Genomic DNA, 144,179 nt, shown 5'->3' with positions numbered 1-144,179 from the left:
TGCCGGGTCCCCATCATGGAGCTGCACCAAGGGGCCCGCAAGGAGCGATCCCTGCAGCTCCGCTGCTGTCAGGAGAAGAATAGCAGCGGAGTTGCAGGAATCATCCTCTGCTTCCTCCCTGACCCAGGCTCGCGCAGCTTGATGACGTCATCATCCAGCGCGCGCCTGGGTCAGGAAGAAAGCTGCCGGCACCCAGGAGAATGCTGCAGGGGAGCGAGCTGAGCTGCTGAGGTAAGTTTTTTTTTTTTTTTTTTTTTACTGAAACGCTGGGGAGGGGAGGTGCTGGGACAGAGCAACATGTAGGCGCTGGGACAGAGCAACATGTAGGCGCTGGGACAGAGCAACACGGAGGCGCTGGGACAGAGAAACACGGAGGCGCTGGGACAGAGCAACACGGAGGCGCTGGGACAGAGCAACATGGAGGCGCTGGGACAGAGCAACATGGAGGCGCTGGGACAGAGCAATATGGAGGCGCTGGGACAGAGCAATATGGAGGCGCTGGGACAGAGCAATATGGAGGCGCTGGGACAGAGCAATATGGAGGCGCTGGGATAGAGCAAAGACGGGGGTGCTGGGACAGAGCAATGACGGGGGCGCTGGGACAGAGCAATGACGGGGGCGCTGGGACAAAGCAATGACGGGGGTGCTGGGACAGAGCAATGACGGGGGTGCTGCGACAGAGCAATGACGGGGGTGCTGAGAGAGAGCAATGATGGGGGTGCTGGGAGAGAGCAATGATGGGGGGGGCTGGGAAAGAGCAATGACGAGGGTGCTGAGAGAGAGCAATGATGGGGTGCTGGGACAGAGCAATGAGGGAGGTGCTGGGACAGAGCAATGACGTGGGTGCTGAGAGAGAGCAATGATGGCGGTGCTGAGAGAGAGCAATGATGGGGGTCTCTTTGCTTGTATTGTAAAGCCTTGCATATTTTCTGTGTGCACATAGCCTTACAGTTAATTGGGGAGAGTCACAGAGACTGAATAATTTATATTATTGGCTGGTGGAGATTATAGTTAATGGGGGGCACAGTGCTGCTTATCACTTTATACTTTGATTGCTAAGTGGCTAATAGTATATTAATGGGGGGTACATATCTGTATTCAGGGGCACAGTGTGGGGGAGACATGTATATATACAATATATGTGACCTTGTTATTTTCTAGGCTGGAGATCATCGTGACAAGACGAGTCGTGGCTGGGAGATGTCGACATGATGGTCTGACCAGATGGAGAAGAAGCAGCAGAAACAGACTCTGATCAGATGAGACATCAGCGGTAAGTGCCTGGATGTAAATATTATTCTGTATCTGCACTGTGTGACTTGGAGTGATAATGTTATCTGTAAAATCCCTTAAGGCCCCGTCACACTTAGCGACGCTGCAACGATCCCGACAACGATACGACCTGTCAGGGATCGTTGCTGCGTCGCTATGTGGTCGCTGGTGAGCTGTCAAACAGGCAGGCTCACCAACGATCAGGGGAGCAGCGACATCGTGGAAAGAATCTTTCCACGATGTCCTGCTCCTGGTTACGAGCCTGCTGAAGCAGGAGCAGGCTGGTAACCATGGTAAACATCGGGTTACTAGGGGCACACGCGCACCTAGTAACCCGTTGTTTATCATGGTTACCACTCTGCTACAGTGAGCGGGAGGTTACCACTCACTTTAGCAGGCTCGTAACCATGATAAACAACAGGTTACTAGGTGCGCGTGTGCCCCTAGTAACCCAATGTTTATCATGGTTACGAGCCTGCTAAAGTGAGCGGTAACCTCCCGCTCACTGTAGCAGAGTGGTAACCATGATAAACAACGGGTTACTAGGTGTGCGTGTGCCCCTAGTAACCCGATGTTTACCATGGTTACCAGCCTGATCGCTGCTCCCGCTGGTCACACACAGCGATGTGTGCAGACCAGCAGGAGGGCAACGACCAAAAAATGGTCCAGGACACTTTGCAGCGATCAGCGACCTCACAGCAGGGGCCTGATCGTTGCAAAGTGTCACACATAGCGACATCGCTGGTGAGGTCGCTGTTGCGTCACCAAAACCGTGACACAGCAGCGATCTCGCTATGTGAGACGGGGGCTTTAGGCTGCATTCTCACATTTGTGTGTAATGTCCGTGTGCTGCCAGATTTTTTTATTGGATGGTCCACGGACTCGTACAGTTTTATAGATCCATTCACACATCCATGAAAATCACGGATCTGAGAATGAGATCTGTGAGGGTCAGAGAATGTCCTGTTCTGATCCGATATTGAGGATTAGAATAGGACATGCTCAATGCATCGGTAAAACAGGGCAGCACACCGACACTGCACACAGATGCAGGAATGTAGCCTTATTATGTATAGCACAGTCCCTTAGTATATAGTGTACTCACTTATTATGTATAGCGCCATCCTTAGTTATATAGTTTCCTCTTTTATTATGTTTAACACCCTCCCTTATTATGTACCATCATCTCTAGCTCTAGGGGCTCACAGTTGGGGGATCATACAGTGTTAGGGTCAGCATACTTTTCCCTGGGAGTTGAGGTGGGGTACAGTAGGGTCATTATGCTGCGCATGTGGATGAATTCACCATGGGGGTATCATACTGTGTTTGGGGGGCCCTTTTATTGGCATCACACTTTATGGGGCAATGAAAGAGATCTAGGACTCGAGCAGGAGGAAAATTACTATGTAAAGGATGGAAAGTTGTGAGATCTGATCTTTGGTGACCCCGACAATTATTTTAATTTTTTTTTTTTTGGGGGGGGGGCCCAATCAGAGCTCCTGCTATGGGGCCCCATGATTCCTATGTACGCCCCTGCTCTGTCCCTAGGTTGGACACCCCTATGGCAGGTACCCCTGACTTGGGTTCATCGGGTACAGCGCCTGTAATAAATTTTACCGGGGGAGAGTGCATTTTGTTTTTCCACAGAGTCAAGAACAGGGGCAAGTTTTATGTCTCCACATGGCGTGGACAAAACTACCTCTGCGGTTGGGTACTCTCGGAGGTTCCCATAGATACACACAACCCCGACTGTCCGTCCACTGGGGTTGTCTCCTGCCACCAGCGACCCATGTACCAAAGTCACTAGGCTCCCCGAGTCTAGGAGGGTCTCCGTGGGGTACCCATTAACCAGTACCTGGGCGTACATTGAGATCCGGCGGATATATCCGCAGTCCATGGGTTCCGTAGTCAGGGGGCAGTTAGCAACCACATGTCCCGGCCCCTGACACCACCTGCGCCTAATGGTGGAGGTACTGTTAGGTCTTACGACCGTTTGGGAGGGAACCGGTCTCCTGCCACTCTCACTCCAGGGTACCCCTTCAGCACGGGAACGGTGCTGACTGTCCTCAGCAGAGGGATGCGACCCCTTTCCCGATTCCTGGGTTGGCAGGGATCGGCGTGACAGCCGCATGGGGGCAGCGTCTCGGATAAAGTCATGAGTGGCCGAGTAGCGCTCAATCAGGCTGACTACCTGGTCGAGGGTGCTGGGGTCCCCTTGCCCCACCCAACGTTGGATAGCGGCCGACAGAGTCCTCACCAGCCGGTTGACCACGACCCTATCCACCATCTGGGCTGGAGTCAAAGACTCAGGCTGGAGCCACCTCTTTACCAGCTGCAAAAGGTCATAAGCCTGAGACCGGGCGGGTCGGGTTTCCACATGGGCCCTTGAAAATACGCGCTGAGCCCTCAAGTATGTATTGACCCCCAGTCGGGCAAGGATCTCACCTTTGAGCCTCTGGTAGTCCTGGGCGTCCTCCCGACTGAGGTCGAAGTAGGCCTTTTGGGCATCGCCGACCAGAAACGGAGCCACCACTTCTGCCCACTGGCCGGCTGGTAGGTTTTCCCGCTCTGCTGTGCGTTCATAAATGGTCAGGAAGGCTTCCACGTCGTCCTCCAGTCCCATCTTCCTCAACGCTGAGCAAACCTTGTCCCGGGCCTCACGATGTTCCCGGGCTGGTGCCGTCGGCATCTCCCGCAGGGCAGCAATCTGTTGCAGTAACAGTTCATTTGTTTTTTGCTGTTGCTGGTACAGTAGCTGCTGCTGCTGATTATGCTATTGCTCCCGCTCCTGCTGTTGCCGCTGAGACTGCAGCTGCTGCTGCTGGGTGAGTACCAGCTGCTTTAACAGCTCCTCCATTTTGTCCACGGGGTGGGGCTGAAAGGTGGCAGGCCGGAATTATGGTCATGCAGCTGCCAGTGGGGTATACCTCAGTCACTATGCCCGCATTCTCCACCAACCTGTAAGGCGATGGTGTTCACATCGTGCAGTAACTAAGGCAGTGACCCAAGCAAGTCCAACATAAACAGCTTTAGTCAGCTACTCACGGGTAAACAGAAAAGTCCTCCGGTTCGCAACCGGGTTAACATGAGACCTTAAACTACGGTTGCCATGGGCAACAGACGCGCCGGGCTGGTCAGAGCCTGACGGGTGCAGAGCCTTCCCAGGCGTGGGTTCAGCTACACACAGCCCGCCAAGTTTTCCTGCTATGTTTCTAACAGGTCCCAACACTGAACAACACTAATCCTTAGTGCAGGGCTTTTAAAGGACCTGTGGCAAGGCATCAAAACTATGAATTAACACATGTGGAATTATATACTTAACAAAAAAGTGTGAAACAACTGAAAATATGTCTTATATTCTAGGTTCTTCAAAGTAGCCACCTTTTGCTTTGATGACTGCTTTGCACACTCTTGGCATTCTCTTGATGAGCTTCAAGAGGTAGTCACCGGAAATGGTTTTCACTTCACAGGTATGCCCTGTCAGGTTTAATAAGTGGGATTTCTTGCCTTATAAATGGGGTTGGGACCATCAGTTGTGTTATGCAGAAGTCTGGTGGATACACAGCTGATAGTCCTACTGAATAGACTGTTAGAATTTGTATTATGGCAAGAAAAAAGCAGCTAAGTAAAGAAAAACGAGTGGCCATCATTACTTCAAGAAATGAAGGTCAGTCAGTGCGAAAAATTGGGAAACCTTTGAAAGTGTCCCCAAGTGCAGTTGCAAAAACCATCAAGTGCTACAAAGAAACTTCTTTTTTTTTGCAGCCTGCTTGATACTCAGCTAAGTCAGACATATGAGCTCACTGCTGGCAGCCCTCACCAATTACCCCCAACACTTTTGTGTAATAATCTCATGCACAAGATGCACTTTTATTATGTCAGGCCGTGTGTTTTTTTAAGTGTCAATGAATAAAAAATGAGATATTAGTTTTGGCTAATAAAAAATGATTACAAAATTATTGGCAAACAAGACAAAAGAAATATCGTGCCACCTGGAAGTAAAGAATAAGTGTAAGATACTAGAGAAGCTTCAGTTTTGCGGACTATATATTAAACTAAGAAGCAGTTTAATGTTTGGATACCACTCCGAGCAGATTGATTTTAAGGTATGACCTCATTGTCTCACTATTCAGTAACTGGAGCCGTTATATATTTATTTTTTTCCTATACTGTTTTGGGATATCTTTTAGACACTGTAGTGAATTATTACAGAACGAGTTTCTTGAATCCAGTCTTCTCAGTGTAAAAATTCTTGGAAACAATTTTTGTAATAAAGAAAATGCTCAAAATCTGTAGCTCATCATATAAAAAAGAGAAAAAAGTGTTTGGCAAAGCAAGTGTGTGAGACAGTACTGTAAAAATACTTTCGGGGAACGTGTTTTCCACTGCATTTATTTATGTCACTTTTTGATGCTTTTAAAAATGTTAAAAGTGCATTGTTTCTGCACATTAAAGGGATTGTCCAGACTGGTTTGTGACTGCAGACTTATAAGTTCTCACGACGCGCATAGCGCGCACTGTCGGGATTCTCCAGTACTGGTGGTAACAACAGGCGATCATGTGACCCCAAGTATGCAATATGTGTACTTCCAGCCATATTCCAATTAGACGTGCACAGACTTGCTCAATTCAGTTGTACTGTGCGAGGCCGCACACGTCTAGTCGGAATGTGTCCAGGAGTATGCATATCGCATACTGGTATCAATATGACCTGCCCGCTCCTGGCACTATCACCAGAGAATCCCGACAGCACTCGATATACACGATGTGAGAATACACAAGTCTGTAGTCACATAGAGTGAATGCTGACTTTGGTGCAAAAACCTGGACAACCCTTTTAAGTTTCATACCAGAAAATGGAGCAGAAGTGGCGCAAATCTATGGCTGCTTCATTTTTTGGCTTAAAGACAGAACATAATGAGAGATGTGTTCCTCCTTCAAATTTCACATTTAAATTATTTTGCAACAGATTCCTTCAGTAAAAATATAGATAACATTATCTTTCAGAGAGCAACAAGACCATACGGACAGTTTGGGGGTGTGAATCGATCTGACAGGTTCCTTTTTAAAATTAGGTAATTACAACCTCAGTTGATCAACAACACATGACAAATTACTGCAAAAGCAGTATATGAAAAATTAAGTACACCCCATACAACCCATATAAGTCCATATCCAGACCTAAAAGGTCCAACTAGACCCTCTTTAATAATACCAGCCATTAGAAGTCCACCACTAAGTCTAAGTGGAGGTCTCTGTCAATTACTGATCCAACTACAGGCCCATTCATTTGGTCCATCAAAAGTCACTCTCATCTCACCAGTCCATAAAGCCTTAGAAAAATCTGCCTTCACATATTTCTTGGCCCAGTCTTGAAGTTTCAACTTCTGTGTCTTGTGCAGTGGTGGTCGGGTTTCAGCCTTCTTTACCTCGGCCATGTCTCTGAGCAATGAACACCTTGTACTTCTGGGCTCTGCAGGGAGGTTGCAGATCTGGAATATAACAGCATTGGGGGATAATAGGTTCCTGGTCGCTTCACATTTGATTCTTCTCAAATCTTTGGCAGTTAATCTCTTTTTTTCTCAACACATTTTTTTCAGCCCTGTTGACTATTTGCAACAAAACTTTTGATGGCTCTGTTATCATGCCCCAATATCTTAGCAATTTTAAGAGTGCTACATCCCTCTGTAAGACTTGTAACAATTTTTGACTTTTCAGAGTCAGTTAAATCTCTTTTTGGTCCCTGTTGCCTGAGGAAAACAAGCTGCCTAATAATTCTGCACACATTGATAAAGAGTGTTGTTGTCCTTAGACTGCACCATCCCTCATTACACAAATACTCATCACCTGATCTGCTTCATCCAATAAGCATTCAAGTTTATTAAGCTTGGAGTTGGAAAATCGACATAAAAATGACGATATGCTCAAAATACTCACTCGCCTGGTGATTGACAGACAAAACTCAGTTCAGGCAAGCCAGCAATGTCAATCATCTCTTGGCTACACCAAGGGTACACAGAGCATATTTGATTAAACTTCAGTGTCTGCAGAACAGATGCAGCAATGAGAACAATGGTGTGATTTTTAAAAGGGCTATTTGCCCTTCAAGGCTATGTGCTAGGTTTATGTTGTTAGTTTGGGGTCACAGATTCCCACTATTGACTTACTACGTTTTCACATATTGCTTGTGTAATGTCCGGGGTTACCTTGGCTGAGGGTCGCTTCTGTAACCCTACATAAAAAGGGGTCTGGCTGGGTGTGTGTTGTTACCTCTGGTAGACTTGGCTGCAGTCTGCATACTGCTGCTAGATAAGGCACGCCAGGACTCGATGAATAATAGATAAATTAGAGAGACCAAAAAAAAAAAGCTTTTCTTTACCGAACAAACTGGAACAACATATCTATATAAAGTAGCAGGCATGGCACTTCAAGAATACATGTTCTGCACAGATCAGTGGTATAGAATTGAGGGTTATGGCATATTTCTGACATTGCTTGTTACACAAAGGCTACGTTCACACATTGCGTATTTCCCTGCGTTTTTTTACGGTGCGTATTTTCCTGCTTTTTTTACCTGCGTTTTTTTAAGCAGGTAAAAAAATCACCTCCATTCACACACTGCGTAAAAAAGCGCAGCAAAAAACGCAGTGTGAAAATGAAGGGTGACATGTGTAATGTCACTCTTCATTTCAGTGTGACATGTGTACTGTCTGTGTGTCGTGTGTGTCTATGTGTCGTGTGTGTACTGTCTGTGTCTATGTGTCTGTGTGTCCTGTGTGTCTATGTGTCGTGTGTGTGTCACTAGCAGTGTATGTACAGACTATGGATACTCACCTACCCGATGGATGAGAGACGCGTCTGCTCCGTCCCGCGCTTGCAGCATCTGCCGTGAAGCGATCAGCTGACTGTCAGCTGACCGGCTTGTAATCAGCTGACTGGAAGCCGGTTACAAGCCGGTTAGCTAACAGCTGATCGGCTCACCGGCAGATGCTGGAAGCGCAGGATTGGAGCGGACCGGAACGGACGCCTCTCCCCTGACATCGGGTAGGTGAGTATCCATCCTGCGCCTCCGTAAAAAAGCGATGGAATTACGCAGTGTGTGAACACCGCTGCGTAATTCCATCGCTTATAATGGGCACAATAGGAGAATGCGCAGGACGCAGCTGCGTAAAGAATTGACATGCCAATTCTTTACGCAGCTGCGCTTTCCCGCTGCGTAAAATCACACAGTGTCTGAACGGCAAAGTGAATTTCCCATTCACTTTGCTGGCAGACACAAAGCACATTGCGTATTTTCAAAAAGCGTGCGCAAAAAAGCGCGCGAAAATACGCAATGTGTGAACGCAGCCTAAAAGAGCAGGTTACTAGGAAGACCTTCATCTTCCCTTGTTGTGAGGGCCACACGGGTCAAGGTGGGTCGCTACGGTTCCTCACCACTATACTCTACTCGTACTTCTGACTAATGTAGGCCAACCTTAGGAAATAAAGTGTCCCAGCCTGGAAAATCTTTGTTTTGACCCTCCAGTCTGGCTACACTTGGGCTTTCCTTATCTAGTATAGATAACGTTTGCTGTAGGTGCCTCACTTGCCTGATGTGGAGGATTACTTCTGATACTTGATACTCAGTTACTTCACAACTGGCTACCCAGATATAGTCTCCTCTCCTCCACACACACAACACACTCAACTAATGCTGGTCTGGAAAACCCTCCTCCTTTCAGTACTCTTAAACAACTAGCTCACAAACAATAATTGAGCTCCTGTCCTCACTTAACTACAGTACTTCTAATATGTGCAGACCTAACAATTGTTATGCTCACGCCCAGACTGACTGGCGTGAGCGTGGTTAGTGGTCCCACTGGGCCACGAACCGAGGAGTGCCTGGAGGGGCGTGACTAGGGGCCTCGCCAGATCCGACCACGAACACACGGCGGCTTAATCGACTCCGTGGTCCGAGAAGGGACGTGGGAGGTGACCCAGGTGCAACTCCAGGTCAGACCCCGGTCACAGCCGTTGACCCACACCGGGGAATGCAGGAACGGGCAGGTTTGGCTGGTATGCAGACAGGTGGGTACTGGCAGGCACGGCTGGTATGCAGACAGGTGGGTACTGTAAGGCATGCTGGTATGCAGACAGGCGGGTACAGGCAGGTACGGCTGGTATACAGATGGGCGGGGACTAGCAGGCTCGGCTGGTATACAGACTGGCCGATACTGGCAGGTAGGAAAGCAGGCTGGATAGGGACCAGTACAGACTGGGATACAGGAACAGAGCCGCAGGTGCGGAGGACAAGTGGAGCAGAGCAGAACTGCAGGTGCGGAGGACAAGCGGAGCAGAGCAGAGCAGAACCGCAGGTGCGGAGGATAAGCGGAGCAGAGCAGAACTGCAGGTGCGGAGGATAAGCGGAGCAGAGCAGAACTGCAGGTGCGGAGGATAAGCGGAGCAGAGCAGAACTGCAGGTGCGGAGGACAAGCGGAGCAGAGTAGAACCGCAGGTGCGGAGGACAAGCGGAGCAGAGCAGAACCGCAGGTGCGGAGGACAAGCGGAGCAGAGCAGAGCAGAACCGCAGGTGCGGAGGACAAGCGGAGCAGAGCAGAGCTGCAGGTGCGGAGGACAAGCGGAGCAGAGCAGAACCGCAGGTGCGGAGGACAAGCGGAGCAGAGCAGAACCGCAGGTGCAGAGGACAAGCGGAGCAGAGCAGAACCGCAGGTGTGGAGGACAAGCGGAGCAGAGCAGAACGGCAGGTGCGGAGGACAAGCGGAGCAGAGCAGAACCGCAGGTGCGGAGGACAAGCGGAGCAGAGCAGAACCGCAGGTGCGGAGGACAAGCGGAGCAGAGCAGAACCGCAGGTGTGGAGGACAAGCGGAGCAGGGCAAAGCTGCAAATGCGGAGGGCAAGCGGAGTGGAGCAGAGCCGCAGGTGCAGGCAGACAGGACAGGGCTCTGTTCACATGGAACAGACTGGGAAACACAGGAAGATAGCTAGAACACAGGAGGTACATACGGAGGCAGGGAAACGGGACAAGCAGAACCAGATACACACAAGGTACTTGCAATAAAGTAGCGAGTGGACACAAAACTCACAAACTGAAGTACAGAGACAACAAGTTGCAGACACTGCAGGAAAAGGGAAGGATCGGACATAGAGACAAACAGGTAACGGGCTAGGACACAGGTCAGACACTGGAACGAGATACTGGAACGAGCCTGGGTACTCAGCCCCCAGGGTGACAGAAATAGACTAGAAGTCACAGATACAGGTAATGGGCCTGGGTACTAAGCCCTCAGGGTGGCGGAAACAGACAAGATACAGGACAGGACCTGGCAACTCAGTTGCACAGAACACACTGAAAGAAAGTGTTGCTCAGGCACCTCCCACTGGGTGGGAGAGGTTTAAGTATCCAGTGACTCACAGCAATAGGCTGGGGACGCATTAGGACTGCGCACACTGTAACTTTAAGAATCAGGAAGTACCAGCGCCGCCGCCCTAAGCCAGCAGACAAGAGACATGCACAAAGCAAGAAAAGGAGTATAGGGCACAGCCTGGACTGATAGGTACGTTGGCGGTCTTGCATGGTGGGAGATGGTAAGCCATGCCAGCACGCCGCCAGGGATGTTACAACAGTTAACCCCTTCAACAGGCTAAGTGCTGCGGACCACAGAACAGATAAAACAACAATAAAACACAGGTCAATGCATTATATTACAGTAAGATCTTCAAGGGAGGTGTGGACAGCTCCTCCACGCCTTTACACTTGATCTATATGGTTTGCTTATTGGTGGACCTTTAATAGCCTGTTTACACAGGCAGATCCTGTTTCAGATGCGCACTGAATGATTTGTAATAGATCATTCTGTGCGTGTAGGCTGCCATTGTTCTTAATAGTCCTGTTTACAAAGGACAATGAGTTGTCAAGAACAGTGATGCTTTGTAGTTTTGTACAAATTAAAAGATCATTTCAAAATGCTCATTCTGCACAATTATCAGGAAACGAACGTTCCTAGAAATGTGCATGGACGATAACTTGCCATGTAAATGGACATTTAGGCAGTGCCGTTCTGGCTCTGACACACTCATATTTAGTATAAAGGTACTCTTATTTTTTTCTTCATTTTTTCATTACTGGAAGCTGGCCTAATAGTTTTGAAATTGAAATGCAACTGGACCGGGGTTGGTGACATCTGATACTAACCTGGCTGACCACACACAATAGGAAGGATTGACAATTTAGTATTAAGTGGAATTTCCATGGCTAATTTATTGTGAAAATTATATTTCCACATAGAATTTTATGGTATGAATATTGTGGGTTACATAAAATTGCCGACTTGTAAACTGAATTGTTAAAATATGTAGAGCTGCAAATCTTTCATCATGGTTTGAGCCATTAAAGGGGTTTCTACGTTAAAAAAAATCCTGAAATGTGTTTAACCTTTTCCCTGCCAAAGTCAGTCCAAAAATATTAAGTGGATGCATAAAAACAACTGCCAATATAAAGTTGACATACGGGAAATGTTAATTGCCAACTAATTTGTGTGGTATGCCTACTATCTATTTTAAGGGCAGACATTAATAGTTGAAAGGAGCATATTTTCCAATTTCTTGTTAATTTTTAGATTTGTTCATTCTTTAATACATTCAAAACATATCAATCTACATTTACTATTAATGGAATGTACAATGTGTCATGAAAAAAAAGTCTTAGAAACACTGGGATACATCAAGAAATTCTAAAGCTATTGTTCTGTAAAGTGACAAATGCCAGATTTTAATTTTCCAATGTAAAACCAGATTTTTGGTCTTTCAAGTTCTGATGATAGGTCTAAGTGGTATGTACGGACTCTGCACATGTTAAAGAGAGCGTGACAGCTGATACATGCTGTCTAATCCAATCACATTTGTTATGCACCGGTCAAGTGATACAGACCCTGTCATTATTTAACCTGTGAATATTAAAAATAATGGTTTGTCTATCACGGTACTTAATTTTAGCAGTACTCGGGGGCCTGGGATTGGTCTACAGGTGACATTTAGTGGAGAATTTCTAGTATCCTTGACCATGTCATCTGTCATAGGATTTTCTTGTATAAATACTGAAGACAATAAGGCTTTTAGCAGATTGGCCTTTCCTCTTCCACCATTTCACACAGACTATTTTTGAGGGCACCCACACTATGATTACTGAGTTTTTTACTGTTTATATAGTTGAAGAATATTTTGGGATTCTTTTTACTGTCTTTAGCAATGAGTCTCTTTCAATCTTTGCTGCCTTGACTTGCTTTTTACACAATTTATTTTTTTCTCTATGTTAATGCCTCATCACTCCTTTCTTGCTGTAGTTCTCTAAATGCTTTCTTTTTTTCATTTATTGCTCCCCTTACAACTCTATTTAGCCATACTGGTTTCCTCCTATTTCTCACTTGTTTTTTCCAATAAGATATCTATTGTGCACGAGTCCTATTCGGGATGCTTAAAAAAATGTCCCATTTGCTTTGTGTGCTTTCATTTCTCAGGATAACGTCCCAGTTTATTGCACTAAGATCATCTCTCAACTGTTGGAAATTCACCTTCCTGAAGTTTAGTGTCCTTGTAACCCCTCTACTACACATTGTATTAAAGGATACATGAAAATGTAATATTTTGTGATTACTATTACTCAAATGACCCCCAACTCGTATATTTAATATGCGGTACGGCCATCTTGTGATGAATAATATTGCTAATTTATGTCATCCCAGATACTGACAATTGGTTCTATAGTATCAGAAAAATAAAAGCAATTGGACATAATTAGAAATAAAGCTTTTCACTGTAAAAAAAACCCAAAACAAATATAGATAACCTTGCATGATTATGGATACATTTGGAAAAATGTGATGACTTTGAATAAATATAGAAAAAGTGAATATTGATGTGTAAATATGAGAAAACGCCAGGTAGCATATTTCACAGATAAAATATACAGTGCCTTGAAAAAGTATTCATACCCGGTGAACTTTTCCACATTACACCCGCAGACTTAAATGTATTTTATTGGGATTGTATGTGACATATCAACACAAAGTAGCAAGTAATTGTGGAGTGTTAAGGAGATAATACATGGTTTTCTGATTATTTAGAGTCATGCTTTGCATATTCATGTTTTAACCCTTTTTGTATGTTAGATTCCAGGAAGAATGGTCATGAGGAAGCAGAAGAAAAAACTGATCGCCCAGTATGAAAAGGAGTCGTAAGTAGATGAGGTTACATCACTGCAGTCATCATAGTCCATAAACTTACACCAGCAAGTCCATAGAGAACATTACAAGTCACCACTGCAATCAGATCCCCATATGAGGAATACATCCATCATGGTGAAAGAGCCGGACAGTAACACTCACTATTCTGCTGTATATTTCGGATAGAACAGCTCACTATGTAGTTGGAGAAGTAGGAGCCACTATTTGTGTAGAGCGACTGATCCCATAGAATTTGAAAAATTGTTGGGCTGCACAACTAGCACAGCAGGTATCATGTTGGCAGCTGCTACATTTGTAAAGGCCCAATCTTGACTGATCACTCAACACAAATTGCTATCAATGTGCATCAGTAATCAAAAGACCACCTGTAATAAAGCACATGTGTGAATGAGCCCAAAATACATGGAAATAAAAGAGAATTTCCCAGTCAAAGATACAAAGAGGCTGAAGTACAGGATTGGCCCATAGATTTTTATTATGATCCTTAGAGCTCAGGACTTACGTGTAGCCATAGTACGGCCATGTGCATGAGGCCTAATACCATAATATCTATCTCTTCTGTCCCAGTTCACCGTCTGCCAACCAGGAAGAGGCCAAGAGGAGGAAGACAGAGGATGACATCCCACAGCCAGAAGAGCGGGCAGCTTTCTTCACTTTCTTCGCACTCCTTGGTAAGAATCATTGCACCTTCCAAAGAATTCAGACAGACACAAACTATCAAATTATATGACACGTATTTCTATATTAATCTGTTTTATGTGTGAAATGTTACGGAAACATGTTGGGGATACTGTTCTCTCTCAGCCTTTTATATTACACCTAGCCTGTAATAGACATACAGTAGACAGGACCTGCCACTATGTGATAAGCAGTGTCATGGCTTTGCTTCCACCTAAATAGTGATGGCACATCTTTAGGACACTTCTTCAATATCTAATTAGTGAGTGTCAGGTGTCAAATATCCAATGGTCTGAGGTTGATGACCTATCCTGAGAATATGCCATCATTAATTAAGTGCTCTACAACCCTTTTGATTTAGAAAAGGTTTTTCACTATTAATTTAACCTCCTTTCATTTGTCCTAACTTTTCCTAGCAATTCATTTTCTAATATACTTCTATTACCTGTCCGGCTTCTGTAAACTCAACTCTGTGTGGGTCACATAGTCTTCTGTTGTGATGCAGCCTCTGCTACTTCCGATCCGGTGACCGGAATCAGACAAACTGAGTAGCGCGCGTCACTGGTGGTGGTAAGCCTACCTCTCATTGAGTGACAGCAGACTGAGCATGCATGCTCAGATCAGATTTAACTTTCCTCCTCTGCCTGGATCATGCCGATGCTTTGGAGCACCGTCCCATCAGCTGACAATCGCTGCAATGTGCCGTTGATCATTATAAAGCAAATCACAGGGCTTGCAAGCTGAATGGATGGCACTTCAAAGCTTCAGCAGGATTCAGGCAGAGACGAGAGTGAAGCCTGATCTAAGCTTGGTCATGCGTGGTGCAGACTGACTCTGCCAAAGCTTTGAAGTGCTGTCCCTTCAGCTGAGAAGCCCTGTGATTTTCTTTCTAATGATCAGGAGAACATCTTAGCAATTGTCAGCTGCAGGGGCGGTGCTCCAAAGCATCCGCAGGATCCAGGCAAAGGAGGAAAGTGAAGTCTGAACTGAGCATGTGTGCTTAGACTGCTGTCACTCACTGGGAGGTAACCCTGCCCCCACCAATGCCATACACTACTCAGTTCATCAGATTCTAGTCCCCAGATCAAAAGTAGCTGTGTATGTGTCAAAACAGAGGACTATATGGCCCACACAGAGCTGAGGTTACAGAAGCAGGGCAGATAATAGAAGTTTATTAGAAAACTGATTGTTTGGAAGGTGAAAGGTGATTAAATACATAGTGAAAAACCTCTGTACGATCCGTAGCATTAAAAGGGTTTTAATTAAATAGCTAATGGTGAAATTATCCTATTTTTCTCATTTTTGTAGAAGAAGAATACATCAAGGGTTTTCTAGCCAGAGGCAGCTGCCTTAAGATTTCGGATAAGGTATTATTGTAGTGAGGGATAGAAAATTATACAGATTTGAGAATATTCATCATAGTGAAAAAAAGGCCTTATTAGTATGTAACAGCGAACAGATATTACAAAACATAGGACTATACTGAGCACCTGTATATGTGATGTAGTATATATTCCCTCTACTTCTCATCCCACTAGTATCTCCTCGCCATGGTCGTCACTTACTTTAGGAGAGCAGCACTGCAAACTGTGGAATATGGAACTTACTTCTTTCCATCTCTGTGAGTCTATTTTATTAATACAGATTTTTGTATACAAATATTTTTTTTAATTTTATTGTAAAAACAAAATAGCTCTTCTATCCAATCAGCTAAATACATGAGAATTGATTTTTATTTTTCTGTATTTTCTTCTGACGTGTACTATAATTTATTTGGTTTCATCTTTTTCTATCCAGGTTTTTAGCCCACCAGTTTGAAGAGGATGCGCCGTATCAACAGGAGATCTACTGTACAGCTGGGCCATTGGATGGACGTGGACCATAAAGAAGGAACGGCTACTACACTTACGCGATGTGCTGCTCACCAGGATGGGATTTAAGGCTTGGGTGGATCGGGCCACTTGTGATCTGGTTAGTAATATTAAGACTGTCGAAAGGTTGAAATGCATCAACTGTGCCACTACTGTGTTTTGTGATTTTTATACATGAAGATCCAATAAAGTAATTTTTTTATTCTGCCACTGTTTGCCTTTTTCCTTTCTATTATTTTTTTCACTGGAGCTAGTGATTAGACTTTGGTTATCCTAATATATGACACAATGGCTTTACATTCCACTAAGATTTCTATCCTATTTTGTTTTTGCCTTCAAGAATACTTTTAGGCCGGAGTCACACGAGCATAGATTCTCTCATGCGAGAGAATTGGATCGATTATGTAAACGACACTCGGATCAAATTCTGATTTTGATCAGAGTGTCAGCTTAATGTGATACCATTCTCTCTGATGAGATAACTGTATCACAGGGTCAGAGAATATGGAGAACTTAATTTGCCCATCTTCTCAGTGTATGAGTCCGGGGAAATCGGACTGCGCTCAGATGTCATCCGAGTGCAATCCGATGTTTTCCATGCACCTATAGACTTGAATACATAAAATAGATCCCTTAGACTTGATGGCGCTTTTATACTTACTTTGAAAACTCAGAATGGTTGTATAATCCTGATATTAGGTTGAACATTTTGCATGCAGCCATAGTTGGGCGACTTATCAAATGCTTGTTTTAATATCAAGCAAGAAACCTTTAATAAGTGATTATACAGCCATTCTGTCATGGATTTTCTATGTAATTACACTAGCCTCATCGGGACTAAAATATATGCAAACTGAATTATGAAATATTGTGACATATTCTTTTTAAACTTTGATTGTAATTATTTATTTCATTATAGATCATGGTAGAAGACCCTGACCATTGGGCTTGGAAGACAGACAGGAACGTTCATCACAGCTGGGCAGTACGTTTGTTCAGGAGGAATAATGCCCTATCCTGCTCTCTCTGTAACACCGTTCCAGGCAAGTAGGAAGGCTAAGAACATCTAATGTTGGACAGACACAAAGGAGTAACCCGAAATAATAGACGCTTAAACATCTTTGATAAGTGTAATATTCGTCTGGCAAAAAGGTTTCAATATAAAATGTTAAGTTTAAATCTAAAACAAATTTCTCCCTTAGTGATCGATTATTCTGGATGAATGTAGCTAATATGAATATTCCACTTAAATTGTGAAAATGGTGAAAAATCTATCAATATGTTTTGTAAAGTAAAATGCGCTTAGATGTTCATATAGAAGGACTTGATAATATTGCCATGTTATAATATTTTCATGTAATAATTCTCTTCAACATTTAGATGTACTGCTGCCAGGATGGGGAACATAACTGTCGGACGGGGAACATAACTGCTGGAGCTTCGAGGAGGAGAAGAACATCTACAAGACATGACGGATGAAGAACTGGATAAAGAAGAGAAGTATCCTTAATAACCACACCACATTACACATTCAATGCACGCACACACTATATACTGTACACACACAGTATATACTGTACACACACACAGTATATACTGTACACACACACTGTATACACACTATATACTGTACACACACAGTATATACGGTACACACACTATATACTGTACACACACTATATACTGTACACACATACTATATACTGTACGCATACACTATATACTATACACACACTATATACTGTACACACACTATATACTATACACACACACTATATACTGTACACACAGTATATACTGTACACACACTATATACTGTACACACACACATTATATACTGTACAAACACAGTTGCTATTTTTTCACACTTGTTATTTTTTATATAGGTAACCTCCCGTAGTACGCCTGGAGGAAGGGCAGTACAGCAGCCATGGTTTCCCTACAGGTTTCCTCCACTGCGGTTTTTTCCTGTCCTGAGTGTTGCTGTACGCTCTTTGTGAGTGATGGGAGGTAACCACAACATATAAAACATATAATAAACCTAACATTTTTTAAACTCTCCATGAAGTGTCTAATTCTTTATTTTATAATTTTATGTGTGGAATAAAAGTCAAGTCTCAGATGTGAGACTTGATTAAAATGGTGCACCTTCAACCTTCCGAAAAACGATCCTCTCTCTGACAGACTAACTGCCTGCCCCAAGTGTAATCTCCCAGGTACCGACCTATTCCATGGACTTTGGTCATGCCCCAATGCCTCCTCCTTTTGGAAGCAGTATCAGACAATGTTGATACCCTTTGGAATTTAAATCTTATTCTACCCCCCAAAATGAAATGCTTTATTCTATTATGTTGTTTATTTTGTTTATAAAATTTTGCACCTTGCTTTTTTCCTGAGTCATCCAGAGAATTTTTTTTTCATACACAACAACAAGATATGTAGGAATTCAATAAAGTGCTATAACCTACCATTGCTAATACAAATGACGCGCCCCCTGGGCCGTGGGGTACCCGGAGCCGGGCCTTGTGGATGCTGCGGGTTGTAGTCACCGTGGCGGTGACCTGGTCCGTGACCCTGGGCGGTCAAACCAGGGTAGGCTATATGTCTCTGTTATATATAGTCCGACTACGCCACCTGTGGGATGCGGTTATTGAGAACCGCCGCTGCGGAGCAGTCCACTGAAGCTGATGGTGTGTGCAGCAAGGTGATGTGACTCCCCACAGGAAGAGTGGAGCTTCAGGGCAGCGTGTATGGATGATGGTGGTGATAGTGCTTGGATCAGTAATGACAACACGGAGTCGTTGCAGTGCAGTCCTAGGTTTTCTTTATTGGTGGCAACTATATAGGCCCCAACAGGAGTACTTGCTAGGGATGAGGGCCTGGTCAGTCTGGGAGCAATCCTAGAATCCTCCTGGCCAGGTGGAGTTGTAGGCCTGCCGTTCTGACTGTACTCTTTGGCTATCCCGCTTATAGTCGTGTTGTAGCCCATGTCCCTGAGTGTGACGTGCTGTGCTCACCCGTATGGCTGGCGACTCGGATCCCGTGTATTCCTCGCTCCTCTGTGGCGGCACTGATCTTCTCGTGTGGCTGAGCCTCCGGGCTTCTGATGGGGCCAGGAGACCTACAATCTCCTGCCCTGCGGTTTCTGCTGCTGGGTATGCAATCCCCACAGCCTCGGACTCCGGTGTCCGGTTCTCTGTATGTACTCTGGCCAGGACGAGCTCTGCTAGCTCCAGTCCTCAGCTCCTTGCTCCTTCGTGTCCTACTTGAATCCTCACTAGACTCTGACTAACCTAACCCAGCCTCCAGACCCAGTTATAAAGGGCAGGGTCCTCCCCTTTCTCGTCTGGGGCAGGAGGTATTGCAGTAATGAGTTCCTGACCAGGAAACCCCTGTTTTGCTCCCAGACATGGTATTACTACCACTGTGGCAACCAGATCCTCTGGGGTGCCACACAAACATACTGTGACACTAGTCACTACTCACGGACAAGCTATGAGGCAGGGTTGTCAAACGTTCCGGAGTCAGATACCAAGAAAGCACGTAGTAAACTAAAGGGGAAAGATGAAGTCAAAGTCAGGTCACGGTCTGAGGTCAGAATACCAGGAAGATAGTGGATCAGAGCAAAGGGGCTAGGCAATCGGAGAGTCAGAAAGAGGTCCACAGTAAGGCAGTAATAGATCAATAAACAGAGCACAGAAATACAAGGCAACACACTGAGCAGATGCTAAGTCTGGCAGAGATCTGAGACTGACAGCTCAGTTAAGTAGTTGGGTAATCATCTGGAACCTCAGCACCTCCCAGACTCAGATTGGACATCTGAGTCGTCCATCAAAACACCGACAGCTCAGCACGCCCCTGTACCGGATTGGATGACTGAGCTGTTTGTCACTGTGTCCAAGACACACTGAGCGGAGGCATCTAGACACATACAGAATTCAGGCAGAACTCCATGCTGTCTAATGACCATTTCAAATGTATCAGTGTCATAATATGGGTACTTGTCATGCCTGGAAATAAAGCAATCATGTGTTCTGATTTTTAAGCAACCATCGTAAGATGACCGTTGTCGCTGGATGTAGAATACATTAAATGCTCAAAACTAATGAACGGGGAACCACCTGCTAAGAATTACAAACATTATGGTGGAAAGAGGTCAGCTAAAGAAATGTATGAAAACGGATGTGTATAAATTCAATATTCATTAACCATTCCATTGTAGAATACTGTCTCCTATTTATATAAATAGCATTATAGTTAAGCAAAAAGGTTTGCAGGACCAAAGTGCAGCAACTGTCAGTAGTCTGTGCACCTGTTCTGATTAGTAGGCCTCCTCTATGTTATGCATGTAATGTAATGATGTTGTGGGCCTACTAATCAGAGGCATCAGGAATGCTGCAGGTAGTAGGAGATTTACTGCGCTCTGGTCCGGCTGCCACGGACTAATGATGCGGCCACTGAACCAGGATCCTGCAAATCTTTTTGTTCAACTCTAAATACCATCCTGACTTAATTCCCTTTTGGCAAAAAAGCCCAAAAAACATAAAAAAGACCCAAGGATATCCTATACATCTCACATTCAATATATTGGATGGTTTTAAAATCAGCCTTAGTAGATCAAGCACATTCTAGGCAGGTTGTACCTAACTTTAGCCAGTCATCATATGAACCACTTTTAAAGGGATTGTCCGCTACTAGGACAACCCCTTCTCAATGTAAATGTTTGCCCCCATTAAAAAAAAAAACACCCATACTCATCTCCCATGCCGACGCCGTTCGAGCGGTATTGACACGCGCATTCCTGGGGCTCATGTGACGTTGTTATTTCATGTGAGCTTGAGCCCAATCAGCGCTGGCGTCACTGACCCCGCCTTCGGACATAAAGTATTCAAGATTTCAGAGGAAGACAAGGCGGCTGGCCACTCACTTGCTCTAGATATTCAATTTGTCCGAAAGCAGGGACTGTGACACCCAGGGCCAGCTCCAGGTTTTTGTGGCCCCTTTAACACATACCATGATTCATGAAGCACGGATACCACAGAGAAATACCTATATAGTACAAGGCCAAAGATTTCACTTCTTACATTACATGAGTGATATCTATTGTAAATTCTACAAAAGCTCAGAAACCGGCAAATCCTCGCAGCGCACAGTGCAAACCGGACATTATAGTCCTCCATACAGTATTATGGGCACCACTAAGTCTCCATACAGTATTATGGGCCCCATATATTGCTCCATACAGAATAATGACCCAACCTAGTCCTCCGTACAGTATTATGGGCAACATATATTGCTCCATACAGAATAATGGACCCCATATAACGCTCCATGCAGAATACTGGTCCCCATATAACGATCCATACAGAATACTGGCCCCCACCTAACGCTCCATACAGGATACTGGTCTCCATATAACGCTCCATACAGGATACTGGTCCCCATATAAAGTTCCATACAGGATACTGGACCCCATATAACGTTCCATACAAAATACTGGCCCCCACATAATGCCCCATGCAGGCTGTGCCCCCACATAATGCCCCATGCAGGATGTCACTTCCCCCCCATATAAAGACCCATGCAGGATGTCACCCCCCCATATAATGCCCCATGCAGGATGTCACCTCCCACCCCCCATATAATGCCCCATGCAGGATGTCACACCCCATATAATGCCCCATGCAGGATGTCACTTGCCCCCCCCCATATAATGCCCCATGCAGGATGTCACTTGTCCCCTCCCATATAATGCCCCATGCAGGATGTCACTTGTCACTTCCCCATATAATGCCCCATGCAGGATGTCACTTGTACCCCCCAAATAATGCCCCATGCAGGATGTCACTTGTTCCCCCCATATAATGCCCCATGCAGGATGTCACTTCCCCCCATATAATGCCCCATGCAGGATGTCACTCCCCCCCCATATAATGCCCCATGCAGGATGTCATCTCCCCCCATATAATGCCCCATGCAGGATGTCGCCTCTCCCCCATATAATGCCCTATGCAGGATGTCACCTCTCCCCCTCATATAATGCCCCATGCAGGATGTCACCCCCCATATAATGCCCCATGCAGGATGTCACTTGTTCCCCCCCATATAATGCCCCATGCAGGATGTCACTTCCCCCCATATAATGCCCCATGCAGGATGTCACTCCCCCCCCATATAATGCCCCACGCAGGATGTCATCTCTCCCCCCATATAATGCCCCATGCAGGATGTCACCTCTCCCCCATATAATGCCCCATGCAGGATGTCACTTCTCTCCCCCATATAATGCCCCATGCAGGATGTCACCCCCCTATATAATGCCCCATGCAGGATGTCACTTGTTCCCCCCATATAATGCCCCATGCAGGATGTCACTCGTCCCCCCCATATGATGCCCCATGCAGGATGTCACTTGTTCCCCCCATATAATGCCCCATGCAGGATGTCACTTGTTCCCCCCCATATAATGCCCCATGCAGGATGTCACTTGTTCCCCCTCCTCATATAATGCCCCATGAAGGATGTCACTTGTCCCCCCCCCATATAATGCCCCATGCAGGATGTCACTTGTTCCCCCCCATATAATGCCCCATGCCTCCATACATATAAAGGAAAAAAAATCAAATACTAACCTCACTTCTCACCTGCTGCCGCTGCTTAGCTCTGGACTACAGCGTTTCAAGCGTCTTCCCACTCTGCGCTGTGACGGCTCAGGAGAGAGCGCAGTGTAAAGAAGTCACCGTGCCTTCTGACCTGAGACGTCACAGTGCAGCAGCTGTGGAATAGACTGGACCTGCTGCGGAGGCACGGGGAGAGGTAAGTATTGTGTCGGCTGCCGGGGCCCTGAGTAAGCGGGAAGGGGGGGTGGCGGGCGCTGGCGCCGGCACCGCTCACAGGTCCCATAGCGCGCAGGGGTGCCCGACGGTGAGTGGGCCCCCCCGCCTGCTCAGGGCCCCGGCACTTGCCCGGGTGCGCCGGGTGCTGGCGCCGGGCCTGGTGACACCCACGCTGATTGGGCACAAGGCTCATGTGACATAGCAACCTCACGTGAGCCCCAGGAACAAGAGTGCTGACACCGCTGGAACGGCAAAGACATCGGAGGTGAGTTTAAGTGGTTTTATTTTAACGGGGGCAAACATTCAGATTGAGAAGCAGTTTTGCTAGTAGTGGACAACCCCTTTAAGAGCTATGTTCAGAAAGCAGTAAGGGAGGTGAATTCCATTAAGGAATTACACCGTTAAAGGGTGTCTGCTAGTGGCAAATTACATTCTACACTTGGTCCACCGCTGTCTCAGTCAAAATTGTGTGAACAGCCCTTCTTCTTACCCTGGCCGTAGGCCTTCTCTGCACATCTGTTCCCCCAATACAGAGGGGGCAGGCAGATGCTGCCCTGCATGGTGATGTTGTTACTGCAGGATGTATTTTTGCCCTGACAGACTAGCTTTGTGCATAGGCGTTATCTCTTTCTTACCATTTGCTAGAGACAAAACCAGTGTGCCCACTCCAACCAGGGGCAGTTTTTCTTTTAGTTTTTATCTTTTCTATGAATCATAGTTAATGTACAATAAATGTCTCAGAAATGATAGAATCAAAGAGAATTTCCCTGGACCCCAGTCAGGAGTGAAAAAGAGGCAGCTTCAGCGAATATTTCCCTACAATGCAATTTGAGGTGAATAAATTGGCTGCTACCCTGAAAAGACATGTATAACACTCTAAGGTCTATTGGGACCTTCAATCTTTTTAACACAAACACAGCCGTAGTAATTTCAAAGTGACCTCCACATACAGTATATGGCTATGGGTGAACATATGGTATCCATTCTTCACGGCTGTTTTGTCACATACACACACCCAAACTATGGCCCTGATTCATTAAGACTGTCAGTTTGAACAACTGTCTTAATGAGGGGCACGCAAGAATAAGATGTGCCAAATTCATTAGCAGGCACATCATATCAATAACGTGCGCATCGGTGCACCTCGACAGGAAAAGTACTCCAGTCAAAGAATGAAGTTACATTTTTGGCACTGCCAATTTTCAATTAGCAATTGAAAGGTATCAACCACTGAGGACTCTCAAATTGTAATATCTTTCTATGTACTGGCTAATATGGTACAAAGATATATTTTTCCTATATCTATCTTATTGATGAGACTTCTGGCATTAGTGTACATGCACTTTATGTATTTCTCTGTACCTCTATACCTGCTTAGTGTGTTGACTGACCTAATCCCTCCTTCCATACCACCCCCAATTTCATTACTTATGCCCAGGTCACTATGTACACTATCTTCCCCAGCTGTACAGAAATTGCCCACCTCCACCAATCTTCTCGCCATTTTTCCCCCCAGCACAGCTGCACCCTCCCCATTGAGATGCAGCCCATCCCTACTATAGAGCCTGTAGCCAAGTGAAGAGAACAGAGACATCGGCACAGTTCTCCAGAAATCCCAAACCCTCCTTCCTACACCAATTCCTGAGCCATTTATTCACCTCCCTAATCTCTCACTGCCTCTCTGGCATGGCACAGGCAGTTGTTAAAAAAATACTACCTTTGAGGTCTTTGTTTTAAGTGTCCAGCCTAATACCCAGAAATCACTTTTAAGGACCTTCCACCTACCTCTAACTATAGGACCACAATTTAATTCCTTGACCTGATCATGTGGTAAATAATGGTCATGTACAGTACAAATACCAGTAGAACCCCAAATTAAAATAATTCTTACAATACCCCTAGATAAATACCCTATGGGGTGTTGTTTCTATATTGAGTTCACTTTTCAGGGATCTCTACTTTGCTGGTAGCTCAAAAGTTCTGCTAAAGAGACAAGGCATTGAAATATCAATGTAATACAATCCCTAAGCCAAATGGCTCTCCCGCCCTTCTGAGCACTGCAGTGTGGCCAAACAGTAGTTCACATGCACATGTATTGTATTGCTGTAGCATGGAGACCCCAACTAACAATTTACAGAGTATATGTCTCTATGGGCACAATCTGCGCACAATGTATTGGGTACTATAATAGCATAATTGCAATTTTCAGCCTACAACATGCACTGAACACTAATTTTTTGGGGCAATTTTTAGGATCAAAATGGACAGTACACATATAGATGAATACTTTGAGTAGTGTACAGTGGTGTAACTAGAGTCTCATGGGCCCCGATGCAATATTTGGACCGGGCCTTCCCCATCCTGGTATATATATATATGCGCCCCCAGTCATGTGCCCGCCAACATCAGCTGCTGCCCTCTGATTGGCCAACAGCGTGTATTGCAATACACTGCCACTGCAGCCGGTAAGATTATTTCGCTTTCTAAGATGTACCTCTATTTTCCCCCCAAATCTGGAGGGAAAAAAAGTGAAAAATACGGTATTTTGGAGGGTTTTCAGCTGTTATGGCATCTCAGAGCTCTGCAACTGCAACATGGCGCATATAAACTATTCCAGTAACATCTGAGCTCCAAAAGTCAAACCATGATGCGCTCCTTCTGGGTCCTGCTGTGTGACCAAATAATAGTTTTCGACCACATAAGATATATTGCTGCACTGGGAAGGAATTTCATAACAAATTGGGGGTACCATTTTCTCATATTATCCCTTGTGTGAATGAAAAATAGAGTTAACCCCTTAAAGACCAGTAGATTTTTTTTGTGCTTTTGTTTTTTCCTCACCTTCTTCCAAGAGCCAAAACTTGAATGAAATCTTTCATTTTACCATAGAATGTACTGGAGAACAGGGAAAAAAATCCAAGTGAGATAAAATTGAGAAGAAAAACACAATTCTGCATTAGCTTTTTGAATTTTCTTTTCATGGCGTTCATTGTGTAGTAAAAAATGACCTGCAAATGTGATTCTTCAGGTCAGTATGATTTCAGCGATACTAAACTTGATAGTTTTTATATCTTTTATTTAAAAGGGTTATTCAGAACTATTTTCTTTTTTTCTCTTGGTGCTAAGAACTAGAATAGAATCATAGAATGGTAGAGTTGGAAGGGACCTCCAGGGTCATCTGGTCCAACCCCCTGCTCAAAGCAGGATTCACTAAATCATCTCAGACAGATGTCTGTCCAGCCTCTGTTTGAAGACGTCCATTGAAGGGGAACTCACCACCTCTCGTGGCAGCCTGTTCCACTCATTAATCACCCTAACTGTCAAAAAGTTTTTTCTAATATCTAATCTGTGTCTCCTCCCATTTAGTTTCATCCCATTGCTTCTAGTCTTTCCTTGTGCAAATGAGAATAAAGATGATCCTTCTACAATGTGACAGCCCTTGACATATTTGTAGACAGCTATTAAGTCTCCTCTCAGTCTTCTTTTTTGCAAGCTAAACATTCCCAAATCCTGCAACCGTTCCTCATAGGACATAGTTTGCAGACCAGTCACCATTCTGGTCGCTCTTCTCTGAACTTGCTCCAGTTTGTCTATGTCTTTTTTAAAATGTGGTTCCCAAAACTGTACACAGTATTCCAGATGAGGTCTGACCAAAGAGGAGTAAAGACCGATAATGACTTCACGTGATCTAGACTGTATGCTTCTGTTAATACATCCCAGAATTGTATTTGCCTTTTTTGCTGCTGCATCACACTGTTGACTCATGTTCAGTCTATGATCTATTAGTATACCTAAGTCTTTTTCACATGTACTGTTGCTTAGCTCTATTCCTCCCATTCTGTATATGCTTTTTTCATTTTTATTGCCCAGATGTAGTACTTTGCATTTTTCCCTGTTAAAAACCATTCTGTTGTTTGCTGCCCACTGCTCCAGTTTATTTAGGTCTTTTTGAATCCTCTCTCTCTCTTCTCTAGTATTAGCTATCCCTCCTAGCTTTGTGTCATCAGCAAATTTAATCAGTTTACCCTCAATTCCTTCATCTAAATCATTGATAAAGATGTTGAACAATACAGGTCCCAGGACGGAGCCCTGTGGTACCCCACTTGAGACATTCATCCAGCTGGATGTGAAGCCATTTACAACCACCCTTTGAGTCCGATCACTAAGCCAGTTATGAATCCACCAACAGTTGCCTGGTCCATTGCATACTTGGTCATTTTTTCAATAAGGATGGTGTGAAATACTTTGTCAAATGCTTTGCTGAAGTCAAGATATACTATATCTACAGCATTTCCCTGATCCACCCAGTCAGTGATTCTGTCATAGAAGGAAATTAAGTTAGTCTGACATGACTTGTTAGTTACAAACCCATGCTGACTCTGGTTAATCACTTCATTCTTATCCATGTACTTACATACATGTTGTTTAATAATTTGTTCAAAGATCTTTCCTGGTATAGAAGTCAGACTCACCGGCCTATAGTTCCCTGGGTCCACCTTCTTCCCCTTTTTGAAGATAGGAACAACATTTGCTCTTCTCCAGTCTTCTGGGACTTCTCCTGTTCTCCAAGAATTTTCAAAGATTATGGAGAGTGGTTCTAAAATTTCTTCTACGATCTCCTTCAGTACTCTGGGGTGTAATTCATCTGGACCTGGAGACTTGAACTCATTTATGTTAGCTAAATATTCCCTCACAATCTTTCTGTTTACAGATAACTTGGATTCTTCTATTCCTTTGAAAGGACAGTGAAGATCAGTTGATGTTACATTTTCTTTCTGAGAGAAAACAGATGCAAAATAGGAATTAAAAAGTTCGGCCTTCTCAACATCCTCTCTTACCATTTCTCCATTTTCATCCTGTAAAAATCCTATAGCATCTTTGACTTTTCTTTTAATTTTGACATACCCCCAAAATTCTTTTTTATTGCTTTTGACATATCTTGCAAGCCTTAATTCATTGTCAGCTTTAGCTAACCTGATACGTGCCCTACAGGATCTGCAGACTGCATTATAATCTTCTTTAGATATGCCTCCCTCTTTCCATTTAATAAACATTTCTTTCTTTCTTTTTAGCATGTGTTTAAGTTCTGTGTTCATCCATCCTGGTTTCCTTAAATGCTTCCCATTCTTCCTACTTTTCGGGATTGTTAACGATTGTGCTTTGAGAATCTCATTTTTAAAAATTTCCCATCCTTCCTGGACATTTTTGTCCTTAAGGACATCCAGCCATTGGATCCCTCCTATTCTCTTTCTGAGTCTCTTAAAATCTGCCTTTCTAAAATCTAACCTTGAAGTTTGAGTCTTCACATGTCTTCCTCCTCTAGTTATCCAAAATTCTATAATAGCATGATCGCTGCCTCCTAGGGTCCCAGCCACCTTTACCTCCTCAACCATTTCCTCCCTGTTTATAAGGATTAGATCCAAAGTAGCAGATCCCCTTGTTTTCTCCCATACCTTTTGGAAGATAAAGTTGTCAGCAAGAGAGGATAAGAATTTGCTTGACCTGTTAGTTTTACTTGAGAGAGATTCCCAACAAATGTCTGGATAGTTGAAATCTCCCATGACCACTACGTCATATTTTTTGGAGAACTTGGTCATTTGATACATAAAGAGTTCATCCATATCTTCAGCTTGCCCAGGTGGCCTGTAGTAAATGCCTACAATGGTGTCCTTTCCGTTGTTCTCTCCTTTTATTCTTACCCAAACAGTTTCCACAGAACTCTCAGTCTCTGAAGCTTCAATCTCTGTGCAGATATACGCTTTTCTAACATACAATGCAACACCTCCTCCTCGTTTATCAAGTCTGTTTCTTGCAAATAAGTTGTATCCTTTTAGCCTTTTATTCCAATCATGTGTATCGTCCCACCAAGTTTCAGTGATTCCAATGACATCATATTTCTTTTCCTGCATTAGTAGTTCCAATTCTCCTTGTTTGTTGCCCATGCTTTGTGCATTTGTATAAAAACATTTTAGTTTGTGATTGGTTTCTCTTCCTCCCATATTTTTATTATTTAAATTGTTTTGTCTTTGTTCTTCCTTTCCACTTCCAGTAGCAGAGATCTCAATAGTATTTGTCAGCTGTATGGCTTTTTCTGGCCTTTTGCTTCCCTTCCCACATTGTTCTAGTTTAAAGCTCTCCTGATGAGTGTAGCAAGGCGACTTCCAAATACATGTTTTCCAGTCTTCGTAAGGTGCACCCCATCTCTAGCAAGTAGTCCATCGTATAGGTAATTCATTCCGTGATCCAGAAATCCAAATCCTTGTTGACGGCACCATCGACGTAGCCAGTTGTTCACCTGTAGAATCTTATTCCACCTCATTGTTCCATGGCCATCCACTGGGAGGATGGATGAGAAGACCACCTGCGCTCCCAATTCTTTCACTTTCTTGCCTAAGTCTTCAAAGTCACTGCAGATGGTTTCCAGGTCCTTTCTTGCGGTGTCATTTGTCCCCACATGTATTAGCAGGAATGGGTAGTGATCTGTAGGTCTGAAGAGTCTTGATATCCTGTCAGACACATCTTTAATTTTTGCTCCTGGAAGACAGCACATTTCTCTTGAGGTTATGTCTGGTCTGCAGATAGCGGCCTCTGTTCCTCTTAACAGGGAATCCCCCATGACCACCACTCTCCGTTTTTTCTTCACAACATTCTTCTTTTTCCATCCAGGAGGATTCTGAGGGCTTACAAGGTTATTCATTGCTGGCAAAGTCTTATTTTGCTGTATTTCTTCATGGTTCTCCTGCGTGAGAGCCTGGTACTGGTTCCTGAGCAGTATGGGTGCTGACTGCCTCTCGAACCTCCTGCTTCTGTGGGTCACATGCTTCCATTCCTCTGTTTCCTCAGGTGCAGTTCGAATTTCTTCTCTTTCTGAATCATGAAGAGATAATTCTGCTCTGTCTAAGAGCTCTTCCCCTTCCTTAATGATTTTCAAGGTAGTTAACCTCTCTTCTAGATTTCGCAACTTTTCCTCCAACAGGGACACAAGCTTGCATTTCTGGCATGTGAAGTTTGGCTTTTCCACTGGCAAGTCTGTGAACATGTAGCAGGATATGCAGCTCACCAAATGGCTCCTGGACTCTTCCATGTTCTTACTGTTAATGTTCTGAAAACAGTGAAAAAAGCTTCAAAATGGTTTACCGATGTCCTCTTTTCAGCTCCAACAGCCAAAATCCAGTGTTCTTTGAGCTCGCGGAGACTCTTCACTTACCCCAAAATGCAGTGGGAATATGCAAATGATCTCCTCAGGACTCCTCCCCTGGTTTACCGATGTCCTCTTTTCAGCTCCAACAGCCAAAATCCAGTGTTCTTTGAGCTCGCGGAGACTCTTCACTTACCCCAAAATGCAGTGGGAATATGCAAATTATCTCCTCAGGACTCCTCCCCTGGTTTACCGATGTCCTCTTTTCAGCTCCAACAGCCAAAATCCAGTGTTCTTTGAGCTCGCGGAGACTCTTCACTTACCCCAAAATGCAGTGGGAATATGCAAATTATCTCCTCAGGACTCCTCCCCTGGTTTACCGATGTCCTCTTTTCAGCTCCAACAGCCAAAATCCAGTGTTCTTTGAGCTCGCGGAGACTCTTCACTTACCCCAAAATGCAGTGGAAATATGCAAATTATCTCCTCAGGACTCCTCCCCTGGTTTACTGATGTCCTCTTTTCAGCTCCAACAGCCAAAATCCAGTGTTCTTTGAGCTCGCGGAGACTCTTCACTTACCCCAAAATGCAGTGGAAATATGCAAATTATCTCCTCAGGACTCCTCCCCTGGTTTACTGATGTCCTCTTTTCAGCTCCAACAGCTAAAATCCAGTGCTCTTTGAGCACGCGGAGACTCTTCACTTACCCCAAAATGCAGTGGGAATATGCAAATTATCTCCTCAGGACTCCTCCCCTGGTTTACTGATGTCCTCTTTTCAGCTCCAACAGCCAAAATCCAGTGTTCTTTGAGCTCGCGGAGACTCTTCACTTACCCCAAAATGCAGTGGGAATATGCAAATTATCTCCTCAGGACTTCTCCCCTGGTTTACCGATGTCCTCTTTTCAGCTCCAACAGCCAAAATCCAGTGTTCTTTGAGCTCGCGGAGACTCTTCACTTACCCCAAAATGCAGTGGGAATATGCAAATTATCTCCTCAGGACTTCTCCCCTGGTTTACCGATGTCCTCTTTTCAGCTCCAACAGCCAAAATCCAGTGTTCTTTGAGCTCGCGGAGACTCTTCACTTACCCCAAAATGCAGTGGGAATATGCAAATTATCTCCTCAGGACTCCACCCCTGGTTTACCGATGTCCTCTTTTCAGCTCCAACAGCCAAAATCCAGTGTTCTTTGAGCTCGCGGAGACTCTTCACTTACCCCAAAATGCAGTGGGAATATGCAAATTATCTCCTCAGGACTCCTCCCCTGGTTTACCGATGTCCTCTTTTCAGCTCCAACAGCCAAAATCCAGTGTTCTTTGAGCGCGCGGAGACTCTTCACTTGCCCCAAAATGCAGTGGGAATATGCAAATTATCTCCTCAGGACTCCTCCCCTGGTTTACCGATGTCCTCTTTTCAGCTCCAACAGCCAAAATCCAGTGTTCTTTGAGCTCGCGGAGACTCTTCACTTACCCCAAAATGCAGTGGGAATATGCAAATTATCTCCTCAGGACTCCTCCCCTGGTTTACCGATGTCCTCTTTTCAGCTCCAAGAGCCAAAATCCAGTGTTCTTTGAGCTCGCGGAGACTCTTCACTTACCCCAAAATGCAGTGGGAATATGCAAATTATCTCCTCAGGACTCCTCCCCTGGTTTACCGATGTCCTCTTTTCAGCTCCAACAGCCAAAATCCAGTGTTCTTTGAGCTCGCGGAGACTCTTCACTTACCCCAAAATGCAGTGGGAATATGCAAATTATCTCCTCAGGACTTCTCCCCTGGTTTACCGATGTCCTCTTTTCAGCTCCAACAGCCAAAATCCAGTGTTCTTTGAGCTCGCGGAGACTCTTCACTTACCCCAAAATGCAGTGGGAATATGCAAATTATCTCCTCAGGACTCCACCCCTGGTTTACCGATGTCCTCTTTTCAGCTCCAACAGCCAAAATCCAGTGTTCTTTGAGCTCGCGGAGACTCTTCACTTACCCCAAAATGCAGTGGGAATATGCAAATTATCTCCTCAGGACTCCTCCCCTGGTTTACCGATGTCCTCTTTTCAGCTCCAACAGCCAAAATCCAGTGTTCTTTGAGCGCGCGGAGACTCTTCACTTGCCCCAAAATGCAGTGGGAATATGCAAATTATTTCCTCAGGACTCCTCCCCTGGTTTTTGGACTCCTCCCCTGGTTTTAATTAACAGGCAGGTATTTGCTTATTACCTGTCTGTTCTGTCCGACGAAGGCTCAGAGCCATCACAGACTACTTCATGCTGGCAATTCTGCTGCTTCACCTCCACAGAGCAGTTCTTCCTTTCCCAGGGTGCTATGTCGATAAGGTGTGACTGCCACTGTCACGCTGATTGACAGCCAGCTCCCCGCAGTTATGCATGACCTCAGCAGTCACGCCCTGTCAACAGAGCAGAAGAGAAGCCGCTGCGCTTTCAATATGACTTCACCATAAGGCCGGAGTCACACTACCGTACAACACGACCGAGTTCTATGCGATAAATCAATTATTCTATGGGGCTGCTCAGGTCAGCAATTATTTTCTACTGTAATGCCGATTCAGCATGAAAGAACAATCACAGCATGCTGCGATTTGCAGCGAGACTCGATTCACTCGCAGCCATACAAGTCATTAGCATATGCTCTCTCATCGGATGCCATACGCTGGTGTAACGCCGGCCTAAGCTGCAGAATCGTGATCATTCTGAGTCGGCAGAGATCGGCCCTGAGCATAACAGGCAGGTAATTAGCAACTACCTGCCTGTAAATTTTTAGGTCAATAAGAGAAAAATAAATAATCCCGGATAACTGCTTTAAAGAGGTTGTCCACTACTAGGCATCATGTGACCCCGGCTGCAGCCTCGGCTGACATCCGCTAATGCCACATCAAGTTCCGGCTGCAGCCGGGCGTGACGCGCTCCCCCCTGATTGATGAGCTGTGGACGGGGTTTCACCACGCGTCACAGTCCAGCATCCACCGCGCACTTTCCTCTCCTCTGCATTCATTGGGAAAGCGCGCGGTGGAAGCTGGGTGTGACGTGCGGAGAAACCCCACCCACAGCCCATCAATCAGGGGGGAGCGCGTCACTGGGTCACGCCCGGCTGCAGCCGGAACTTGACGTGACATCAGCGGATGTCAGCCGAGGCTGCAGCCGGGGTCACATGATGCCTGCGAGCGATCAGCAATAGGCAAGAATGACAACACAAGGTAATTACAATAACACTTCTTTCCACTCTTTAAATCGATAAGGGCATTATGTATAGTAGTGGACAACCTCTTTATGTGGTGAAAAATTATGTGGAAATTTGTAAAAAAAAAAAAAATATATAGCTTTTGTTGGTATTTGTTTGCTTATTAATGATTAGGGTAGCTATATGATGTTTTGCTTGCTTCTTATTGCATTTTTTATGGAGTTGTGGAGACCCAAAAACTACAACTCTGGTGTCGATTTTTATTTTTTCTCTTTATAGTTTTTATCAATCGTGTTAATTCGTTTTACATTTTGATAGATCAAACTTATATGGATGCAGTAATGTTACATATGTATTTTTTATCTTTATTTTAACTGTGGGAAAAGGGGTGTGATTCGAATTTTTATATTTTTTAAAACTTTTTTTTTTTTACTTTAGTCACTTTAGGGGACTTGAACCAGCTATAATATTTCTATTAGGGCTCTCTCAAACGAGCACGTAACACAGGCGAGTGCTCTCTGATGTTTTATCGGATAGCACTCGGACCAATGTTATACTATGGGGCAGTGAAGATCTTGCTACAATCCGATAATCAGATCACGTGCACCCTTTGAAGTCTATGGGTGCATGTGAAACATCGGACTCATATCATATGAGTGCGGGACGATTCTTGCGCACAATGGACAATGGAAAAAATTAAGAAATTAAGTTCTCCATCTTCACTGCACCTGTGCTGGGATTCCCTCATGCGAGAGAATCAGATCACACTCAGATGACACTCGGATCAATCTCTGACAGAATATGAGCCGAGTGCCATTAGAATAATCATCTTGATTCTCTCACATGAGATAACATACACTCGTGTAACCCCAGCCTAAATATATCACAAATCACGATCTGCCATGAACAGGAATTCCATCATGACATTCATAGGGGTCTTCAGCAGGCCTCCAGCTGTCATGGCGACCCATCAATGCTCTGAGATTGCATTGCAGGGAGGTCGATGGACGGTTACAACAGCGGGCCCCTGGGTTGAGCAAAGTAAATGCTTTGTTAGAGCATTTAACAGGTTAATAGCCATGACGAAAACTCAGCAGTTCCTAGAGGCAGATGGTGGCTGAATAACATCAGCTGCAGGGAATGGGGCAGGCTCAGCTCCTGAGTCCGCTCTATTCTCTGCTCAAAGGGAACCTGTGAGATAATACATGCTGCCCAAACCATGGGCAGCATGTATCAGCCACTGCTTGCACAATCACAGCCATGTATGTGACTCGCCCCCTGGGCCGTGGGGTACTCAAGACCGGGTCTCTAGGTTGCGCGGTGCTGATGGGGGATAGTAGTGGCAACTCGGTCCCGTGCTCAGGGCGTCAAGCTAAAATGGTGGCAGTCTCTTTATATATATATACATGCGAAAGTCCAACTACGCCACCCGTGGGTTGCGGTCAGGGATAACCGCCGCTGCAGGACAGACCGCTGGGGCTGGTGTTGGTGAGCAGCACAGGAATGGTATAATTCCCCACGGGAGGATTGTAGCCCCAGGGCAGTGTAGGTGGATGTTGGGGGTGATAGTTCCGGCCGCGATAGTCAGAATGCAGAGTCCGCTTAACCAGTTCAGGGTCTTTATTGTAACAGATGGTAATGACCCAACAACAGTACCGGCTAGAAGGGGGCCTGGATGTCTGAGAACACTCGGGAGGCCCCTCTGGTCAGGGTGCGGGTGTAGGCCTACCGTGCTCTCTATGCTCTTTCTGGCTATTCCCCTCTTAGTGGTAAAATAGCCCACGTCCCTGAGCGTGTCGTGTATTCTCACCCGTATGGCTTGCAACTTGGGCTCCTTTTACCTCTGGCCTCTCTTGGCTTTGCTGGTCCCTTCTGTTGTGGCGGAGCCTCCGGGCTTTTTAGGCCAAAGGACATGAAATCCCTCGCGGATTGGTTCTCTGCTGCTGGACTTAGAGTCTTTACAGCCTCGGACCCCAATGTCTGGTAGGTAGTTCTCCCCTTCTTCCAGGACAGGCTCTCAGCGCCGTACGTCCCTGGCTAGCAGTTCCTCCACTGCCTCACGACCTCCTCAGCCTGCTGCTGACCCTTACTCTCTGGGCCTAGACTCCGTCACGGTCTCAGGTCTCCCAGGTCTCTCTAACCCTGCCCCCAGTTCCAGCTTTTATAGGGCAGCCTGCTCCCCCTATTGGCCTGGGACAGGAGGTGCTGCATGCTAATTGTCCCTAACCAGGGAACCTCCCTCCTGCTCTCAGACACAGCCTTTATTATTTGTGGCATCCAGGCCTGGGGTGACACATTTGTTTCCCAACATGCTTTTAATAGCCACCGGGGACCAAGCTGAGCAGGTGACTAGAGATGAGCGAATCTTTCAAGGTTCGGCGAATGTCCTAATGTTCGCCGAACAGTTCGTCGAACATATCCGGAGCCTATTGAATTCAATGGGAGGCAAAACCAACTGCATAGACAACACCTTCAGGGGGGCACAAAAGCTGCCAAAAACAGCTCAAATTAGGGGCAGACACCAGGAAAAGTGGCATCAATTGACTCACAGTACAAATAGTATAATTCCAGCTTTTATAGGGCAGCCTGCTCCCCCTACTGGCCTGGGACAGGAGGTGCTGCATGCTAATTGTCCCTAACCAGGGAACCTCCCTCCTGCTCTCAGACACAGCCTTTATTATTTGTGGCATCCAGGCCTGGGGTGACACATTCCCCCCTAGTAAAAGTTTAGTACTCCGGGACTAAGCTTTTTTGGCCAAAAACAAACAGGGTAAATACACACAAACTTAAAACATCAGCAAATACCAGCACAATTTGAGTTCTTAAGGTCACAGAGTGGTCTGTGACCGGGTGTCCATATCACCAACAAAAGGGAGCTTAAACCGGTTGGGGGTCTGTCCTAGCCCCGAGTCCTTGACAGTCTTTGGTGGACAGTCTTTATTCATTCCTCGGTTAAGCTCCAAAGAAACCTTACAAAGAGTCCCGTTTATCTAATGTCCATAACCTGTTAGTCCGTTTGGTTAACTGAAAGAAACTGAAAAACATAATCACTGGTCATGCAATTAACTTTTCAAACATTTGACAACTATTTATAAGGGTTATTTACAGTTCTTTACACACCCTATATTTTCCAGCGAGCGGGTATCTGCCCCCTAGTGCTCCGGGTTGACCTGCGTAACCCACTGTCTGGTGGTGGTCTAACCTGGCTTTCCCCACTAGCATTTAGGGTACAGCTACTAGCTGGGTTTACAGGCAGTGCAGGCAGCTGTCTGCAGGTCCTTTGGCTTACCGCAGGCATGGCAGGCTCACTGTCAGCAGAGGGTTGACCCTCCTGGGCTGCTGGCATGGGTTCCTCTGCCTCAGGGGCTGCTTGTTCCTCTGATTCTTCCTGCTCTCCTGTAGGTTCCTGCTGGGTTGGTTGAAGGAAGTGTAGGACGGGTACCACTATTGCATCGTTTATCCGAGTCCAGGACCGGGGAAACTCTCCGAGGACGGTGCTGACCGTTTCTTCCTTGTCCACTGCGGGCTCAAGGTCATCTTGATCTTCACTTGCACTCTGTAGCTGCTCGGGGCACCGTTTTAGGTGGTCTCTGGAGACAGTGTTCGTGGTCGCTCCTCCATCCTTGCTTATTACACAGACCTTCGAGTTGTCGTGGTTGGACTGCAGTACTGTGTACGGGTCGCTCTCCCACTGGTCATCTAGCTTGTGAAGCCTTCTCTTCCACTTCAGGACCTGCTCGCCAGGTTCCAGGGGACCAGCAGGGGCGTGTTGGTTGAAGAGCCTCCCTTGCTTTTCTCTTGCTTGAGCCAGGCTCCTCTCCACGCTCTCCTGTACCTTTTTGTACTGTAGCCGCCGTTCTGTATCCCAGTCCGCATCTGGGGAGGTGTCCTCGGGTGTCAGGACTCCCATCTCCACGTCCATAGGCAGCTTACCTGGTCTTGCTCGCATCAGGTAAGCCGGAGTGCAGTTGGTAGCATTCACCGGGATATGATTGTATAAGTCAATCAGGTCCGGCAGTTTTTCCGGCCACAGGCTGCGTTCTTCCAGGGGCAACGTCTTGAGGAGATCAATGACTATCTGATTCATTTTCTCACACATCCCGTTGGTTTGTGGGTGGTAAGGCGTCGTCCGAATCTTCTTACAGCTGTAGAGGTTGCAGAACTCCTGGAAGACTTCAGCCTCGAACACTGGACCTTGGTCTGTTAGTACCTGTTCCGGATACCCGTGTGGGTGGCAGAAGTGCTGCTGGAAGGCTCTGGCCGCCGTTTAGGCTGTCAAGTCTTTAACCGGGACCACCACCAGGAACCGGGAATAGTGATCCACTATTGTCAGGGCATAGATGTAGCTCGACCGGCTTGGAGCTAATTTCACATGATCCAGAGCTACCAGCTCAAGAGGCTGCCTGGTGACGATGGGCCTCAAGGGTGTCTTCTGGCTGGTACGGTCCTTCCTTCTTAGGTTACATGGGCCACAGTCCCTGCACCACTTCTCTATGGCCCCTCTCATACCTATCCAGAAGAACCGTTCTCTCAGTAGGAACTCTAGTTTCTTCCAACCGAAGTGTCCCGCTCTGTCATGGTAGGCCTCCAGAACCATAGCCGCATCTCGTCTTGGGACCACTACTTGCCAGGTCAGCTCGTGCGTCCGGTGGTTGACAAGTCTTCTGCACAGCTTACCTTCGTAGAGGAATAGTCTGCTCTTCTCCTTCCACAGCTGCTTAGCTTCCTCTGGAGCATCCGGATCAGGGCGAGCGTCTGCCTGGGTCAGCATCTCTTTCACCAGGCTGACTGCAGGGTCACTATCCTGCGTTTCAGCCCAGCCGTGATGAGGTAAGGGGTTGAACATGATGGTGGTTACGTTCTTGTCTCTTACGCTGTGGGCATATTGGGTGGCCCCATACCGGTGAAACGCAGGGAGCTCCACCTCCTCCAGCTCTTCTGGATTTTCTCCCCCATCGGGTAAGTGAGGTATTCTGGATAGGGCGTCTGCGTTGGCATTGGTTCGGCCCGCTCGGTATTTGATCGTGAAGTCATAATTTGACAGCCGGGCCATCCACCACTGCTCTAGGGCACCAAGTCTAGCATTGTCCAGATGTGTCAACGGGTTGTTGTCCATATACACCGTGAATTTTGCAGAGGCCAGGTAATGTTTAAACCGTTCTGTTATGGCCCACACCACTGCCAAGAACTCTAGCTTGAAGGAGCTGTAGTTCTCCGGGTTTCTTTCGGTGGGCCTCAGCTTCCGGCTGGCAAACGCTATCACTCGTTACCTGCCCTGTTGATTTTGGGACAGTACGGCTCCTAGCCCCACATTACTCGCGTCGGTGTGGAGGATAAAAGGCCGGCCATAATCAGGGTAGGCCAGAATTTCATCCCCCGTGAGGGCCATCTTCAGTTGGCGGAAGGAATCCTCTTCCAACTTATCCCACTTGAAGGGTGGTGTGTTACTTCTAGTTTTGGACTGACCTATCAGGAGGTCCTGCATTGGGGCTGCCATCTTAGTGAATCCGGGGATGAACCTTCGATAGTAGGCTACCAACCCGAGGAATTGCCTCACTTCTTCGATGTTAGAGGGGCTTGGCCAGCTCTTGATTACTGAAACCTTGTCGGGGTCGGGGGCCACTCCCTCTGCACTCACCACATGTCCTAGGTACTGTACCTTCGGTTTCAACAGGTGACACTTTGAGGGCTTCACCTTCAGGCCAAAGCCTGCCAGGGCTTCGAACACCTCTGCCAGGTGTTTCAGATGGTCCTCGTAGGTCATTGAATATACAATCACGTCGTCCAGGTAAAGTAGGACCGTCTCAAAGTTTCGGTGCCCTAGACAGCATTCCATCAGCCTCTGGAAGGTCCCGGGTGCGTTGCAGAGCCCGAATGGCATACAGTTGAATTCGCTTAATCCCATCGGGGTGGTGAAGGCAGTCTTCTCCTTATCAGCCTCTGCCACCGGAACCTGCCAGTACCCGCTAGTAAGGTCCAAAGTAGAGAAGAAATTAGCTGATTTTAGTGCGGCCAAAGACTCCTCTATTCTAGGCAACAGGTATGCGTCTTTATGGGTGATAAGATTGACTTTTCTAGAGTCCACGCACATTCTCATAGTACCGTCTTTCATTTTTACCAGAACCAAGGGGGCTGCCCAGGGGCTACTGCTGTCTCTAATGACCCCGGCTTCTTTCATTTATCTCAGCATGCCCTTTGCGTTCTGATAGTGTGCGGGGGGTACAGGTCTGTATCTTTCTTTTATTGGTGGGTGGCTCCCCGTGGGGATGTGGTGTTCTACCCCTTTCACTCTGCCGAAGTCCAGCGGGTGCTTACTAAAGATTCTCTCGTACTCCTGAACCACCCGGTAGACTCCTTGTTTTTGGTGCAAGGGAGTGGAGTCCGCACCCACATGGAGTTCCTGGCACCAGTCCTCCTTGTGTTTCTGGGAGCCATTATCCTCCACCGGGGAAGATGGAGGCAAGGGCTCCACGACCCTGAGAGAATTGTGTTCGACAGCAAACAATTTGGCTAGTGTAGCGTACCAGGGCAAGTGTACTTCCCTTTCCCCAATGTTTAAGATCCGGACGGGCACCCTTCCATGGCGGACATCAACCACCCCCCGGACTGTCAAAATGGTGGGCCTGCTGTCTGAGTACACGGGTTCTACCATGGCTTGGTAGTCTCTCCCTCTTAACCTGATTGCAGTCCGACACCAGATCATCATTTCACTTTTGGGAGGCATGGCAATGGGGAACGGGTCGCTCATCCTCACGCTACCGATCTCACCACCAGACAGTTCTATTTGTTGCCGTCTCATCAGGGCTCTTATCTCTTTCTGGAGGACCCTCTGTTGGCTGGAGCTAGCATTCATCGCCACCTGCTGCAAAATTACAATTATTTCTGAAAGACAATTTTCAATCACGTTAGTACCCAAGGTTATTTTAGGGTGACTTTCTCGACAGTCAATGTCCACAATAATCACTCCCTGTGCCGGCAGTTCAACTTTACCAATCTTAATGGTCATCTCTCTGAACCCCACCTGCGGCACGGGTTGGCCATTGCTGGTGATGATGCTCAAGTCAACGTCTGGATAACGGGTTATATCCGTGTCACTCCAGTACTGCTTGAAAAGTACATAGGAGATGGTAGTCACTTGGGACCCGGTGTCCAGCAGTGCACTCAGGGTGATACCGTACAGCACTACGGGTAAAACCGGGCGCCTTCCCACGTACTTATCGCGCCAATTAGACGGGCCTGGTGACCTTATGCCTGAGGGTTGGCCCTCTGCCCCAGGTCGGACCCGTTTAAAGTACAGTACCTGGCTATGTGTCCCGGCTGGCTGCAACGGCGGCAAATCAGCTGTCCATCCTCAGCGTAGCGGTCTGTAGGCCTCCCTCTGCATTACGGGATCCTCCTCTGTCGACGCCACGGGACATCCTCCGGACTGGACGCCAGCTTGATTGGTCCTGACGGGTCCATCTGTAACGACTGTACGGTCCTGGTCAATGCAGCAACACTCTTGGTTAGTTCTTGGACCTGATGGTGCAGGTTTGCAGGCGGGGATGGGTTTAGGGCCTGCGCATCAGCCCCCACAAGGTCTGCAGGGTAGGGTGCAGCCTCCTGGTGGTACGTAATGGCAGGACGCCGGGAAGCTACAGCGCCACCTGGTGTGGGTTCTCGGAGCACCCGGATGGCCCTCTCTTTAAACTGTGCAAAAGTCAAATCAGGGTTCTGTAGGGCCATGAGGCGCAGCTGGGTTCTGTGGGCGCTGGACAGCAGACCTTCTATGAACTGGTCAGTCAACAGTTTATCTGCATCCTGCACGCTGCCAGGGTCAGCTTGTTTGATTGCTCCCAAGGCTTCCTGTAAATTTAGGACATAATCTCTGATGCTGTCCTGTGTCCGCTGCTTACATCCGTAGAACCGCATTTTAATTTCAGCTGAGGTGCGGGTGTCAAAGGTACCCCCGCAGCCGGGTCAAAATGTCCTTTACAGTCCTTTTCTCCTCAGCTGACCATGATTTTACCTTCTGCTGGGCCGCACCAGTTAACTGCCCGGTCAGTATGCTGATTTTCTGCTCTTCTGTTAGGGGATAGACTTTAAATAAACTGTGCAGTCTTTCCTTAAAGTCACTTAATGTATGGGATTCCCCTGAGTACTGGGCCAGCCAGGCCGCTCCGGGGATATAGGGCATGGAAAACGGCATCACCGCTGCTGCAGCCACGCTGGTGGTAGAGGGCCCCTCCGCTTCCGACATCTTCCTCCCCCCTAGTTAACCGTGGCCTACCTTCCGTTGATCCTCTTCCGTAGGCCGCGGTTCCGCTAGCGCTGCTCTGGGTGAGGATCTTGCGTCGCGTCCTGGTGACGTCAGCGTTGCTCTCTCTCCTTCCAGGACCTTGCGCAGCGTCCGGACGTAGGACGGGGCTTCAGGTCTCGCACGGTTTTGGTGTCCACGCCCCTCTTCTTCCCGCACGGCGTCCCGAAGATGGCGCCTTTTGGCGGGAAACGGGCCCGAATGGCGGGAAACTTCACTCCGGTAAAGATAAAGTCTTTTCAGGCACGCAATACCCGTTTGTGGCGGGTTGGTCACAATCCTGCCGACTACGCCAAAAAGCTGACTCGCGCCCTGGGCCATGGGGTACTCAAGACCGGGTCTCTAGGTTGCGCGGTGCTGATGGGGGTAGTAGTGGCAACCCGTGCTCAGGGCGTCAAGCTAAAATGGTGGCAGTCTCTTTATATATATATATATACATGTGAAAGTCCGACTACGCCACCCGTGGGTTGTGGTCAGGGATAACCGCTGCTGCAGGACAGACCACTGGGGCTGGTGTTGGTGAGCAGCACAGGAATGGTATAACTCCCCACGGGAGGAGTGTAGCCCCAGGGCAGTGTAGGTGGATGTTGGGGGTAATAGTTCCGGCCGCGATAGTCAGAATGCAGAGTCCGCTTAACCAGTTCAGGGTCTTTATTGTAACAGATGGTAATGACCCAACAACAGTACCGGCTAGAAGTGGGCCTGGATGTCTGAGAACACTCGGGAAGCCCCTCTGGTCAGGCTTGCAACTTGGGCTCCTTTTACCTCTGGCCTCTCTTGGCTTTGCTGGTCCCTTCTGTTGTGGCGGAGCCTCTGGGCTTTTTAGGCCAAAGGACATGAAATCCCTCGCGGATTGGTTCTCTGCTGCTGGACTTAGAGTCTTTACAGCCTCGGACCCCAATGTCCGGTAGGTAGTTCTCCCTTTCTGCCAGGACAGGCTCTCAGCGCCGTACGTCCCTGGCTAGCAGTTCCTCCACTGCCTCACGACCTCCTCAGCCTGCTGCTGACCCTTACGCTCTGGGCCTAGACTCCGTCACGGTCTCAGGTCTCCCAGGTCTCTCTAACCCTGCCCCCAGTTCCAGCTTTTATAGGGCAGCCTGCTCCCCCTATTGGCCTGGGACAGGAGGTGCTGCATGCTAATTGTCCCTAACCAGGGAACCTCCCTCCTGCTCTCAGACACAGCCTTTATTATTTGTGGCATCCAGGCCTGGGGTGACACATTTGTTTCCCAACATGCTTTTAATAGCCACCGGGGACCAAGCTGAGCAGGTGACTAGAGATGAGCGAATCTTTCAAGGTTCGGCGAATGTCCTAATGTTCGCCGAACAGTTCGTCGAACATATCCGGAGCCTATTGAATTCAATGGGAGGCAAAACCAACTGCATAGACAACACCTTCAGGGGGGCACAAAAGCTGCCAAAAACAGCTCAAATTAGGGGCAGACACCAGGAAAAGTGGCATCAATTGACTCACAGTACAAATAGTATAATTATTATTATTAATTATTATAGTGCCATTTATTCCATGGCGCTTTACATGTGAAAAGGAGTATACATAGCAAACAACAAGTACAAAAATCTTGAACAAAAACGAGTCACCGACTGGTACAAGAGGAAAGAGGACCCTGCCCGCGAGGGCTCATAATCTACAAGAGATGAGTGAGGATACAGTAGGTGAGAGTAGAGCTGGTTGTGCAGCAGTATGGTGGAGCGAGGGTTTCTGCAGGTTGTACACTTGTCGTAAGAAGTAGGTCTTCAGGTTCCCTTTGAAGGTTTCCACAGTAGACGAGAGTCTGACATGTTGGGGTAGAGAGTTCCAGAGTAGGGGAGATGCACAGGAGATATCTTGTATGCGATTGTGGGAAGAGGAGATAAGAGGAGAGTAGAGAAGGAGATCCTGCGAGGATCGGAGGTTGCGTGCCGGTAAGTACCGGGAAACTAGGTCACAGATGGTTTTAGATGGCTTTGTATGCCAAAGTTAGGGTTTTGAACTGGAGTCTCTTGGGCAGTGGGGAGCCAGTGCAGGGACTGACAGAGGGGTGAAGCCAGGGAATAGCGGGGTGACAGATGGATTAGTCAGCCAGCAGAGTTTAGAATAGATTGGAGGGGTGAGAGAGTGTTAGAAGGGAGGCGACAGAGCAGGAGGCTGCAGTAGTCGAGGCAGGGGATGATGACGGCACTGGTGTTTTTGCAGATTCAGGGTTGAAGAATGTGCGGATCCGGGAGATATTTTTTAGTTGGAGTCGGCAGGAAGTGGAAAGGGCTTGGATCTCATGTTTGAAGGAGAGATCAAGTCAAGCTTGCAGGACTAGGGAGAGTGGGCAGCCATTGACTTTGATGGATAGGTCAGTTAGGGGGGGTGAATGAGATGGTGGAAAGATGATGAATTCGTTTTTATCCATGTTAAGTTTTAGAAACCAAGCAGAGAATAAAGATGGAATAGCGGACAGACATTGTGGGATTCTGGTTAGTAAGGAGGTGATCTCAGGTCCAGAGAGGTAGATCTGTGTGTTATGAGCATAGAGGTGATACTGAAAGCCGTGAGACTCTATGAGCCGTCCCGGGCCGAAGGTGTAGATGGAGAAGAGCAGGGATCCTAAAACTGAACCTTGAGGGACACCGACAAATAGGGGATGAGATGAGGAGGTGGTGTGTGAGTGGGAGACACTGAATGTCCGGTCTGTTAGGTATGAGGAGATCCAAGATAGGACCAAGTCTTTGATGCCAAGAGATGAGAGAATCTGTAGTAAAAGGGAATGGTCCATTGTGTTGAAGGCAGATGACAGGTTCTCCAGGAGGAGGACAAAGTAGTGTTGCTTGGATTTGGCGGTTAGTAGGTCATTGGTGACTTTAGTCAGGGCAGTTTCAGTGGAATGTTGTGGTCAGAAGCCAGATTGTAAGCGGTCAAAGAAGGAGCAGGAGGAGAGGTGGGAGGACAGTTCAAAATAGATGTGTTGTTACAGTAGTTTTGAGGCATAGGGCAGAAGTTATATGGGGAGATAGCTAGACACAGAAGATGGGTCAAGGGAGGGCTTTTTGAGGATGGGCGTGATCGAGGTATGTTTGATGTATGAAGGGAAGACACCAGTTATTAGTGACAGGTTGAAGAGGTGGGTTAGGGTTGAGATGAAGACTGTGGTAAGGTTTGGAATGAGATGTGACTGGATTGGGTCAAGTTCACAGGTGGTAAGAAGTGATTTGGAGACTAAAGAGGAAAGTTGATCTTCCGTGATGGTGAAGAAACTGGTTTTCGAGGAGGAGAGTTGAGTAGTTATGAGGAGGGTCTGTGGGGACTTTAGGGAAAATTTTTGCCTTATGTTGTCAATCTTCTGCTTGAAGAATGAGGCGAAGTCTTCAGCTGACTATCAACGTAAGAAAGCACTCCGGCACAATACCTAACATCCAATGCAAATAATCCCACACATTGTCTCAGTTTGCATACTCCTAGATTCTTTTATGGTGGTGCAACAGCCAAAGGATCAATAATACAAATGTATAGAAAGCAAGGAAAGGCAGCACTCACCGAATCCTAAAATCAGAATCGTCCTTTATTGTATCAGATAATAGTGCTGGACGACGGCCATCATAAGAGTGTGAGAGCACGAAATGACTGTAATCCAGCACTTTTCTCCCCCACACCGGTTCTCCCTGATCTTGCATGCCACTGAGATGTCCTGTCTGATACAGTAAAGGACGATTCTGATTTTAGGATTCGGTGAGTGCTGCCTTTCCTTGCTTTCTATACAATGTCTTCAGTTGAGATGAGTGGAGAGAGAGGAGGAGCTGGGGGACGGAAGAGAAAATTGAAAGTACTGAATAGCTCTTTAGGGTTGTGAGACAGGGATGATATGAGAGATGAGAAGCAGGTTTGTTTTGCTGCAATGAGTAATTGCATTTGAGCAGCATTTTGACAACTTCTGTTACTGGATGGGCTACTCGACTCCCTCTCTTTGACAGCCGCACAGTGGTACGGCTTGTAGATAAGGGCCAGAAAGAGCATGTGCTCCAGTGGATGGCAAGTGCTGCATCAAGTGGCTTCTCCTCCTCTTCCTCCACCTTAACATCACACACAGTACTGTCCTCAGAGGGGGCACCCCAATTACCCTTGTTTCCCCCGCGTCACAACTCTCCAACCTCCCAATTGACTGTGGGGAACCACAGATGGGTAAGTCTGCAGACCTGTTCGCACATTATATTCCATGGGCATCAGTGTTCTGCTCCAAAGATTGACAGACTCAAGAGGAGGAAAGCATCTGCACCGAGGCCCCAAATTTTTTTCAGATGGATCCGGGGCCGGACAAAGTAGGGTCCATGCAGAATCCAGACCCTCGTCACCAAACGTTAACCCCCCGTTGGAGGTGATCCTGATGAGACTCAGATACCTGAGGCGCATGCGGACTGTACTGTGCTGTCAGGGCAGGAAGAGGAGGAGGGTGACTCTCAGGGAAAGGAATGGGCTAACAGAGAGGATGACGATGAGATTGTAGATCCCACTTGTGTGAACCCAGAGGCACGCAGCTGAGTAGCTCAGCAGATGAGGTGGAGGAGGAGGAAGACGAGGAAGTTACGTTGCGGCCTCCCGCATTCACATGGAGTGATGCAACCATGACAAGCACTGCATCCTAAGCCACAACTCTGGCTGTGGCCTGCAGCAGTCGCGGGTCTACAGTTCGCAGGGGCAGCAAGGTTTGCCTAGCTTGGGCCTTTTTTTGCAGCTGCAAAGGATGACGCAACTCACGTTATCTGCCAACTTTGCAAAAAAAGACTCCACAGAGGCAAAAAATCCAATATTTTGACTAGTACATGCATGAACTGGCACGTGATCAACATGCATTAGTCTGGGAGTCTCACTGCGCTAAAATGCGGACTAGCAGGCCTCGCCAACCACCGGCCACCCCATCAACCGTATCTGCTGCTTCTTCCTCCTCCATCACCGTGGCAAATGTTCTCACACAGGTCTACGGCCGCAGAACCTCCACTTGTTTACCCGCTACAGTCGGGGTGAGTGAGAGCCCATCAGCTGTTACGGAAGTGGACATGCCTGCTATTTTTAACCGATCTCAGACACCGAGTACACCACATCTTCCTCAATCCACCATAACATCTCCACCTGCACCTCTCTCACAGTCCAGCAGTTTGTCGTCTTCATACTACTCCAACCTCTCTCATCACAGCAGCCAGCCCTCGGTCCCGCAGTTGTAGTCACGTAAAAGATTGTTTCCTCCTACACATGCCTATGCTAAGAGCTTGAACTTCACTATCTCCAATCTGTTGGCCACGGAAATTCTGCCTTTCCACCTTGTGGATACAGACGGTTTCCGAAAGCTGATGGCCGTCGCAGTCCCCCCAGTACCAGTCGCCCAGTCGCCATTACTTCTCTAAGAAAGATGTGCCTGTGCTACACCAGCATGTCGCAGACAAAATCACCCGTTCCTTGAAAAAAAATCTATGTCTAACAGGGTGCATTTCACCACTGACACCTGGATGAGCAAGCATGGCCAGAGTCGTTACATCTCGCTGACTGGGCACTGGGTGACTGGTGGCTGTGGGGGCAGGCGTGGAAGGGGCTTCTCCACAAGTCTTGGAATCCCCAAGGCTTGCAGGACGCTTGGGGATGGAGAACTAAACCACTGCACACCAGAAGATGGAGAACTAAACTACTATACAACAGGGGTTGTAGAACTAAACTACTAAACACCTAGGTTTGAAGAACTAAACCACTACACACCAGAAGATGGAGAACTAAACTACTAGACAACAGGGGTTGGGAACTAAAACTAAACACCTGCGGTTGGAGAACTAAAGCACTACACACCAGAAGATGGAGAAATAAACTACTAGACAACAGGGGTTAGAGAACTAAACTACTAAACACCTAGAGTTGGAGAACTAAAAAACTACACACCAGAAGATGGAGAAATAAACTACTAGACAACAGGGGTTGGAGAACTGAACCACTACACACTGGGGGATGGAGAACTAATCCACTACAGTTCCACTTGCAGTACGTTGTCGGTGTACTTTCTCGCTTCTCCAGCACTACCGGTACTGGGACTCTCGTCACCATCACCCCCACCATCCACTGCACTGCCCTGGGGTTACACTCTTCCCGTGGGGAGTTACACTACCTCAGCTGCATATACCATCAGCCCCAGCGGTCTGCCTTGCAGCGGCGGTTCATAATAGCCACGATCCACGGGTGGCGTAGTCGGACATTATCAACAGCACATAGCAGACTACCACTGGTCTGACCACCCTGAGCCACGGAACCGGGTTGCCACTACTACCCCCATCGTTTCCCGATTGCCCGGCTCCGAGTGCCCCACGGCCCAGGGGGTGAGTCAGCTTTGGCGTAGTCGGCAGGATCGTGACCAACCCACCACAAGCGGGTATTGCGCGCCTGAAAAGAGACTGTTTCACTGTACTAAAGATGGCGCCCGCCCCAGAAAAAAGAGCGCCATAATGTGCGCACCAAAAGACCACAGGAAGCCACCTCCCATCGTGGGCCAGGTCCCAGAATGGCGCCAAGGAAGGAGCCCACCCCCAACAGCCATGAGTGTGGCTGTGGGAATGTCCATCAACGTGGGGGGGCTGCCCCTGAAAGTAATTGTCAGAAGATGGCCCCGGGACCACCCCCAATGGGGGCGGAAAGAGAAGAAAACTGGGGGGCAGGGTGTGGTTTGGATCAGTATCGCAAGATCACAACCGGAGATGGAGAGGAGTGTCAACTCCAGCACCCTGGCAAGCGGCCTGCTGCAGGCCGAGGCGGCCCCGTACAGCCTCACAGAGCTGATGGCTCAGCTCCCCGCAGAAGACCCGGAGTTCTTGCGGACTGCGCTGGAGGAGCTGGACCGGAGAATGGTCCGCGCGCAGAGGGACGTCGTGGCCGGGTGGAGAGAGGAAATGGCCCGGCCACGACGTATACCGCTTAACTAGATCTTTCGGTATACCGCTTAACTAGTTGATATGCGATGTGTCGACACGGTGGAATTCCACTCCGCACATGTTGCAGAGGCAACGAGCCCTGGTGAAGAATGTCATTTTGCATAGCTTGGGCCAATGCAGTACGGACTTGGTGCAAATCAGTCTTGCGGAGTGGGCACTGATGAAGGACCTATGCACCCTGCTGCACAGTTTCAAATTGGCTACTAAGATGGTTAGCGCTGATGATGCCATCATCAGCATCACTATTCCGGTCATCTACAGGCTGGAGCACACTTTGAACAGTGTGGGGGAGGAGGTGGTGGTCCCAGAGGAAGAGGAGGAAGCAGAGGAGGATGCAGAAGGGATAACAATATCTCTAAGTTCTGGACTGTCGTCACACAGGTGGGTGTCAAGGGAGGTTGGATTACAGCGATTGAGGGGGGCTCATGGTACCAGACAAACTGTTAGTGAAGGCGCAGGAGCCAAGGAACAAATGGAGGACGACGAGGAGGAAGAAGTGATGGGTGGGCCAAAAGTCAGGAGATGAAGAGGATAATGATCCACTCTCTGTTGTCCATGGTTGGCGGGAGGCGATGGAGGAAGTAAGCTTGAGTGTTACCCGCCAACAACACACCATAGACTTGGACTTCATAGAAGTACCCGACAAATGCGCACCTTCTTGCTGCACTATCTGCAACATGATTGTTGCCTGTATTGTTAAGATTAGAAAGAGTGCTGACTACTGGGTTGCCACTCTGTTAGATCCACGGTACAAGAGTACATTTTTCCAGATCCTTCCTCCCCGGAAAGGGACGCGTGCATGATGGAGTATCAAAAGCACGCTTGTAGGCAATCTTAAGAGTGGTTTTCCCCAAGACAGCAGTGAGGCACACAGCTTACATCGCAGTTCTAGACTTCCAACCTTGGGAACGTTGAGTCAAAAACATTAGCAGCAGCAGTGTAAGTGACAGAGGCAGCACGGTGACTCAGTGGTTAGCACTGCAGCCTTGCAGTGCTGGGGTCCTGGATTCTAACCCCACCAAGGACAACATCTGCAAGGAGTTTGTATGTTCTCCCCATGTTTGCGTGGGTTTCCTACGGGTACTCCGGTTTCCACCCACACTCCAGAGACATACTGATAGGAAATTTAGATTGTGAGCCTTAATGGAGATGTCTGTAAAGTGCTGTGAAATTAATGGCGCTATATAAGTGAGTAAAATAAATGAAGAAAAAATAAGCAATTTCTGTGAGTTGTTACACACATTTTTTTATACCAGCCCATACACCAGCAGAACAGAGTACAAGCCTAAACGACTGGAGAAGATGGTGCAGGAGTATCTCAAGCTCAATATCAATGCCTTCATGACCCTTTTGCATTTTGGTCTTCAAAAATGGAAGAGTGGTCTGAGCTCGCCTGTCACGCCTTGGAGGTTTTAACATGCCTGGCAGCCAGCATTCTCTCAGAACGTGTCTTCAGCGCTGCTGATGGTGTCCTGATAGATAAGCGCATCTAGCTGTACCCTGAAAGTCTAGACCGTCTAACTTTCATCAAGATGAACAAGTCATGGATCTCCAATGACTTTTGCACCCCAGTCGCAGACTGGGCAGACTTGGTGATGGTGTACTTTTTAGTGTGCTGCAATGATCTCGCCTTATTGAAGTCTGTGACACCTTTGACGTGGCTTCTGTGCCTGCTGTTGCTACTGCTGCTGATGTTACTAACAATTTTTTAAAATGTGGAGACTCTAAGTTGGGGCTCCATCTGGTGGGTTGCCTGTAGTGGAAGGGGTGTCAGAACCCCGTTATACTATTTCTACTCTTGGGAAATTGATGCCACTTTACTGGTGTCTGCCCTGAATTTTTGAAAATGTTTGGATTCTAAGTTGGGTATCCTTCATGTGTGTTGCCTGAATTTTGCAGGGCTCTCAGAGGGCTCACTAGGCTTAAACCTGTCACTCATCCACCTGTTACTGATCAATGTTTAAGCTAGAAATGCTAGTCCAAGCCCTGTCCCAGGCTTTGTGCCATGCTGAAATGTGGACTGGTGTCTGGACCACACAATTAACACAAAGGATTTAGATGCTGAAATGTGGACTGCTGGCTGGACCACACAATTAGTGCAAAGGATTTAGATGCTGAAATGTGGACTGGTGTCTGGACCACACAATTAGCACTAAATATTTATATACTGAAATATGTCCTGCTTTCTGAAACACGCTATCAGCACAAAAAAATTAAATTCTGAAATGTGGATTCCTGGATGGAGCACAATATTAGCACAAAGAATTAAAAGCTGAAATGTGTCCTGCTTTCTGGAGCACACTATTAGCACAAACAATTTAGTTTCAGAAATGTGGACTCCTGGCTCGAGCACAATATTACCACAAAATATTTATATGCAGAAATGTGGCCTGGTTTCAGGACCACACTATTAGCACAAAGAATTTCGATTTTCACATGTGGACTCCTGGCTGGAAAAAAATATTACCAGCAGTAAATATTAATTTATAGAAATGTGGCCTTGTTTCAGGATCACACTATTAGCACAAATAATTTAGATTTTCATGTGGACTCCTGGCTGGTCAAAAATATTACCAGCACAAAATATTTATATGAGAAATTCAATCCTAGGTCTACCTGTTGACCCAGGCAAAATGAAGAGATGTATGCTGATGATAAAAAATGTGTCTTCATTAAACTGAATTATAATGAAAACAAAACATGCAGTAAAAATGTAAACAAGATACTGCTTAAAATCAAGCCTCAGGGCCAGCAAATCATGTATGATTGAGGGAAAGCAGAAATACCCATAATATGGAAGTACATATCTGAAGAAAGAACACACACAGAAGCCAAGGGCAGTCACCATTAGACCAACTATGGGAAAGGGAATATCAGGATTATTTAAGACAAACAAATAGGCTGCTAGGCAATAATACCAAAATTAAACCTAATATTGCACCTGATCCAATTCACAGTAAATGGGTCAACATATGACTGGTGATTCAGTGCACAAAGAAATGGGAATTATGATATTGCACATGGCCCTGTTTGCTTCAGAGTTTAGTCAAACTCCACATGGTCCCATACATTTAAGGAGGGAAATGGGACATGAAATACTGGACTCCCCATGTAAACAATGTATATAAAGTGTACTTACATATAGACACTGGTCTGTGCGGCCAAGGATCTACCCAAACGACGCCGTTTTGGAAAAGTGCTTTTTCCCAGAGGGCCGTTAACAAGAAAGGGGAGCAGTTTCTTGTTTAAATTTTTACTGTATGTTTTGTTTTCATTATAATTCAGTTTAATACATTTTTTATCATCAGCATACATCTCTTCATTTTGCCTGGGTCAACAGGTAGGTCTAGGATTGTGTTTCTCGTATTTAGAAGTCTACTAATAATTTTGGGACTAATGACAAGATATTTATATGCAGAAATGTGGCCTTGTTTCAGGACCACACTATTAGCACAGAGAATTTAGATTTTCAAATGTGGACTCCTGGCTGGACAAAAATATTACCAGCACAAAATATCTATATGCAGAACTGTGGCCTGGTTTCAGGACCACACTATTAGCACTAAAAAATTAGATTTTCAAATGTGGACTCCTGGCTGGACAAAAATATTACCAGCACAAAATATTTATTTGCAGAAGTGTGGCCTTGTTTCAGGACCACACTATTAGCACAAAGAATTTAGATTCTGAAATGTCGACTCCTGCCTGGAGCACAATATTAGCAGCACAAAAGAGTTATATGCTGAAATGTGGCCTGGTGTCTCTGGACCACACAATTAGCAAAAAGGATTGATCTGCTGGAAGTTCGATTTCACAGTCACACAGGATCCTATCTATCTGAACTAGGTGACTGACACTCAACCACCTAGATAAGTCTCTCACTATCCAGTAGCAGCAGCAGGAGCAGCCTCTCTGAGCTGTTACACTGACAAAACCGCGCCAAAACAACATGTCCTCTCTTTATATGGAGAGTGACATGTGACTTCGGCAGCCAATGACAAAATCCCTTGTGTCTGGACATTGTGGATGGCTTGTCAGTCACTGTCAGTGGACAGCGAGAAGCACAGTACGGCTCGTTCCCCGGCAGCTAATAAAAGTATGTTTATCTCTGAAATGGCGCAGTGTTTCAGAGACAGACATGCATGGCTGTGATCATACAGCCAGTGGCTGATTCATGCTGCCCACAGTTGGGAAATTAGACCCCTCAAGAAACTCATTTAAGGGTACAGTGAGCATTTTTACTCACAGTTGATTAATAAAATGTTATAAGATTAGACTGTTAAAGCTGAAAATTATGGGGGTTTTTCACTAAAATTTTTAGCTTGGCCTCACATTTTTCATTCTCACAAGGATAGAATGGACAAGCCAATTTGATATGCAATTTCTAACAAACATTGCAATACCCTGTATGTGGCTGTACTTTACTAATGTTTGGGCCCTCAGCAGGGCTCAGAAGGTAAGGAGCACTATTTGACTTTTGGCAGATTTTATTTTAATAGATTGTTGGCACCATTTGAAGGGCCCCCGAGGTGCCAGATCATCAAAACAAACCACAAGTGACACTATTTTGGAAAAATACACTGCTCAATACATTAATAATAGGGGTAGTGAGTATATGGGGGTAGTGCCTCAAAGAATTTTAGAACATTGGGCCGTGAAAATAAAAAAATATATTTTTACCACTAAAATGTTATATTAGCTGCAAATTTTTCATTTTCAAAAGGGGTAATAGGAGAAAATGACCGATACAGTTTGTTATACAATTTATTCCAAATGCGGTGATACTCCATATTTTGTCAGAAAACTACTGTTTGAACACACGGCAGGAGCGCCATTTGTCGCAACGTAGATTTGCAGAAATAGATTGCAGGCACCATAGCATGCAGGGATGCTGTAGAGTGAAAATTGCCATATGCCAGCTTAGTGCCGATGCATTGGGCCCAGCTTGTGGTTCTGGAGACATTTACCCTTATATTGTTAAGTGGGCTCTTCTCATAGCAGTAATACCAGATGTATTTATTTTTTGATGTTTTGTTACTTTTGACTACTAAAAACAATTTTATTTTCTGAAATATTTTTTTTTGTCACCGTATCCCGTAGCTGGGCTTCATAGGAGACTGAGATTTTTGCTATATACAGCCATACAGTAGTATGGCTGTATATAGTACAAGCAAAGCGATCAGTCGATCGTGGGTTCAAGTCCCCTAAAGGAAAAAACAATACAGTAAAAAATGGTTTTAAAAAATATGAAAAAAAAAAATTTAACTCCCCCCCCCTCTTTTGCCCTATTAAAAATAAAGAACAAAAAATATATGACCACTTTAAAAAAAAAACAATGTGTGGTATCATTGTAATCATACTGACTTGGAGAATCATTTTGACAGATCATTGTTACTACATAATTAAAGCGGTAGAAACAAAAGCATTTTCTTTCACAATTTCGCTGCACTTGGAGCTTTTCGGCCATTTTCCAGTACATTGCATGGTGAATGGTAAGTAAAACTATGTGTATCTTTGTAGTATTAGTTTTCTGAATATTTACCCTTCTAGTTGACCCAGTTTTAATAAAGAAAATCTGTCTGCTATACAAGGTTTATTTATTTCTAGCATGAATCATAACAGAGTACAAAAGACTGACTTGGAATAACCCAGGAAGTAAATGAATAAGACATATTTCATTCTAAATCAGTAGCACAAATATTTATTGTTAGCAAACGATCCTGCCAATATCTATTAAACAACTGCTGGACAAAATGTGTTCAAGCCTCATTAATCACCCCCAATACCTTCATCAACTTTTGGTTTCATCCGATGTTCCTTTTAGGGTAGGTGCAGACGGCCATAGATTCTCTCATCCGAGAAAAACGGTTCACATGCTAATCACACTCTGATCAAGCTCTGATCAGTGTGATCACAGTGTGACCCGGATTCTCTCGGATGAGGAGAAGATGGAGAAAAAAATTTGTAGATCTTCTCCATTCTATCAGTCCGTAGAAATCAGATGTCATCCGAGTGCAGTCCGATGGTTTCCACAGGCTCACTGACTTGCATGGCTGAGTGCGATCCAAATATCAGATCAAACTCAGCTATGCAGCGATTATTTCCTCGGAAGGCTCTGTCTAAGGAAAAAACGGACATGTGCACGGCCTCATAGATTAACATTGGTCCAAGTGCGATCCGATGATATGTCGGTTTCCACATGGATTGAAAATACGCTCATCTGCACGAGCCCTTACAAGTAGTCATTATTGTTTCATTTTATAGTTCGTTATTTTGAAAACCAATATTTATGCACAAAGGAACAAAAAAAGGAACAAACAGTTTACAGAGAAAGAATCACAAAGAAATGATCAAGCCTATGCTACCCGCACGAGTCAAAACTTATACGGGAACAGTCTGTCCCAATCCAAAGAACATAGTTCTGGTAAAGCAGCAAGGGTCAGACGTGTCTTGGTTTGTTGTAAATGATGAATGAGGACGAGTGCTGATAACAATATCGGTAGGTGTAAATGTGATGAAATGTAGATTAGATTTTGTTGAATGGGTCTCTGAAGCATCAGGAGCTGAGCAGCGTTGATGACGTGGTGTCTAATGACAGGATACCTGCTGATCATACACACATACTCGCATGTGTTTGCCAATGCAAAGTAATCTGTTTTGCTAACATCCTGGTGCGAAATTTAGTGGCACCAGACAACTCTTTTAAGGTGGTGTTCATATTGGTATTACGGCACATAATCATAATGAACATATTGGTATTTCTGTTTTTAAAATACTGTAGAATCCAATGTATCCTCGTTGACTCATAGTGTGGTCCATCAGGCTTCCATCAAGATGGAGATATTTTGATCAGGAAGAATAGCCCTGCAAACAATTAATAACACTGAGACAACAGATGGTAACCTAAACATGGTAATGTGAACAGGGTCTCAAAGACTTGTCCCAAGAAGACAGCCCTAGGTAGGTATTCACATAGAATAATGATATCCATGGTGATACCAGACTGTGACTGATGGTTACTATAATAGGATTCAAATAAATTATCAACTTACCCATTTTTGTCGCAAGCAAAAAAATCTTGAAAATAATGGTATTTGCATCTTTAAGCCACGTTCACACATTCAGTATTTGGTCAGTATTTTACATCAGTATTTATAAGCCCAAACCAGGAGTGGAACAATCAGAGGGAAAGTATAATATACAACACGTCTCCACTTCTGTATTCATCACCCACTCCTGATTGTGGCTTACAGATACTGGTGTAAAATACTGACCAAATACTGAACGTGTGAACGTGGCCTGAGAAAAAAGCATTCAGAGTAAAGGATTCATCTTTTCGTGATGAACACATGCACACAGTTCATTTGCATTAATACAGACTTCTGGAGGGCAGAAAACACTGGAAACCTTCCTATAGGTCACATTTCAATTCTTTCTGTTTCTAAACCTGCCACAGCCAATTTGATGAGATTTACATGCAGGACAGACATAGGAATCTGTTGCTTTGACCCATCTCTTGTGCTCTTGTTTTGCTTGAACTCTAGAATATAACAGCTGCTTTCTTCGGTGCCCTACAGAGATCCATTCCACATCGCCTGCCTAGCAACAGGGCGCCACAGTCACCTTCCTCTTGCATCAGACACAATAGGAGAAGTGGCTCTGCATCCAATACTTTTAATAGTGAACAACAGGAAATATTTAACATACATTTTCTAACTTCATTTTTTTTTTTTTTTTTAAATACCCAGTTTGTAGTTCAGAGGAATAGCAGACAATGAGCTGTTTGCTCCAATCCTTATAACATTATATATATTATATATATATTAGGAAGTGTACATTTATTACATAGGGCACACTCTTATCCTGCATACAAATTAAGCCTTCCCGTAGCAACAGTATTATAGAACAATTATATATTACCAACGTCAGCATGCTTGAAATACTGGGGCAGATTTAATATTGCGTGTGCATTGACTTTGGCAGAAAATGTGGATGCTTTTTGGCACAGTCTTGTCTCATTTTAGACCTACTTATTATGTGCATAAAACACTGCTTAGCTTCACATGAATGTGACGTGTCTTCATGGGAGGTGTATGCCTTGACTGGAAAGGCGAGTATGGCTTAAAATATGACGTTGTGCCAAAATGCACCAAAATTTAGACGTAAAGTAGGCCAAACAAGAGGTGGTGTAACCCTTACAGTCTCTATGCACAAAACGTATAGTTGTGCCATGGTATAGAAAGGAATCTAAAAAGTTATTGTGTATGGTTGGATCAACAAACTTGTTACATTGAGAACAATTCAGTAAAAACTTCTGAAGGCCTTCATACACATTAGACTAAAGTTAGCTGAACCCTTTGAAAACATTTGGGCACCCGGGTTAGTCAGTCTAAATTTCGCTCCCTTGACTTAACATGGTCAAGGATATTTCTTGGCATGACTTGATATTACTAATGGGTGCAGATGCGTAGTTCGTGGCTCTCTGCATACTTTATATCAAAATATGCCTGGTTAGATCTTGGTTTATTTAGAAAAGGACATTTGGGATACTTAATCTGTTCTATTACATGACTTGTACTCTACTAAGATATGGTGCCAAAAATCATCCGCAAAAGAAACAGATACTTGTTGATGGACTAAATATTGTTTATTCCTTTCCTTATTGAAGCAGAGTCTGGACTACAGGGTGGGGAGGATGTATGGGGGGACTTTGTTTTTGGTTTAATGCTTGTATTATTATCTTAAAAAATGCATCATTAAAAAGTTATTTGATTTAAAATAAAAAGTTGGCTGAACCCACCGATATTGGAAGATCATTCAACAATCTAATGTCTATGAAGCCTCCCGCCTCTTACCCCAACAGATGATGCTGTGGGGGAGAAGGATCGGAAAGTTGGAATTACAGCGGCCAATCCTTCAGTTCATCCGAGGGTGTGGGGGAGTTGGGGGAGATAGCTGTCGGCTGAACGATTTATTATCTTTGGAGCTTTGTAGATATCTGTTCCCTTTTTTATAATTAATGCAAACTTAGTCCGATCCAATAATTTTGATATTGTGAAAGTAATTGTTAATGTTCCTTATTGGTTTAGTTGGGGCAAAAATGTACTATGGTTATAAGTGTTAAAAAAATTCAAACCCCTTACAGGCTTAAAGCCTTTGACAATATCAGATCATAGCCTTACCCCCGCTGTGACGTCCTGAGTTATCTGGTATTTGTGGGAAAACCTGATAGTCGATGTCTGCACCATTGGACAGTCCCATTCATATCCAGGGCAGGTCCCAGTGCCAGAGCCACTGTAACTGCTCTCCCCTCAGGCTAAGAAATGGAGGTCCTGAATAGAGGACCCCAGTACTAATTCTGAATTTCCTAATCATTTATATTATAGATGATCCAAATTGGACCACCCCTTTAACAAGATCTGATTGGCATTGTCATTATATTGATCAATGCAGCAAACCTACTTTACCAATTGTATCAGTGATTTTACAGCAGCATTAGTGAGATATATTACTAATAAATGTACGGGTTATGTTGATTTGGTACTATAGTTACAAATGCTCGGAGAGGTCACCAGTGCCATCAGGGCTTTGCTTGGTGACTTTTGCACAGTTACATTTATAGCCCTTGGGTATAGGTGTAAGTTAATTAAATCACTATGTAAATTGGAGACCCCATGCACATACAGCTTGAGTTTACTAGAGAGCTATTCTGAAAAGCCAGATGTTATTTGCAGGATGCGTAAATGAGCCTGGCAGACTGCGCATTTGTGTCTGAATGCTGTTACCACTGTGAATCCCACACTAGGTGGAGCTGCAATATTTTTCTTACAGCGGGGGAGCATTGTTACTGCATTGTAATAATGGCTAATTTTCACTTTGCAATGTAAAAGTAAAAAATATAACGAAAAAAAGTTTCAGCACAGAAAAATAATGAAAAATGTTATTTGGACTTATACCAAACCTATATTCTACTACATATAGCAGGAAAAAGAATACAAAAGCCCTATTTTGCAGTGTACATCAAAATTTGTCATTTACGTTTTTGAGAATTAAATTGCTATTCCTTATGTTGTTGTTTTTTTGTTTTTTTTTTATAAAGAATGGTGTAGACTATACAGAGTCGAAGCGAGAAAAATTATTGTATGTTCTATTGCTTACAAAATTATGGAGGAATTCTCTCGTACAGCCCGTTCCCATGTGCACGGACCTCAAGGCCATGTGCATACGCAGTGGACATTTTCTGCTGCCTAAAATCTGCTGAAAAATCCAAATGTAACATCTGCGAAAAAAATATTTTGGCAGATATGTTACATGACATCTAATAATAATCCGTGGAAAATAATTTTCAAACAGGCGAAAATATCCACAGAATGTTGGTCCTTATTGGTCTGCCGTTGAGCCAAATTGTTGGCATGACAATTTTCCAAAGCCATATTACATCCTCAAATCCGTGCATTCTTTTTCTGCAGCAGGTGTGTGTATCGTTTTTTGAACCCCATTCACATGCATAAGTGGCATTGTGTAGAAAAATCATTAAAGGGAATATATCTTGTTGAATATACAATCGGAAAATGCTTGTTAGTCGGACGAAATGAGCTGCACAAAAGATCATCTTTCTCGGCAGCACATTGTCTTGTGTAAAAATAACTTGCACGAATGAGAGCAATGGCAGCCTATACACATTGATCGATCTATAACCGGTCGCTCAGTGCACATTGAAAGTCAACCAGTGTAACAGGCTAGAAAACGACCACAGATCAGCAGTCGTTTAGTGTCCCAGGTCAGACCCTCAGTTTCTAGGGAAATATTTTATATAACTTGTAAAATATTGATTACAATTCCCTCTCTTTTTATACTTGGGGGTCCAGTGGGTGGTCCTATTTATTGATTGGCAGCTTTCTCTATATGCGCATTCACACTGAGATATCTTGCAATCATAGATTGAGTCCACCCACTGGACTCCTAAAGATAAAAAGAACTTATACAGTTTTGTGGGAAAAAGATTCTTGTATTTCAGTCCTTTAGATCCTCCTCCTCTATGACCTGGTGCCGGTAGATTAGACAACATTTTGGTGGTGACCGACTCCCTTTAAAGTGATAATTCATTGATCAGAATTTTTAGATCATGGATCCATGATGACTAGACTCTCATGATAATCGCCTGGAAATACTTGCTGCAAAATTGAATTTCATTTATTCCTTTGTGTTCGATGCCATGTGTCGTGATCATGAAACTCGCACATTGTCATAATTGCACAAATTGAATATCCTCCCGTTCTCACACCAGGTCCACTCATCTGTTTCTATAATAGCAATCAACATTTTTTAATATATGCAACAAAAAATGTTACATTATGGAAGTGAAAATTGTAAAGAGGAATAAATACGTTTGCAATGGACTTTTTGAAGAGGGAATTTCTTCCTTTAACTCTTACGTTCAAATACTGATCCAGAGCTAAACAGGTCACTGGCATGAAATGGGTTAACCCCCCCTCCCTCCTCTGTGCAGGGTAATGCATGTCCCAGCTCTCTACAAACCATTAGATGGGGGAGGATGTACTGGGAGTGGAATCAGATTACACATCCTGCCTGGGAAGGGAGAGCCTGAGTCACAGGGAAGGGGGGAGTTTACTATCTGGCCACTTTGTCATCGCATTGCTTAGTGATCACAGCAGCACATCCAACAGGATTGGGACAATCAACAAGTCGCTTAGACTTTGCATTCACTTCAGGTAGACTTCCCTACTGGACAATGTGAGGGGAGACTTAAAAAAAAAAATGGCTGACAGGTAAGTACAGCAGCAGACTGTTGTGTGATCTCAGTGTGTGTGTGTCACAAAGCACAACATGGAGTTGTGTGACTGGGGCTGATCGTCGCCGAGGCCTCACTTGTATCTTTAGGTATCTTACGTTTTAAGTAAACCCAAATCTCAAAAGACTTTTAGAAACCACTCAACTATGTTGTGATGAGTCTTCGCAAAGTGCTGCGTTTTATTCATTGTTGTCACTTATTATAGATTGCTGTGCGTGTGAAAATTAGTATATACCTGTTAACAAAAGTTTTCTCAAAGTGGCTATCGATTCAGATAATTTGGCAAGCGTTCAGAGTAATAAGTGTGTAATGACCAAAGCATGGGCTCGGAGTCTGACCGAAGATCTGTTTCATTGATTGCAAATAAAGCGTAGGAATTCCGCACCGAGGACAATGCTGCATGTCAATGTGGAATTATTTGCTGCATTATAAATTTGTCCCATTGTTCTGATAAAAAGGGAAGTATCTTTTGTGCGGGCAAACATTGGTTCTGGTACATTCACCTGATCACGGCTGAATCTATTTTATATAAGATAGGTGGCATCCTTTGGCATTATCACAGTAAAATGAGTGAAGTAGAAGTTCTGTTGAAGAGAGTCCAACATCTAAATGAAGTTGCAAGTGACTTTCCACTCCCAAACTTGAGTTGTATTGGTGTTTTTGGACATGTCCTCTGGTCTTGATGGGCCGTGACAGACTTGGGGAGGGGGTGCTTTGAGCTTGGCAGCTTTGGGGGCTGAATCCTACATGTGGGATTTGAATTTGATCTGTATTAAAACAGCAGCTGCAAAACTCTTTAGATGAGAGGAGCGTTAACTGAGCAACAGGCCGGATTTCAGGACTCTATAGTATCTTGTTAAACAGGCTCGGTAATCGCTTTTGCTACAAAATGTAATTGCCACGCTTTCCATTTCGGCTATGAATTTTTATTCTTTTTTTTCCGTGATTTTTTTATTTTTTTTCTTACACTCTACTTTTTCTTTTTTGATACCTGAGATCGTTTTTTTTGTTTTCTCTTTAGCATTGTCACAAGTAGAATCCATTTGTTTCCATGATGTCTCTTCACTAGAGATGAGCTGACCCGTAGATGTTCGGGTTCGAGAGAACTTTAGTCCAAAGTTCGGTTCGGGTACCAAAACTCTAACCGAACTTGAACCCGAACCCCATAGAAGTTATTGGTGAACCGAACTTTGGTGCTGTAAAAGGGTTGTAAAATGGTCGTAGTAAGATCGTAGTTTTCTCTCTCTCTCTCGCATTCGAACTCTGAACACTAAAACTGGCTTCTGAGGAAAAGTCCGTGGTCGGGTTCAGCACCGCGGTACAAACCCCGAACTTTACAGTTCGGATTCGTTCATCTCTACTCTTCACCTTACCATACATGATAAAATGAGCACTATTTGCTCATAGTGGACTTTGTCTAATATCACACTGTAATTCAAATATGATTGTGGTGTCATCTGTCTAGGATTTAAGGGGTTTGTGTCATCTTCGTTCTTCAGGAGAGCACTGCTTCCCTGCCTTCCGTCTTCGTCTTTGCCAGGGGGTGGTGCCCTCCTGAGGATTGACCATCCTGTCCCAGCTCCGACCTGAGCATTTTCCTATTCTGTTAGCAGAGACAGAAGCACAGGCTGAAGTTGGTTGGTTCCAGAGATCTAGCCACCTCAAAAGCCCCCATACACATTAGACTAATGTGACCAGAATCCACCAGCATTAGCTGGATTGGACGACAGGTTAATGTGTATGAGGACCTCCTGACTCTTCCCCAATCTATGACATCTAAGGATTTCAGCTGATTTCGGACTGACAATCCTTTTGTTTTTGGAGAGATAAGCCTCCACTACAAGAGTGTGGCAGCGGCTCTCTAATGGAGAACACAGGAGCCTTCAGCAAAGCAAGCGCTTCTGTGTATGGAGGAGTCTGAGAAGTTAGCTGCTGGCCAAACAATTAGCCGAACCATCACTTGGCCAACCTCTATCTTTTTTATGGGGCCCCTAAGACTCTAGGGTAGCCGGTACCCTAGGCTAAGAGCTGTACACAATAGAATTAAAAATCTCTCTATTAGTGAAAGCTGAGAGGATTTTTAATAAGAGGTAAATTGCTAAGTTGCTTGTTTTTTTAAGTACTGTATAATTTTACTCAATGAAAATGAGATAGCCCCTTTAATTCATGTTCACACATCGATTTTTAAGCCTTGGACCCTTGAATTTCTGCCTCAGATTTGCTGAGGATGTGATGCTGTGCATGCAATTTAGATGTACAAGGATTAGCCCACTTATCATTTAATGGGGCTAAATTATGTCAAAAAGCTATCTAAAGCGCTTGCTCATGTGCAGCTCTATCTGTATGACCCATCCACCCCCTAAAATATACATCCATGCTAGAAAAACTCCTCTAGCGACGTACAGAAGGATTCAACTTCTTGGTCCTTATGTCTTCCGATAACTGGCATTGGTAGACAGTTGGGTGGCCTCCATACCCATTACATGAGGGGCTTGTCAAAATCACTGGATTCAGTTAATATACTGTGCATTTAATGTGTATGACTACCTTAATCCTCAGTGTTTCATACTAAAATAATTATCGAGAAGTCATTTTCTGTTGCATGTTAATAAAGTTGAAGAAACCCCAGTCACATGCATAGTAAGGGGATTGCCGTGAGTTTTGATATGGAATCCTTGCCAAAACAAGGTAAATCCCCCTCCATTCTGGTGGTCCTGCTTTTCCTTGTTAAAGGGAACTAGTCAAGTTGTATCTACTATCTACATTGCGTTGCGTTGTTAGTGATGCAATGTGCATCACTAACAAGCTTTTTTCATTAAAATTGGTGTATAATGAATCTGTAATATTTTACGTGCTTCTATCCTACCTGCTCGTTTTCAGTCATAGGGGTGTGATCCTCGTATTCTGTCACTGCCGGCGCCGCCCATGAATTTGCATTTTTCTCCTGGCTAGCCCTGATATTAGTGGGGCGCATGCGCAGTTTTACATGGCCAGCCTCGGGTCCCTGCAAGCTTCACTACGCATGCGCTATGACCCGCTGCTCCCCGCGTGTGCGCAGTGAGGCTGTATAGTTCGCAGCTTCACTGCAAATGCTTTGATGAGCGGCTCCCAGCACGTGCACAGTGAAGTTACACAGCCTCACTGTGCACACGCGGGGACCCGAGGCTGGCCATGTAAAATTGCGCATGCACCCCACTAATATCAACGCTAGCCAGGAGAAAAATTCAAATACATGGGCGGAGCCGGCACCAGCAGTGACTGAATTCGGCGCCGCCCATGACTGAATACGAGGATCACACCCCTGAAAACCGCCGCCCATGACTGAAAATGAGCAGGTAGGATATAAGTACATAAAATGTTATAGATTCATTATACACCAATTTTAATGAAAAAAGCTTGTTAGTGATGCACATTGCATCACTAACAACGCTATGGGAGCAGTGTAGATACGACGTGACAGGTTCCCTTTAACTATCCTACACTAATGACATGCCATCTATGTGCACCTGACCACTGCAGCAAATACATGTCCTCAGTGGTGATACCTGCAGGCTGCTAATGACATTAGCTGCATTGATCAGATGTGTATAATCTGTATATGTCAGCATAGTCATTACAGGACAATTAACAAAGTCCAAAAGTTAATTTATCAGTGTATCACATTCCCTGCTTTAAAAGGGGTTTCCTGGGCTCAAGAGAAATTTCTGCAGTTAGTCTATGTGACTACAGATTGCCAAATTGTGCATAGTGTCAAGATTCCCCTCTACTTCCAGCGAGAGTGAGTGGTCTCGTAACCGCATTATTGTATTTAAAGAAGCAGATGAGAATCTAGTCGGCATGTGATCACAATCACATATTTGTGGTCACATGGCTGCCCACTTGTGTTGAAGCATTGGGACAGTGTGCACTGTCACAATTTGGCAATCTGCAGTGACCCAGAGTAACTGTAGAGATTTCTCTTAGGCCTGAAAAACCCTTTTAATTAGTCTTTTTTTTTTTTTTCATTTATGAACGGCTCTTTTAAATTGATCAAAATAAATGCTTTGCAAAATCAGCACTAAATATAGTCCCCTTATTCAAATTTCAGGTCCCACGTTTTTTGTGAATGTTTTAGGTTTGGTTTTTTTTTTGCATATGTCTCATCCAAATGATAGGATACTAAGGCCCCCACATATACATACACATTAAAGTCAGCATTTCCCATTGATATTGGCAGGATTAGTTGACCCTAACAGATGATGCCAAAGGAAAAAAGGATTGGCAGGTTGACCTCAAATGCAGGATCCTTTTGTTTCCGCAGGAGATAAGTCGCTGCCAGAAAGCTGTGCAGCATTTGTCCCACTGCTATCAACGGTTAATCTGCGTCTTATATGCTCAATGTAACCATGTCAATCTTCAAATATATATATATATATATATATTTAGTCCATGGGAGTCGTTTATGGACATTTATAGGACATATGTATGGACACAGCTAAATGTATAGGCTAACAGATGGATATGTTCAGCTAACTGGTTCAAATTGTTCTACTCAGTGGCAGACACAGACGGAAGAGGGCCCCTGTGGAAGAACAATATATGGACCCTCTTAGTGTCTGTAACAGGACTTGTGGCTGATTTGAAGGTGGAAGTGGCCCAGTTAATTTGCACTCCTGTGCGGCTGCACATATTGCACCAATGATATGTCTGCTCCTGGTCCCATTAATTGTATTTAGGATACAAATTTAAACCTAGTCCTAATAAAGAATTTTAGATATGTGTTTACCACATAATCTCCATTGACAAATTATGTGGAGTACTTGTTTAATATCCGTAGAGCCAGCGCCACAGACCAGCTACTTGGCGGATTTTGATGTCTCTCTGATAGAATTGGCATTTTGATAGAAGATGATGCAACTTGTGACTTTCGCTTTATGAATGCCCCCTTAGGCAATGTGTCTGTATGTATCAGGGTTCATGTGACAGGAAACCATTGGTAACAGTATCTGTGTGCCCCCAGCCTAGCACTACGTGGGCAACATTGTCTAACTTGCCTGCCACCTGCCAGTGGATTTTGCGGTGTCTAACCATGCTGATGTGCAGCCAGATGCGACATTCGCTGTTTCTTGAGATTTGGCCTTGACTATTCCAGTACTCCCAAGTTTTTAAGTCACTTCATTGCAAAATATATTACGGGATTTTTTTTGGGGTCAACCCATTTTACAGCAGTTGGTGTACTGCTCCGGTATTTGTGGTTCTTTTATGTGCTGCCAGGCAATATTTAATAAAACCTCTCCGAAAGCCCATGCCCGTAGCATCACCAAATTTCCTGTGGCGGATTTCAAGTTCCACCATATATGATGCATAATAACCATCTTCTTTGAGAAGACCGCCGCCCTAGAAGACCACCTTTTAATGCAGCTTTACCTGGTTGTCTCACAGAAGTTTTGCTGTATGTATTTTCTATAGTGCACAGGAAGAAGGAGAGGGGCCGGTGATGGAGGTAGAGAAACCTTTTAGGCAAAATCAAATATGGTAGTATATTGCATAAACGTACATCTGCAGTCTCTTTTCATCATGGGTGCATTTTACATTGAAAGATTTTATATATTTTTTATTTGAATAGTTCTACAAATAATAATTAAATTGTGGTCTTATTAATATGTGCTCTTTACAGAGGAGACCACATGATGAGGAACAGCATCGTGTTTCTTGTTAGAATTGCTTCCGGTCTGTAGATATATCTCCCTGTATCGGAGGTGAACAACTCAAAAATGAATTATCTTGACATTGGTCTGATTAGCACAACATCGTTGTGTTAGTGAATGAGAAATGACTGATTTGATCCTGATAAAAAGTACTAGGTGCTGTCTGTCTCTTGTGTAGCATTCCTGGGGCCGTATTATTCATATTCCAGCATGCCGAGCCTTGTCTGCAAAGTACACCTCTCCTGTCCTGTGTGCTTTTATCTGCAACGTTGCTTATGAACTATGAGAGCTCGACTAACCCTAAATGTGTTCATGAATAGAAGGACTTGGGTCTTTGTCGCTCCACCTGTGTAGGTATTCACCTTTTTTATTCTATGTTCAAAGAACTATGGACAAGAAACGGAAATGACCTAGCCTCTAACATAAATGCATTAACCCTCTTACTTTGGTATACAATATATTTGGAGTTTGTCATACTAAGCAATGTGAAAACTCATATCAGCATAGCAAACTGTCTGAGTGGTTGAATAGGTTTTGTCGGAGGACAGGATGGTCTGATTGCCCCTTACAGCTAGTAGAAGTGATAATTTATGGATGAAGTTTTTCGTTTGTTTTTTTTGCCTAGTATGGACAGTTACTATGCAAGCAGTCATATTTGTATTATAGCCTCCTGTTACTGAAGCATTTTAGTTCTGCATTTAGAATAGCCAAGTCTCATCAGACGGACCTGACAAGATACTGACACTATCAATCATTGGATGGACACATCTTTGGTGCAACCTGTGCGGCCGCACAGGGGCCCAAGAGGTAAGAGCTCAGTTGCCAGCTCGTTACTGCTGATCTGACCCATTGAGAGAACGCACTGTCATTGTGCACATCGCACAGTGTACATCTCACAGGGACTAGCCCAGCCCCTGAAACGAAGGTCACTGATAACGCTTTGTTCCAGCGGGTGGGCAGGGGCTGCAGCAGTGACCGCAGCCTCTGCCCCTTGATGATGCTTCGTTTGAGCATGCACTGGGAAGTAAGAAAAAAAAAAAGGAAAAGCAGTTGGATAGTGTAGTTAGGGAAGGATAGGGAATTTTTAATAAAGTATATTAGAAAATGGTTTAGATTATGGCATTAAATAGACAGGGATTTAGGATGAAAATTAGTTTGTATTTCAAACCATCACTTTAACTTTTAACCTTGCTGACAACAGAAAGCTTTTTATTTCATGCTCATATGTGGTCAGCACCATTGTAGATTCCAACAAGAAGGATCGGATAGTTGGAATTCCAAGAACCGATTTGTTTTCAGGGCAGATAAGTCGCTGCTAGAAGCATCTGGCAGCAGCTTCTTCCTCCCTTGCCGTTCAGAACCCATGAACGCTCTTCCAAGCTGAGCACTTATGTGTATCGGAGAGTTGGGAGAAAAGAACATGTGTATGGCCGGCATTATAGTCCCTTTAGGTCATTAAATGCCTGTTTTACTGTCATGTTTAGACAGGTCAATGAACATTCTTTGTGCACAGAAAGATCGTTGATACAATCGTTCTGTGCCTATTGAATATCATTTTATTTGCATCACATATCTTGTTTTTTATTGGATTATGTGCTGCTGATAATTTTTAAGCCTGCTTAAAAATCGTCGCACCCAACTAACCAGCATTTTGCTCAGACATAATGTTAGTATCAATATCCACGATTATTGGCTCATGTAATGGGTGATTGGTCCATGAGTCAGGCATGACATTGTAGAAAAAGGATTGAGCATCGCAAAAGCATATACTTATAGTTAATGCATAGTAGCCAGTTAAATAATGCTATTTGATATTCTGGATCGGGGAGTGGTCCTAAGCGGGGAGATTCTCAGTTGATTTGTTTTTTTTATGAAAGGAAAGAGGACCATATACATTAGATATCTGCCTGACATACTGATTACAGCTAAGCCGTCCACCTACATTGTATGGGGACTTCCCAACTGTTCCCTGAAGGCAGATGTTGAGGAATCTTTTTGACCTATTCTTTAGTTTCTGTAGTTTGGGGAGGTGTGTTGGATGGTGACTGTCAGTGGTTTACCTCCCCCTCCCCAATTCAGAACACTTAGGGTGAATTCACATGCTGCAGATATTGTTGCAGAATTTTTTTTCACTGAAAAACAGATCCGCAAGTTCTATGTGCATAGAATATCTTGTCATAGGCAGCACAGTCCCTGTTTACACAGGACAATGTGCTCCCGATAACAATGTGCTCATACATCGGATGTTTGCCGGCCTGTTTAGAAAAGATGAAAATCAGGAACAAACGTTCCTATGAAAGCTCCTGTTTCCCAATTATCAGCCTGACAAAATGAGTCCCTAATATAGGACTGTTTCAGATGAATGGGACAGTTGAAGGACTTTCTCCAACAAAAACATGGACCATATGAACATAACCTTGTTTGGATTAGACAGCATGATTGCAGCTGTTAAATTACCACTAGTCCAGGGCATTTTATGGCCTGTTTAAACAAGCCAACCAAAATTCCATGTGCACAGAATGATCTTTAATACAATCGTTCTGCGCTCTTTTTCTTCTCTCTGATTTTTCAACTAAAGCTTATAAATATATAAAGTGTAGCGGGAAAGTGCAGACTGTGATGAGATGTTTGTAAAATGCACATTCCTGGCACAGGATGCAACCTTCTAATATCTTGGAAATGTTCCCAGGGTCTCACTGATTTGTCTTCTGGCTGGAGAGTAGCCTGAAGTTTAGAATAAAAGAAAAGGAAATTGGGCTATTTGTGGCTTTTTAATTTATTTTATTTTTAATCCCTACTTGACGTTTATAACGAGGTGCACTAGGCACAATCATGTACAGATGCACGCCACATTTTTTAGCAGGGGAATATCCAAGAGAGTTTAGTGCAATAATTATTTTGTATTTCTTAATGTGTTTTAATGGATGATTAGGTTAGAGAGGTTGCTATAGATAACAAACTCTCTAAAAGGAGCAGGTCCAGGTACTTTACAGTGGTCCCTTTCACAGGCCACGTTATACTGCCCAGGCCCAGCTGTTGCGGAGCTTCACCGTTACTCACAAAGTGAACATTTTCCCATATAGAGACTTCAGCACTGACAAAGAGAAACAAAGATCGATTTGCTGTAAATGTGATTTATTTTGATCCGGCACCAATGAAAAAATCAGAAATTGCCCAATGTTTCGACCAGTTTATGGTCTTTACCAAGGACATCTGGGTGCATGGGATGTATATGGAGCCCGATGTGTCCTATAAACATCCCATGCCCACGGCCACCACAGATGTTCTTGAAAAACACCACAAACTGGTCGAAACATTGGACAATTTCTGTTTTTTCATTGGTGCCGAATCAAAATAAATTAAATTTGTAGCAAATTCATCTTCGTCTCTCTTTGTCAGTGCTGAGGTTATCGCTATGTGCCTATAGGATCATTGTCCTTTCCTCAGGCATGACTACTGTTATAGGCAGTGTTGCCGGCTTGACCTTACGTGAATATTTTCCCAAACCTCCCTAGTATAATGGATACCAATTCTCAAAGGGCCCAGTTCTTCAGTTTGCTCCAGTAAATAAATAATATAAGAAAACTGTCGTAAGAGTGTCGCAAATTACATTTTTATTGAAGCAATGTCAAATGTTTTAAAAATGGGCAGGGATTAACATAGGAGGCATGGCCTAGAACGGCCCCACACAAATCTTGTTATTATTCATTACTATTATTACATATTATTATATCACACTAATATTCATTGTTAATTATATTAAAAGCTCTGCGGAATATGTTGGCGCCATATAAATAGGCATACATAAATAGCAGAAATGAATTCCAGTCTGTGAATGGAGTACATTTCTATTTCTCTAGTGCACAGCAGCTTAAGGGGTTATCTGAGGCTTTTATTATTTTTGCATATGGGGCTAAGAACTAACCTGTTCTGCCCTGCACCGATCTCTGCTGGCTCAGAACCGTCATGGACTGATCCTGCAGCGATTCTGTGGTTTTCGCTGACGTCACCAGAGAAACTCCTTTTCCGCTCTGCTCTGTTGACGAGACGTGACTGCCAGTGTAATGCTGATTGACAGTCAGCTCCCCACTACTTAACTCCAGGGAGCTGTCTGTCACTGAGCATGACGTCTGCAGTGACGCCTCGACCACAGAGCAGAGGAAGAGCTCCTCTGCTGACGAGAGGTGAAATGAAGCAGCAGAATCACCAGGTGAGCTGGTAGAGATCGACCCTGCCAGTTAGTTCTTAGCCCCATACAAAAAAATAATAAAAGTCCTGAGTAACCCCTTTAATGAATTTGACGCATCTTCATCCACCGGACTATGATTGGTGTACAAAGCGCCAGTCTTGATGAATCTGCCTCATAGTTTTTAATGCACTTTTTTTTTAGTATGAGATCGCTATAAAATGGCTGTTTGGCAGACATTCATCTTTCCTGACTCTACAATGACATCCTTGTTAGTGGAATGGTATGTTGTTTCAGTAGTGGGTTGGGATAAGCATTTGCCTGACATATCTGGTGCTGCTCATCTTTTGACAAAAAAATAGAACGGGTCAAAATCCAATCTGCCCAATAGTTTGTTGTAGGCTATGTATGGTCATTAGATTGCTGCCCAATATTGCCAGGATTGCCTGGATCTGTAAATAGATATTCTAGGGAATTAAACAGAACATATTGGGGGCAGAACCCACGGATTTTTTTCAGAATTGACGCGCCCAGGGGATGGGGACGACTCGGTACCCGGGCCTTTGCCTGGTTTTGGGGATGTCGCGGTGGTCGGCTCCCGGGCCCGTACCCTGGGGTCACTCTTGAAAAAGGCGATTGGAACTTGGATAGAAATAAAAATAAAGTAAATAGTTCGTGACGCCACCTGTGGTACCTGGTAAGGATTACCAGCGCTGCTGCAGACCTCCGGGGGGTGATGGGATGGCAGCTGGGATGTTTCTGCTCCCCACAGGCTTAGCGGGCCCCCGAGGCAGTGTGGAGTTTGGTGGGTGGTGATGCTGGGACTTATAGTGCAGGCGGGATGGTGCAGCAGGAGTAATTGACAGAGACAGGGGATTCGCTTCAATACCTTTACTGGTGCGGATGTCAGGTACGGTCCAGGGTACTCAGTAGGATGGGTGCACTTCAGGACTTCTCCCCAGTGAGCGGGTATAAGGCCTCCTGGTCCGTGTCTGCCTCTCTGTATGCTCCTGGCCAGCCTGCAACTGGGCCTAGCTTATGTGTCGTGCTGTTCCTTCACCTGTCGCTTGGTAGTGGGACCTTCTGCTGGCAACCACTGTCCCTGGTCGCCGGGGCCTTCGTGGTTCCTGATCCTGTTAAGGGTTTAGCTTCAGGTCGGCCAGGGACTTGTAGCCCTCCTGGTATGCTGGTGGTCCCTACTGGGTATAAAGGACCCTGTAGGCGCGGACCCGGTGTCCGGTTTGTATCTTTGGGGTGAGCCTATGATGCTCCTCTGCCCCTTTCAACTCCTCTCTCCTCTCCTCCTTGCTGTCGGCCACACTCGGGGCCCTCAGAACACAGCAGCAGGCGTGCTGCTCTCAGCTTCAGCACGCTCTCAGACTCTCTGACTGACTAACTCTGACTGAACTGCCTGGCTCCACCCTCCATATATATATCCCTAACGGGCTCCCTCTGGTGGTATGAGGTGGAAGGGTGGAGGTGTTTGTATGTAATGAGGGCCTCTTGTGGAGAAGTCCGTCCATGCACCCTGGGTACTGTGGTACCTGTGAACAGCAGGGTGCCAAAGAATCATAGTACAAGTTACTTGGAGTCTTTTTTAGATCCCTTTCTGCTGTTTGTCTGGTAATTAGGATTGTGCATGTTGGATTTTAACACCCAATCCACTGCTCCCCCCCAAAAAAGAAGACCGCACCAGAGGTGTCTGGCAGACTCTTAGGTACCCATGCACTTTAGATAGCTGTCGCCCGAACGATGGTTCTGCTGGATGCTCCTCGCCATACTTTCCCATACTCGTGAGCTCTCACTCCGCTGAGAGCTCCTCTGTTGAGATGGCCATCCCTGGCGATGGCTTATCTCTTAGAGAACAAATGGATCGACAGTCTGAAATCGAACAATGCAGGATCCTTATTTCCCCTGATAATCATCTGTTGGGGGCCCACATGCACATTAGCTTATTGGATGAACCCATCTATAGCGGCTGTTTCGGCCAACGTTAGTCGCAAGTGTATGGAGGCCTTTATGCCCCTCTACGGATAAGAGTTTACTTATTGGGGAATGAGGGAAATAGTTTCTAATAAAGTGTCCGAAATGTGTGGTCAAGTTAAAAGTTGTTTGTATAGCTTTTCAATTGTTTATGGGCATTTATTTGTTAGTGATTAGCAACACTAATTGGCTGCTAATCTAATCTGCAGTTATCTATTATCTATGGACACCTAAAGGAAGTCATAGTCAAGATTTCCTTAGAGATACGAGATTGCTGAGACATCTGAGCGCATTCACACCATGAAAGAAACTGAGCATTTACATGATTAATGTACTGTTACAGCTGTGAAAATGTATATTTGTATAGTGTTTTCACTCTATTGTTCAGCTGCAGTTCCTTGGTTGACTATTGTGAATACAGTCTATCAAGAATAGGACTTGTTCATTACGTTTGTCAGAGAGAATATTAGTTCCACCATTTTCCATTCATTCTATATATAGTTTGGCGTATGTGTAAAATGTTGCCTGCAGCAACTGTGGTATGTGCTATTCAGCGGAGCAAGGGCAACAGAGATATCCTTGTTTCAGAGTGTGTAATGGCTGGTTGGTGAGGTTTTTGGTTAACAGAATAGTATTTGTCTGAGTATCCTCTTCTTTTTCTGCATAGTAAATCACAGACAGTATGAATGTGGCCCTTGAAGTCAACTAAACCTTAATCATTCAGCTTATTCATCTAGCTGGTAATGTGACTTAATAATGTTTCTGGAGAACCTGAGGTTTTCAGAATTATTTCTGGAGGTTCTCAGAGGTTTCTCTGGAGGTTTTCAGACCTGGAAACACAGTATGTTAGGTAACTAGTGATGTTGAATGCCCGCAGGTATCGGTAATATCAGAACTGTGGTCTGCTTCTTCAAAACCTGAAAAAGTTTACAGAAAACAAAAGATTGAAAGCAACTATCCATCAGAGATCAATGAAACTTAACGCGGATGGCCAGATGTTTCACCAACACTGGACATGGCGGCTGACACATTGGCGCTTACCCTTGAATACTTGTGGGACCAGAAGCTCCTTTTGCAAACCCCATTATTGACCTGACCTTTGTCAGGCCTAGAATTAGGCCATGTATGCCCAACTTTATTAGGCCACAGCCCCACTATCAGTATTTAGTCAGTATTTTTCCTCAGTATTGATAAGCCAAAACCAGGTGAGGAACAATCAGAGAAAAGAGATAATAGAAACAAGTCACCAATTCTGCATTTATCTCCCACTCCTGGTTTTGGCTCCCACTCCTGAGAAAAAATACTAACCGAATACTGACCAAACACTGATAGTGGGGCCGTAGCCTTAGTTAGACATCAGGATTCCGATTTCTTACATTTTTGATTCCGATCAGATGACTGGTGAGCCTCTGTGTTGGTACTAATGGCCAGGGAAAGGTTAAAACAAATGAAAACAGGAAAAACTATGCAATGTGTAGAATTAGGGCAATATGGCAAAGAAAATGGCAAGGGCAAATAAATGTAAGCCTTTTTAGCAGCAGTAGTCTTGTGTTCAGCAACATGGGGATAAACCGTTAACCTTTTAAATACATCCCATTTCATGTGGGATTTTGCTTTGCCAGTAGATTTTTTTTTTGTACATTGAATTTGATGGAAATTTTGATTTCTTAGGCATCTGTTCCGCCTTAGACAACGACTGGCGGCTGCCTGCACACTAGGACTCCAGCCGAGTTCTTGTTTCTAGATAGATTTTTGGCTGTGACTTCCATTATGTTGGAGTATTTGTGCATGGTTGGATTGTCCACTGTGCCAGGATATGAATAGAACTTGCATACTTGGGTCTTACTAGCGAATGCCTTTGGTTAGGAAGCTTTTCTGAAGCAGAGGGTCTGCTTGCCAGAGCTATCCATTCGATATGTCTACTCCTAATTTTTGTCATTGCTTTGTGTGTTTTTGGGTAACTAGTGGCATCTAGCTTAAATTATGTAGCCGCTTATAAGCATGTTCTCTGTGGACAATCTCAGATGGCATGTGAATGCTATACTAAGACTGGCAGACAACTAATGCAATTTGATTCTTTCCATTTGCTTTGAAAACATGGCTCACCATTTGCCTATGATACGTGATGAGCCAATGCAGACTGTAATGTAATGAGCTTCCCTTTGTTGAACCTCAAGGACATATGCCCGAACTTCTTTGAGCCTGGGTCATATTGCTGGTAAATCACTTATATTTTAGTATTCTTACATTTTCAGATCTAATAAATTAAAAAGTGCATTGCTCCAATTTTGAAGATACATTTTTATTAACAGTGAACGTATTGCATGAGTTTCAGGGTGGTTTGTGGCTTTTTTGCAGATTTGAAAAAGCTTTTACTTATTCAGACTGATGTATTATATAGCTGTGGCCAAAAGTTTTGAAACTCACAAAAATTTTGCAGTGTTTTTAGGCAAAAAAGTAAGTGAGACCACTTCCTTGGTTGAAAAGCAACTTCACACATGAATGGTGTCGGGATGCGTTACTGTTAGCATGACACAGGAATCAAGATAGCACTCAACTTTCTTCTCCAGATAATTGTTTTTCCAGATGTTCCAAACAGTCTAAAGGGGGCTTCATCAGAGAATGACTTTGCAGGAAGAACAGGGATTGGACTGCATAGGACTGGGGAAAAGTTATTTTCTCTGATGAAGCCCCCTTCAGACTACTTGAGACATTTAGAAGAATGATTGTTCAGAAAAGAAAAGTTATAAGTCCTGTGTCATGCCAGCGGTAAAGCATCCTTAGACCACTCATGTGTGGGGTTGCTTTTCATCCACGGAGTGGGCTCACTCACAATTTTGCCTAAGAACACTGCCAGGAATAAAGAATGGGATCTAAACATCCTCCAAAAGGCAACTTTTGCCAACAATCCAGGAGAAATGTAGTACTAAACAATGCTTTTTTCAGGATGAAGACCATATCACAAGGCAAAAGTGATAACTAAGTGGCTCGGTGAACAGAACATTGAAATTTTGGGTCCATGGCCAGGAAACTTTCCAGATCTCAATTTTATTGAGAACCTGTGGTCAATCCTCAAAAAGCAGGTGGACAAACAAAAACACCGAAATTGAGATAAACTCCAAACCCTGATTACGCAAGATTGAGCTGCCATCAGTCATGGTTTGGCACATAAGCTGATATATTCAGCATGCCAGGGGGAATTGCAGAAGTCTTAAAAAATAAGGGTCAACCCTGTAAATATTGAGCCTGAATATACTTGATGTATTTATCTAGAAAAGTTTAAAAACTCATGAAATGCTTATAACTGTATGTCAGTATCCATACAAACATCTGACTAAGAGATCTAAAAATGTTGAAGCAGAATTCTTTGTAAAAAAAAAAAAAAAACCCTGATTTTGTTTACTCCAGAATTAAATCAGACACGCCATAGTTCTATCAAATCGGACTTCTAACACCGAAGGTACCGTGCATATGGTGCTGTAAGTTAGGGTCAGTAGACAAGTACACTGCTAAAGTCTGACCCTTTTAGAGGAAATGTATCTTCTAAAAATGTCCTATTGTTTAAATCATTTTTTTATATTTAAAGAGGTTGTCCACTACTTTTTAAAATACTCCCAATGTATTCAACCTGTGGAGAGAAGTTTTTTTGTAAATACCTTGGTTGTACTTTATTGGCTGTGAGCTGCGCTACCGCTGACCGCTCACAGGCATCATGAGACCCTGGCTGCAGCCGGCTTCGGAATCCCTTGATGTCACGTCAAGTGAGGCGTGACTCAGTGACGCGCTCCCCGCGGTGGATGCTGGGATGTGGGCGGGGTTTCCCCAAACGTCACAGCCCAGCATCCACCGCATGCTTTCCTGCATTCATTGGGTCTGGTGGGACGACACTTAGAGTCCCCCATTACCAGTATAACAATAAAGCTTCCCCCACAGAAGACACGCTTTACCCTCTTTCAGTATTCTCACATCGGGGACTCCCACCACGCTATAACATCCAGCTTCAAGCTCAGATAGGATGCCACGCCATATATTCAATACAAAAGATAACCCGGCACTCGCAAATGCGCAAAGAAGAAAATTTAGTTTTATTTGGACAGCAATCCAGATATTGTAATGTTTTGGTTTAATAGTAAGACCTTCACCAGTCAGATTGCTATTTCGATAGTTATATAGACAGTGGAATGGAATAAAGCGCAATATAGAAAATAGGTAACTGCTCAAATGATGTGCGCAGGATCATCCTATCTTCAGCTTCCCTTCATGGCCAGCATGTGCCCATGTACTCTCCTGTGCACGCTACTTACAAAAGCCACCATCTGGAGACCTTCTGTTCATAGCTGCTTGCTAGACCTGCTGCTAATGCACCAACCTGGCGGACAGTCACTAGCCACTTTTCATGGGCCTGCAAGACACGTGTGGCTCCCGAGCCACAGTTTGGGGACCCCACATGTACCCTCTACACACCACCTCTTCCCCAGTCATTCCCACACATGCTGGTCTACTTAATGACACTAGCGGGATCAAAACAGCGAAACAAATCTTTTCTTAAAATAGATAAACTTCACACTCACTGCAAATACCCATGCTCACATTAGTGAAGCATATTTTTAGAATCTGGTATGAGAGGGAACCGGAGTACCTGGAGATGATCAACACAAACACAAGGAGAATATGCAAACACTATGAATATGTAGCCCTAATTGGCTTCAAACCCATGGAAACATTGCATCAATGGACCGTATGGAATACCAAGTGAGGTGGAAGAATAGACTATAATATAAGCCTGTGTCAGGACAGATCTTCTGCAACATCATTCTCCAGTGACACTTAGGATTACTTGTTGTTGTCCTATAAAGCGCATACAAAACCCCCCAAAAAACAAAAATGAGCCTATACCCTGTAGAACATAAATGAGTAAATAGTAATAGTACATATAAATAACATAGGGTACTTAGTTAACTCTATTTTGATCAAAAAAGCGTAAAAGCCATCCCACCACGACAAGGTGTACACAATCAGGATGGTCCTATCCGGTCTCTAGTATTAACAATTTGCAATACTAGAGACCGGATAGGACCATCTTGATTGGGTGCACCTTGTCGTGGTGGGATGGCTTTTACACTTTTTTGATCAAAATAGAGTTAACTAAGTGGTTTATGTTATTTACATGTACTATTACTGTTTACTTACTACAGGGTATTTGTTCATTTTGGTTTTTTTTCTTGTGTTTTGTCTGTGAAATAGCCACAGTGTGAACGTGCTCTTACAGATTGCACGTATTCCAACTTTGCTTTTGCTGTAAGGCACATAGTTGTAGATGCATATACACAGAAAAAGGAAGATAGCACTTGCTCAAAAACTCACAATTTTTTTGCATTACAAGTGAAGGCTGTGAACATGCATCAATTACACCAAATCACAAAATCAGATATGGAAGAGTTAAACCGATCCATACAGAAATAGAAAGCCTAAAAGCAATAAATCCTTTAAACAGTTCTGCCAGATGGCTTGAGTGTTAAATAGTCGACAATGCTAAACGAACATCTAATCCCACATCTAAAACCAACGTATAGTAATATTTTTACATATGGCAGTCTTTCCAAAGATTTTTAATAAAGCCAGAATTGAATGTCTGTGTTTTTTGTAATTCACACGCTAAAGTTCAATCCAGATGAGGCTTTTTATGTTATGCATAATTGTTAAGTTTTCTTTGGCAGCTTTAATAAATCTTGACCGAAAAACAAACCACATAAAGTATTTTCTAAAATAATAGACTATTTTAGATGGCACAGTCATTAACTTGGTAATAACGTGCACACAATGGCAAAATGATACTTTAATTCTTCAGACAGCGCTGGATGAAAATGTCTTGTTCTCTGGAAACAGCGTGAAATAATAATTTTCTTACAGCCCTTTCTTGTTTTTATTCATTCAAAATACTTCACATTATTGCTAATAATGAAACCCTGTTTCACACTCGCATTATAATAGCATACAGTATTGGGCTTCAGCTATGCTCTCAGTATATATATATATATATATATATATATATATATATATATATATATATATATATATATATATATATATATATATATATATATATATATATATATATATATATATATATATATATATATATATATAAATAAAATTGACAATGTAATTGTATATGGAATTGCTAGTTGGGGGGAGGAGGTAATGGGGGAAGTGAAGGCCAGCATTTGTACTTGTTCATAGACCAGGACTGAAATCTTAGTTAATGATAAGCCTACTGGGTAAACACAATATCACATGTTGTTAATATACACTGCCCAAAATGCTAAATGCTGGCCCCTGAAAAGGTAGAACTGTATGATGAGAGTCCAAAGTGCAGCAAACAAAATGAAACCATAGCACCTGTCTAATTTTAAAGGGGCGCTGTCACCAGGTCAAAAGTGATCACTTGTTGCTCTTATTTTATTCCCACTTTTCCCCTGAGTATTTAATTGATTTTCTTTTTTAAATCCATTATGCAGCACCATAAATATGGACTATTTTATTTGGTGCTAATTTTTATGGTCTTTACCATAAAGGCGTGGCTTACAGGATTCTCTGGGGGCGTGTCACGCTGCTCTGCATAATTACTCACTGAGCAACGCCCTTTTGTAAAGACCATAAAAATTAGTGCTAAATAAAATGTCTCATGTCTCTGGAACAATATGGCGGATTTATAAAAGAAAAGCAATGGAATACTTATGGAAGTAGTGAGAATAAAGTAAAAGCAAAAAGTCGTCACTTTTGACCCGAAGGCAGTTTCTCTTTAAAGGCCTCTCTAATATGTATCTACTACAGCAGACCTTATTACATTTAGTAATTTGCCATGATAGTGTTCTTTAGGTTTGTGTGCCACATCACTAAACTACATGAGTGCATTCCAGACATGGCAAATATAAGGAGCTGGTGGGACTTGTACCCCAGGTACTTGGTACCATGGTAGTGGGTAGGAGTCCAGGTATTTAGGGCTAAGTTAGCAGCTGAAACTTGCCTAGCTACTGACTATGTATCCTGATTAGTGATGCGCGAGCATGCTTGTTACTCAAGATTTCCGAGCATGCTCGGATGTTTTCCGAGTATCTTCAGCGTGCTTGGGTGTTATGTTTTAGTCACTCCGTGCGCATGATTTGCGACTGTTTGACAGCTTTAATACATGTGAGGAATGCCTGTTTCTTAGGCATTCCTCACATGTATGAAAGCTGTCAAACAGCCGCAAATCATGAGCACTGAGTGACTAAAACATAACACCCGAGCACACTGAAGATACTCGCTGAAGATACTCGACGAGCACCCGAGCATGCTCGCTGAAAGGGTTAACATACTCGCTCATCACTAATCCTGATATTATGTATTGAACGATCTGTACATGTTGCAAATTGGGCAGGTTTATGAAATAGAGTATCACCCGTAAAAAGTAGTCAACGGATTCCTATATGGAAAATCTGTCTATTCATGCAATTGTATAGAAGTTTTTTCATAGCAAGGCTGATTTGCCACGAAAAAGGCTAGCAAAGCATGCTAGAGGTATAAGATGGCTGTATTGTTTGTCACCCATTTTAGCTACAATTGATGGCTAAGACAACCCTAAAACCCCTAAACAGTTTATTTCCTGTGCTATAGGTTAGATTGGACTGGTCTACCAGAGGAGCCTCTAATGGCTCAGGCTCTGACATAAAAATGGACCCCAACGTTTCAGCATTTGGAGCTGATTTTTGGGCAACCCCTTGTCATTAGGATATCTTTGAGATATACCCTATGTGTAATAGATTATGACACAGTTATGAGTGGACGTGTACATGTTCTCTAAAGTTGTAGCTTGACCCTCAGAATCATCTCAGATGAGTCCAAGGAGCCCCAATCTCACACTGATTATGAGTTCTGGAACCTTTAAGTTTATTAAGGAAACATCTGTATACTTGTCCGCTCATATAGGCCAAAGTCTTGACTTTTTTTTTAGTAATAGGAGACTGAGTTTAGTGTCACATTCCTTTTATCTAGGAAACTGATCGTGGAGCAGAGGGTCATTCTCACAGTGTTTTGACTGTTACACAAAAGCTTGGGTTTGTCAGTAATCCTTTTTATGAGTGAGAACCGCCATCATGGAAACGTGATATCCGTCATAAGCATTGCATTCTGTGCGCTTTTCTCCTTTCTTTTAATTATTAAACTGTATATTTTGCAGTTTTTTTCATGTAAAAAGATCAGTGACATTGCCTGAAACTCCAGTTTGGAATAAAGATTTAAAACGTATTAAAGCATCTTGTCCAGTCCATCCGAGAGCTGGAGGTAATATGCCAGGCTAGACTATGCCCACAGTGGTCTCAGACAGTCTGATCTTGGATGGACAAGACTTTGGAGGGGGACGGGGTGTCTCAGACTGCCAAAATATGGTGCATGGAGAGGCCTGATAAGCAGTTGGCCGTCTTACAGAAATGAAGACGGGATTGAGAATCATAGGGATGGCGCCAGAAAGATTAGAAAAAAGAGGCGACCAGATAATTTTGCTATGCGTTATGCAATTATTGTAAATTTTTTGTGAGCCGGAGGATAGCCTAAAGCAGTTTATCACACTTAACATTTTCACGTATTATCCCCTGCCATGACCTCATGTCTCATTATTTTTGTTTTGCAGGTCAGACTGGGTGGAGATTATTGAGCCACGCTCTCATGAGCGGATGTACGTAAACCTGACGACTGGAGAATGTGGTTGGGAGCCCCCGCCTGGTGTAAATGTGCGCCAGTCGGATGAGAACCAATGGTGGGAGCTATATGATCAGCAGAGTGGACGTTTTTACTATTATAATGCAATAAGCCATCAAACTGTGTGGCACAGGCCCCAACAATGCGACATTGTACCTTTGGCCAAATTACAAGCAGTGAAACGAGCTTCCCAGCCAAGCCTCAGCTCTCGTGCCAGTCAGGAGCGAATCTCTCACCGGGGTAGCACAAGTAGTGAGGGAGCAAACGCTCCAATAGAGGTCCTTATGCAAGATTCGGAGTATGGAAAAGATGGAGGCAAAAGGCGAGCAGACAGCATTGATAGCAGAAAGGACTTTGGGAGGTAAGCAATTATTAATAATGGTCACATAGTGCCAACGTACCTGTCTCCAGAATGTATTCTAATCTTTACCAATAGTATTAATGACAGTTTTGTACTCACTATTTCTCTATGGGCACTTTATTATGGACACCTACACAACGGATCCAACACGTGGACGTGTGTACAGTACTATGTGGATTAATTCCTTATGCTGCATTAAATTACGTGTTGTGAGGCTAAAAGTCCTTTCATATATCTGAGACTGTGTGAAGAATTATTTTGTGTAGCACCAGCCTGAGAGCCATCGTGTCAGAGGACACAAACAAAGACGTTTCCCCAGAAAAAAATAGCAATATGTGTAAGAAGAATAAAAAACCTTGTACGTGGTTAACTAAACTGGCATCACCTCTCTCTTAAAGAGATTATCCAGCCTTAGGGTACAAGTCTGCAGTCAGTCTATGTGACTGCAGACTTGTGAATCCTCACATCGCGCGCACTGCACGCAGTGAGGATTGTCTGGTGTAGGCGGTCAGTATGTGATTTGCATACTTCAGGCCACATTCCGACTAGACTGTGTCTGGCTTCACTCAAAACCCTTGCATCTAGTCTATAGGTGACTGCATGTAAGCAAATAACATTTTTGCAGTCAGGCGCCTACCACTTTCAGCAGCGGCATCGGAGATCCTCACAGCGCACAGTAGAGTGACCGCAGACTTGTAGCTTGAAGGGGTATTCCCATCTCCAAGATCCTATCCCAATATGTAGTAGGTGTAGTAGTAATAATAATATTAGCAAATACCTCCAGTTAGAAATGTAGTATTGTTTTTATGATTCGCTATCTCTCTTACCTCATGTGCAGGCATTGCAGGACCTTAGGTATCCATGGTTACGACCACTAGCAGCTAGCTAACTAACTGTGACTTTATCAGTGGACGTAACCATGGATACCTAAGGTCCTGCAATGCCTGCACATGAGGTAAGAGAGATAGCGAATCAAAAATACTATACTACATTTCTAATTGTAGGTATTTGATAATATTATTATTACACCTACTACATATTGGGATAGGATCTTGGAGATGGGAATACCCCTTTAAGGCTGGACAGCCCTCTTAATATATGTGGGCAGTATGCTATAGAAAACTTCCTTATATAGATATTAACACAATCACTTCAGCTCCAAATAACACCAACTGGGACAGAAAACAAGAGCAAATATATATCAAATGATCTGCAGTTGACTCTAGATGGTCTGTAGATTAAAGAGTAATCGTTGTTTTAATTTTTATTTTTCATAAATCACTAGTACACGTGGAAATCAGAAACTCTGTAATATCTTATTGTGAAATCCGCTTCTTTTTCCTCCTGGACTGAATATTCTTTCATAAAATTCTCAATTCACGGGTGAAATTGGTCCTCAGTGAATACAGATTTTCCCATTACGGAGATAAGAGATAACAGTTGGTGTTTATAAAGTTCTATGAAGAACTAGCAGCAGAATGTCGGTCTGTCTCTAGCTCCCCCCCCCTCCCTCCATAGAATTTTATAAACACCAACTGTCATCTCCTGTCTCAGTAATGGGAAAATCTTCTCTGAATACAGATTTTACCCATGAATTGAGAGTGAAAGGTTAATCAAGGAGGTGAAAGAAGCCGATTTCTATGATAAGATATATTACAACGTTGCTTATTTCTATTGATTTTATGAAATAAAAATTAAAATGTCTCTTTAACTACAAAGCAGAGAATATAGTGTTTAAGGGCTTCTGTATAAGGAGATTACAGCCCCCCTGTAGTCACTATGGATCTCTTCTTTTTGTGATGCAGTTTCCTAATATATTATCGCCTGTGTACATCCACTGTGCATGATATTATACAAGTAATTGAAAAGCTGAAGCAGGCCATAGGTAGTCTACATGAATAATGAAAAAATATACCTCTCCGACATTCAATACTGCTTATGGCTATTTTACCTATATAATAAATAGTGCCATTTTAAAGATATGGGTGATTACTTCTCTAGATATTTCTTCAGAATTTAAAACATCCATATACTACTTACTATAGCTGCACAAGCCAGAAATCGCACACACGCACGCGCACACACACACACAGGTACACACACAGGCACGCACACACACAGGTACACACACAGGCACGCACACACAGGTACACACGCGCACGCATGCACACATAGGCACACACACGCGCACGTATGCACACATAGGCAAACACACGCGCACACACACAGGTACACACACAGGCACACACGCACGCACACGCACAGGCACACGCACACACACACACGAACGCGCACAGGCACACGCACACTGTGACTCGTCTGTCAAGACTTGGCAACTAGACCCCACAAAATAGTTTGTTCAGAGGAAATTGGCAAATGGGATGTGATAATGACACCTTTTATGGCTAACAGATGTTTGATGCCTTCCCAACTGTACTGCAGCCTGGACAGGACTGCCAGTGACTACATCAGATCGCTGATAAACCAGAAGAGTTTATTTTTGTTCACATTTTCCCTTCATTGCCTGAAAATGAGAATCATGTCTGTTTCCACAATGTATTTTCCTGATCCAAAAAAAAAAGAGTATAGCAAGCAAAAGAATAAGAAGGCAGGCCTGGTTACAGCTGAATCTGCCTATAGCGCTTAAAGCGATGCTCTATTTTAACACTTTAGGTGTTAGAACTGTGTCACTAGTGTTGAGCAGCAGCAGAGAAACTGGGGGCAGCAGTGCGTATGTTCTCATGTCTTAGTGGAAAAAAAAGATGTCTCAGAAGTTGCTATTTAGACTGGACTTTTAAAGATGTTGTCCGGCTACTAGAAAAAAATTTGAACGTTGCTTATGTTTTAGAATATTTGCTTATATAGCGCCATTAATTTCCACAATGTATAACAGATAACGTTATCACTGTCCCCATTGGGGCTCAGAATCTAAATTCCCTATCAGTATGTTTTATGGAGGGAAACTGGAGTACCTGGAGGAAACACAGATGTCCTTTGAACCCAGGACTCCCAGTACTGCAAGGCTATAGTGCTAACCACTGAGCCACCGTGCTGTATGACCAGTGAAGCTCCTGACGCTCCATCACTGCCTCCCTGCTTGTGCATTAGTGACGCCACATCTAGAACACGTGACCCCGCAGCCAGTGACTGGGTTTGGTGATCTCATGCCCTCTACCTCAGCATCACTGCCGAGTCCATTGATCGGCTGCAGCAATCGCATGTAGACATATAGAAAAACAATATGGCCGACACACTTGGTAAGTGAAATCGAGTGTAGTGGTAGGAACCAGATGAACCCACAATAGTCAAAGTGTAGTAGACCGAGGCACTCTGGCATTTTGATGAATATGTATTTATTTGAAGAACATCATATGTAGTCATATGAAAACAGCTGCACACTATACCGTGAAAAAAGTCCAAGGTCGAAACATTGGCTGTGTGTAAAAAAGCAACTTCTTCACCTGTGTAGACGTGACCACCACGGATCCAAGCTTCTTACTGCTATGAAACTGAAATGTCAAAAGTTTTATTTAAGGGAAGTTCCCGGTCCGAGTAAGAGGGGAAATAATGAGATCTTTTCACACTTATTATTTAACTGTTTGTGTTTTTGTGGACCAGAAAAAAAAATATTTCTCAAATATTTTGTCCTCCATGGAAAGACTTTCTTCGGAGACCTCCTCCTAGTTCCCACAGACTCAGATTTTCTAGGATGGTGGCAGATTTTCCTCACGGAGATGAGCGGTTCTTATTTATCCTTCGTAGCTCCTAGAAAACGACTGCTGTATTCCTGCCATTGCTTCCTGCAGGGACAACTCGCAGCACATTTTGGCAGGACATCTATTACCGTGAAATGCAACACTTGGCAAGAGACGAAACCCAAGCAATATTTAACCTAACGTTGGTATGCCGAAGGTGGATGGTTTGGTCTCTGGTGTGTAGAGAAACTGGAAGGGAACCACGCATGAAGCCTCCTCGCTCTTGCTCCTGTGGAGGCTTGTAGCTGAAGGGCCTTCGTTTCACACTTGTAGATGCAGATTCGTGGCCTCTCTCTTGTGCACACAGAAAATACACCGCTATCTCGGCTGGCGGGGACACAAAACATGGGCTGAATAGAGCAGCTGTTGCTGGATTCCGTGCAGTCAGCAGATCTAAGTGTACAGATCTCACTCCCTTCTTACAATGGATTCTTTCATGAGCAGCTTGTAAAGTCCATCCAAAGGGAGGACAGACAGCTGCAGCATTGTCTACTCTGGAGCGGCTGAGGAAACTTCTCAAGATGTTTTTCAGATATCGTTGCCCATAAGAAGACTTTAAAATTCATAGATTACGAAAAAGTGATCTAAAATGTATTTTTATTCAAATTATTTTGAGGGAAAACACTAATATAACCTATTATTACAATCATATTTATTATGCTTCCTTATATATCGCCAACATATTCCACAGCGCTTTACATACATTGTCGTCATCAGTGTCTCCATTGGGGCTCACAGTCTAAATTCCATATCACTATGTCTTTGGAGTGTGGGAGGAAACCCACAAAAACATGGGGAAAACATGCATTTTATTTCAATTTTTCCTCAATGTTCCTGCAGTTTGGTCAGACCAAAAGTCTCCATTTTTTTTAAGCTTGGAAACCACATTCAAAGTGTTGGACCATATAGACTTTTAAGGCAGAACTAATTGATATGCCAAAACAATGCAGCCAATATGGGTCCACCTCCTGCTCTGTAGCCATCTCACCTAAGTCCCCCCATACATATGAACGCTCCACCTGGCCGAGCACTATTGTGTTCTCTATTAGAGAGCCGCTGCCAGTCTCCTCTAGTAGTGTCCTATCTCCTCAGGATCAAAAGGATCTGCTAACGAAAATCGAATGTGCTCCATCTTTCTCTCTCCCCCATACATCATCTGTTGTGAGAACCCCATACTCATGAGACTATCATGCCTATGTCCAGGTGTATGGCCAATTTTAGTCTGTGTATGGGGGCCTTAAAGGGAACCTGTCATGCAAAAATTTTTATTAACCTGCAGATATGGGGTTAATAGCGTTCTGACATAGTGCGGCCACCGCACTGAGAGCCCAGCCGGAAGGAAATTAACTTTATTCCTCCTGGCAGCCTCCAGCTTTCAGTCACTGCACTCTGCATATTGAATGATGGCTGTAACCGCGGCCCACGGCATTGACTGACTGTCAGCTCATCATTTTTTTCCGGACTAGGCTGATGGACACATCTGGTCACATGACCCTCCACCAGCAGCCATTGTATGGACAGAAGTGCTGGTCAGTGTGTGAGGAAAGTTGCACTAACAAGAGAAAATGGCCGACCTACCTGGGAATCAGTCAGTGAGCTCGTTCTCACAGTCTAACAGGAGAGTTTGTACCTCATTTTTTTTAAAAAAAATTGTCCCCTAAGGTGGCTGACCCTTTTATGTGTTCTAGAATATATTCATTTTGAAAATCGCTGGTGTGCAAGGTCAGAGACACTTCACCAATGCGCCGGCTGTCAGTCAGTGCTGGGAGTGGTTACCGTTGCCGCTCACTATGTACTGAGTGGTGTCTGAAGCCGCACCTCTATGACTGAAAGCCGGAGGCTCCCGGGCGGAATAACGTTCATTTCCTCATGGCAGCGGGGCTCTCAGTGCAGGCGGCAGGCAGCTTGAGAATGCTATTAATCTGCAGATTAATTGCATATCTACAGGTTAATAACGTTTTACTACATGATAGGTTCCCGTTAAGTTATTATCATGGTTTACTCACCCCTTTCTAATTTCTATCTGTGCTATACTTGTTTTGAGGAAATAAAGTATAGGAATTGGTTAGTGCAAGTTTGAGAAACAGAAATTTAGGAACAGAATTTGCAACACTGATACATAAAGCAGTTTTTTGGACATTTTACTAATTTCAGACTTTTCTGTGGCTGATTTTCGATTCCTTTATGTTCTCTGTATATCGTTCCTCTTCTTTAAAAAGAACCTGACAGCAGATTTATGCAGCATGAATCAGACACTGGATGTGCTATAGTACTTGTGTATGTTTTACTCCGATGTATTGCGGCATTTCAGAGAAAACAATTTGGAAAGTTGAAGAAGGATGTTACGTCTCAGATGACCAGTCAGTGGTAGGTCCCCAGCAGCTTCTCTCCACCCTTGATTGACAGGTTCCTTTCTGTGCATTTCTAGAGCAAAACCTGGCAGTCTAAGGGTGTGGGGCATGTAGACTGACAGCAGGCTTAGCATTAGAGTTGGCTGTCAGTCAGCACCGGGGTCGAGGATACAGCCGCCGCTCACTACACACAGAGTGGTGACTGAAGCCGCGCTGGCGCCGCCCTTGTGACTGTAACCTGAACCCTACTGGGATGAATAAAGTTAATTTCCTCCTGGCAGCGGGGCCCTAAGTGCCGGCACCAGGTAGGTTCAGAACGCAATTAACCTGCAGATTATCTGCTGGTTAATAATGTTTTTTCACATGATGGGTTCCCTTTTAAGCCTGTCGCTGTATTGGATGCACATTGACCTTTCTGTCCTGCATAAGACCGACCTTTGTTATATGTTAGTATACTCCTGTGCGCCATCCAGTTTTTAAGGACAGGTGCTGGACAGGAGCCATGAGTACAGAAATAGCTCCTGGTCTGTGTCCTAACAGAGGCGGCAGCAGGTGCGCTGAGTAATTTAGCATGAAGAGAAATATGAATCAGAAGTGACAGCTGTTATTTGTTGGTGGAGATGCCATCTTGGACTCGTCTGTAATGTACAATATATGTTTGTGGGATAGGAGACCATATGTGTATGTAGTAATGCATGCGGTGGCAATGCAATGATCGCTTTTGTGACAAATAGCTGTTTTCATTTTTCTCTTGTAGCATTTAAAACCTTTCCAATTTTTTTTTTTGTTTGACTCACATTTATTATCTCATATTAACCCTTTTGACAAGTAAAGTGATCCATTGATACTTCTAAACCGTATCGGCCCCAAACCGAGGGCTTTTTAGACCAAATGTAAATGTTTTGATTTATAAAATTAAAAGGAACCTATTGGCAGGATTTACCTCTCTAAACCACTTCTTCCACCATTTGTCACCTCAAAAGTTTTTTTTCTAAATTTAGTTCCATTAGTCATTAATGCTGTAGTTTAAAAAGTGTCCGCTGGGCGGATACAGATCAGCTAGGGGTGCATTTACACATTAACAGCGATCAAGGCTGTTTAAAAGCTTGTTTAGACAAGCTGACTGCATTTTCATGCGTGCAGAGCGATAGTTACTACGATCGTTCTGTGCGCATAGAACATCATGCTATTGGCAGCACATGTCGTGTTTACACAGGATGATGTACTGTCGAAAACAATTATGTGCTACCGAGAACAATGATTTATAAGCAGATTTAAAAATCAACTCTTGATGATTAAGCATTTTTCACATTCATTGGGTGATTTGCAGCTTGTTTAGATAGGCAATTGGAAAACAAGCTAATTACTTAATTTCAGCCAGTGTAAATGTGCCTGTAATGTCCTTGTCAAGGTTAGATAATAAAAATAAGACCAGTGTTTGTTGCTGTGTAGGTAGAGAAATTAATATTGGGCTGCACATGCACTTAGCTTCATTTGCATAAAGCGCAGGGGCCTTTGCACAGCCTGACCAACCGCAATGATGTCTCATGTGGCCGCTGTATTGGTCCCATGAGATGAGAAGCCATTCTAGGATGAAGTTCAAGTGACCACTGGAGGTAATTATAGTGGTTCTTTTTTCCCTATCCACACGACTTTGTGCCTATTTACTGTTGTAGATGTCTCTGGTTTCAGACAGAAGCAATTTTCCAGCAGTTTTTGTTGGTATGAATACTCCCCTAACATTCCATGTCACTTATGCCGATATCACACCAGTCATTGTAGTGTCAAAGGAAAGATTGCAGGGCCACTGAGTCACAATAGTCCAATGTATAGATGACATCATAAGAAAAGAAGATAGTGCGAATGACCATTGATCTTTCAGTCTATATTTATTTTAGACTGTAGCTATCGCTTTGCGTTAGGGAATATTATCAGTGAATAGACCAGTAAATATTATCAAGCAAAAAAAGTATCTCAAGTATGCCAGTGAGATGCATCTAAATAGTTTGCAAGAAAATTGTTTTTAATGTAAGAAGCCAAAAATTATTATTTTGAAAAGAAAGAGGAAGTTTTGCTCGCATATGCTTTAACTCTGGCTGCATTTACCCACAAACGAGAACGAGACCTTTCCCCTGGTTCTGCTTATAAATAAGCCTCCAGCTCGTGTCATATGATCATCTTGGTGTCACATGATGGAACTTATGGTTTGTATGGTCTGTGGTGATATAGACTGCTGTAAATGTGGGTGATGATGTTTGTATTTTGATTTCTCCATTTTTATATTCACATCGGATTGTGGCTGTAATAGACGAATAGGATTTGAAGAGCAATTTCCCCAAATTAAAATAAATCAAGTAGCAACGTTCCCCTTTTTGTGGACTCTGTTGCAAAGCTAACACGAATTGCAGTAAAGCAGAACTGCCTAAGGGCCTATGTCAGACATCCTTGATACGTCAGCTCTTTAACATCCTAAACCCCCATGATTCTACTGAATTGAACATATGTAGAACCATGCAGTGAGAAATATTCAATTTAATAGTGTTGTAGATAATCCTAATGTTACTACTATCATCCAAGGGATAAAATGCAACCTAATAAAAAGTCTTGAGTTATCATTGTTTTAGTTTTTTTTGTATATAAAACAATAGTAAACATGAAAATAAGAAACTTAAGATATATTGCAATCTTTCACTCTGTAAACTCTGTATACAGTAGTAAAATCTGTTTTAGGTGAAGACAGATTTCAACATTCCTGACATTGGAGATGACAGTTGGTGCCTATAAGATTCTATGGAGAGGGGAGGGAAGATGAGTAGGGAGGAACTAGAGGCAGACACAGACATTCTTCTGGAAATTCTCCTGAAATGACAGGTATACTTTAAATCACAAAGCCAAATAAATGAGCTGGAACACATGTTGGTATAAGTGCAGTGTGTAGGTGCACATTCACACTGTGGCCATTTAGAAGACATAACTTAAAAGCAAAATGAGCAAATATCCTGCAGTAAGTAAATAAATATTAATAGTACATATAAATAACATAGGGTACTTAGTTAATATTTTGAGCAAGAGAGCATAAAAGCCATCCTACCACGACAAGGTGTACCCAATCAGGATGGACCCTAACTTTTGTAGTTCACCTTGTAATGTGCCAGCAGACCGCAAAATAGATGGGGGCAGAGCAGGACCCAGAACTGACTGTTTTGCACATGGCCATGGAAAGCTACATAGATAAGATACACAGCCCAAAATGGGGGAGCCACACCCCTCTATGTACAAGATACAAAAAACTATAGCAAAACCAAAGAAATTAACTTTAAAACACAGCCTTCATCAAGTCATTATCAAGCAAATATAACAAAGAGTAAAAACAACGGATGAAATGTTTAGCTGCATGATATCTGTGTTATAATTCTGTAATTTTCTTATTTTATGTGGGCTTACTGTTCATAAAGTTACCTTGTTTTCCCTGGGCAACTCCTTAATCACTAATCCACAGGATAGGTTATAGCTTGTTAATCAGTTAGAGTCCGACCTCTGGGAATCGCACTGATCGGCAGACGGGACACTTTTATCCCCTTTAGAACAGAGTGGCAGTGTACATGGCGGACTACCTTCCTATTCCTTCCTTATGGGTTGCTCTGCCCTCCATTTTTTTTTAAAATGAGTCCCATAGAGAATGAATAGAGTCGGGAAACCCATCTGCTTCCTTGTGTTTTCACCAGAAGCCCCCTTTAATAAATATATATGCCCCTCCCCTGAAGGGCAAACCATCACAAGCAAAATCTGGCCTAACAGATCACAACACTTATTTGTGTGCATTTACATTGTGTTTTCATACCCTGAGTACATTTTACAGCTTATTGTGCAGGTGCACACATTCTAGATTTATAAATCATACACTTTTTGTGTGTGCATGGAAAAAATAGATGATGAAGATATACTATATAAAATGTCTTGGCTAGTCTGTGGGCCACTGACAGTAAGTCGTGATGTATGGCAGGAAGTCGTCCTGTCCATGGTTTACATCTTAGCGGTTCTCAACATCCTGTTTACAAAACTAAGATTTGCACAGACCAACGTATACCAGACCTTGCTCCTTCAAGGACCTTTTTACACGTGACTTGTAGCTAATTAAGTGAATAGTCAATTATCTATTGACTGCTCATTGATTAGCCTTTGACTTCTGATCATTGGGAAGTGATATTGTAAAAGCAGTCAATATTTAGGAGCCTATCAATTTAATAGTAAAGTATTATTGATAGTAACTATATCTGTCTCCAGTGACTTGTTATCCTAACTAGTATATATTGGTTGGGCTGATTAAATGCCATTGACGGTCTTGTATTTAAAATCATTCAATTACTTTTTTTGTATTAGTAAGGCCTCGTTCACACATCAGAGTTTCAGGTATTATCTGTGTTTCTATGAATTGAACCTATTTTAGACTATGGGACTCTTCACATTTCCACTCTTTTATGCATACTGATCATTCGCCAAAAAAACAAAACAAACATTTCAGAGTTTGGTTTGATGTGAGGACCAAACTCATCCAATCAAGTGAATGGGTCCATGGAAAAAACTAGCAACGCACAGATGCCATCTGTATGGCATCCATGTGCTCTCCTTTTTTCTTTGATTAAGACTAGGGTCACACGACCGTTTTTCTCTCACCTGAGGAAATTGTGCCAATTATGCAAATACCAAGTTTATCCACCTTCTCTATATTGTCAGTTTGTGAAAATCGGACCGAGTTCAGAAGTCATCCGAGTGCAGTCAGATTTTTTCCACGGATCCATAGGCTTGAAAGGGTGAGTGCCATATGTTTCTTGGAGGCAAATCGTGCATGCATGCAGGTCCAAGAAAAAATCAGACATGTGCACAGCCCCATAGCAATTGTCCGTATGTTATTCTATCTGTCAAAATGACAGATGGCACTCGTCCAATTTTTACGGTCGTGTTCATGAGCCCTAATGCTAAAGGAAAAACTCCGTCAGATTTTTGTCTTTTTCATATGAGCAAAACAGACAACACATGGATAGTAAAAAATAACGTGGGGACAAAAATGGATCGTGCACACTAATGAAAATCGGTTCTATTTTTTTTGTTTTTTGCTTATGAGGAAAAATAACTAACAAGAAATTGCCGTTTGCCAAATTTTGCTGGCCTGAAAATTAGTAATTTCTTAAGCAATACATTAATCTTCACAATCAATATCCAGATAAAGTATAGTTTTTATTCCTTCTCCATATATAAGAAAATGCTGAAATATTACTGTTTTCACTTGGCTACTGGAGGCATACTACTTCCTGTGCGTACTGAACAATGGTTTGCAACCACACCGTTCTCTACTCCTGGGGCGAGGATGTTTCTATGCAGAAATAAAAGCATATAACAGCATAAAAATATTACACAGAACCGGCCACATCTGCCGACTCAGCTCTCTACCCAGCGGCCCTAATACCAGGCAGGATTTTCACTGTCGTCCTGTACAGTGTTGGGCTAGTGTACTGTGCCTGGTTTGCCAACCATCCAGAAATTCAAGGACAGTCCCTAAAAATAAGGCAAATTTCTATCTGTAAAATTTTGTTTTTTAAGGCGTATGTGATTTTTTTTTAGAAGATGAAGAAGAAAATGATGATATTTACAGTCAAAATCTATTTTTTACATGTATCACTGATGATCATAATGATTTATTATGGTTTTCCAATGTGTTTGTAAAAATATTGTCTGTTCGTGAATTTTTGACAAGCTGTCCAGAAAAAAATACAAAGTCAACTTGGCAACCATGTGCTGTGCCTCAGCACCTCTGCATCGCCTTAGTAATATTGTGACATTACCACTCTGCAGCCTCAGCTTTTCCAACTTTGCGAAATATTAAAGATTCAGTTGCAGTAGCTAAGCAATTTTACAGCCACTTGCAGATAATGCCATTTTCCCATGGACTACTACTAGGGATGAGTGGACAAGTGGCTGTTCAGATTCATCAAGTCCGACCGAATATTTGTCCAAAGTTCGGTTCCGGCACCAGAACTCTACCCGAAATTGAACCCAAACCCCAAAGAAGTCAATGGGGACCCAAACTTTAGTGCTGTAAAATGGTCGTAGTAAAGGCTAGGGATGGCTCTCTCTGAAACACAGACTCCACAGAAACACTAAAACGGACTTCCGGGAGAAGTCCATGTTCGGAGTTGAGCAACGGACCGGTACGAACCATGAACTTTACAGTTCAGGTTCGCTCATCTCTAACCACTCCCCTAAGTGTCAGCTTAGACGCAATATGGGTTAATGCAAATCTAGCAGTTTCTTATCATTCCAGAGGAAAGTCTTGCTTGTTCTGCACAATGCTGACTCTTTGTATGTGTATTGCTTAATATCTACAGTGCATTTACAATCAGTAATTAGGATTTGCATTAGGACATATTGCACTGTAGCCCCTTGTATTTTTGAAGATTTATTCTAATTCTTTACAGCACACATACAGATTTTATGGCAGGTAACCTTTGATTTCCCAGTTTTGTATTTACTTAAAAATTCTTTTGGATTTACTTAGTGCTAATGCTTAATCCTGGTCCTGGGTGACCTCAAAAACCTGGATTTCCTGTTTCTCTGCTAATCACTACAAGTAATTTATTAGCTGCTTAAAGTCTAACTTGATTATTTTTCTAATTATGTTTGAAATGTGTGGGAAAGAACAATTCCCTCTAATCTATACTTTAAGAAACTAAGGTTATTGCCGATAACGGTCCACGATATATTCTTTGGTAATTATGATGGTTCCCAAATTCAAGATGTTCTTGGCTTAGCTCCTGAGACCCCTGGCAGATGGTTGAAGGAAGCTGCATCCAGCCAGACATATCTCTCATATGTGTATTACATAGTCACCAATCAGATTAATTGACATTAATTGAATATATGAACGACCCCAGTCTGCCAGAGCAAGATTCGGTGAAGCAGCATAGATTTGAATTATCCGCTTACCTTTCTGTACTTGGAATCCTTCTGCTGGTAAATATAATAATTCCTATTATATCACTATTTCATGCAATTTCTGTTTAAGAAAGTGAAAATTTAGAGATGTAATTTTTAAGTGATTTAGACAGGAATGTCGCTGCCAAACCAAATCAGAACTGCAGCCCCTTGGCAATCGAGACAATTGTTAACACCTCACTGAACAAGCGGCTACAGCCGAAAAAAGAGCGAACGGTAGTGGAAATATTGACTCCGTGCACTAAAAATAAATTGTCCACTTCTGATGAATGGTGCTAATTCTGGGAAGGCCTCCGGAGCGGCAGCCGCTCAAGCCAGTCCTTTATGTCAATGCGTCCAGAGCTAAACATAGAGATAATTAAACAGCAGCTTAGGTTTCAGTACATTGCTGCTAGTGGATGTGGCCAGGAGAAATCCGGAAAGGATGTTATAAACTTTATGGATTTTTATATGCTAGTTACCTGTTGTCTGTCTGAGCAATGAGGTGTACATGCAATAAATACTGTGCAAAATAATCTATAATTAAGAATGTTTCATCACATTTGGGAGTTTTGCTGGAGAAAGTACCAAAGATAGATCCACGGAAGTCCGTTTTAGTGTTTCTGTGGAGTCTGTGTTTCAGAGAGAGCTATCCCTAGCCTTTACTACGACCATTTTACAGCACCAAAGTTTGGGTCCCCATTGACTTCTTTGGGGTTTGGGTTCAATTTCAGGTAGAGTTCTGATGCCGGAACCGAACTTTGGACAAATATTCGGTGCAACTGGTGCATTTGTATAGTGAGCCAGTATGTAAAAGCAGCTTCTATTGTCTATTGCATTGCATGTATTATTAGCTGATAAATGATTTAGAAAAGACTTAAAACACTGCTGTGGATTCTGTTGTGGATCTGCAACTAAATATGCATGTATAATATGTGGATTATGTTGCAGATTTGCTGCGTATTTTGTCCTATGCATTGTAACTAGTGAAATCCATAGTGAAGACCTGCAGAAAGAACTGACATGCTCCAGATTTTAAGATCTGTAAATACCTATGTAAGGCCAACATGAAATGGCACTTCCAGAAAATCATATATAAACAAAAAAAATACAGATCTATTTCCACGCAGACAATAGCCACACGTGTGGATGAGATTTCTGTTATCTCATCTACTTTGCTGCTACTGTCATCTGCTGCAGATTTTCCACCTGTAAATCAGGAAGCAAAATCTTAAGCAAGTCTGTAACTTGTGAAAATGCCCATACTAGAAGATTGTTAAAGGGTTTGTCTAGGTTTGGAATGAAAGTCTGCAGTCACTCTATGTAACTACCGACTTTTGAATCTTCACAGCGTGCACACCGCACACTGTCGCGATTCTCCTGTACTGGTGGCAGGTGCAAGCGGTCACGTGATCACAAGTATGAGATATGAATACTTCTGGACACATTCCAACTAGATGTGCGTGGCCTCACTCAGTACAAGTTAACTGAGCAAGGCCAAGCAAGTCTAGTCGGCACACATGTATGCAAATCACATAATTCCAGTCACGTGACTGCTTGCTCTCGCTGCTGGCACTGCAGAATCCTGACAGCATGTGGTGCGCGCGATGTGAGGATTCAAAAGTCTGCAGTCACATAGAATGACTGCACTCTGTAGTGCTATGCTTAGCACATAATTTGGCCAATTCCTGCATGTTAAGCAGCCAACGACAAGGCGACCTTCAGTGCTGGGAACCTATACTAATGTGAATCCTCACCTAGGCTGAAGCCTACATTTATATGGGTAGGTAGGAACCTGCTGTAATTAAAACTGCCACAGGCTGATGGGTGGAGAGCTTGGTAGAGCCTATATAACATATTTTTCGGACTATAAGATGCACCGTACCATAAGACGCACCTAGGTTTTAGAGGAGGAAAATAGGGAAAAAAATATTTAAGCAAAAAATGTGGTCATGATGCCCTGTTATAGGGAAGGGAGTCTGCTGCTGACACTAGTATTGGGGTAATGTCCCCCAATTCTGTTAATATCCTCCATCCTGGTATGTATGGCCCCTCCTTCCTGGTATACGTGGCCCCCATCCCATCTTGGTATACGTGGCCATCATCCCCATTCTGGAATGCATGGCACCCCTTGAGCTCCCATCCTGGTATGCATGGCACCCCTTGATCACCCATCCTGATATGCTTGGCACCCCTTGAGCCCCCATCCTGGTATGCTTGGCACCCCTTGAGCCCCCATCCTGGTATGCATGGCACCCCTTGAGCCCCCATCCTGGTATGCATGGCACCCCTTGAGCCCCCATCCTGGTATGCATGGCACCCCTTGAGCCCCCATCCTGGTATGCATGGCACCCCTTGAGCCCCCATCCTGGTATGCATGGCACCCCTTGAGCCCCCATCCTGGTATCCATGGCGCCCCTTGATCAATTACCGCACAAATCGGGATACGAGCATACGCGCTGACGTGGCCATAGACTATAATGGTGCCGACAGAGTGAACTTGTGCTCTGTCATGCATACTGGAGTTGGACACTCAGACTTACTAGACTACTTCTGGGTGTCTGTCTCCAGTAGGCGTACGCGCCCGAAAATGATGCACGACAGATTTCCTCACCCGGAGCAGACAAGTCTCTCACATACATGTACAGTGAGAGACCTGTCAATCATTTGGACCAGCATGGGGAAAAGCCAGCGGGAGGCAGCTATGGACTAGTCAGGTCTTTCCCTACAGTCTTTCCCTAAAATTGGTGTAAAACACTTGGAAAAGTCACAAATTTTGTGCGCAACACGAGATTGTGCAAAAATGTTTTAACTTTTGGCATTTTCATGCCAGCATCTGTCATTTCTGCTAAAATTGGTAGAGCTAGGGAGGAGACACGGCAGGACAGGCGTGGCTATGCCTGTCAAATTAATCAAAAATGGCGGCATTTCTTGCTCCAGAATGTTACTCCAGTCCCTGACTGGAATAACATTTCTGGCAAGGCTCACAGATGCACCACTCGTACAGATGTGCAGCCAGGCTCTGATTCAATCTGCGTGTGGTGTGGACAACATATATCAAGTGACAGGTTCCTTTTAAGTTTTCATGGCTAATTTTTGGCAAACCATTAGATGTTTTTAAGTAAAACAATTGTAACAATGTTTGTGGTGGCCATTGTATAAATAGGGGTTTAATCATAATCTGGCAATAATTACCATTAGTGAGCCCCTGAATAACATATACTGCACACTCAAAATAAAATAGCATTTTGTATATAAAGTATCTTCCTTTTTGAACTTGGTACTAATATCAATGGCTGTTTTCTGTGTGTATTACCGGCATTGAATTGATCTGCCATTTTCACCGCGATATTAAAGCTATTCCATCGATGTATAGGAGCAGAATAGCTATGCTTAGTACCAGTTGTGTGTATAATACGGACTAGAGAATTTTTTATTATTATTATTATATTATACTTTGCTTATATAGCACTCCATATTCCACAGCACTTTACATACATTATCATCTATGTCCCCATTGGGGCTCACAATCTACATTCCCTATCAGTATGTCTTTGGAGTGTGGGAGGAAACCGGAGAACCCGGAGGAAACCCACCAAACCCAGGGAGAACATTCAAACTCCTTGGAGATGTTATCCTTTTTGGGATTTGAACCCAGGACCCCAGTGCTGCAGGGCTGCAGTGCTAACCACTGAGCCACCGTGACTTTGAAGATCATTGTCTACGTAGGGTCTTATGTCTCTTACATAATTTGCCCTGAATGAAGTGCTTTATGTATTTCACAGCTGTCTGACAAGTGGATCAAATCTCTAATCTCTATATAATTCACAGGTTTTAGTAAAGTCCATGTATCCTGTATTTCACATAACTCTTCTCCGTCAATATCCATTGGTGAAGTTGCTGTAAGGTTACATTGCGTTCCAGTAACGAGTTTGTTTTCTTAACTATAAAAAGGGTGGCACTAATTTTTTTTTAAGTTAAGGCTCTATTTCCTGAAAGCAGAACATAATAAAACATGTAATTAAAGGCTGACAATGACAGGAAGAGCTATCCTGGGGAGCAGGCGGTGGGGAAAATCAGACCAGAGAGCTGCGGCTAGCCTATTTTAAACACCAGGGAGTGAGAGTGAGCCTGAGAGGAGTGTTGAAAATAGAGTTTATAAAATGAGCAAAGACATCTTTGCTGAATTCATACTAACCTTCAATTTACAAGAAAAAGCAAGGTGTGCGACAGACAACCTGGAGCTTTACTCAAGGTAATAGTGCAGAGACAGGCAACTTTCCAAGGTTAGTATTAAACTCCACTGATGGGTTTTACTACAAGCTTGGCATGGGCATCACACTGTACTCAGATCATGTCCGTGTTAGAACCCTCCTGTTTGTTTTTTCCATCTTGTATTTTGCGGTCATGTGACCATCTGCCTTTATATTCCAGTTCCGCCCTTTTGGTTGTGCTGGACTTCAGTGTTTGACTGTTGCTCTAGCCAGTTGCTTCGGTGCCTATCTGTCAGTTTCTTGGTCCTTCTGGGACCTCTAGTACCTTTTTGTCAGTTTATCTTTTTGTGTTCTGCAACAACTTCTCTGTTTAGGAGGTGTCCCTTTTTTGTCCCAGTCCTTAGTTTTTTTAGGGACCCCTCCCCTTATGTTATAGGTCTTCGTTCAGACTAGCCGAGGACTAAGGCGGGTCTGTTCGCAAGGAACAGGCAGACCGCTACATCGTAGGGATTCAGCTTAGTCTTACTGTAGGGACAGTTTTCCCCTATCTTTCCTTAGTACTTGTTGCAGATCATAACAGTCCGGACTTGTACACCTTTTGAAAACTTGTTCAGACACATTTAGAAAAAAAATTATTTTGTGGACATTTTCTTGCTGGTAAAAAAAATACTTGAGTTTTGCAAGTGTTTACACATTTGCATCAAATTAGGACTCACCCCCTAAGGTGAAAATGGCAGGAAAATAATATAATGGCACCAAATAATATAAGGGAATTGATCTGTCCGCAATTCCCTGAACGTCTTGGTTGAAGGGAAAGCAGTGAAGAAGGAAATGCAGTGTTAAGAGTTGTGGTCCCTTAATTTTTTGGATCTGTGGGAATTTCAAGCTATAACTCCTCTTATAAAGTGATGGCATACTGCTATAATATCCACTATGCCATAAGAAAACCACTTGTAAAAAACTCCCAAATTAGCTCAACCTCTTCTTTATCTTTCAAAATCGATGATGGAGAGTAGCCATAAACCTTGTTTTCTGGATTGTTGGTTGTCTCAATAGTTGTACCCCCATGGATAAGAATGGCATAACTCCTCAATTTCACAATATCTAAGTGTAAGAGTGGCTTTGTGGTTCCTAATTTCTCTATATTTTTTGGCTTCCCAGTTACAAAAGATTGCATTGCTCTTCCTCTTTTATGTATAGCACTGGATGTTCTGATTTTTCAGGCTGTACCAAATTTTTGGTTCCAGAGGCTCCTTATTTATTTATATTACTGACTTGTATAGCGCCATTAATTCCACAGCGCTTTACAAATATTCTCATCGCTGTCTCCATTGGGGCTCACAATCTAGATTCCCTATCAGTATGTCTTTGGAGTGTGGGAGGAAACCGGAGAACCCGGAGAAAACCCACGCAAACACTGGGAGAACATACAAACTCCTTGCATATGTTGACTTTGATGGTCTTCTTTATATGTTTTGATCCTGTTCACATACAGGGCTACTTTGGAAGGAAATGCTGGCCTATATAAAATCTAGACTGGATTATTCATTGCCACTCAATCCCATTGTATATCTAATTGAGAAATTCTCGGATATAGTTAAACATTTTATTTTGGAAGAGGTTATTTCTCATTTGTTATTTTTGACGAGGGTGATTATATTCAGGAATTGGATATCCTCTAAAACATTTTAGCCTCAAGCATGGCATCAGATCATAATTCCAAAAAGGTTGGATCAGTGGACCAAGAACAAATATATTTCATAGAATTTCTTCTATAGATTGTGTCAGACCAACAAATAGTATATGATGATCCTCCGGCTGTGAATAGTTCACTATTCCTCCTCCCAAAGGAGTGAATATGATACAGATCTAGCGACATAGATCACTGGAGATCCTTTTTGTTGAAACCAGGCACAACTTACAACATTTGTGTATTTTTGCTTTGCTGTACATTAGATAAAACAGGGTGCGTATAGAAAGTGTCCTCCTTTTTTGTCTGGAAAATGTGAGGAGAACATGATGACTGAATGAAAACTAGAGGTCATCGGCTTCACTTACCGACCACAGCAGGCCTGCTAATCTCTCTAATGCTTTTCTGAAGGGGACAACAATGGGCACTTTCTTTCTGAAATGATTCACAGATGAAGTAAAGCTTGGTTAATACAGTCTATTTTCTGATAAATGCAGTACGTTGGTGAAAAACTGATTTGGATGGAGGAGGAGCTGATGGATTATAAACATTCACTCTGTTCCTCAATTCCATCTTAGTCTCTTTTTTTGTTTTCTTATGTAATTTCTCTCCTTCTCCACTCCTTTTCCTGCTTGGGTTACCTTCTGCTGCTATGTGGCCCTCTCGTGATCCGATTAATGTTTTCTTAGCTGTTTGTCTTTTCTTTCTTCTTTAGCTCTTTGTCGACTACTTGCCTGTATCATTACCATCTTACATTATTTTGCTTGCTCCTCCTTTACTGAAAATTGCAAGATAATTGTGAATGAGAATTGGTGTAAACAGGCTGCCGATCATTTGATGAATGAGCAAAACTCTCATTCATCGGATGAAATGATGTATTGCGCAGCACAAAGATCATAGTTTTCAACAGTGTTAACAGGACTCACACTGCCGAGAACCATGGCAGCCTATCTGAGCTATCTAGAATAAATCGCTCAGTGCACATTGCTTTGGTCTGCTAGTATAAACCACCAATCGTGCCATGGTCGGTTTGCGTAAATGAACTTTAAGTGAATGTGTTGTTAGGAAATCTAAGGGGTCTCTCTGTCTATGAATCTAAAGGTCCAACACTCCTCAACGTATGAGCAAAATTGTTCGTCAGAACATACCGATAGGGAATTTAGATTGTGAGCCCCAATGGGGACAGAGATGATAATGTCTGTAAAGTGCTGTGGAATTAATGGCGCTATATAAGTGAGTAAAATAAATAAATAAAATGAGGACAGAACAAAAAAAAATGATTAACGAGTACCAGTCATCTTGTATATAGTTAATAATCACTCGTTAGGGGGCTAAAGTCATGTCTGTCTAAATGGACCATAGAGGCCTAAGCTTCGGTGAGGGCATTGACCAATCACTGTTACAAAGCAGCAGGGAAGACTGGCAGGGGCGGCGGCGTAGGTATAGGACGTTTTGTAGATAGTGTCACGTTTTGCATTGGGACCCAGGTACACCTCGGGGGAAGTTGGACAGTAGTTGAATCCATAATGAGCATTCATAATTAGACATAAAGATGCACAAGTGAAATTTATTGTGAGTTATACTGGGGCCATAATGCCTGGTGCACAATGAATATTTACTATTCCTGAATAAATTATATAATTGAATCATATCATATCATGATTGGTACAAACACCGGAGGTTATTTCATAATAATGTAGCCTGTTTTATGAACTACCGTACTTTCAGCTACCAGTGTTGTCACCCCCTCTGTTTCCCTTATTGTCAATGGTATTAACAGAAATTTATCATAACAAAAGCGTGATTGTCGGCCTTAAAGCCAGCGCCATTTATCAGGCTACTATTTCCTGTTGTCCACATTAGGGTGGTTCCACCCAGCTCAGCTTCTGCCAGGCAATTGTGTGAGAATTGAGTTGGGAACAGTACAAGAATCCCATTGTTGTCATAATCTGACAGCGGATACACAGAGGCCGAGTGTGAAGGACTCCTTCAGAGCTGTTCTGACATCAGAAGTCTCTCCATAGCTTTCCTGATTTCACCAGTTCAGTGACCCTCATGTCTCCTGTGGTTTTACGATGGAACAGAGTATAATCTTTGTGTTATGAATGATATATATAGATATGAACTGTATCACTTTGTTACTTATATTCCCTTGTAAAGTTTGCTCCTTTAACTATAGAAAATCTGATTGCTGAGTATTGTATTACAAGCTGTAATATGTTTTATAGGTCTTTTATTTTGTGATTTAGTTAAATGCCTAATGTTTGTAAAAACGTATCAGAATAACTTGAGGGAGAATCGTGTATTATCATCATTTAACCATTAACATTTAAATGATGGAATTAGATTTCCCTTTCATTTTCTTAATTCTGTGTTTTTGCCTATTTTTTCAGGTGGCAACCTGTTCCTGGAACTAAGGCAGCCATGCTAGTGAAAGTGAATAGTTTAAGACAAGTACCAGTATCTCCACCCTGTACACCTCTTCAAAGTAGCAACCCAAAAAATTCTTTAGGCCGAGCTTCTGGATATGCTCATGTTCTGCCAACTTCTGTGCAAGCAAAACCTGGAATTGATACAAAACAATCAATGCAAGTAAAGAAAACAGACAATGGTGGATTCTGTCTTGTCTTGACTAATGGGGCCACTTGTCAAACTCCACAGAGGACTCCTACTGGGACACTACAGCCTTCCTCCCCCAGGTATGGCTCCCCACCACCTATATATGATGAGCCGTCTTTAGAATCTCCAATTTATGATGAGCCTCCTGCAGAGATGGACTTTGAGAGTATGACTGTACAGTCGCTTTCACCGCCTTTGTCCCCAAGTAATAGTCTTCAGAACCATTCACAGACTCCCAAACTTCTGCCCTACCCAGGTCATCCAAATAAACACAAGAGGAACCCTTCTGCTACAGAATACAGCCCAGCCGGCAGGGAGTATATAAAGCACATGGTCAATGTTGATCAATCCTCTAAACAGACTATTTCTCCTACTGGATCTCTTGATGCCCATCCTAAACAGCAGCCTGGTCCAATGGCCTTAAAAGATAGCTTTAAACATTCTTGGAGAGTCTTGGAAGCTAATGTTCTCAAGAACATGGAGGCTCACCATAACAGGCAAAACAGTCTTCCCCAAGACTACCCAACGGTGGTAAGCCAACAGGACTCCGGTTATTCCACAGGCCCCTCTCCTAGCTTGAGAAAAAGGAAAGGTAGAAGACAAGGCACAGCTCAGGCAAGGCCTGGTTCAGTCGGCAGCAGCAGTGAACTCAATGCACTAAATGATAAACTAATTGCAGAAATGAGGTCAGTAGTCTGCAGAACGACTCCAGTAAGGGGCAGTAAGACTAGCCTGGACACGGACATGATAGAAAACATTGCCCCAGACAATAACAAGGTGCGTTTTCAGACTGACTCCTTAAAAAACTGCATGGGCAGAGGGTCAAGGGATGACCTCACATCAAGCAGTAGGTCTTTGTATAGACTTGGATCTGAAGTGAGAGATTGTAAAGGAGAAACAAATACTCAGCCAGAAGTGGTACGACAGAAACGGACCTATGAGAAGATGGACTTTGTGGAGAAGAAAGTCACAAGCCAGATAAGTTTACTCTCAACTGAATCCACAAGGACGGTATCACAGGTATTTTATTTTACTTAATACATAAATACTTGAGCAATTAAGAAAATACAAAAAAGAACAAAAAAATATGAAGCACCTCCTTCACTCATTTGACTTGGTATACATATTTTATATCCTCTATCATGGGATTCTGTCTTGGTAAAGATTGCTTGAGGTTACAGGCCTGAAGCATTTGTTGTAAACTACCAGGTTTTGGTGACACTTCATATTCTGATCAGTTTTGTCATGGAGATCTTGTAAGAGTTCCTAAAAATCAAGTGCTTAGATGATCCCATATACCCACATAATTGCTAGTATTCAAGTCAGATAAGGTATTGGTAATATTGTATTTGCTCTATTGAATCTACACAAGGTCTCCATGAGAACAGTAATCAGAAGGAGGTATTGGGTGTACAATATTTTTAACACTACACACTTAACCTACTGCAGAACCTCTTTTTGAAAGAGCAGAGATGTGTACTGCCAGTCTTAATATACCCCCTACAGTACCAGCTAGAGGCTTTTCCCCTTTTTACACCGTGCACCAGCCACAGAGTGCTTGCAGATGCTAACCAACATGTACTTAGGTCATAATATTTAAGACTAAAGCCCCCCCATACACATTGGATAGCTATCTTTCCAGGAGAACTCATATGAGAGAGTCACTGCCAGACTCCTCTGGCGGTGGCTTTACATCCAGAAAAGAAAAGAATTGGCCATTGGAAATCGAACACCATTATATAAATCTAATAGGCTCAACCGAGAAAATACCCAATAATAGGTATAAAATAAGGTCTAGTGATACATAATTGAGGGTATGCTGTAATAGACTAAATAAAGGGGTAAACCAACAAAGTAAACAGAAAGAAAACATGGTTGCCACCCGCTTTTTATTTTCATTTTTGGACAAGTTCTCTAAAGGTCACAAAAAACAGAGGTTTGGAATACCATACTAGATCATATACATTAGAAGTGATACTTGTCTACAACCTACAATACTGATAGGAACACATTAGTAGCATTTACCAGTAGAAAGGGCACTCTTGACATTTGGTAGTGCGCAGAGGTAGGATGTTGATCCTAAGCATAGCGTTGTCAGCACTTGTCTTGCACACTACTCCACATAGCACGAGGCCATAACCAAGGTCCAGATGGACTAAATATTTACGTTGGACATCTTCTTGATACATGGATAGGTTGCAATGAATATAGGTCAGCATATGACACTCAAGTTATTCCGAGTGCTGACGTTTTCTGTGCATAATCTCAATAATTTGTACCAAATCTTCCAACTTCATAAAAACAATCAAAAATGCATTTTTTTTAAGAAGACTGGATGAAAGTACCTTATTGTCTCACAGATTGTCCAGAAACTTGTGGATAGGTGCCAACCTTGTTGGACATGAGCATGGATGGACGTATAAATCGGAACGCAGTGCATGGACTGGCTGGCGGCTCTCCCGACCCGGGTGTGACAGCTTCATGTATTTCTATGCAGCTGTGACGTTCTGGTTGTGATGGCCGCTGGCCAGTCCGTGCCCTGCATTCAGATCTGGTTCCAATTTATACGTCCAACTGACTAATCCCTTACTGTCAGTCATAGAGTGTGGTTGGTGGTATAACATGCAGTTTCATAGTCTGAGTGGCTGAACTTGTTTCATGGAGCAGTTGTCTTTAGGTGTGGTCATTAACTTTCCATACCCGGAGGGACATGCCACATATTTCAAGGTAAAACATTATTGGATTTCACGATTTGTTAAAGTCACCGTCAGATTTGGCTCTACCGGATGTGCAAGTTAAGCCGGTTATCAGTGGCTAGCTTGTAGCTGAAATCAGAATTTATGTGCAATGTTGATGTCACATACAAAACTACGCAGGATTTTAAGTGTCAGATAATAAAAAAAAATGTTAACAGTATTGTTTAATATTTTTTTTCCTAATTAGGCATCATTCACACATCAGTATTTTTGATCAGTATTTCATCAGTATTTGTAATCCAAAACCAGGAGTGTCTACAAAACACTGAACAGGTGTCAATCTTTCAATTATAGTTTTTTCTTCAAACACTGAATAAAAATGCTGACCAAATATTCATGTGTGAATGAGGCCTTAGACACACGTTCTGTATGTGAACAAATTTCAAATCAAACAGCAAACTGGAATCTTAAAAATGATACTCCTTCAACGATTATAACGATTAATGCACATTGTGTGAGCTACAGTCATGATAAGCTGGAGTTCAGAGTGACCTTCCGCATGGCTTCCAGTCCCTGGGCTGTGTGCCGCACTTCCGTAGTCAGGCTCCCTGTCCTGCCTCACGGCCAGCATTTACTTCTTATCACGTCTTGTTATGACATTATAGTCCTTGATTCGTATTGTCATCTAAAAAGTCATCATCCACCTTGTGGCGACTTATCCCTCCTGTCACTTTGGCTGATAAAATAAATCCTGTATTACCATTTGTTTAGACAACCCTGGTATTTTATGTCACTATATATTAGACATCCCGTATGTTAAAACAGATTTTACATGTCTCACTTATTAATATTTTACACAATCTTGCAGATTTCACTCTAATCACTGCACCTCATAATAGGCTGCATTTCATTATCATCACAGATTAGGATTAAAATGAACAATAACATTATATTGGTAGCAAAGGATCCACCATTCACAATAGGTGATGGTCACAGATCACCTCCTCCCCCTCTCTGCACAGATAACAGAGCATGCCTAAAAATCTGTCCCATATTAGGCGACAAGATATTTTTTTCGGGGACTGCAATGTGGCTGTTGTTTTTTTGGTTTATTGAAAACCTATTAGTTTAAGAGAAGTGGAGGTCAGACACTTGGGTCCCCTGCCAACAAAGTGATTGAATGGGTTCTTCAGTATTACTGTGTCTGGTACTGTACCTCCGTACAATTCATGGGAGTGAGCTGCGGTACTCGACACCGCCACTAGAAGATGGACAGCACCCTGAAGGAAACGTGACACTCAGCTGATCGGGGGGTGACTGAAGTCAGTCCCCTTAGCATAGAGGCCATCATAGTCCTAGAAAATTATTTTAAGGCCTCCTTTGAACATACTTTTTTGATTGTAAAAATAAACAACATTTTTTTTTTCACTATTGCGTTTTCAACAAGCTCTTTTGAGACCTTTTCCGTTCTTCATAACATGAGCTGATAGTTGGAGAATGATTGTTAACAGGAACTCTCCCAATTATCTGCCAGTGTGAACATGTCAAAAATTCCCCGATGCAAGAGCAAAATGCTTATCATGAGTTGATTTGATTTTTCTGCACGTCTAAAATTCATGGTTGCCATTAGATAATTGCCCGTGTGATGTGCTGCCAATAACATGAACTGGGTATGGCCACAGAACCATCGTATTAGGGCCTTTTCACACAGCTTTCTTCCCCACGATCAGTGGTCTCATTGGGGCTTACATCCGAACCCCCCCCCCCCTGCAAAAGGGTATTCGGGCGTATGTGCCGATGGGGCCATAGACTATAACGGTGTCGACAGTGAAAGTAATTTTCGGACATATACACCTACTGAAAGCGGAAACACAGACGTAGTAGACTGCGTCTGAGTATCCGCCTCCAATAGGCGTATATGTCCGAAAATGATGTATGTCAGTGCGCACGTTTACTCTTTCTGCACCATTCTAGTCAATGGCCCCATCAGCGCATGGAACAAAGCATAGTATGAAAACACCATTAGTGATTGTTCTGTTCCCATTACCGCAAGTTCGCCTGCCTAAACAGGCCAGTAAATGAGCAGCGAATGACTTGAATATAGTTGATGGCGCTTGGTACTGACCTGACATCAACCCGTGTAAATGGGCCAAGAAATTATAGCATGATGCTTTTTTGGGAAAAAGAAACACTGTTTAAAGAAAAAAAAAATGTGATAAAAGGACACCAAAATGCCACAAGAAACACTTGACAATGAATGCCTTTAAAGTTTTTCTATATGTAAGGCCTCTATCACATGTCAGTGTTTCCAGTACGTGTGATGCCAGTTTTCACACGTACTGGAGACACTTACACATGTAGACTCATTCAAATGAATGGGTCTGCGCACATGTCAGTGGGTTTCCATGGACCGTATGTCTGTGGGCAAAACACGCTGACATGTCAGTTTTTTTTCACGCTGCACGGTCTGCAAAATGTCTCACACTGATGACACACGGATGACATCCGTGTGTCATCCGTGTGACATGTACCAGAGCCTGGGAATCAGCAGTACAGTTAGCGCTGTTCCCAGGGTCCAAGTGCTAGAGTAATCTCTCATCATTGTCCCCTGCTTGCTCTGCGATCAGCGCCAGCAAGGGACAAAGTTGAGAGTTATATTCTGCCCCCGCTGTGTCCAGCAAGTGTAAAAATAAGAATAAAATAAACACATTAAACTCTCCTTCACACCTAATTCCCTAAAGCCATTGTCCCCTATAAAAAAAAAATAAAGTAAAAAACAACCTTAATACTCACCTTTCCGACATACTGTCCCACGCTGTAATCCATCTGACCGACAATTCTGCATCAGTGTCTGCGGTGGCTTCAAGCGACCGACAGCATGCGCTAAGGAGCCGAGGAGAATGACCCCTGACCTGTGCTGAGCTCATTGAGTGACAGGACACCGCTCACTGAGCTCAGCGCAGGTCAGCGGCCCACTCGCTGTAGTGAGTCATTTACCTTTGCTCCTCAGCGTATGCGGTTGCTTTAAGCCGAATTGTCAGTCAGATGGATTACAGTGTGGGACAGTATATCGGACAGATGAGTATAATGTGTTTTTTATTTTATTCTTATTTTAACATTTGCTGGACACAGCGGGGGCAGAATACAACTTTCAACTTTGTTCCCTGGTGGTGCTGATCGCAGCGCAAGCAGAGGACAATGATGAGAGCTGCCTTCAGCACCCGGCGCTTGGAACAGTGCTAACTGTACCGCTGGTTCCTAGGCTCGGATACGTGTGATGCTGATACGGTTCACGGTTGCCAAACGTATGCCACACAGGTGCACACGGACATCTCTGGTACTGGTTTTTCTAGTACTGGAAATATTAGGACTTGAGAAACAGGCCTATCAGTGTTTTGGTTGTGACTCCACTCTAAAATAGGCAAATACTCCCTAAGTTCCAATGTTTGGTCCTCTGGTCCTATACCTAATGGGTCAAATCCACAAAGAACTGATGTTAGTTATTTATCAGTGCTTAATTTACTGTACTAAAAAGTGCACATTGACTTTTTTATATTTTACAATAACACTTACATGCGATAGAGTCGAGCAGTGCTGAATAATTAAAATCAATCTGTTCAGCCACTCGGATGTGAGCAGCTTGCTGGAAATGCGTCCTCTATTCCTAGATTCATATAGAACATCAACAGTTTGTGTTTTGTTTTATTCACATTTCCCCTCTGATCTTATTCAATCCTTTGGTGAAAACCTCCTGACGAGTACCTGGCTTTATTTATATTATTAGTATCTGTACAAAGTTAAGGTAGAAAATATTGAGTTTTTTTTCATCATATGAAGAAAATGTGCATTCATTATCTAAGCTAGTTTATTCTAATTGCAGAGTGGGACTCTGGAGGGGAATCCTACACATGAAGGTCGAGGGCCGACAACCTTTGGACCTGGGTACCAGTTTCCTTACACTACTCTGAAGAAACCACTTTCCCAAACCAGCATGGCGGACTGGGCTTCAAAGAACCTCAATATGCACACACAGGGAATTTTCCGCCGGAGAATCTCAATCTCCAATATGTTATCATGGAATGGTGGGTCCATCAAGAAACCCATGTTGATCACTAGCAATCGAGTCATCAAGAAGGAGGCCTGTGAAATGTTCAAGCTGGTTCAGGTTTACATGGGAGACCGTCAGGGCCGGACAGACAGGAATCAGGTGGCTTTGGTGTTGGTAACCAAATGTTGGACGGTGCAGGGTTTGCGGGATGAACTGTACATGCAACTCGTGAGACAGACCACCAACAATATGACTTACAGAAGCCTGTCCTTAGGATGGGAACTTATTGCCATAAGTTTGGGGTTTTTCTCTCCATCTCCAAAGTTTCAGTCGTACTTGGAAGGTTACATCTACAGACATCTGGAAGAAGCCAGTGATCAAAACAGTAAGTATTCATCTTTTCACTTTATCTATTGCTTTTGCTCTTAATTTCTTTGGAGATATAAGGTTATATTACATATTACATGCACTGAATATGGGAAAGAATGTGTCCATAGATAAAATCTATGTTATAGTTGGACATGTGTCATAGGTAGAGCCGGTTCTCTGCAGGGGGAGGAGTGCTGGAATGTGTAGCTTGATAAGTAATGGATTCTTCAATTGTAGATTACACCCATGGTAATAAAGATTGACTTCCACTGTGATCTTTTGCTTTTGGAAATGAGGATTTGCCTTGTAAGAGCGTACATGACCACCATACTATCGACGATAAGCAGAGGTATCACTTCTTGTATCACTTGAAAGATCCTGAGCCTCAATGCAAAATCTGTACCAGGGCCCCCCACCTGCTATGTGCTTTGTATGACTAGGCACCGAGCCCTGGTGTGAGTGATCCCTCTGCACCCACTATAGTTCCACCACTATGAGATGTTATGGTCCCACAGGTAAATATTACAGAGGGAGACAATTGACTTCATATTCTGCTACCAGCCTACAATTAGGTGGCATTTCCCCTCGGTAATGTGAGTGCTGGCAAGACCAAGAGACAAGAATACTCAAATAGTCTCTTATATTTTTAACCAGAGTAATTATTCTGTAACTTTGTATCCAGAACAAACATGAGCGTTAACAATCCCGGAGGTCGGAGCTCTATTTCCAACAACGACCTTTGTTCACCACTCATCGAGCTATAGATGGATAGATCTAAAGAGAAATATTAAAAACAAGTGTGAAACCCATGAAGGAAGGTGTTGGGATTGACTAACTAATTGAGCCAAAGGGGCTTTAAATTAGTACAATTAAATAACCTAAAAGGTTTTTTTTATACTACTTTTATATTGTAGACCAATCCTTAAAATAGGTCATCAATATCAGATCAGTAGTACAGTGTCCATTTTAGGACATGATCAGATATCAAAATCAAACATCAGAATGATGTCAGTTTGAGCCTAAATACCCTGTCTGAGAACTGATTCTGACGAGTGATTCTGACGAGTGATTCTGTTGATCGGGTGACTCTCTAATGTATGTGGAGGCCTCCTGACACTGCCCTGATTGGTCTGGGTAGAGCAGGATCGGCACTTTGGAATTCCGACGGCGATTCCTTTAGTTCTCTGCGCTGATAAACTGCTGTCAAAGGAGTCTCCTAGAGATCACAGGAGTGCTCGGCCGAATGCTCCTCTATATGGGGGAATCCAGGACGATAGCTGACAGCTTTCTAATGTGTATTGGGTCCCTTAGCTACAACAGAATGTAGAGTTGCATTGTTTACATGTAGAAAATCAAGAATCCGATGAGGGTCCCATACTCACATTTGCTGTAGGTGGCCATACACGTGAGATGTCACATTGGGGAGGAAAGAAGGGTCATGTATTTGAATTTCAGCATGCACAATCCTTTTGTTAGGAGAAAAGCCGTCCTCTGAGCATTCATCTATATGGGGGATCGGTTGACAGCCATCTAAGGTGAATGCCTACCGTAAAAATGTCATCATATTACTTTGTCGATGTACAAAATGTTCTGTTGATAATGGAAATGAAAAATAAACTTTTCTCCATTTCATCACTAATTTGTATGAGGATTTTACAGAATTTATTCTGTTTTGGTAACTGAAGGGTGCACAGACTTTTGCATGATCGATAAGCAATTTAACACTTTGTGTAACATAAGTTTTGGGAAATAAAACTACCCGCCTGTGCCTGCAAGTGATTAGTCTCTGCTATTGTAAATCTTTGCTGTGAAGTTTTAGCATGACGTCTTGTCTTGTGGATTTAAGAGGTCATTGTGTCATATGTCTTTTATTGTGTGTATGATAACTTGTCCTTGCTTGCCAGCACTAAGCTTGGATGAGAAGGTAAGGATAACAGAAATCTTTCTCATGTACCTTTAGGTGATAGGATTGAAAAAAATGTTTTCCCTGACTTAGATTATCACCTGGACATATTTCATTCATATTAAATACATAACAGTTAGTGGACACCTGACGGCTCAGTTTACACTTGCGTTTATAATTAGTTTATAGGAACAGAAATACTGAACTCCTACAAGAAAAGGATCTGAAAAAGATCAACTCCTTTGACTGTGATGGGGTCTGATTAGTTTTCCCATTAAAATGTCCATCATTTTAAACTAAATAAATAGTGCAGCCTTTCCTTCTTCTAAAAATGACAGAATTCGTGATAGGAACCAAACCTTATACCAATTGGATAAGGGCTTGTCCAGATAACATAATTACTGGATAATGAAAATTATGTCTTTGTAAATAACCTTAATTTGTGTTTAATTTCCTCACCATTTTTAAGAACTTTTCCATCTGAAAATGGAAATGATTTCATTCCAAGACTGAAACCATGTCCTAAACTAGTCCTTCTATCACATAGCTGTAGGGTGGTACATGTATCAGTGTGATGCCCGGGTGTCACTATTGGTTATAGTCAATGCCAAAAGTTGTAAAAATTGCCTTAAAGGGGTATTCCCATCTCCAAGATCCTATCCCAATATGTAGTAGGTGTAATAATAATAATAATAACATTAGCAAATATCTCCAATTAGAAATGTAGTATAGTTTTTCTGATTCACTATGTCTCTTTCCTCATGTGCAGGCATTGCAGGACCTTAGGTATCCATGGTTATGTCCACTGATAAAGTGATAAAGTGACAGTTGGCGAGTTGCTAGTGGTTGTAACCATGGATACCTCGGGTCCTGCAATGCCTGCACATAAGGAAAGAAACATAGCGAATCAAAAGAACTATACTACATTTCTAATTGGAGGTATTTGCTAAGGTTATTAATATTATACCTACTACATATTAAAAATACTTAATTCAAAGAAAGATTGTATTATCTGTAATGACCCAAATTATGAAATGATCATGCTAATATTATCCACTCGCTCGGTGAAAACATTGCCAGATTTGCTGTTATTTGCTTATTCCCACTCCCAAAAAGGAATAAAAAGTCCTAGTTAACACTAAATAACATCAATGAAAATGCATCCCGCAAAAAAAGCCCAGACAGCACCGTTGACAGAAAAGTGTCTTCAAAACATTAATTTAATGTGCAATAATACATAAAAACACAAAAAGAAGTAAAACTTTAAAAAAAACTATAAGAATTTGATTTCACTGTAATTGTAGTTACCTGCAAAATAAGTTAACCTGTCACTTATTCAGCACAATGAATGCTGTAAAAATAGAACCCATAAAATAGTAAAAATAAATTAATAATTATAATGGTTATTTATTTTTGAAGACTAGGGCCTAAACAAAAGATTTGGCCAGGCCTGGAGTAAGAGTCAGTAACCCTTTGGGGATAGCTAACATGTAAGCATTACGGGAGGGCACACTATTTTGCTTTAGTTTGTTCCTGATTCACTATGGGATAAATCTGCTCCTTGCTGCACATTTGTCAGGGTCGTGTCACCGGTAACATCTGTAGTTTGGGACAGGCGGATGCAGGAGGCATTGTCATCCTGTGCAGCCCTAATCTTCTGCTAGGTACCTGTCACTTGATTAATAGTCAGGTTTAGGGCTCATGTTTCAGTGATCTTGGTTCAGCAGCTAAACTGATGATTTCTGCTTGCAGTTCATCAACGGATTCAGGAAGCTCAGGAACTAAAGTCTAAGAAAACCTCAAAATCCCGGAAAAAGAGGAAGCAAAATGTGGATGAGGAGGAAGGTAAATGCTAATGTCCTGGGGGATGTAATCTGTGCCTGCTCTGTGTATGACTAGTATGTGTTGTGCTCCAGAAGAGGACGTCTATCCGTTGTATTGTCTGTGTAGTTTTCTGATATTGGTACTAACTTGTAACTGCATGAGTTTGATCTACACAACATACACTTAAAGTTTGATTTTTAACTAATGTTCATGGACGGACACATAAAGTCTGCTATTGATTTGTGCTACCCAATAATTCAATTATGAAATGACATCTTCATTAGAAATGAAGTGGACTCTCAATCATACTTCTGATCACATGTTCTTTTCCTCATATCATTGTACCGTGCCGCGGGGCGGTAGTCGTGGGCGAGGTACTCATATCTTGCTCAACGGCACATTACATGAAGGTGGGGGTCCTGTTTGGGTGTGTGGACTTGTGCTATGGGGGTGCTACGCCTTTGCAGGCGTCATGATATTGATGACTTCGGCTGGCCAAAACCAAATGTTAAACAGTTCAATGAGGGAGACCACCAGTCAAAAATAATTTTTTTACTACATGATATCTTGGTGGGGGTTATATACCGTAGGTAGCAGGTACACTACTTTATAAACTTTTCCTTTCTAATACAGAGCATTTTTCACACACAGTCCCAATTCCTTCCTCTGTACTTGCTTGTTGTCTATCTTCACTATTCCGCCCTACATCAACATCACCCAGTTCAATACTACAATCCAGTTAGCAAGAGACCTATTCCCAACGTTGTTTCCGTGTCTTCACGGAAAATGGCTGGAGCACTCTCATCATTTTGGCCCATTACCTCTCTGAGTTGTAAACTCGGGGCCATTCTACTAAGAGTTCTCTCCTGGGACCTGTCTCCAATTAACCCCTCTGTTCTACTTTCCTCTTTACTTCGGTTCACGCTAACCACCGTGCTGGTCTCTCCTCACTTCAGGACACCCCCGTCTTGCGCCACTGCTACAGTCTATACCTTAGGTCTACTTCAGGCACAACCTAAGCCCTATCTGACGTCCTGACAGGAAACTGTCTCTGTCCCTTCATGTTAGCCCCTCCCACTCTGGGCTAGTCCCAACCATTAACTCTAACTCTCCCTAGCATTTTTCCAGACCTGCCTAAAACTTTTGAAAGTACTTGTATATTCATATTGACATAAGGGTCACAAGGGTATCTATTATTACAAACACTCTGAATAATCCTTTTTGCCTTGGGCTCTGTTCACACTGACATTATGGCTCTATGATGGTTCCTTTATAATCCATTATACTGATCACTTTTTTTTCCATATTGGCATGATGTGTCTGTCAGGGTCCTTTTTTTCGTGAACAGAATGCTACCTTATTCTGGGGACATAAAGCAATTTGAGCCTAATAGAAAAGAATAGAGGTGTACCTACAGTATATAGTTCTGTGTGGCCGTTTGGTGTGGTGTATACTTACAGTTTGGAGACAAACAAGGAACAGGAAGGTGCAAGAGTTAGTGCTGCTTTTTTGTTATGTGACACTAGCCTTCTTGTTTTATATTTCCTCGTCCATTGTGAATAATACCTTCCTTAGGAATCGAGGTCACCCCCATCCAAATACAGAAGTTCAGCAAAAGTAAAGTTAAAAAGCAAGGCTCCATATATATCCCAAAGAGATTAAAGGGAATCACCAGGTTTTTACTGCGGGATGCATCACTTACTGGGCTGCTTGCTGTAGTTTTGATACAATCACTGTTTTATCAGAAGGAGATTATCATGAAAGGAGTAGTAAACCTCTTGCCATGTAGTCCTCCATATTTATGAGTTCTGTATAACCCCGCCCCCACCACTGATTGACAGCTTTCTGCCTATGCACAGTGTACATATAAAGCTGCCAATCAGAAGTGTGGATGGGGCTATACACTGTGTGCTCAATTATTAGACTAGTATTTTGACTATTTTATGCAAATTTATGCAGTAGACTGCACCTGGGTGTCCATCTCCAGTAGGCGTACACGCCCAAACATTATGCGTGACACAGCGCACGTTCACTCTGTCGGCACAATTATAGCCTATGGGCCTGTCAGTGCATACGCCTGAATCCCATTTTGCAGAGGGTTCGGACGTAAGCCCCAACGGGACCAACGAACGAGTGCCAAAACGCAGTGTGAAAGCACAGGGTAATGTAAGCAAACAGTAAGTACACATCATGTTTAATAAGTGTGTAGGTGACCTAAATAAGATATGTGTTGGATCTTGTAATATTTCAGCAATCTTGACATAAGGATTCCTGAGTTTAGGATTAGACAAGCTCTGGACTTGAAGAACTGGCCTGCACATTTCTGTTGCCCTCATTTATTGTTGTCGTATGAGTTATGCATAGATGCTGTAGGTAAATGATGGGTGTGTAGTAAAATTCCTTTGGTATTTTTTGTGCTTGTTCGGCTCTATGATTAAATTACACGCAACTAAAACATGTGAGATAATGACTGACTACAGTCCTACATATCCTACATTTCTGCAACTTTGTTCTGTAATTGTACTAAACTTCATTCTACAAAGGCCTACACCAGTGACTTATATCATGTCCTACATGTAAATAGGTTAATAACCACATTTCATGGAAGGAAACTAAACTAAACCTAGGAGTAAACAAGTTAAAAAAAAAAAAAACAGGAACCGTGGATTAGCTGTCAGTCTGCAGGACTTCAGCAATTTTCTTTAAAAAAAAAAAGACAGCTATAATGTCTGTCTTGTGAAGTCTGCTTTGCAGCCACAGTTTTTAATTTACCAGAACCCTGCCCTTTCCCCAAAATTCTTGTATTACACACACAGGCCCTGGAGGAATAAGACTGTCCAAAGAATGTAGTTCTACCTTTTACACCAAACTAATGCAAAATATTATAATGTCATTTTTAATGCTAAACAATTGGTCAGCTTTCCTGAAAATGACTGCTTCCTTTAAGAAAATAAACATATATATATATAGCTAGCTAGCTCTGGCTGTAGAATGTGTTTTAATCAATTTAATCAATCAATAAAGCCAAGTACATAATGTTTGGACATAATCTCCCTGCTTTGACACTTTGTCCATCTGTCATCGAGCTTTCGTATTCTCTCATTAAAAAATATTTTAGGCTGAGCTATGAGTCACAAATGCACCGCTGTCTTCACCTCTTCATCAGACATGGATCTTCATCCTCGTAGGACTTTTTTCATAGGACAATGATTTGATAGTATGATGGGGCAAGATCATGACTATAGGAAGGATGCTTTAACGACTTAGTAATCAGCTGTGCACATGGACAGTGTACAGCTCCTTCTTCATGGCTGACACTTGTGCTAACTTTCTTGTACTTCTTAGTCCTTTAATACACACTTCTTTTCATTCAAAAGACTTTCTCCATACCAGGGCCGGCTCCAGGTTTTCGGGAGTCCTCTGCGAAAGAGTCTCAGTGGCCCATTTAATACATACCACCATTCATGATGCACAGATACGGCGGAGAAATATAGGTATAGTACACAGAGCCCAGCCTGCCCCTCATCCTTCACATATGCAAACATGCAATGCACGCACACACAGTAGGCAGACATGTACGCACACACAGTAGGCAGACATGTACGCACACACAGTAGGCAGACATGCACGCACGCACAGTAGGCAGACATGCACGCACGCACAGTAGGCAGACATGCACGCACGCACAGTAGGCAGACATGCACGCACGCACAGTAGGCAGACATGCACGCACGCACAGTAGGCAGACATGCACGCACGCACAGTAGGCAGACATGCACGCACGCACAGTAGGCAGACATGCACGCACGCACAGTAGGCAGACATGCACGCACGCACAGTAGGCAGACATGCACGCACGCACAGTAGGCAGACATGCACGCACGCACAGTAGGCAGACATGCACGCACGCACAGTAGGCAGACATGCACGCACGCACAGTAGGCAGACATGCACGCACGCACAGTAGGCAGACATGCACGCACGCACAGTAGGCAGACATGCACGCACGCACAGTAGGCAGACATGCACGCACGCACAGTAGGCAGACATGCACGCACGCACAGTAGGCAGACATGCACGCGCACACACAGTAGGCAGACATGCACGCGCACACACAGTAGGCAGACATGCACGCGCACACACAGTAGGCAGACATGCACGCGCACACAGTAGGCAGACATGCACGCGCACACACAGTAGGCAGACATGTGTGGCGCCCCTGCGGGTTCAGTCGCCACAGAGGTACTGCATCTCACCCAGAGGTGTGGTGCCCCACTCTCAGGTAAGGATGGAGTACTGCCCGGGACCCACCCACTTGCATCCATTACTCTCCACTTCAGAGGGCAGGGCGAGATTGCTCCTAAGAGAGAGCACAGTCCCTCGCCCTAGCTGGAGGGTGGAACCATGTAGTGGGTGCGGGTGGAGGAAGAACAGGGGAGCACTTCAGTAGGAGTATATAAAGAGGGAACCATCTTGAGAGAGAAAGAGTCCAGTCAGAGAGTTCAGTGAGGAGAGTGTGGGAGCAGGAGCTCTGTAGGAGCTCTGCTCAGAGGAGAGGAGCGGGCCTAAGTTGAGAGGCCCAGGAGGACTGACAGGAAGAGGAAGAGAGCAGAGGAAGGCTCCAGAACAGAGGGGATCCCAGGGGCACGGGAAGTGCGGATGCCACCCGTGCGCCCAAATCTGCTGGAACGTGGAGGGATCAGGCCGCAAAGGGGACCGGCCCCTAACTCTTGGAGAACTACAAGGATCAGCTAGAAACCGGAGGCTTCTGTACTTTCAGGGTGCAGTTGCTCACAGCCGCAACTATATCGCCGAAAAGGTAGCCATATAGGATTCAGGGGACTGCAGGCTGCCCGCCATATCTGAGGTTACCGGCTTGGGACACTGATTGTGAGGCGCAGGGCAGGAGGGTGAGAGCCAGCGCAGGAAGACGACCGAGGAAGGAACGTAGAATGGGGTCCCGTTTAAGTACTCCTGAAATACTTGAGAGCTGCTGAACCCCTTTCTTGGTGAACGCAGGACAACGTGGGTGGTTATAATCTGGCAGTTGTAACCTGGAGCAGTGTGATAACTGTGAGTAAAACCTTGAAGACTGTGTCCTAGAATTATTTCTGCGCCATCACCAGCCCTGCACTACACTGCACCAGCAACATCTACCTCATTAATCATCACAGCACCGCCCTGGACCTTAGTTCTACCTGTGGAGAGCTGAACCAACTCTGCTGCATCACCAACAGCTCCAGAGGACCTGCACCGCAGCGGAGGCTCCATATAGCCGCATACCACAGGTGGCGTCACGAACATTAAACTATAAAAACTATAATCCACTTTCAATAATCCCCCTTTTATTGACCGCCCTGGGTCATGGACAGGGCCACCGCCACTGTGACATACTCCAGCATCGACCGGTCCGGCACAGAGTAGCCCACGGCCCAGGGGGCGCGTCACATGCACATGCCCACACAGCACGCAGACATGCACACGCCCACACGGTACACAGACATGCACACACACGGTATGCAGACATGCACACACACACACTGTACGCAGACATGCACACACACACACGGTACGCAGACATGCACACACACTGTACGCAGACATGCGCACACACACACACACTGTACGCAGACATGCACACACACACACGGTACGCAGACATGCACACACACACACGGTACGCAGACATGCACACACACACACGGTACGCAGACATGCACACACACACACGGTACGCAGACATGCACACACACGGTACGCAGACATGCACACACACGGTACGCAGACATGCACACACATACGGTATGCAAACATGCGCATACGGCACGAAGACATGCGCACACAGCACGCAGACATGCACACACAAACATACAGTACACAGACATGCACAGACACACGGTGCGCAGACATGCACGCACATGGTACACAGATGTGCACACATACAATACGCAGAAACACACATACACAGATACGTACACATATTTGAACACATTCTTAAAAACACATATAAAATGAACATAAATATATATACACAGTCATACACACTGACATACACAGACATTCACATCATACATGCGCATACACACAGATTAGAAATATTTTTAATATGGGGATTGAGGAAGCTGGCAACAAGCCTCGTTCACCTGCCCCTGACCTGTGTCCTCTCCAACTCCTCAGGCATGTTGCTGTGCAGGGCCGCCGGCGTGTGCCTGATGGCCATCACAGACATGGCCAAGGACCATTGGGGGGGGGCCCACTCGCTGTCGGGGCCGCTTCCCCGGCATCTGTGCAGGGACGCCGGCGTGTGTCTGATTGCCATCACAGACATGACCCTGGACCATTGGGGAGCCCACTCGCTGTTGGGGCCGCTTCCCTGGCATCTGTGCAGGACCGCCGGCAATGCTTCATTGCGTCACCTCACCAGACATGGCGACGCGCAGTGCGCTGTGTCTGCTAGTAATGACGCTGCAGGGGCGACACAAGCAAAATTAAAGGAGCAGTGTCGTCCCTGCCTTGTCATTACTGGCAGACATCCGCAAAGTGAACTGCGCACGGCCATGTCTGGTGAAGAGCCGGCAATCAAGCAGCGCTGGCTGTCCTGCACAGATGCCGGAGAAGCGGCTCCGATAGCGAGTGGGCCCCTCTGATTGTCCAGGGCCCTGGCACTTGCCCGGGTGCTGACGCCGGCCCTGCTCCATACTGTGCACAAAGTCTTTGATAAATATCGGCACCAGACATATCCTCAAACCACAAAAAAATAATCGCTGCACGATCCTCTTCTTTTGTGCAAATCACAAGCAGGGCAGCCATTGTTTCTCACAGTGCCGTCACAAATGAACTGATGTAATGAGTTCAAACATGCACAGCAGTGACTGGAGAGACAGCGACCTCGTGAGGGCTGATAAGCCGGTGTGGCCAACAGAAGTTTTAATATAAAATATTTGACTCACCCTTGTGTATGTGTGTGTATATATATATATATATATATATATATATATATATATATATATATATATATATATATATATATATATATATATATATATATATATATATGTATGTGTATATATATATATATATATATATATACACAATATACACACACACATAGTATCATGTATGTATGTTTCTTTTTTTTTACTCCATTTGTCATTAATTGAAAAATTGCCCTTACTCCTTATTTAATCTTCTACAACTACTGTAATTGTAAATTATTATAGAAGCAGTAACTAGCTCCAGACGCTGACAGTTGTTTTTTTTATATTTATTCCATTAACCCTACTATTACACAAGATACAATATTTCCTCCTTTGTCACGCTCTTTGCTATATCTTTATTTTCCCTCATCATTAAGTCAGATTACGAATACTACATTCTTTCTGTCCGGAGTATAATATACCCTAGAAAAATGTGTGGATTTCTTGAAGTGGTTCCGTGTTACTAGAGTTGCCATGGTCGCCTTTGAAGCTGTATTTATGGTTGCCACAAACATTATCCGTTAAAGGCAAATATTCCTTGCAGTTTCTGTCTCCCTCGGACGATCGTGTTGAGGTGGTTGGTAACAGAGCCGTGTCCCAGTTCTCCCATTATTACAAGGCTTCCCAGTAGTGAGCTCACGCCACTGGAATGCAGCAATTCATTGTGTCCACTTACAGTGCTCATCTCCGCATTCAGTTTCTTCAGGATCTATTTCAGTAGCTGACACACCTATTCAGCAAATCAGAAGAAATTACCTCTCTGTGACAAAGCCCTTTGTCATGCTTCCTTTTACTATTGTTATGGTTGTTGGTATGGTTGCTGCGTTGGTCTACTCTGTAATATTCCTTTTAGTACATTGGTCTGATATGTGTGCATTCATGTTGTGTTGTGGATTTACCTTTAAAGGGAATCTGTCACCAGGCTTTTGCTACCGCATCTGAGAGTAGCATAATGTAGGGTCTGAGACCATGATTCCAGCAATGTGTCACTTACTGAGCTGCTTGCTGTCATTTTGATAAAATCCTTGTTTTCTCTGCTGTAGATCTAGCAGTTCTCTGAATATTGAGTCCGATATAACCCACCCACACCTCTGATTCACAGCTTTGTACTGTGTATAAAGAAATCTAACAATCAGTTGGGGGGGTGGGGGGGGCAGGATTATACATAGTGCATGAATATGGAGGAATACATGGCAGCAGCTTTATTAGTCCTCTACTGATAATCTGATGATAAAACAGTGATTTTATCAAAGCTACACTAAGCAGCCCAGTAAGTGACACATCGCTGGAATCACTGTCTCTGTCTCTACACAATGCTGCTCTCAGATTAGGTGGCAAAAACCTGGTGAAAAATTCCCTTTAAAGGGGTTGTCATGGTGATAAAACCTATTTAATAGAAGGAAGTCTGGAACTTGAGACCACAAACCATTAGCTGGAGCAGAGAACATCTATGAAGACTGTCTTTGTCATGTGAACTCCTCCATGTATCAACACCATGTAATGCTCGCAAGTCATGTCTGCAAGGGGAAAGTATTATTTTCGGAGGACCCTTCTAATAGGAATAGATTGTTTACATTGTATGATATAGTAAATTGATAGCTTACATCAGTGTTTTCCCATCTCCAGCCCTCAAGATTCACCAGCAGGTGTTTTCAGGATTTCCTTAGTATAATTCCATCCCCTGTGCAATACTAAGGAAATCCTGAAAATATGACCTGTAGGGGGCCGCGAGGACGGAAGATGGGGAACACTAGCTTACATAAATATAATTAATTATCATACTAGCAATAAATCACCTTCTACATGAACACTTTTATGTGGTAAAATAAATTGGATACGGGCATATTATAAAACTGTCCCAGATTAGTGTCAGAATTATAGACCTCAGCTATTAGCCCTTTGGCTGATTTACATGCTGCATTTAGTAATGGTCACTGTGGAAATTGCCCAAACCAATAATTTCCAAATGATTCTAATCACTGTAAGGCTATGTGCCCACGATGCAGAAATGCTCCGGATTTTTCCTGAGCGTTTCTGCATCTCCCTGGCAGAAAAAACGCATGCGGATTGTACATGCGGATTGTACATGCGTTTTTCCTGCCAGGGACATGCGGATGTAAAGCGTTATTCACATGCATTTCCGCATGCGAGTTGACAAGCGCTTACCAAACGATTTTAGCATCACTTGGAAAGTGCTTGACAACTGGGTCACACTATATAAATCCATGCAACCGGCATGGATTTATATAGTGTGACCGAAAGAATGGTAAAAAATAAAAAATAAATATTATACTCACCTTCCGATGGCCCCCGGTCTCCTCCGGTGTGTTGGGCGGCTCGCGATGGTCTAAAAGGTCCTTCCATGACATCATTTAGTCATGTGACAGGTCACGCGACCACCGACATCCGCGGTCGCTTGACCTGTCACATGACTAAATGACGTCATGGAAGGTCCTTTTAGACCATCGCAAGCCGCCGGGTAGCCAGGACGCATCGCTATGGAGACCGGGGGCCATCAGAAGGTAAGTATAATGTATTTATTTATTTTAAATTATTTTTTTTTACAGGTACTATGGTACCCGAGTCTGGAGGAGAGTCTCCTACTCTCCAGACCCGGGTACCATCAGCACATTGAATCACTTAATATCCGCATGTGCACATGTAGTCATGCGGATATTAAGCGATTCAATGCAAGTCAATGGCGGCGAAAACGCCACAATTACGCAAAATAATTGGTAGTGCTGCGGGTTTTTCCGCAATGATAATCCGCAGCGGAAATTTCCGCAGCATGTGCACAGCACATGCGGATTATCATTGGGGAACATGGCAGACCTTCTACCATGCGTTTTTTAAGCGCTTCTGCAGCGGAATTGCCGCTGCGGAAACACTTAAAAAAACGTATAGTGGGCACACAGCCTCATAGTAACTGAAACACGCATGACCTTAGACAAGCCGGGATGGGATGTTCGCCACATGTACAGTACAGACCAAAAGTTTGGACACACCTGATCATTTAAAGATTTTTCTGTATTTTCATGACTATGAAAATTGTACATTCACACTGAAGGCATCAAAACTATGAATTAACACATGTGGAATTATATACTTAACAAAAAAGTGTGAAACAACTGAAAATATGTCTTATATTCTAGGTTCTTCACAGTAGCCACCTTTTGCTTTGATGACTGCTTTGCACACTCTTTGCATTCTCTTGATGAGCTTCAAGGGGTAGTCACCGGAAATGGTCTTCCAACAATCTTGAAGGAGTTCCCAGGGATGCTTAGCATTTGTTGGCCCTTTTGCCTTCACTCTGCGGTCCAGCTCACCCAAAACCATCTCGATTGGGTTCAGGTCTGGTGACTGTGGAGGCCAGGTCATCTGGTGTAGCACCCCATCACTCTCCTTCTTGGTCAAATAGCCCTTACACAGCCTGGAGGTGTGTTTGGGGTCATTGTCCTGTTGAAAAATAAATGATGGTCCAACTAAGCGCAAACCGGATTGAATAGCATGCCGCTGCAAGATGCTGTGGTAGCCATGCTGGTTCAGTATGCCTTCAATTTTGAATAAATCCCCAACAGTGTCACCAGCAAAGCACCCCCACACCATCACACCTCCTCCATGCTTCACGGTGGGAACCAGGCATGTAGAGTCCATCCGTTCACCTTTTCTGCGTCGCACAATGACACGGTGGTTGGAACCAAAGATCTCAAATTTGGACTCATCAGACCAAAGCACAGATTTCTACTGGTCTAATGTCCATTCCTTGTGTTCTTTAGCCCAAACAAGTCTCTTCTGCTTGTTGCCTGTCCTTAGCAGTGGTTTCCTAGCAGCTATTTTACCATGAAGGCCTGCTGCACAAAGTCTCCTCTTAACAGTTGTTGTAGAGATGTGTCTGCTGCTAGAACTCTGTGTGACATTGACCTGGTCTCTAATCTGAGCTGCTGTTAACCTGCGATTTCTGAGGCTGGTGACTCGGATAAACTTATCCTCAGAAGCAGAGGTGACTGCTCTTCCTTTCCTGGGGCTTTCCCCATGTGAGCCAGTTTCTTTGCAGCGCTTGATGGTTTTTGCAACTGCACTTGGGGACACTTTCAAAGTTTTCCCAATTTTTCAGACTGACTGACCTTCATTTCTTAAAGTAATGATGGCCACTCGTTTTTCTTTACTTAGCTGCTTTTTTCTTGCCATAATACAAATTCTAACAGTCTATTCAGTAGGACTATCAGCTGTGTATCCACCAGACTTCTGCACAACACAACTGATGGTCCCAACCCCATTTATAAGGCAAGAAATCTCACTTATTAAACCTGACAGGGCACACCTGTGAAGTGAAAACCATTTCTGGTGACTACCTCTTGAACCTCATCAAGAGAATGCCAAGAGTGTGCAAAGCAGATCAAAGCAAAAGGTGGCTACTTTGAAGAACCTAGATTATAAGACATATTTTCAGTTGTTTCACACTTTTTTGTTAAGTATATAATTCCACATGTGTTAATTCATAGTTTTGATGCCTTCAGTGCGAATGTACAATTTTCATAGTCATGAAAATACAGAAAAATCTTTAAATGAGAAGGTGTGTCCAAACTTTTGGTCTGTACTGTAGATCAGTGATTTTAGTTGATAAAGGAATAAATGGACGGTTAAGGCCCCGTCACACTTAGCGACGCTGCAACGATCCCAACAACGATACGACCTGTCAGGGATCGTTGCTGCGTCGCTATGTGGTCGCTGGTGAGCTGTCAAACAGGCAGGCTCACCAACGATCAGGGGAGCTGCGACATCGTGGAAAGAATCTTTCCACGATGTCCTGCTCCTGGTTACCAGTCTGCTGAAGCAGGAGCCGGCTGGTAACCATGGTAAACATCGGGTTACTAGGGGCACACGCGCACCTAGTAACCCGTTGTTTATCATGGTTACCACTCTGCTACGGTGAGCGGGAGGTTACCGCTCACTTTAGCTGGCTCTTAACCTAACCATGATAAACAGCGGGTTACTAAGTGCGCGTGTGCTCCTAGTAACCCGATGTTTATCATGGTTACCAGCCTGATCGCTGCTCCCGCTGGTCACACACAGCGATATGTGCTGACCAGCGGGAGGGCAACGACCAAAAAATGGTCCAGGACACTTTGCAGCGATCAGCGACCTCACAGCAGGGGCCTGATCGCTGCAAAGTGTCACACATAGCGACATCGCTGGTGAGGTCGCTGTTGCGTCACCAAAACCGTGACACAGCAGCGATCTCGCTATGTGAGACGGGGGCTTTAGGCTACGATTCCTGAGAAATTGGTTGCCTATCTACACCATCAGATGCATTATTTGGCTGCAGACTTCACATTGTTTAATGACATCAGTATAATATTCCTCATTTTTACAGGATTTCTGTTTAGATTTCTACGGATTGACGAGAATCAACCTTGTATGAACCTTTCTTTAGTCTGCAGAAAAACTGAGGTTATTCAAGGTGGATTCATGATAGAAAAAAGCATGTGCGGATTTCTCACTGCTCTGTTTATTGATGATGGAGTATTCTTTTCAAAATGTTGAGAAATCATTCATTTTAATTGTCATAAACGTATCTGTGATGACAACTGTTCCTTCATTCCTTATTGCTCTTTATATTCCAGGTCTCCCCATAAGCACCTACTCCAAATACTGTTACCGTAAGCTGCAAAAAGTCGCAGTTACTGGAGGAAAGAAGGTAAGAAACCTTGATGTTTGTGGTTTTATAGATTAAAATTGTTTTAGGGCTTCTATATAAACACTTCTCAATACCTAATACCTATTGTGTTGTATGTCCTGAGCACAGAGGAAATGCAGCGGAAAGTAAGCGAGTCTCCACATTTGTCAGCTCTCATAGCTATTCTACCAGGATGTGACTACTTCTCTCCTGGCGCATTAAAGCCCTTCTAACCCCCTAGAGAGGGTGATCACTATTTACATGCTACTGTTTTGTAGCAACCACACATTGCCAGCAGAGGATTGTTCATGGATCCAATTCTATTATTTGGACCCTTCTGATGTGGTACAGTTTACATGGCAATTGTACCACCAAGTGTGCAAGAGCATCCCCTGTGCAGGAGAATGAACGTGTAGGTGAGCTTTGAAGATATTTTTTTCCTTTGGTTAGAACGGTTTGTTTTACAGACGATAAGATATTTTCATGGTGACCTTGTAAAGTTCTGTCAAAGTGAAGATTAGAGACTGAAATAAGACATCCTGCAACATATCGAGAACTGTTTAGGTTGAATTTCTAATTAAAAATGGTCTAACAGAGAAACAAGGCTTGTTGCCCAAAGCTGCCAGTCAGATACCAGCTTTCATTTCTTTAAAGCTTTGGTAAGGTGAACGCTGACCAGGGCCATTAAGCCTTTTTCTTCAGGCAGTTTATGCAGGGCTGTGGAGTCGGAGTCAGTGCCCATTTTGGTGGAGTCGGAATAAAATGGACCGACTCAAACTCCTAAAATATATAATAAATTGGGTACAGTAGTTCAATGCAGTTTGTGGCAAATATTTTTTCATAAGAATTTGGGAAGGTTATGAAATGTCCTATAAATGTCTGTCCTATTCCTGATCTAAGGGTCTAGACTTTTAGCTGAGATGAATCTGTGCTACAGAAAATTGATCACTTAAACATGAGTCATGTATGAGGGAGTCGGAGTCGTGGAGTCCGTGTCATGGAAATTGGGAATTGGGGAGTCGGAGTCGAAGGTTTGCCTTACCGACTCCACAGCCCTGAGTTTATGGCCCATGGAGCGATTGCCACTGAAATCAGCGTCCATTAACAAAATTGAAACATCATGTATTGGACAAAGATCTATGTATATAGGGTATATTAATTATATTTACCAAGAGAGTGATGACTGCCCACTGCCTTGATGGCAAGAAGTGCGGACCCTCAGCCGATCGGTAGAGTTGAGTTCTACAAATAACAGTTCCGGTTCTTAAGAGGCCGCTGCCCAACAGATGGGATCAGAGGGAGCTCTGATAGTGGCTGTTAAACCTTTGATGGCTGCTCCATTACTGTGAAATGATGAAAGGGGATTCTCCTCTTTGATTGGATCGCTGTATTTCCCAATGACCTGACTGGAGACTGGGAGACCCATCTGCTATCAGCTCCCCGGGGATCTACAAAGGACTTCAGGGCTGTTTGTTACAGGACCCACTCCAGTGATTGCCTTTTAAATTTTACCTTTGTTGGGGATCATGTGTGAAAGAGTCATGAAGATAGTAACATACTCACTGGCCTCAGTCTTCTCCCGGTTTTTGCGGCACTCTGGTCCGTTGCAGCACTACATGACTGCATTAGCGACCTGCCGAGTGGTTGCTGTTATCACCGCCTCTCCCGTTGGTCTTTTATTACCTGCTGGATCGCTCCAGTGTTTCATGAAGGTCACAAGTCTATGAGAGCTTTGTTCTGGCTCTCATAGACTTGCATTGAGAGCTTGTGACGTAGCTTCTGACTTGCGGCCAGTCAGAAGTTGCGGTGACAAGATGGCGCCACGGGATCGGAGTGGCACTGAAAAAAGGTGAAGATGGCGGTGGGTAAGTATTAGAGTAGGGGCAGGGAACCTAGGTTTAAAAAACCACTCCAGCACTGATATAAAAAAAAAGCTGGAGTGGTGCTTTATGTAAAAGCCAGCTGTTAGGACAACACTTGTGTCAGAGATGTAGACCATAATGTATTTGCCTGAAGCACAAAAATGTAATTATAGAAAAAGGGCGACAAAAAGCCATTCTTTAATACCAAGGAATATATAAAACAAACAAAAAAATCTTACACCTATGAAGTATCTATACAACCATTATAACCAGAAAAAAATAATTAGGTTATAATCAAAGTAAATGCTATAAAAAAAGCCAAAAATCCCTTTGTGAATATTCAAAACAACGGGGACTAATAAAACAATTTCGCCTGCATAAAACAAGTCCTGAAACAGCCTTGTCAGTGAAAATATAAAAATATTATACCCGCTAAAAGACGAGAGGCGAATGTAAAAAAAAATGTAGCTGGCTAGTTATAACGGCCTTCTCATGTCTGGTCAATAAGGGGTTAAGGAAGTGCTAGGTTGGTACTAGACAATAAAGGTGTGGGTTAATGGTTACCTTTGAGTAAGTATACCCCTTTAACACATATGTGTATGAGAAGTATACTGTTTAGATGGGAAAACAATGATTAGCTTCCACTCTGCTCACAAAAGTCTCAGCAAATATAAATTATGTCCCAGTGAAGTTCTAAGGGACAGACATATGTCTCCTGGCTTCGCCTCCTCGGACTCTGCACGAGCTGCGGTTTTGTTAATTTGATTTATTTAGCTCGGGGTTTCATTGTAGATTTTAACATCCCCATGTAAGGACATGTCATTAAATCACAGCAGGGGTACAATTCCCAGGTTTTCCTGCCAAATGTAGAAGTGCTGCTGTCACCAGCAAATAAACCAGAGGATGAAAATATACACACATTGAAAAGCTGGGGAGAGTGGAGGCTTTGTAGTGTGCGATTATTCGGTGTCCTCGTGTAACTGTTCTTATGGCAGTCAATTAAGTGTTTTTATCTTCTGTGAAAAGGATCCACTTCCATTAGGCCTGGTTTAGGTATTCTGCTCATTCTGCATGCCAGTAATAGTACATAAAGTAACACAAGAATATTGAAATAGGTGTTAAAACATTAATTAAAAACCTGGATATTATTAGATTACCGTATATCATTTGCCATATTTATGTACACTGCTCAAAAAAATAAAGGGAACACTTAAACAACACAATGTAACTCCAAGTCAATAACACTTCTGTGGAATCAACCTGTCCAGTTATGAAGCAACACTGACTGTGAATCAATTTCTCCTGCTGTTGTGCAAATGGAACAGACAACTGGTAGAAATGATAGGCAATTAGCAAGATACCCCCTATAAAGGAGCGGTTCTGCAGGTGGTGACCACAGACCATTTCTCTGTTCTCATCCTTTTTGCCTGTTGTTCTGGTCCCTTTTTCATTTTGCCATTGCTCTCACCCCTAGAGGTACAGTAGCATGAGGCTGTGTCTACAGTACAACCCACAGAAGTTGCTCAGGTAGAGCAACTCATCCAGGATGGCACATCAGTGCGAGCTGTGGCAAGAAGGGTAGCTGTGTCTGTCAGCACAGTGTCCAGAGCATGGAGCAGATACCTGGAGATGTGGAAGGAGCCATAGGAGGGCAACAACCCAGCAGCAGGACCGTTATCTCCTCCTTTGTACAAGGAGGAACAGGAGGAGCATTGCCAGAGCCCTGCAAAATGACCTCCAGCAGGCCACAAATGTGCATGTGTCTGCACAAACGGTTAGAAACCGACTCCATGAGGGTGGTATGAGGGCCCGACGTCCACAAATGGGGGTTGTGCTCACAGCCCAACACCGTGCAGGACGCTTGGCATTTGCCACAGAACACCAGGATTGCCAAAGTCGCGACTGGCGCCCTGTGCTCTTCACAGATGAAAGCAGGTTCACACTGAGCACATGTGACAGACGTGACAGAATCTGGAGACGCCGTGTAGAGTGATCTGCTGCCTGCAACATCCTTCAGCATGATCGGTTTGGCAGTGGGTCAGTAATGATGTGGGGTGGCATTTCTTTGGAGGGCCGCACAGCCCTCCATGTGCTCGCCAGAGGTAGCCTGACTGCCTTGTGAGACCATATGCTGGTGCGTTTGGCCCTGGGTTCCTCCTAATGCAGGACAATGCCAGACCTCATGTGGCTGGAGTGTGTCAGCAGTTCCTGCAAGATGAAGGCACTGAAGCTATGGGCTGGCCCGTCCGTTCCCCAGACCTGAATCCGATTGAGCACATCTGGGGCATCATGTCTTGCTCCATCCACCAACGTCACGTTGCACCACAGACTGTCCAGGAGTTGGCGGATGCTTTAGTCCAGGTCTGGGAGGAGATCCCACAGGACACCATCCGCAACCTCATCAGGAGCATGCCCAGGCGTTGTATGGAGGTCATATAGGCACGAGGAGGCCACACACAATACTAAGCCTCATTTTGACTTGTTTTAAGGACATTACATCAAAGTTGGATCAGCCTGTAGTGTGTTTTTCCACTTTAGTTTTGGGGGTGACTCCAAATCCAGGCCTCCATTGGTTAATAAATTTGATTTCCATTGATGATTTTTGTGTGATTTTGTTGTCAGCACATTCAGCTTTGTACAGAACAAAGTATTCAATAAGAATATTTCATTCATTCAGATCTAGGATGTGTTATTTGAGTGTTCCCTTTATTTTTTTGAGCAGTGTATATTCTTGTAATGAAAAATATAGTAAACATTAAGGCCACGTTCACACAATCAGTATTTGGTCAGTATTTTACATCCTTATTTGTAAGCCAAAACCAGAAGTGGAACAATCACAGGAAAAGTACAATAAAAACACGTCACCACTTCTGCAATTTTCACTTACTCCTGGTTTTGGCTTACAAATATTGAGGCAAATACTGACCAAATACTGAACATGTGAACATGGTTAACCCCTTTACAACCTTTGTCGTACATGTACATCAAAAGTCATGTCTCTGCGTGTGAGCCCGCATCTTTCCTGGCAGATGATGGCTAATTTAATCAGCCATCATGTGCCATTAACAACCGCCGGTGGAATGAAGCTTCGCCCATGGCTGTTAACTAATGCTGCTGTAAATCTCTGGTCAGTAGCATTTAACACGCGCCGGCAGAGAGCGCGTCATTCCACGCTCCCATCGGCGTGCTGTGACTTGATTGCAGGTCACCTATGGGGTGTCATGACAGGGGGGGGCTGCGGAAGACTTCCATGCCTGTCACTCCGATACTCCTGTTTAGCTGGCGTTCATAGGAGATTGTGATTTTCACTATACATAGCAATGCTGATGCACTGCTATGTACAGTACAAGCGATCAGATGATCACAGCTTCAAGTTCCCTGAGGGGACTAATAAATACAGTAATAAGTGAAAAAAAAAGTTTTTAAAAATAAGAAAAAATAAAAAAAACACAAACTTTAAATTTCCTTCCTTTTGTCCCATTAAAAATAAAACAATACACATATTCGGTATCACTGTGGTCAAAAAAGTCGAATCTATAAAGATATAAAATAAATTAATCTGATCTGTAAACGGCGTAATGAAGAAAATAATCAAAACACCACAAATACGTTTTTTGTCCACTGAAACATTGCAATCAAATGCAATAAGGGGCGATCAAAATATTGTACCTACCCCAAAATGGTATCAGTAAAAACATGAGGTCAGGACACAAAAAATAATCCTGTCACACAGCCTCATATCCTGAAAAATTAAAACGGATTTTTTTTCATCACTTAAATAAAAAAAAATATATACATTTTTGATATCTGCAAACTCGTACTGACCTGGAGGATCAGTTTTACCATATAATGAACATGGTAAATAAAAAAACCAAAAAACAATTGTCGAATTTCACTTTTTTTTGCAATTTCAACGTACACTGAGAATTTTTTTCCCACTTTCCAGTACATTACATGATAAAATGAATGATGTATTTCAAAAGTACAACTCGTCCCGCAAAAAAAAACAAGCCCTCACCCAGCTATGTGGACGTAAAAATAAAACCAGTTATGGGTCTTGGAAGAAGGAGAGGAAAAAAAAAGAAAAAACGGAAAATAGCCTGGGGGTGAAGTGGTTAAAGGGGATCTCCTCCACCTTTGACAAGACAAGTCCCTGGCTAATAAAACATAAATGCTGTCCTGATCATTGCTGCTCCTACAATAAAAGAAAGTGGAAACCGCAACAACTTTAGGAAACTGTAATAAAATGGAAACTTCAGAAAGATTTATTATACATCGAGGTGAGCAAAAATGGATTGTGAAAATCCCCTAGGAAGTCGCTGGCAAACCCCTCGGCTTGTGTCTATGCCAGGATTCTATTGCAGAGTGCTGATGCTTTCGGATAATTTCATTACATTACTTCCTAGGTGATATTGGTAAACGTATATACTTTTTAATTACCAATTTTACTATTGTGTTAGGGACTGAGAAAACCGACCCTGGAGGAAATTGAGCAAGCTCGGCAAGCCATTCTCACCCCATCTCTTTTTGGGAGCTCTCTGGAGGAGATTATGGAAAGGCAGAAAGAAGTGTATCCTGATCGCCGGCTGCCTTGGGCGCAGACGCAGCTCTCCTTGCAAGTGTTAGCACTGGGAGGAGAAAGGACAGAAGGAATATTCAGGTGTGTTTCACGTGGTAGTATTTAATGTAAATGTAAGTATATGTAATCCAAAACACAGCTAAGATTTAGACCGTTCCGTTATGTTTTCGCTATGTAGGATCCATTCCTGGTTTTGGCTTACAGATATTCATAATATTGATATGTGAATATAGATATGCATCAGATTCATCTAATAATGTGGTTCTAGGATCACATATTTTACTGTAATATAAAACAATGATTTCTTTTTTATTATTATTTCTATACTATTTTTATTCTCTTTTTATAACTTTGGTAGAGTCCCTGGCGATATTGATGAAGTGAACGCACTAAAGCTGCAGGTGGAACAGTGGAGAATTCCAGACAATTTGTCTGACCCAACCGTTCCTGGTAAATACATCCATTCTTCATAACACTTTTATTTTTTAAAGAGTAAACTTTTATTTTTTTTTAGAATTTTTAATAGTTATTAAACTTTGTAAATTACTTCATTAGGGTATATGTCTTCATTGTTGTAAAAAAAAAAATAATGTAGGTAGATTTTAAACCCCGGTTTCTTCCTCCTCAGTTTATTTGCCAGCCGTCAGCTGAATTGATATCAGATCGTACCCAATTGGAGTACAGAAAATGGCAGTGAAAGGGTTATCACTTGTATCTCACTAACTCTGGCAGTAACAAAACAGATAGAAAAAAAGTGCAAAGCATAAAGATACGAATAAAAATATAATTTTATTTCAACATCAATTAAAATTGAATAAGCTAAAAAACATATACATGACACAAGACATTCATGGCTGATGAATACTATAATAACATAATGGACACACAATATATACTATCAACTACAATAGAAAGAGGGTACAAGCATATGTTACAGATGGATACTAATGTAATAAAGATTTTGAGGTAAAATAGATGTAAATAGTAATTCAAAAAAGATCAATTACCACAGGATAATTTAGTATATTTCCAGAATATTTCCGGTGTAGAAAAATGCACAGTGGCAATAAGAGAAAAGTAACAAATCTCACCAGACCATGAAGAACCGCACCCGACGCACGTTTCACATCTAGCTTCGTCAATCGGTTTAGTCTATCTTTTTTGTGCAAATTGTGGCTGTAGTACCTCTTGCTCATGATATATTTGTAGGTTTATTAATTCTGGGAGTAAGCTGCTGTGAGAGAGCATTCAGCTAAAGAGAACACTTAGAGGAGGAGACAGGTGCTGATCCTTTCACTGCCATCATCTGTACTCCAAATTACGACCTGATATCAGTGCAGCTAAGGGCTGGCAAATACAGACAGGGGAATAAGAGGGTTCAGAAACCAGTTCACATGCAATATTTTTACAGGAATGAGGACAAATTCTCTAATAATGTGATTTGCAAAGTTTCATACCTTTCAATGTTGTTCAAAATTTTAGAAGAGGAAAAAAAATGAAAGTTTAAGGATTAAGTTGATGTCTAATTATCTCATTAATATTTTTAAGGCTTATTTACACAGGCCAGTATCGGCAACAAGCTTTCCTAAAAACTCTTGTTCTACCTGAGTAAACATGTCATCGATCAGGCAACGCATCAGCAAAATATTCTTTACTTGCTGGATTGGATAATTTTTTAAGTAAAAAACATCGTTGTCAAAAGAATATTATGGAAATGTGATGTGCTGCCAGCAACATGCATGCTGCGTAGGGACCAAATAATCGTATTAATGATCGTTCTAGCACCTTACAATTTAGGTCGGCCTTGTGAATTGTCCTTTAAATGAGCAACTATCAATTTGCAAGTAGTTGACTGGTAGTAAACTGCTAGTTTATAGACAGAAGTCTAAATGCACCTTTAAAGAGGTTGGCTCTACTTTTTTTTTTACATTAGGTCGTCCATATATGATTGCGACACCCGGCACCCTCACTTATGATCTGTTTCTGGCGATGCTGCTAGAAGACAGCAGCTCCGTCATTTCTTTAGAAGCCACTGCCGGGTACTACAGATCCACCCTCACAGGGGGTGTCTCAACCTCACTGATCAGATATTGATGGACTGTCCTAAGGATAGGCCAATAATAAAAAACGTAATGGCCAATCCCTTTAAAGCCTCATTCAGACGTCCATTTAACACAGTCTGTATACGGACCATGATGACGGACTGACTGAGGGTCTCCTGACCTGAACTTGACAGCCTCATTTGTTCCTATATGGTTGTCAAGTTCATGCATCATGGTCCTTACACGGATTCCATTACATGGACGTCTGAATGATGCTTTACTTTAAGATTACACTGAAAGTAAAGACCATTGTGGAAGAACTAATCTCTTGTCTTACACTTCTCCACTCAAGCTCCATATTCTTTTTGATTAAGGAAGGCATAGTGGTTTTTGTCACCCAGTCACTTATTGATGGAACCTGTCCATATTGTCCATTTTGGTGTAAATAGACTATAAAACATAGACTCTACTAGCCAGTCATACATTTGGTTGGCATATCGGTTTAATAAGCTGTATTGTAAAGTGTAGTCAACTTTTTATTTTCAATAATGGGAGTCAACTATATAGTTATATAACCTCCAAACTTGCCAAGTTGTTTCTAGTTTTTTTGTTTATTCAGAATTGCACCTTATAGCATCTGTAACATTAATCTCCATTACGGAATGTATAGTTGATGCCATGAGGTCAGAAAAATGCAGATCTCCTTTGATGCTTGTGTTGAGGCAAGCTGTTATCAAGTACATTCTTATATCGAAACATAAGATGGTGATGACAAGTAGCCATTCCTGGTGCATGAGTAGGATATGTGGGAAATGGAGAATGTTCACAGTAGTCTCAGGAATCTGTGCTATGAATACACTGGACTTAAATTTTAACCTCTGATCGCTGCAGTTTAACCCAATAGATGCCTCAGCCCCATGTGTATAAAAGACGTAACTTGACCGTATATGTGGGCTCATATATGAGAAATACTAGAGGTGTGGTTAAGTGCAGCGCTTGCATTTTGTTTCTTACTTTGGGTGTTTTACATTTAATATCTTTCTATGATAATATATTATTCTTCCTTGCATCTTCTGTCTTGGAAAACAAATTTATTCCATAAAGACATCTTTGTTACACATTTTAGCCTACTGTGATTCATGTCATAAATGGCCAGTACTTTCTTCTGATTGCAGATAATTTCTAAGATCACCACAGCACATCGCTAATTTGTATTTTTTTCCTTTAGCATCGCTCTTGAAGCTTTGGTATCGAGAGTTGGAGGAGCCACTAATCCCACAACAATTCTACAAGCAGTGCATTAGTAACTATGAAAATCCCGACGCAGCAGTGTCCGTCGTGCAGCAGCTTCCTGAACTGAACAGACTGGTGCTGTGCTACCTCATCCACTTCCTCCAGGTATGGTATCATAGGAGGGCTAATTGTTCATTTCCTGTTCTCTTAAAGGGTTTGTCCAGGCTTGGGATGAAAGTCTGTAGTCACTCTATGTGACTGCAGGCATCTGAATCCTGACCGCACGCTGTCAGAGTTTTCTGGTAATGCCAGTCCGACTAGACATGCTCATCCTCTCTCAGTGCATTACTATTGAGAAAGGACGAGCAAGTCTAGTCGGCACATGACTGCAAACTTTCTTTCCAAGCCTAGATAGCCATTTTAGGTATTCCCATTGAGAGAACCTCAATGCAGTAGGCTAGTCGCTGTACACAGGGGATACCTGACCTGCATTTTCTTCCACGTGTCTAGGTTGGCAGTGCAACAGATGAGTGCTCCTTGTGTTCATTCACTCGACCAACCCATAAAATGGCAGGTTGGACTGTATAGTGTCTGGTTAAGTAGAATTGTGACTAAATTATATTTGCTTCCTGTGCTTCTTAGCTTTTATATTCTGGCACAGTTCTTCTGGAAATCTTCTAAGCAATGGTGTGTGAAGTTGTTTGTACAACTTTGTCTACATGAGAAGTTTCAGGTTTCTTCTACAAATACATTGTGTTTTGTACTGATCTGGAGTTACAGCCTTTACACCAATTCTGAGCCACATTCACAGATGCCTCAGCCTTCCTTGTCAGCCTAGTGGCCGCACAGCGCACGTTCATAGGAGAACATCATTTCAACGATCAAAGAAACGGTTGCAAATTCAAGTCCCATAAGGGGATTAAAAAAATAATGCTTTTTCTGTATGAAAAAAAGTAAAAACTTAAAATGCCCCTCGCTCTCCTTTTTTCCCCTTTAATAATAATAAACAAGCACCATAAAAAAAACAAGTAAAAAAAAAAAGAATGGCAGAATTGAAGTTTTTTTTTACCATTTTATAACACTTGGTGTTTCTTCTCGATTTCAGTGCAATGCAGTTTTCAATGACACAGTTCATTTTCCTATGCAATTCTGGTGACCTGTATGGTAAAATGAGTTTGGGTGATGAACAAGAAGTAAGGCATCATATAATAGAAGCACTTTAAGAGAAACAAAAACTAATAACTGACCTCTTTCTATTTCCAAACAGATTTTCTCCCAACCTTCCAACGTGGGCACAACAAAGATGGACGTCAACAATCTTGCCATGGTCATGGCTCCAAATTGTCTGCGTTGTCAGTCAGATGACCCCAGAATTATATTTGAGAACACTCGGAAGGAGATGTCTTTTCTGAGGATGCTAATTGTCCATCTAGACACCAGTTTTGTTAGGGGGTTGCTGTGAGAGTGGAAAATGTCAGCTGTTTTCTTTGGTTCCTGTTACTTTTATATATCAGCATTGATTTCTCATTTTTTAAGAGAACAAGGTGAGGTCCCTCTAGGGGATTCCTACATATACTAGAGTGTCAGGATATCTCTAGCACTTTTTAAATCTGTGCTTTTTAGAGGTCATTAGTGCCAAAAGCATTAAATATGACTTCATCGGAGGTGCTCGGAGAACTTGTGAAAGCATGTCTACTCTCGGTGGTGGGAAAACAATACCTTCTTCTTTGTTCTTACAGTGAATGTTTCATTGTATAAAGGTTTCCCTCATGCAGAGACATTAGCTAAAAATTAAAGTGTGAGATATTAGGAAATCAAGGCTTTTTACAATGTACTATCGCTCTGGAGGGGCTGGAGCTCTTAATATATTTTGAATATATATATTTTTTTTTTTTTTTAATCTTTGTATTTCAATTTTGCTTTAAGCTCTCAGCTGTAATGTCAGAGCTCAGGGTGACCATTGTGACCACAATATAATACGTCAGGCTTTTTATTCCACTAATGAGTCTGTTGCAAACTTGAATAGTTTTTTCAAGGTGTGAATTACATTTCTCACTGTTTGCTATAAAATACGACATGAAACTAAACCTTGCTTGTGTGACAAGAAAGTAAGCTCATCTGCTATTAAATGACCTGACCTTGCGGGTGCAGCAAACACTTTTTTTAGTGTTGGAGCAGATGTGACGTTACGGCTTTTCTAAGTACCGTAGTTCCTATAACTCCGTATGGTTAAGCAATGAAGACAATGCTTCATTTACAAGGTCCGGCACATATTGCAGCATATGGTGAATTATTCTATAGTTCATGATCATTTGTTGGGAAGCAGACATCGGTTTCAGGATGTAGTAATTTAATGCTACCTGTTCAGATTACTCTTTTCCTGTAAGACAGTACAGAGCTTTTTTCCTGTATCCTATTGATCTGTTGTAAAATAATGGTCTCTGCAGAATTTATTATCGTAAAATGATTGTCGCTTCCAAATCTTGCTAATCTCTAAGATTAGCATTTCTAAGATGGATTTGATGACTATCTGAATGCAAGTCATATTTTCCATTCTCTAGTTTTACTAAATAACTTTTGTGAAAAAAAAACCTCTTGTCCACAGACTGTGGCCATTATTGCACCTTATCTTTCCTCAAGTGAAAAGGGGTAAGTTCAGTACCAGACACAGTGCTGGAGTGGAACTGTTTCTGGGAACGATCCTTAACGAGAACCTGCCATCAGGATCATGCATGTGAAACTAAATTAATGAGCATATAGGCACTGTTATACTGATTTAATAGGTACCTTCAGTGTAGAAATCCATGGCCTGGTTGTTTAATTATCATTACAAGTTTTGGTGCAATAAGCTCTTCGCACACCAGGGCTTGACTGGCGCTTGCGCACATTGACCTCTTGGCAAACTTCAGGAAAATGGGGCCGGTGTCGGCGCAGATTTAGATCTCTGCTCAATGACGAGCCGAAATCTCAATCTGCCACCGGCGCCATTTTACTCAAGACCGCCGGGAGGTCAATGTATGCATGCGCCAACACTGGCACCATTTTCCTAAAGTCCACAGCAAGATCAATGGACGCTAACACTGCCCTTGATGAGAACGGCGCCGGCACGAAATTTAAAACTATAAGAAGATACAGACACTAGAGGCAGAGGAGGGGCTGTGGCAAAGCCGAAAACCCTACCTACAGTCCTGCCCCACAGTCCCTCACCGATGCACGAACAGCTTATTGTACCAAAACTTTGAATGAATTAAACAACCAGGCTGTGGATTTCTACACTGAAGGTGCCAATTAAGTCAATATAACAGCGCCTTTATGCCCATACCTTTAGTTTATCAGGCATGATCCTGATAACAGGTTGTCTTTAAAGGGTTTTTCCAAGACTATTTTTATTTTACTTTTTTACTAAGGACCTAAAGACTAACAGGCAGGTAGTTGCCAACTACCTGCCTGTTCTACCCGGTGCTGGCACAGAGCTCCTGCCGGCTATTCAGCTGGTCCAGATCAACAGTTTTCCCTCTTCTAGGCTGCTTTGTCGACACGGGGTCATGCTGATTGACAATTGGCTCCCCGCAGTTAGGCAGCAGTGAGCCAGCAGTCAATGTCGGCCATCATGCCCCGTCAATAGAGCAGGGTGGAAGAGAAGCCACTGCCCTGTCTACGTGACATCAGCGGTAGCTGCTGAATCGCCAGCCGGAGCGGTTTGTGACTGCTGTGTGCCAGCGGAGATCGGAGCCAGTTTTTAGGCCCTAGTCAAAAAAAATAAATTGTCCCGGATAATCATAACCCCTTTAAATGCTACCACCAAATACACCAATCTGTTTTTTTGTACAATAACACATGGGTGCTCAACCTATACAACTGGCAATCTAATAATCGCGGGAACAGGGGAGCAGCTCTAAAAACCGATGCACAAATTGCTGGGGCAAATGTGTTTTAATCTACAGGTAAGGCACAGAGCTTGTTCTGTCGGCAGATCCTGTTTACAATATGCTGTGATTTTTTTTCAATGTGTTGACATGGGACTGCATCTTAGTTACTGAAGTGTGAAATCTGTAGTTAACCGTACTAACAAGAATCAGTTTTCACAATTCATTGGAATGCAGAATAATGTGGGCACCCATCTGCATAGTAAACATTTCCAACCAAAACATGTATAAATATGTGAAAGCACAATCATACTTAAGTATTGTGCCGCACTGAGCAATACATTGAGATAATGTAACATACAAGTTCTGCTCATATGCTCTAATAAGACATCAACCAGATGTCTGTTTTCTGACCTGCCCTAGAAATATGAAAGGTAGAATATCATTACCAGCTTCTAGGGCATACAACATACACCTGTGTCCATGGTGCTTATCTGGAAACTATTTTATCCATCACTGAAATATCTTACTGTGATTGTCAAGTTTCACTGATACACAAATCCAGACCACTGTTTTAGATTTGTTTTATTGTTTTTCTCCGCTTTCTTACATGTGCGGTTTACAAATACTTACAGAATGCTTTAGGGTGATGCTGAACACTTGGTTATATATTGTCAAATCTCAGGTTTGAAACGTAGGAGTAGGTCTGTATTGGAGAACGTTGTTATTAGCCGCCCATAAAAATTAGAATTGACAGCTATTTTTCCTATCTCTACTAACGTACATGTTTGGTTTAGCCAATGGCCAGAGGGGAATAAGTAGCTGTCAGACACATCTGGCAGGGGCTTATCTCCTGCAGGAACAAAGGATCGGACATACTGGAATCAAACATGCCTGATTCCTCTGACTCAAACCCCATATACATACCATTTGCAATTTACCTCTTATTAAAAATCCTCTCCATTCCCAAGACTGGAAGGATTTTATAATGTTATAGTTTACAGCAGTGGCCGGTAACCTACGCAAAAATCAGTAGTCTATCAGTGGTGGCCAGTCTGCTAAGCATGGAGCACAGCACTTGCAAGCACTGCTCAGAAACTGGACGGATCTCAGGATCTGGCCAGTCCACAGGATAAGTGATAGGGTGCTTTCATATTGCGTTCATGGGTCCCGTCGGGACGTACATCCGAACCCCTCCCCCCTCCTCCACCCACAAAACGGGGTTTGGACTTATGCACCAGCGAGGCCATAGACTGTAATGGTGACGGCAAAGCGTCTCAGTGTCCACCTCCAGTAGGCGTACACTCCTAAAAATGATGCATGTCAGATCGCACGTTCACTCTGCCGTCACCATTACAGTCTATGGCCCGTCGGTGCATACGTCCGAATCCCGTTTTGCTGGGAGGTTTGGACATAAGCCCCGACAGACCCACGGAGGCAATGTGAAAGCACCCTTAGCATTGGGACTCCCGCTGATCATGAGAATTGAGCAGCTGTTGTGCTTGTATGGGTTCCCTGGGGGCACAATGCTGCTACATTCATTGTCTATGGGACTGTTGAAGATAGCTGAGTGCTATACTCGGTTACATCTGTCAGCGCCATAGACAATGAATGACTGCAGTGTGCCCCCAGGAAACCCAGTGATCAGACAAGTAGGACTGATTCACAAGATAGGTGGTATGTTGTAGTTGTGGGACAACCTGTTTAAAAGCCATAAATCGGCTCGGTTTTGGAGGAGAAATGCCACTATATCATATTTCAGCTGTCAATATATACAATTAATGGGAACCTGTCAGCTGCACCCCCAACCATGTCTCTACTGCACCCTACTTCTACATTTTAACAAGCTCCTTCTTATGCCTTAATGATTGTAAAAGCGACGTTACAGTTGGTCCCATTCAAATCTCACGCAAGTGTACTATTTTATGCCTCCCTGGACGCGTACTGTGCTGATGAAGCCGGTGTGCTTACACCCAACTTCATTAAATATGTCCAGGGAAGCAAAACATAGCGGATGTGCAGATATTTGCAAAAAGCCGATGGTGACGTCGCTCTTGCAAATCATGTCAATCACAAGTTGGGAGGGAGGAATTAGTCCGGGGGAATTGATGCCCCCGGATTAGTCCTCACAGATTTGTATAACGCAAGCATGGATTAAAATTAGATTTTACAATATAGAGCAATTGTTAAGGCATAAGAAGGGACTTGTTAGAATGGGGCATAGCGGCTTCTTAGGGGGAGCCATGGAAGCTGAAAGGTCCCCTTTAAAATAACCTGGCTGTGCCTGTGTAAGTGCTTTAAAATAAGTAGTTGATATTACCGTAAATACATTTAATTTATTCTGTTAGGTCATGATCACATGTGGCATTCATGGTGCAAATTTTTGGTGTGGATTTTGCACCAAAAATCCACATCAAACAGTAAATGTGAAATGGGATTTACATGTTGTGGATTGAAAAAAAAAAAAGGCAAATGGTTCTCCAGCTGCATCACCCCTGTGGGGACAGAGCTGAGAACCTATTCAACCAAAATGGGGGTTCCAGCTGTACACATTTATGTGCGCTAGGTTTTCATCGGTGTGGATTATATACTATACCATTTGACGGTGCAGCACTATACACTGTAAAAGGAAAAACTTGTGGAAAGCGAGTCAGAGGCACCATAACATGCATTGTCAGGGCTTTCCTGTAGGCAACGTTCCCAGTTTGCATATTAAAACACTACTGGTTTGCATTGAGAAATGTATCGGGTCCAGCCTTATTGGACCCTTCTTGGGTACTGGACTTCTAGATCAAGATGGAAGCCACCCCAAGTCCGCGCGCCTCCACAATACCTGGTGCATGCGATCGCTGCTTGAATAGGTTTCTATGTGGGTCTCCGATAAAGTCTAAGCAATTTATTATCTACACTTTCCCGTGAAATCTTGCACAAATTCAGATCTAAAACCACAGAACTCATTTCTATTATATCCATGCAATATCTGGAGGAGTTTATGTATAAACACTTTTGACAGAAAAGGAGCCCTAGCTACATTTTGATTTCTTTTTATGCTGAGGTGTATAAATTACTATGTATAAAATGGTAAAATGCTTTATTTTATTTGGTTTGTCATAGCTGGACTGCCAGGATATGTAATTCTGTTTACTATTGTGCCAATTGGTCTCTTTTCATTGTGCATTAATATGGCGGGGTTTCCAAAAATGTTTGTATCTTTTGGTTTGAGAATGCAATTGTGTTTCTGTTCTAGAATGTGCTCTACACTGGAACTGTTCTTTGGCTGTAACATGTACATGCATTAATTCATCTGCAACATATTCTGCTTTTGTATTTTGCATAAGCAAATAAAAATATTTTACATTGTAATTGAGTTTTGGTGTTATTAATTAACAGAACAGTATTTTATTTTTTTAAGCAAAGTTTAGGTGGCAAGATATAATTCAGCAAGTAGTTAATATCTGAATTTGACATAATAATTCTCTTTGGACGAATTGCGTCTGTAGAATACATAGAAAGCCCTTTATATCCTTGGCAATAACATTTCATAACGCGTCTCAGCCATTGGATCACCTGCAATCAGCTTATTATAAGGTTATCTAGTGGCTAAAGGGAGCTGTCTAAGGCCTCATTCACACGTTATTTTTCCGCATACGACAAAAATGGACTGAATATTCTGATCATAGTTTGATCAGAGTGTGCTCCAAGGGTCATCCAATTCTCTCAGCCCGTAAAAATCCTGACAATCAGGACATCTCTCCTTTAGGATATGTTAACACTGTGCGCATTTAGTGTATAAAGTTTATGCACTGAATAATCCTCAGTGTGACACACTGTGAACATCTCATATATACATTTCAGCATAACGTGACCTGTGGTACACGGTTTTAAATCCGCAGCATGACAACTGTTTGTGGATTTACCCTTTCTAAATCCACAGGCTGTAATGTACACAGGGGTCTCAAACTCAGCCAGGTAAATGGGCCGAACATAGAAAAACTTGAATATGACGGGCCTCGTTCTTTGTGAGAGAAGATTTCGTTTTCAGTGATACCATTATTTTTCTATATGACTTTTTGATCATCTTTTTTTTTTTTGCCGTGTTTTTTATCCTCTTTAATGGTGTTTATCACATGGGCTTTGGTACAGGTCTTCTTCTATTTTACTTCAATTTTTACATAAAACAGCATTTTTAGTGGCCAAATATTATTCCATTTTCCTTTTTTTGACCCTTAATCGGCCCCATACAGTAATAGTTTTACAATTAGTCCCATATAGTAATTCTGTCC

At 43.3% G+C, this 144,179-nt stretch overlaps 1 protein-coding gene across 2 annotated transcripts; it reads left to right on the top strand.

Moving 5' to 3' along the window:
- Nucleotides 1–60,002: 60,002 nt before the first annotated feature.
- On the top strand, nucleotides 60,003–143,259 carry LOC141272710 (rho GTPase-activating protein 39-like). 2 transcript variants are annotated; one of them, XM_073683701.1, is made up of 10 exons: nucleotides 60,004–60,246; nucleotides 80,794–81,222; nucleotides 102,595–103,840; nucleotides 109,397–109,949; nucleotides 113,589–113,681; nucleotides 126,262–126,335; nucleotides 132,637–132,836; nucleotides 133,114–133,205; nucleotides 136,026–136,195; nucleotides 137,298–143,259. In XM_073683701.1, exons 1-10 carry the CDS (start codon nucleotides 60,236–60,238, stop codon nucleotides 137,490–137,492), a joined length of 3,063 nt encoding a protein of 1,020 aa, XP_073539802.1. In that variant the 5' UTR covers nucleotides 60,004–60,235; the 3' UTR covers nucleotides 137,493–143,259. The 2 variants fall into 2 exon arrangements, with proteins under 2 accessions (XP_073539803.1, XP_073539802.1); XM_073683702.1 differs by lacking the exon at nucleotides 113,589–113,681 and having other exon boundaries at nucleotides 60,003–60,246.
- The last annotated feature ends 920 nt before the right edge of the window (nucleotides 143,260–144,179 follow it).

This window comes from Phyllobates terribilis, unplaced genomic scaffold (genome assembly GCF_046119375.1).
Source record: "Phyllobates terribilis strain yellow unplaced genomic scaffold, ASM4611937v1 Scaffold_5__5_contigs__length_657084704, whole genome shotgun sequence".
NCBI lineage: Eukaryota > Metazoa > Chordata > Amphibia > Anura > Dendrobatidae > Phyllobates > Phyllobates terribilis.
Note: the sequence above shows the minus strand (reverse complement) of the source record. Positions and strands in the feature narration are given on the sequence as shown.

What these genes read in the sequence shown, in the direction of transcription:
- LOC141272710 (XM_073683701.1), top strand. An exon ending in AGAAGCCAGTGATCAAAACA is followed by an intron (nt 109,950 to 113,588) that starts GTAAGTATTCAT and finishes TTCTGCTTGCAG; the next exon opens with TTCATCAACGGATTCAGGAA. An exon ending in AGGACAGAAGGAATATTCAG is followed by an intron (nt 132,837 to 133,113) that starts GTGTGTTTCACG and finishes TAACTTTGGTAG; the next exon opens with AGTCCCTGGCGATATTGATG.